Genomic DNA, 144,179 nt, shown 5'->3' with positions numbered 1-144,179 from the left:
ACTCTTTACTTTTGGACTTTTGATAGAATTATTGGAAATATCTGGGATTTAATTCACAGTAGTTTTTTATATTTAATTTTCACTTTGCGTTCAAGGGAAATAAATTATTTGTTGAATTTTACAAGACATGTTGCTTTTCACCCGTTTCTGTTACTTAGTTTAAGACCATAGAGTCGTAACAAAACACTGTTTATTTTAACTTTTCACCGGAACGTTCCGACAAGAATCTTGTGAACATGCCGTTGGTGTCAAGTGGTCTTTCCTCATTCGATTTCCGAGGTCAGTCCTGCGGCTCATACATCGAATCAATGCCATTCTGGTCACTTTGGCTATTTATGAACCAAATATTGATCGAGAAGTTGCGAAGGCATTGAACCATATTTTTATTCGTAACGTCTCTGTAAGTTCTAGTCAAAACTAGTACGGAATAGCCAAAGTGGTATGAATTGATTGCGGTTGCTTATTTTGTGGAGGAATTTCCAGCAAATATTTGAATGTTTTTACTGTTTTCTTTAGTAAAATTACTACGCCGAAATACACCCAAGGTAGTATGGTTTTGTTTCAGAAAAAATTAGCTGAGGTGGTCTGAATGACTTCTCTATGTTCTGACAAATGTTTAAAATCAGCTGAATATATATATATATATATATATATATATATATATATATATATATATATATATATATATATATATATATATATATATATATGATCAATGTATTATGAATGTATTCCGAACATATTTGTAGGAAAAGTTAAATCTCAGTATTGGGGATAGTCCCGAGTCCCACGAAAAGCTGTTAGATGCAGTTCGTGACGTCATTCGATACAGTGTGAAAACATGTAAGTCATTGTCTCATCAAATTACATTTAAACTAAGAGGCCAAAAATGAATGTTAAGTCTGATGTGTCGATTTTGCACTTGGACTTTTAAGATATAGGATAAATCCTTGGTACTTCTGATGTTAGATTAATACACTTTTGATGTCTGCTTATTTATGATATCGTAAGAAACTTATAGCGTCAATACGTATTCCTGTATTGTTGCACATTAATTAATGGATCCATAAACAGGGAGCATTTCACAAATACTACATTACTTCTCTCTCCTCATTGCGTAGAATAAAACAAACGCTACTAACTTTGGTTATATTTTCGTCAATAGTAGTACTGAATGACCAAAAATACGAAATGCTTTACTTGCGTAAATTTGTTATATGCGATATTTCTGGGTAATGGAGTTTATACTGTTGATCGATTTGTTTTTAAAAACAAATTTGCCATGCAAATATTTTTTGTCTGTTAGATTGCATAGTCATTGCGTGACCATTACACGTGAAGCATCTAACAATGCAGGGTACGGATACATATGGACACAAATTAAGAAAAATAACAATATTTTTAGGATAGACATAATAGCCATATAAACTGAGCATTGTAATCTACAACATCTACACATTTGACTAAGAACTGTATCATCTTGATTGATCCGGTTATCATTTCAATACGGTAATAACGTTGTGGCATCGCGTTAAATTTACACTAATGTTGTTTCACGTAATCGTCAGCAATTTAAATCCAATATTTTGGGGACTAGATAAATAGTGAATATTTCTCCTATCTTGATGTTCCTGTGTAGCCCACCCACGATTTTTCAACCAGCTGTACTCTGGACTTGATCCTTATAGTCTTGCGGGATCATGGGTAACAGAAGCTTTGAATACAAACATGTAAGTCCGTCCAGCACAAACACGAAAATTAAACTCGTCTCGTACATCTTCATAATGGGTTCATTTTCTATTGCATACAAAACGTTGTAGTAAATAAAACATTAAAATGTGAAAGCATTCTATTTAAAAATGACGAAAAAGTAATTTCACTAAAGGAGTGAGGCGTTGTATCTATATTTCTTGGCTGGAACGAAAGTGTACGTTTTCGGCACCTCTGTATCTGGAAACGCTGATTGAAAAATGTTATGGTTGTAGAGTTATAAATAATTCTATCTTTGATGTTTTCGATGACATCATTATTACTATTACTTTTCTTGTACTAGTTTTTATTATTATTATTATTATTATTATTACAGGCATACATTCGAGGTGGCACCTGCATTCATTGTTCTCGAGAAATACATGATACAAATGCTATGCAAAATAATTGGATACAAAGATGGTGATGGACTGTTTGGACCAGGTAAGTGTCCATTGTAGCTTTGCTGGCAACATAACGGAAAAACTTATGGGATAGTCTGTTATCTGTAGTCCATTTGTTTTTTAGTACAAGTTTGTTATCAGTAGTGAGTGGGGATACGTTAGGGTCTATGGGACTTCTATGTTAAAAATGGGTGTTTGTACTATAGGGTCTATGGGATTTTAACATGGGTGGCATACTCTAGGGTCAATGGGAATTTAACATAGGGAATGTATAGCAACAATGGACTGGGACTGTCTAGGGCCAATAGGAATTGGAGAGGAGTGATGTCATGGTACTGGACACTGGCAACAATGTTGCAAGAAGCTGACCTCTATCGGGTGGATCAGTGTGGCACGGACTGACCTGAATAGGGCCAAATAGAGACATAGAGAGACGTGGTTAGAGACATACATAGATTTATGGACATAAATCTATCACACAAACATACAATCAATGAAATAAAATGTTAGGCAGGAGAGAATAGGTATCTTTTCAGGGGATTGGAGTGGCTCAGAAAAGGGCCTTTAGGTTTCTTCTTCTAATTTCTGTCTTGTCTTTTTCCTTGCACCCAGCACCTTGTCTTCTTCACTACATTCTTCTTCTTCCTTAACCTCTATCTCGTCTTTTTTTCTCTTTTCATTTTCTTCTTTTTCAAGCTTATCTTTGTAAGCTCTGATTTGATCTTTTTCCTCTAGATTCTCCTTTTTCTTCTTTTTCCTTTTTGATCAGTGTTTTTAGTCATTCTTTGGCTCTTCTTACATTGTTGATTTCCATCTTTACATGATAGGGATTATAACACGCATACTCAACTCTCCTTTTTGATCAGTGTTTTCTGTCATTCTTTGGCTCTTCTTAAATTGTAGATTTCCATCTTTACATGATGGGGGTTATAACACCCATACTCAACTCTCCTTTTTGATCAGTGTTTTTTGTCTTTCTTTGGCTCTTCTTAAATTGTAGATTTTCATCTTTACATGATGGGGGTTATAACACCCATACTCAACTCTCCTTTTTGATCAGTGTTTTTTGTCTTTCTTTGGCTCTTCTTAAATTGTAGATTTCCATCTTTACATGATGGAGGTTATAACACCCATACTCAGCTCTCACCAACATTTCTTCCACCATTCCCATATCATGTAATACCTCCTGCAACTTGTTCAGTTTCTCTATAATGTTGCTGGCCATTTTTTTAATTTAGTGTTGAATGGTGCGAATGATGAACACTACACTTTATATACTTCAAGCATGGATATGAAGGAAAACATCCCTCTTACCAACTACCCATATCACCTACCAAACAATCCACAGATATAGTAGTGTTAACTTAAAATAAATATTTTATAAGCTAATACATTCACACCAACAAAATCCACCTTATTTGCTAACAACGCATTGTGGGAATGAAAATTTTATTAAAAAAAACACCTTATCACCTACGATGACATCAGTTAAGTGTTTTAGTGTTTATTCTCACACTACTCTACCTTCACACATAACAAATACTATTTTGTGCATGGAGAAGGTTTTTGTTAAGTGAAAAAGCAGACACACACACACACTACCAACAAACACTAATATTTTGGCAGCTTGATCAGTCTCTCTTTTTAGACTCCAAACGTACCTCCTAATGTCTACACCTTCCAGGCCAGGCACCACACACACATCGCCTCCTCCAGTCATTCTCCCAATTAATGCATGTGGTTGGGAGTACAAATGGTTTATGAGTGGCCTCATCATCCCAGGTTTCACTTTGAATGATAGTGAATACTTGTTCCCTCTGTCTTCTCCTATACCAGACCCAGGGATGATGAGGTCTTTGCGTCTCCCACTCTTGCCTCTGTCTCTCCAGTTTTTGATCTGGGGGATAGCAGCTTTTGGTACTGGTGGTAGTGTACACTACAGGCCCTCCATCTTGGCACCAGTGGTGAAACAAATGGGTATGAAGTCACAAATAATCGGGGTTAGCAGGTTTTAAATCCACGAGTAAATAGGCATGAGGGGTTTGAGTGGCATTGTTGTATGAATGAGTTAGCCAAGGAGTTCCTATCTGTTTGGATAACACTTGCACTTGCAATTTATCTCTAGGGCTTTTAAACATGACTATGTAATGAGCATTGAGACTGGTGGTGCTATGGGCTTTACTTTGTTGAAACATATTTTGGGTAATGTAAATGACACTGGCATTATGATGATGCCCTTTGTGTGTAAACCAGTTTAATTTCTTCTTTGTCTTCTCCTAACATGTTGTCAAAGATGACCAGATGACCTGATGAGTTTGACTGGGGTCAGACAAGATCATGCTGTTTTTGCAAGGAATGCATTCCACAAACATAATGGAATTGTCTTGACAAACTCCTCACGGTGACTGATTGGTGAAAGAACTCAATCCTTTTCAATCTGCTCTTCCACTATAAATAACCACATGTCACCTCATTCCATTCACCTGTTCTCTTCACAAGATGTGGACTAATGTAGAATTGTCTACTTTCCTATCGTCAATGTTATTCAACCCAGACTATCCCATGTATGTCAGATCATCATGGTCAATTACCAAGATCACAGAGACAGCCCTTTGGAAAAGAAGGATCTATGTGGAGATACAAGGCTGTCTGAAGCGAGTCTTAATCTATGGTCCAGAGGTCAGACGAAGTTTGAAGAAGAGAAGATCTGTGTGATGCCCTCTATGTTAACTGAATGGTGTTAACTTAAAAACCAAAGGCCCTTTTCAGGCCCTTTCCATTGTCTCAAAAAGATGCCTATTCCTTCTTGCCTAAAATGTTTTTAGTTGGTTGTATAATTGTTTGTATGATAGTTTTATTCAGGTCAGCCTGTGCCACGCTGTTCCACCCGATTGAGTTCAGCCTCTTACAACATTCTTGCCAGTGTCCAGTACCTTGACATCACCCCTCACCAGTTCCTACTGGCCCTAGACAGTTCCAGTCCATTGTTGCTATACATTCCTATGTTAAATTCCCAATGACCCTAGAGTATCCCACCCATGTTAAAGTCCTATTGACCCTATAGTACAAACACCCATTTTTAACATAGAAGTCTCATAGACCCTAACGTATCCCCACTCACTACTGTTATCACTACTTCTCCTAAACTACTTTGAGGATTGCCATGAAACTTTCTGCACACATTCATCATATGGTCTAGATGGTCCTAGATTAAAATGGTGCCATTAATATGTCCATCTTGAAAATCTTGTTATCACTATTCCTCCAGAATTGGTCATATCACTAAGGGGTTTTTGCTGAAAGACTTTGTATGATGTCTAGTTGGTACCAAATGAAATTGGTGCCAGTCTAATTTCCAATATGGCTGCCACAGTTGCCATCTTGAAAATCTTATAACAACTCCTCCTGAATGAGAAGTAATATTTCCTTTGGGCTTTTCAACAGAAAATTTATTAGTTTCTAATGAAAATGTCATGGATCTGTTGCCATCATCTTGAAAATATTGTTATCACTACCCATCCCGAATGGTTGATAATATATCATATGAGCATGGGGAGGAGTTGAATACACAACTTTTTGTGATGTATAGCTAGTACATTCAGTATGCCTGCCACAATGCCCATCTTGAAAATCTTGTTATCACTGCTATTTTTCTGAGTGAATGGCCACATCAACATAGGGTGTTCTCGGAAAGACTTATTGTGATGTTTAATTTGTCGTGAATCAAAGTGGTACTGATCCAACTTCTATAGTATGGCTGCCACAATGCAATGGCCATTTTGTTATCACTGCTTCTCATAGATGGATGGTCATATTGATATTTTATGACGTCTAGTTGGTACTTAATATGTATAGTTTCAAGGCAATCTTCCAAATAGCTTTGGAGAAATAATAATAAATAGGTGGAATGGATGGAAGCCAGATAACATCATGTCATCCCAAAGCTAAAAATGGAGCTGACAAGACAAATTTAACCATAATTTTGTTGTTGTTGTTGTAGGGTTTAGCGCCATTTTTCAGCACAAGATAGGCTATACATGGTGGCCAGTATAATTGGTGGAGCAAGAACCCTGGAAAACCCCGGGAAGAACCACCGACCCATGAGAAGCTAATCTGGCAGGCTTTTTCACGTACCCATGTTAGCAATTTAGCCACAAAAGACAAATCTAGGTATATGAGACAAAGCATTGTATCAGATTATGCTTACTGGTTCCTGAGCTATGCTGGGTTCAGGAACTATTCTAAGAGAGGTGTAAAGATGCACACAGTTGTATCAGATTATGCTGACTGGTATCAGATTATGCAGACTGGTTCCTGGGCTATGCTAAGCACAGGATCTACTCAAAGAGAGGTGTAATGGTGATGGTAAGAAGATAAGAGCTCTTATAGAATTTAAATTGTATGGACACAGCCATGGTTGATGATATCTCCACTCATTTCTGAAGCCACAAATAAAAAGTTTCATAATCATAAATATGCAGACATTTTCATCAGAGAAACTGAAACAGTACAAAGAATGTGCAATGAAGTTGATCCTTCTGTGATTACACCTCTTATAATCATACCACCCCAACCCCTGTAGGGTCCTTAAATGCACATATAACACAATATGCATTCTGCATAAATTGCAGTCTCTTTGAAAGTCCAAGACCTTATCAGGGTGAAGTCCATCACTGGACAAATACAAGGGCAAGAAGGTTGATTCAGTTGGTCATCTGTAATGACATGCATGACATCCAAAGGTATTTTAATGAAAGGGCTCTCATCATATATTGAAAAAAGACATTGATATGGAAACAAGAGAGACAAATCCAGCAAAAGAATAATCCATGTAAAATTATATCCAATGCAGTGAACAAAGCCTTTGTATTATATATTACTGATATAAGTATATCTAGCACTTTTATTGGAAAACAATGCATGTTATATTTAACATAGCCTTAATATAGCTAAAAAAATAAGTATAAGCTAATATTCTTAAAACCTGTGCTTCAATAGTAATAATTTTTACAATTTTATTTCCATATTTCCTTATGAGGCATTTAAAACGTTTGTTAAGATAGATGAAAAGGACCAAAATTATGGTATGAACATGATTTCAAATTAAATAGAATGATTTCTTTCCAGGGGGTTCTTTTCTCAACTTCATGGCAATCAATCTAGCCAGGTACCGGTCTAATCCAGATGTCAAACGGAATGGTCTGTTTGGGGAAAAGAGGATGATGCTCTATGCTTCAGAGGAGGTACTATTTGTCTGTCTGTAAAGTATGAACTTCTGCGTTATATATATATATACTTGATTTCAAATGGGTAAACCTAGTGGCTAGAGAATCTGCCTCAGATGTGGAAGGTCGCGCATTCAAACCCAGGCCGAGTCATACCAAAGACTTATTAAAATGGTACTAACAGCTGCCTCACTGAAGAGGTTAGTGTAAGGACTGGTCAGCCTGGTGTAAGGATAATGTGACTGGGTGGGACATCATGCTACATGTCTGCGGCATGATGTCTCAGTGCTAGACATCACTATAAACTGACACATTGCATATATCATAGGGATATGACTGAAAAAATGTTAAAGCTATGTTAAAAATCCAAATCACACACACACACACATGCTCAAGTGGGTATTGATTTAATATTGAATTTATTTTTAAAAAGTTGAATAATGTCTAGCCTTTGTGAGCCTTAGCAAATGCTGGACATTATTTAATGAGTTTCATAAATTTAATATTAAACCCATTTGAGATTCTTTGTATCGCATAGTTTTATTTTAGTAGAAATTATTTAGATAGAAAGAAGAATGACTATTTTCATTCATTCTGATAGACACTGTACTTCTCATTTGTTGTGCATAAAAATAGTCTCTTGATATCGTAAAAGTAGATTATACATTTTTGCAAAATATAAATCAAAGAATAATTATAAGTAGATAAGTTAACATAATTAAACAGTATGCAAGTATGGTAATTATATTATTATATGCTCCATTAACTTTACATTGTCGGAATTGTTCAGTATTTTACAATATTGCACACCTTCATATTGCATTCACGTGCATAAAGGAACAACTTTCTATTGTAAACAAACAATGGCCGTAGATGCCAGCACTTTTGATTTGTAAACAAATCATGTACACTTGCGTAGTAGGTGCTTTACATTTGGTTGATGAAATTTGTTTCTGAATGAACTAAAGCAGATGTTTCCTGGACTGCCACTTACCAGCTGCTTTGGCACATTCCACATTAACTTTTTTGATACAATATTTTGGATTTAGGCTAGTTAGTAGTTGCCAGACAGAGTCCTTACAAATAACATGCAAGTGACAAGGCATAAACTTGTCTTCATTAGCTGGTAATAAGAATGGCAAATATATACTTAGTTTTACATCCTGAATTTCCTCAAAAGGTACTTTATTAGTTCTGCAAATCTGATGTAGATGAGCCATGTCATAGGTTCTCAGTCTTGATTACTCATTTCAAAATTGTACTGTAATTTCGAATATAAGTGCAATTACATATTCCTTACTACACTCAAAATGAAATAAGCATTAAATTCCATAGCGTCTTTTTGATAATTGCAATTGAAAGACTTCATATTTTTCCTACATTATGATTTCAAACATTCAGTGACAGAAACATAAACACATATGCAGATGTCAACACGCTTCTCCCTCGCTTCTTCAATAAGATGTATTTCATATGGAATTGCCACATATAAATCCATCCATAATCACAAAATTTCGTAGAATCGACAAAAATACTAAAATCTATTCATTCCAGATCAAATGGAAAAGTTGCTGCAATGCGCATTCATTCACAATATGACTCCAAATTTAAATTTTAACTAAACATGCCATTGTCTTTCGAAAGTTATGTTGAACGCATGACTAAGTTCAAAGACACGCCATTTTCTTTCAAAAGTTATGTCTAGCACATGAGTAAGTTCAAATTTATGTTGGTGGAGTTATGTTCACAGTAATAATGTTATTGTGTAATGATGAATATGCACTTGTGTATTTAGTTCGGAATATGGCATACTTTCAGTTACTTTGTTTCTTGTAGTGTATTTTGTTAATATAATTAAGCCTTATGTAGAATAAGAAAATGAGCATATAATAGAAATGTTACTGCATTTGTAAGGGAAAATATGAACTCGTTTTGTCGGATGGATATGCTGCACTCCCAAGGTCGTGCAGTATTCCATCCGAAAAAAACTCATTCATATTTTCCCATACAAAAGCAGTAACTCATAATTACTCAACATGCATTGTGTTATATCATTTGAATAGTGAAAAAGTGAATTACCTAGTCACAACAATTTGCGTTTCTTAACTTTCTTAGACTAAAACTGTTGGTCAGTGGTTTATCATAGTCCAGATTGTATCTCTTATGAATTTGCTTAATAGGTCTGTATCAGTGCATCAACTTCGCATTGTTATTTATTTACTTCTTTATTTATGTATCATTTATGATGTATCTTATAAAAAATCTTATAAAACAAAATTAATAAGCTATTACGAAGATTGTATTTTCGTTGTTATTGTTATTATTGGAAGTAGTAGTAACAGTAGTAGAAGCTGCATAAGCAGTGATGGTGGTAATAATAGTAGTAGCAGGGACAACAGCAACAACAGTACTGTTAGTGGTATCAACTTCTGAGCAACAGTAATAGTTGTAGTTGCAACAGCAGCAGCAGTAGTAGTAGTAACAAAAGTAGCTGTAGCGTTAGCAGTATCAATTTCATTAACATTTGTACGGGGTTACCATAGACCCTGGAGTCCTGGAATTTTGGAATTTAAATAATAAATTTCAAATGCCTTGAATAGTCATGGAAGTTTTCAAAACCTTACAAAGTTTTGGAAATGTCATGGAATTTGTGACTGTGGAGTAAAATATATTGATAACTGCTAATTTCATTAAGTGGGGAGCACAGATTCCAAAAACTTGTTTTAACATGACACCTTTATTTATACTGATTTATTTGACAATGCAAGATATTGTGGTCTTTGAGTTTTGTGAAATGGTTCTGGAATTTTTTGGAAAGTCATGGAATTTGTTTTTGCTATGTTTGCAGGAACCATGTTAGTAGTAGCAATAATAGCAACATCAGAAACAGTAGCAGTAGTAGTAGTAGTAGCAACAACAGTAGCAGCAGTAGTGATGAAGAAATAGAAGAAAAGAAAGACATTTATGGAATAACTACATGCTACAAGAAGACACCTGTGCTTTTTCTTCTAGGCTCACTATTCAATCACAAAGGGTGCTGTATTCCTAGGTTTCGGTATCGATAGTGTAGTGAGGATTAAAACAGATAAGAAAGGAAGGATGTGTCCCAAAGACCTGGAAGAGAAAATTGAGACAGACAAGCAAGCAGTAAGTGTTACAGTTCAGCCTCATTTATTCAGTTTTTGTTTAGCTGATTATTGGCTTAATTTGGCATCGTGAATGGGAATTATTTGATTGAAATTCATGGACAATACATTAAAACACATTTATGAAGCCATTAGTTTCAGTAGATATAGCTAATAGTGATGCATTGTAAGGGGTTCATGATATAAGATTATAATCTGGTTTTAATTCAATCAGCAAATGTTCTGCATTTTAAATGTACATTTATAATGCTACAAAAACTCTTAAAAAGTTGTTTTGTTAAAAATTTGAGCTCTGTAGTCAGAACTGTGTATACTGACCACTCAATACTGACCAAGTGACCAGCTGAAAGTGATCTTTGAAGACAGATGATCTTATAGGCATTATGTAAGTAGACTGAAAGACAGCTACTAATTGTTGACTGCTAATTACTGACTACTAATTGTTGACTACTAATTACTTACTACTAATTGTTGACTACTAATTACTGACTACTAATTGTTGACTACTAATTACTTACTACTAATTGTTGACTACTAATTACTGACTACTAATTACTGACTACTAATTGTTGACTACTAATTACTTACTACTAATTGTTGACTACTAATTACTGACTACTAATTATGGACTACTAATTACTGACTACTAATTGTTGACTACTAATTACTGACTACTAATTTTCCATGTCGCTACAATATTTTTGAATGAACTGCTTTTGCTATCCAATGATGGGAACCCAAAAAATATTGGTTGCTTTGATGAAGTGGTTACTATATGCATGTTATTGTTAAAATATGTTAGACAGAATCTATGTGCATTATCTCTTTTAATCAACAGGGACGGAATCCAATAATGGTGATGGCATGCTGTGGTACAACTGTTTTAGGTGCGTATGATGACTTGAGTGCAGTGGCAGATGTGTGTTCCCATCATGGTGTCTGGATGCATGTTGATGTAAGTGGCATTTATACATGTGTATAGGCTTTTTATATATAATCAGACAAACATATTTGGAGCCATTTTGTTCTTTTATAGTTATAATCTATAATATTATAAATTTGATATCCATATTTGACATTGTAATTTGGGTACAAGATCCACTAATCTAAAGTAAAGTGGTTTCTTTTATTTGGATAAGCAACTCATTTGTGTAATAGAGTTAAATATTCCTGCTTTCTAAATGTAATTTTGTAATGTCTATGCAGGTATGTTTACTTTTAAAATCTTATTTGAGAGAGAGAGGGGATACTGTTCCTTTATAATGAGTGATAATATTTTATATCAAGGGCTTCCAGGGAGTTTAGTTAAAACTTAGCTAATTGGGTTATTCTGTAAATAAAGACATTATTATTAAAATACATGTAGGTCAGGGGTATTAGGACCTCAAGATCTCACTACCAAGTGAATCAAGCAAGACCTGCATAAGGCTGTCTTGAGGTTGATGTTTTCTCTATTTCTAAGGACCTCAAGATCTCACTACCAAGTGAATCAAGCAAGACCTGCATAAGGCTGTCTTGAGGTTGATGTTTTTTCTATTTCTAAGGACCTCAAGATCTCACTACCAAGTGAATCAAGCAACACCTGTATAAAGCTGTTTTGAGGTTGATGTTTTCTCTATTTCTAAGGACCTCAAGATCTCACTACCAAGTGAATCAAGCAAGACCTGCATAAGGCTATCATGAGGTTGATGTTTTCTCTATTTCTAAGGACCTCAAGATCTCACTACCAAGTGAATCAAGCAAGACCTGCATAAGGCTGTCTTGAGGTTGATATTTTCTCAAGACAGTAGTCATTGTCAACCAAACGGTTCTTAAATGCACTAATATCACAAATAACTTTCCTCTAATCAACTAATGATCACACATTCATAAGACCTTTAATTTCACACTTTGCATTGTCTTTCTCGGTTTATGTTTGTATGACTGATTGATCAGAATGCTGCAGATCGGTATTTCATGACATGTACCACACAACGTTACCCAACACCTAATTAACAGAATTAGTCTGAAATGACCAAAATTATTTATGTGAGTATATCCCAAAAAATCCTTATGTTAATACATTAGGGAAGGTCCATTTTACAAACATATCATTGCCACCAAAAAGGCTCAGGAATACAGTTCATTACGTATAATGACTAATTACTTGGTTTGAATATATTTTCCCAACACAACTCCCTGTAATGAAATAATCACTAAAATGTAAGAAAACTATGAATGGAGATAAAAACACAAAGAGCTTGTTGGCTAGGTTTATAATATTATTAGTATTTATATGTTACTACATTTGTATGGGAAATTATGAACATTTTTGGATTATTAGTGAAGTATTCATCTGTGAAAACAAGTTCATATTTTCCCATACAAATGCAATAATCTTTTTATTGTATACTCATTTTCTTATTCTACTTAAGACATAATTATATTAAAAAAATACAAGACATAATAATATATAAAAAATACACTTCAAGAAACAAAGTAATTGAATTTATGCTGTATTAAAAAATAAATACACACCGTATATTCATCAATACACAGTAGCAATATGAATGCACACATAGCACCACCCGTCACCTTTGAACTTTGTCACGCAATCAACAGTAGTTTAAAAAAGAATAGTCATTTTGGTCTACTTAAAATTGAAATTTAGAGTCATATTATGAATGAATATGCATTGCAATAACTTTTCCATTTGGTCTGGAATGGATGGATTTTGTTTTTATGTTGATCCAACTCAATTCTGTTTTTCTGATTATGATGGACTTGATTATTGGGTTAATTCAGTGCAGTAAGGAGAATTGATTTCAGCTGGAAATGTACTTGAAATTCCAGTACAGTTTTGGTGTGTATCAGATTTTGCAGGTCATGTCATTTGGATTTGCAGAGCTAACTAAGAAAGTACATTTTGAGGAAATTCAAGATGCAAAAATTTAAGTATATTTATTACCATTCTTTTTACCAGCTAAAGAAGACATGTGCAGCCCTATAAATTGCTTTTCACTGTTGGAGGAAAACCACAGCTATGACATGTATTGTACTGTGTGTATGTCTTCTATTGCTAGCCTAACACTGAATAAAAATAGTAACATGGGGAAAATCACAAAGCAGCTCTTGTGCAACAGTCCATTTAGCCAGCAGAAATAATACTTTTTTGTCATCTTGCTTATTGACTCTGATGCTCAAAGTTTCCGTTAAAAACCTTCAGTTGCATTTTATTTTTCAAATCCAGTATTTTGACAGATTTGTAAAATGGTATGTTTCTGATAGATATGTGATAGCCCTTGGCCTCAATGTGCTTTTCTATGCTACATTTTTATAGACACAAGAGAATGCTTATCATTGTCTGAAAACATATTTTTGGCAAAAAGATACAAATATTTCTGCTAAATAAATTTTTCAATGATCAGAATGGTATTTTCAGTTACTTTGTCTCTCACGTTTGTTGTTGACATTGCAAATATCACATTCATTCATGTGCTTGTTCAAAAGTTTTGTTTCTGACTCATCGATTTAATCGTCCACATTGTTAACTTTATCATCTATACTTTCAAATGGACAAAACAGCTTATAATTCACATACAAATCTAATCAACCAAAATCTAAAGCATCTACTACATGAGTGTACATGGTTTGTTTACAAAGTAATTCCTAATACACTATACTATTTTTAGGCACATGTGTTGTGCATGTGCATGCATATCAAGGTGTTCAGTATCGTAAAATGCTGCACAATTCTGACAATGTAAAGTTAACAGAGACAAAAATGAGCATATAATAATTATTGCTCTTTGATGCCTATTCTACCTATATAATTTGTTTGTATATTAATTTTTTATTTTTTTATTTTTTCATCTTATGACAATGTTATAATTGTAACTCATAATGTTTGAACTATTATACTATGTAATCTCATTGGAAGGAAATAACAATGATGTGAAATATTTCTAGGCTGCTTGGGGAGGTGGTGCCATGCTTTCTGAGAAATATAAGCATTTGATGACTGGAGTGGAAAGGTGAGAAAAAAAAGATAAATGTTTTGCAAGAAAAGAGAATGAGATTTCCCAATAAAATTTGGGTTGAGATGAATTTGAATGCAAATCTTGTATTGTTCTACAGAGCATGTAATGTAAATTGACCTTCTTCCTGGCTTTTTGACCTACTTCTAGGCTTTTTGACCTACTTCTAGGCTTTTCATGTTATATTGGAAATGCCTTACTGCACTACTCAGAGCTGTGATTGTGATGGTGTGTAGATAGATAGAAGGATGGATGGATGGATGGATGGATTCAGTTTCACTGAGCCTTCGTAACATGCATTTAAACTGGATAAAAACCTCTTAGTTCATGCCACCAGAAAGAAAGCACTTTTCTGTGTTCATGTGCACTTCTATTGTGAGTTGAAAACATTTGTAAACAATGGCCAAAATATAGTTTTGTTGTTTAAGGTTCATTATCATCTTATAACTGTTTGCAGTTGTAAGAATTAAACTTCATATTTTTCAAGATTCATGAAGTCATTAGCATGAAAATCTGTGTCTCTATTTATGAATGTCCTTTGCTTCACAAAAGTTACTAATGCAATACACAATTAATTTTCACATTTTCAAGATTCATGACCTTATAAATCTTATAAAATATGAAGTTTAATTCTTATATATATATATATATATATATATATATATATATATATATATATATATATAACATGTTAGAACACTTGTAAGCAAAATTAATCAAAATGCTATCTTTTTGCGATTTTAATTTTTCCTCAGGTCAGATTCTGTTGCTTGGAACTTTCACAAGATGAGTGGAGTGCCTCTTCAGTGTTCTGCCTTCCTTGTTCAGGAAAAGGTTTGTGACTTATGTCTTTTAGCTATGTAATTTTACACCTATTGCTTTCCTTGTTCAGGAAAATGTTTGTGACTTATGTCTTTTAGCTTATGTAATTTTACACCTATTGCTTTCCTTGTTCAGGAAAAGGTTTGTGACTTATGTCTTTTAGCTATGTAATTTTACACCTATTGCTTTCCTTGTTCAGGAAAAGGTTTGTGACTTATGCCTTTTAGCTATGTAATTTTACACCTATTGCCTTCCTTGTTCAGGAAAAGGTTTGTAACTTATGCCTTTTAGTTTATGTAATTTTACACCTATTGCCTTCCTTGTTCAGGAAAATGTTTGTGACTTATGTCTTTTAGCTATGTAATTTTACACCTATTGCCTTCCTTGTTCAGGAAAAAGGTTTGTGACTTATGTCTTTTAGCTATGTAATTTTACACCTATTGCTTTCCTTGTTCAGGAAAATGTTTGTAACTTATGCCTTTTAGCTTATGTAATTTTACACCTATTGCCTTCCTTGTTCAGGAAAAGGTTTGTAACTTATGCCTTTTAGTTTATGTAATTTTACACCTATTGCCTTCCTTGTTCAGGAAAATGTTTGTGACTTATGTCTTTTAGCTATGTAATTTTACACCTATTGCCTTCCTTGTTCAGGAAAAGGTTTGTGACTTATGTCTTTTAGCTATGTAATTTTACACCTATTGCCTTCCTTGTTCAGGAAAAGGTTTGTAACTTATGCCTTTTAGCTGATGTAATTTTACACCTATTGCCTTCCTTGTTCAGGAAAATGTTTGTGACTTATGCCTTTTAGTTTATGTAATTTTACACCTATTGCTTTCCTTGTTCAGGAAAATGTTTGTGACTTATGCCTTTTAGCTTATGTAATTTTACACCTATTGCTTTCCTTGTTCAGGAAAAGGTTTGTGACTTATGCCTTTTAGCTATGTAATTTTACACCTATTGCCTTCCTTGTTCAGGAAAAGGTTTGTGACTTATGTCTTTTAGCTATGTAATTTTACACCTATTGCCTTCCTTGTTCAGGAAAAGGTTTGTAACTTATGCCTTTTAGCTTATGTAATTTTACACCTATTGCCTTCCTTGTTCAGGAAAAGGTTTGTGACTTATGCCTTTTAGCTTATGTAATTTTACACCTATTGCTTTCCTTGTTCAGGAAAATGTTTGTGACTTATGTCTTTTAGCTATGTAATTTTACACCTATTGCCTTCCTTGTTCAGGAAAAGGTTTGTGACTTATGTCTTTTAGCTATGTAATTTTACACCTATTGCCTTCCTTGTTCAGGAAAAGGTTTGTAACTTATGCCTTTTAGCTTATGTAATTTTACACCTATTGCTTTCCTTGTTCAGGAAAATGTTTGTGACTTATGCCTTTTAGTTTATGTAATTTTACACCTATTGCTTTCCTTGTTCAGGAAAAGGTTTGTGACTTATGCCTTTTAGCTATGTAATTTTACACCTATTGCTTTCCTTGTTCAGGAAAAGGTTTGTGACTTATGCCTTTTAGCTTATGTAATTTTACACCTATTGCTTTCCTTGTTCAGGAAAAGGTTTGTGACATGCCTTTTAGCTTATGTAATTTTACACCTATTGCCTTCCTTGTTCAGGAAAATGTTTGTAACTTATGCCTTTTAGCTATGTAATTTTACACCTATTGCTTTCCTTGTTCAGGAAAATGTTTGTAACTTATGCCTTTTAGCTTATGTAATTTTACACCTATTGCTTTCCTTGTTCAGGAAAATGTTTGTGACTTATGCCTTTTAGCTATGTAATTTTACACCTATTGCTTTCCTTGTTCAGGAAAAGGTTTGTGACTTATGCCTTTTAGCTGATGTAATTTTACACCTATTGCCTTCCTTGTTCAGGAAAATGTTTGTGACTTATGCCTTTTAGCTATGTAATTTTACACCTATTGCTTTCCTTGTTCAGGAAAAGGTTTGTGACTTATGCCTTTTAGCTGATGTAATTTTACACCTATTGCCTTCCTTGTTCAGGAAAAGGTTTGTGACTTATGCCTTTTAGCTGATGTAATTTTACACCTATTGCCTTCCTTGTTCAGGAAAAGGTTTGTGACTTATGCCTTTTAGCTGATGTAATTTTACACCTATTGCCTTCCTTGTTCAGGAAAAGGTTTGTGACTTATGCCTTTTAGCTATGTAATTTTACACCTATTGCCTTCCTTGTTCAGGAAAAGGTTTGTGACTTATGCCTTTTAGCTTATGTAATTTTACACCTATTGCTTTCCTTGTTCAGGAAAATGTTAGTGACTTATGCCTTTTAGCTATGTAATTTTACACCTATTGCTTTCCTTGTTCAGGAAAAGGTTTGTGACTTATGCCTTTTAGCTGATGTAATTTTACACCTATTGCCTTCCTTGTTCAGGAAAATGTTTGTGACTTATGCCTTTTAGCTATGTAATTTTACACCTATTGCTTTCCTTGTTCAGGAAAGGTTTGTGACTTATGCCTTTTAGCTGATGTAATTTTACACCTATTGCCTTCCTTGTTCAGGAAAAGGTTTGTGACTTATGCCTTTTAGCTGATGTAATTTTACACCTATTGCCTTCCTTGTTCAGGAAAAGGTTTGTGACTTATGCCTTTTAGCTGATGTAATTTTACACCTATTGCCTTCCTTGTTCAGGAAAAGGTTTGTGACTTATGCCTTTTAGCTGATGTAATTTTACACCTATTGCCTTCCTTGTTCAGGAAAAGGTTTGTGACTTATGCCTTTTAGCTTATGTAATTTTACACCTATTGCTGTTCTCCAGGTGGCCAAGTGCTCTAAAGCACTTGCCTTTATCAATCACTACCATCTCATCTCAGTCCATGTGGGTTTGAGTCCTGCACTCGGCCAATGTGGATACATCAGTCCATGTGGGTCTGAGTCCTGTACTCGGCCAATGTGGATACATCAGTCCATGTGGGTTTGAGTCCTGCACTCGGCCAATGTGGATACATCAATCCATGTGGGTTTGAGTCCTGCACTCGGCCAATGTGGATACATCAGTCCATGTGGGTTTGAGTCTGCACTCAGCCAATGTGGATACATCAGATAGCTTGCCAGTAGCTTCCCATGGTTCAGTGGTTCTTACCAGGGTTTTCACAGGTGCTTCCTCCACCAGTTATACTGGCTGCCTAATGTATAGCATATTATGGCTTTACACCGACAACAACTTACTGCTCTTAAAAGCTTGTACTTTGATTGTTCAGATGATGCAGTCTTTGAGCCAATGGAGACCGGGTTCGCTGAAGAAAATTGGACTTGGGATTGGTAGCCATCTGGAAGCTTTGATATTGAACCTAGGACTGCAATGGTGCCAGGCCGATACAGATATTTTCCAGTATCAGCAACAAGTTGAAATAAACTAGTTGAAACATAATAAAGTTAAAAGGTTGAATTCCTTTAGAAACGGCCATGTAAAGTTTCGCAAACATAACCGTTTTATTTGTTTGTCTTGTCTATGTTTTGAATTTGCCTTTGAAAAAGACTCATTAAAGAGTCCAAAGTGCTCAAGCTAGCTAGATACTAGTTTTGCACTGTTTGTTGTCAGTTTATTGCATTTATCTTAATCATTCCCTAACAAACATGATCCCTGTCTGGATCCAGTGCACTTGAAAAGATTGTTATTTACCATATGATTTGTATTCTTTATATCTATATATGAATGTTTCATTTTATATTTGTTTTTGTTTATTTTGTTTACTTTTTTTAGAACATTTTAGAAAAATGCAACAAAGGGAATGCAGAGTATCTTTTCCAGCCTGACAAATTCTATGATGTTTCTTATGACATAGGTAAGACAGTGGTTTCAAATTGCCATGAGCGCTTGTAGTAAGTGTGTACAACAATAATTGATTATAAAAAACATAAGATTTGTAATCTTGTCCATCATGAGATATTAACATTATAAACGAAGGTGTTCAGATATTAAAACAAAGAGTTATTTATTTTCAGCTTCATTAATTGAATAAAGTATTTTTTCTGAGTTGGTTAATGGATTTGGTAACTCAATAATGTTATGAGGCATATACATGTGAGTTTTCTGAAAAGAAATATTTTTTATCTGAAACAAAAACATATTGATAGGGTTTAAGTGATGGAAATTATTTCTTGTTTAAACTTATTTATTGCTGCAAGAAGTTATCCAATTTACTTTTTCTCATTTATTTTTGAGCTACTAAAGGTTATCAGTTTCTATGGTATTTTATTATAGATAAAATACTATAAAATACCACACACACACACACACTTTCAGAGCATGTGCACCTATGTCATTTTTTTCATTTATATGTTCACCTGATTTTGTCTTATTTCCATAAACTGTGAAACTGATTTTGTTACTGTGTGACTTATTTGTCTTATTTCATTATTTTGTGTGACCGATTTGTCTTTTTTCAGTATACTGTGTGACTTATTTGTCTTATTTCATTACATTGTGTGACTGATTTGTCTTATACCAGTACACTGTGTGACTGATTTGTCTTACTTCAGTACACTGTGTGACTGATTTGTCTTCTTTCACTACACTTTGTGACTGATTTGTCTTCTTTCACTACACTTTGTGACTGATTTGTCTCATTTCAGTATACTTTGTGACTGATTTGTCTTATTTCAGTACACTTTGTGACTGATTTCTTATTTCAGTACACTTTGTGGCTGATTTGTCTTCTTTCACTACACTTTGTGACTGATTTGTCTCATTTCAGTATACTTTGTGACTGATTTGTCTCATTTCACTCATGACACTTTGTGACTGATTTGTCTCATTTCACTTCACTTTGTGACTGATTTGTCTTATTTCAGTACACTTTGTGACTGATTTCTTATTTCAGGACACTTTGTGGCTGATTTGTCTTCTTTCACTACACTTTGTGACTGATTGTCTCATTTAAGTATACTTTGTGACTGATTTGTCTCATTTTACTACACTTTGTGACTAATTTGTCTTATTTCAGTACATTTTGTGACTGACTTCTTATTTCAGTACACTGTGACTGATTTGTCTTCTTTCACTACACTTTGTGACTGATTTGTCGTATTTCAGTAAACTGTGTGACTGATTTGTCTTTCTTTTGCTACGTGTTTAGGCTCAAATAAACAGTAACAAAAGAAAGAGTGAAAACAACAAGCTTTAAAAAATTTAACAAATAATTTATTTCCCTGAAAAAATACTGTAAAAATGAAAAAATAAGAACTTACGATTTTAAGAATCAAATCCAAAAATAATCCAAGATTAATCCATGAATTAAATTTTAAAAGTCCTAATAATGATATGTTCTAATGAATTCAAATTTGAGTCCCGACGAAGAATCCAAGATGGCAAGGGATGATGTATGCTGTAGCTATTATTGTGCTGTTGTGTTTACAGTTCTGTTATTCAAAAACAATAATCTTGTGTTTGAATTTCCCAATAAAATTTAATGAATTGTCTTTGTCCAAGAATTCTGTATGAGCACTCACATATTTCCAGGAATAAGAATCATCCTTTAGAATCCAAATAATTCGAACAAACATTAAAATGTAATTCCCAAAACTGGTCACAAACAAACGAAAACCTTGACATCAAGTGTTTTAAGCCCAAACTGAGAGACCTCTCTCTAGGCATCACTATTGAAACTAATGCCCAATTTCAAGCCCAGAATTGTGAAATGGAGGCTGTTTACATATAAAAAAATCATGTAGCCTCAGTATGACCTTGATAAAAACCAATCATATTACTCTGAGAGTATAAAGATAAAAATAAAAAGTTGTTTACTTGTCTCAGTGATTTCTTAAATCAAGGTCAGGAACTAGGTCAGCTTTAGGTGTTTACAACTAAAGAGTCAAGGTCAAACTATTTTCTCAAAAATAATATCAAGTTCCTAGCAAACAAAATTACATTATTTGACATATAATGAAATTAAAAATAAAAAAATTATTTAAAACTTACAAACAGACAATTAAATTAAATCAAATATAAATTCAGTCAATTATAAGTGAGTCTTTTTTCAGTAAACTGTGTGACTGATTTGTCTTTCAACCTGATGTGGGTATGTGAGAAAGCTTGCCAGAAGCTTGTCGTGGGTCGGTGGTTCTTTTTGGAGTTTTCCCAGGTTCTTCTTCCACCATTTATACTGGCCGTCATGTATAACCTATCTTGTGCTGAAAAATGGTGTTAAACCCTACAACAACAACAACAACAACAACAATTGTCTTTTAACAGTATACTGTGTGACAGATTTGTCTTATTTCATTACACTGTGTGACTGATTTGTCTTATTTCAGTACACTGTGTGACTGATTTGTCTTATTGTCTTATTTCAGTACACTTTGTGGCTGATTTGTCTTATTGTCTTATTTCAATTCACTTTGTGGCTGATTTGTCTTACTGTCTTATTTCAATTCACTTTTTGGATGATTTGTCTTATTTCAGTACACTGTGTGACTGATTTGTCTTATTGTCTAATTTCAGTATACTTTGTGGCTGATTTGTCTTATTTCAGTACACTGTGTGAGTGATTTGTCTTATTGTCTAATTTCAGTACACTTTGTGGCTGATTTGTCTTATTTCAGTACATTCTGTGACTGATTTGTCTTATTTCATTACACTTTGTGACTGATTTTGTCTTATTTCAGTACACTGTGTGACTGATTTATCTTACTGTCTTATTTCAGTACACTTTGTGGCTGATTTGTCTTATTGTCTTATTTCAATTCACTTTGTGGCTGATTTGTCTTATTTCAATACACTTCGTGACTGATTTGTCTTATTTCATTACACTTTGTGACTGATTTGTCTTATTTCAGTACACTGTGTATCTGATTTGTCTTATTGTCTTATTTCAGTACACTTTGTGGCTGATTTGTCTTATTGTCTTATTTCAATTCACTTTTTGGCTGATTTGTCTTATTTCAGTACACTGTGTGACTGATTTGTCTTATTGTCTAATTTCGGTACACTTTGTGGCTGATTTGTCTTATTTCAGTACACTTCGTGACTGATTTGTCTTATTTCATTACACTTTGTGACTGATTTGTCTTATTTCAGTACACTGTGTATCTGATTTGTCTTATTGTCTTATTTCAGTACACTGTGTGACTGATTTGTCTTATTGTCTAATTTCAGTACACTTTGTGGCTGATTTGTCTTATTTCAGTACACTTTGTGACTGATTTGTATTATTTCATTACACTTTGTGACTGATTTGTCTTATTTCAGTACACTGTGTGACTGATTTGTCTTATTGTCTTATTTCAGTACACTTTGTGACTGATTTGTCTTATTTCAGTACACTTTGTGACAGATTTGTCTTATTTCATTACACTTCATGACCAATTTGTCTTTTTTCAGTAAACTGTGTGACTGATTTGTTTTTTTTTCAGTACCCTGTGTGACTGATTTGTCTTTTTCTGTACACTGTGACTGATGTCTTTTTTGAGTACACTGACTGATTTGTCTTATTTCAGTACACTGTGTGACTAATTTGTCATTTTTCAGTACCCTGTGTGACTGATTTGTCTTTTTTCAGTACACTGTTTGACTGATTTGTCTTATTTCAGTACACTGTGTGACTGATTTGTGTTTTATCTGTATACTGTGTGACTAATTTCTTTTTTTCAGTATACTGTGTGACTGATTTTGTCTTACTTCAGTACAATGTGTAACTGTTTAGTCTCATATCGTTCAATTGTGTGAAACCTTTTGATGTTTCTTTTTGTACAAAGATTGTCATTTACATCCAAAATATGTCATATAGATCTACTGTAGATATGAGAATCACAGGTTCCAGTACCATGTACATACATACATACTACATATATACAGACTGTTTCAACAGGAGACAAAACTGTTCAGTGTGGGCGAAAGGCAGACATACTCAAGTTATGGTTCATGTGGAAGGCAAATGGGAACAGAATACTTGGAGAAAGGGTTGATGATGCATGGAGAAAGGCCAAGTAAGTTCTCTAGAATTTTTATCATTGTTTCTCATTACACATGACTCTGGTACTAACAGCTACATTGCTAGGTGCTCAGCATTAAGAGGTCAGTGTTAGGACTAGTCGACCTGGTGTCAGGATAATGTGACTGGGTGGGACATCATGTTACATGTCTGTGACATTGATGCCCCAGTGCTAGACATCACTATAAACTGACTGAAAAATTGTTAAAGCTTCATTAAGAATCCAAATCACACATACACACATGTGAATCAGTTTATTGTAGAAAAAAGTTGCAGATATAATACTTATTACATTAAATTCTGACCTAAAATGGTATTTTTTTTAAGACATTAAATTCTGACCTAAAATGGTATTTTTTTAAGACATTAAATTCTGACCTCAAATGGTATTTTTTTTAAACATTAAATTTTGACCCAAAATGGTCTTGTTTTTAAAGACATTAAATTCTGACCTAAAATGGTATTTTTTAAAGACATAAAATTCTGACCTAATATGGTATTTTTAAAGACATTAAATTCTAACCTAAAATGATATTTTTTAACACATTAAATTCTGACCTACAATTATGGTATTTTTTTTTAAGGACATTAACTTCTGACTAAAATGGTATTTTTTTAAAGACATTAAATTCTGACTGAAAATGGTATTTTTTTTTTAAAGACATTAAATTCTGACCAACAATTATGGTATTTTTTTAAATGACATTAATTTCTGACCTAAATTGGTATTTTTTTTAAAGACATTAAATTCTGGCCTAAAATGGTATTTTTTTTTAAAGACATTAAAGAGATGATAGATCATGCATAAACATATACCTAGAGCAGTAGTAAGTACTTGATTTGAGCCTTTGACATAGTTTGGTCTATAATTATTCAAACACCATAATTTATAGTTAAAAAACATTCTCTAAAAATTTTTGATTGATAATTTACTCATCCCCCAGAAATTAAAATGTTTTATGAAAAACTGAGGACTGAGAACAGTTTGAATATTACCTGACAATTTTTTTTAATGTGGATTCATCAAAATGAAGCAGAAGTTGAGTGTATGTGTGTGACAGACATTACTTACCTTGATCATCTGTTTTCAGATATTTTGCAGACAAATTGTGCAAAACTGACAGATTTCGTCTTGTTATTCCAGAGGTATGTATTGTCATTATTAATATATTATCCTTAGACATAAGAAAAGCTAGTTGTCATTGGTAGTATCAAACATGTTTAAAGATACTTTATAGATTGTATTTAAATCACTGGTCACCACATGTTCAAAATGGATTCTACTGTATTGTAAAGATTCTAATAAAATCACTGGTTCCCAGATGTTCAAACTGGAATCTACTGTATTGTAAAGATTCTATTAAAATCACTAGTTGCCAGTTGTTCAAAATGGAATCTACTGTATTGAACAGATTACATCAAAATCACTGGTCCTCAGATGTTTTGAAATGGAATCTACTGTATTGCACAGATTGTATTGAAAAAATCACTGGTCCCCAGATGATCAACAAGGAATAAACTGTATTGAACAGATTACATCAAAATCACTGGTCCCCAGATGTTTTGAAATGAATCTACTGTATTGCACAGATTGTATCGAAATCACTGGTCCCCAGATGATCAAAATGGAATCTACTGTATTGAACAGATTGTATCAAAATCACTGGTCCCCGGATGTTTTGAAATGGAATCGACTGTATTGCACAGATTGTATTGAAATCACTGGTCCCCAGATGTTCAAAATACTATCTTTGGTACCTTATAGATCATATTGAAATCACTCTTCCCAAGTGTTCAGAACAGATGTTCACTGTGATTAGAATCCACTGTACCTTAGATTGTATTGAAATCACTTGTCCCCAGATGTTCACTGTGATTAGAATCCACTGTACCTTCGATTGTATTTAAATCACTGGTCCCCAGATGTTCACTGTGATTAGAATCCACTGTACCTTAGATTGTATTGAAATCACTGGTCCCCAGATGTTCACTGTGATTAGAATCCACTGTACCTTAGATTGTATTGAAATCACTGGTCCCCATATATTCACTGTGATTAGAATCCACTGTACCTTAGATTGTATTGAAATCACTGGTATGTAGATGATCACTGTAATCCACTATACATGTACCTTAGATGTGTTGAAAACTATTTGAAATGTCTTGATTTTTTTAAATTAAATCAATGTTACCGGATTAAACCAACACAAACACCTGTCAAAGGTTAGCTGGTATGCTACCCAGTATCTTCTTCATTTCAATATGCATATGCAATATTGAGGGAGAAATCATTTTTTATAACCATTAGAAATGAGTTGTTTATCATAGACAATATAACACCCATAATTTCATTGTAGAAATACAGTACAATAGATGGAATTAACATATACTACACTATTACCTGTCATGCATAAAATATACTAATATTATTTCTGTCTTTGTCAAATAGTTTCAGTGTACCAATGTTTGCTTCTGGTACATTCCACCATGCCTACAAGGCAAAGAGGAGACACCTGAATGGTGGAGCAAAGTTGGCAAGGTAAATGTTATATATCTATCTCTGTGTGTGTTCACTTAAGTCCATTTAAAATAATGTAACTTCAATGGCCTACTCTTGTTGGCTTCAATGTTGGCAAGAGAATTTGCCCCATGCAGGGTCTATGCAGTTTGAAGTTTGATCCAACTGGTATGCATGTATATATAGTACCCTTAAACATTTTGGAAAATGGAGTTCAGACCATTGACTTCAGGGGTGCAAAGCTACCAAGTTGCTGCTGTACTATTCATACCCAACCCCCAAGACCTGTTATTTCTTAAATCACCAATATTGTTTAGAAAACATGAGAGCAGAGACAGTTCTTGCATATACTTCTCCAAAATCAAGCTAAAGAATTCTGCGACCATTTATGTGCTTTTTCTGCCTACAGGTTGCACCCCAGATTAAGGAAGGAATGATCAAGGAAGGTACCATGATGATTGGTTACCAGCCCCTGTCCAACAAAGGCTATGTCAACTTCTTCAGGATCATCATAGAGAATCCCTGGTGCACTTACGGTGATCTTGACTTTGTGATAGAAGAAATTGATCGACTGGGAAAGAATTTAGAATTCTGAAGGATTCATTTTTTTAATAATCTGCCTCCATTTTAACCATAAGTGTTTATTAAGTCTGGACTGAAGACATTTTGATTGGTTTTAATTACAGCCAGTGATATGACTGGATTCTAGGATTTAAATTAATGGCCAATCATATTGCTGGATTCTAAAATTTAAAGTCCAAGCTTACATGTTGTTGGTAAAATCAGGTCAAAAGATAAAGAAAATACTTTGTCTTGAATATATAAATGGGAAAAAGTAGCTCAGAATATATATAACTTAAACAAAATATTGGCACCAATAATAAAATGTCAAGTGTCAGAAATTCCTGCTACATTTGTTTGTCCTATGATGCTATACTTGGAATATTACATGTCCTCTGTTTCATTAACTGAAGTTTTTGTTTTCTTTCTGTCAGAGTGATCTTTACCAATTTCTTTTTTGACACCAAAATCAATGGGCTTTTAACTTACCTAAGTGTAAGTCATCCAGAGTTTGGGCCATATCTGTGATGTAAAACTAATATTATTGTGCCGAGACCAGTTTTCTAGTTGCAGTCAGTGACCTTCGACCTTTGACCCTAAATCAATAATATTCCTTAACCCACATGCAAGCATTCCACATTTTGGTTGAGATCTATCATGTAGAAATCATGTTTTCGTACATAAACCATTTTTATTCTTGCTGTCACAGTGGCCTTGACTTGACCTTATTGACTTCAAAATCAATAGGTATTTTTACTTATACCAAGTGCAAGCATGCCAGTTTGGTAACCATATATGGTTGATAACTGAAATTATTGTGAAGATACCATTTTATTCTTTCCATCACACTGACCATGATGCTTTACCTTTTGAGCCCAAAACCAATAGAAATTTATTTGCCCAAAATGCATGCTATTATATCAGTTTGGTAAATGCTGATGGTGGACAACTAAAGTTATTGTGCAGAAACCAAATTGGCAACATACAGACAAATGGACAGACATCACAACATTGAATGGTCCACCATATGTCAGGTGTATACAAAGTAGAAACTAAATATTCTCAATGTTGCATTCTCTGATTTTCTTATAATTTTATGATACTCTGAATATCATGCCTGCTTTTTAGCATAGCACAACTAATGCTCATCTTTTGAAACTTTTAGAATACCATCAAAGTAAAATCTGTGGTTGATAGTACTGTAAACATTTCATGAAAATTGGATAAAAATGAGTTGATAAGAATATAAGGCCCAGCACTGAGATATGGGAGCCATGTAGTAATGTAGCCACCTTTCTGTCTCTCTGTCCATTTACATTTCTTGCAATGGCTCTGTAAACCTTGCACGTAACTGAATACATGCTGATAGATATATCCTTTGAAAGTTTCATCTTTTCAGGAGTTATTGCCATTCTCGTTCAATATTACATCTCTGATACAGAATATACTTTAAACCTGCATAGTGAAGGGACCTGTTCTGAGGCAATTACACTGTCATGTAAAAATCGATGAGCTTTTCATGGGTTTTTGTCTCATCAATAGTTATGGCCCTTGACAATTACTATCTATACAAGATGTTTTTTGTAACAACATAGCTCTGCAAACATTGCACATAATCGGATGCCATATGGTAGCTGAATAGCCTATTGTGTGTAGATGTGCCATCTAAAGGTTTCATTTTTCATGTCTAATTTTGATGGAGTTATTGCCCTTTATCCATCAATATTAAATCTTCATTGTATGTTGATCTTTGTGACCAGCAATTTATTGCATGTAATTGAAGGCCTTGATGTGTCTTTGTGGATCTTGTGTGATAAACTTCATTTAGGATGGAGCTATGTACCTCAACATTTCATATATTCATATGGAATGTCACTTGTAACATAACTGATGCATTTTGTATGAACACTCTCTCATGGACTTGCTTGTGCTCTATGTGGGTTTAGTCTGTCACTAGTTTCTAAGAGTTATGTCTCCCAATTCTTCATCTTCCTGACCTTCGTTTCACTTCACTCAAAATATTGTGGATTTCTGCCAAATTAGGCACATTGCTTCAAATGATGACACACTGAGTGAGTTTGATTTCCAACATTCCATGAGATCATTTACTTTGGTTTCCACAAAACGACTCGACTCGGCTTGATTGCATTTCAACTAAATTAGGCATGCAGCTCTATAGCAATAAGACTTTAAATAAATTTAAGTGTTCCTCTCATTTGGAAGAATTATGGCACCTAATGTGCCTGACCTCTTAACTTCTGCAGGATAATGTTACAAAGGAATATTACATTACGATGTTATTATGCACCTTTGCACTGAACTGGATTTTCAGAACTCTGCACCATCTTTTGGAGTTATGGCCCTTAACTTGCCTGTTGTCCTAACTTTGCTTTCTGCAGCATAACTTTACCAAGGACTATTGCAGTTCAGCCAATGTTTTCATGTTCCTTTGTATTGAATTGGAGTTTAGAATTCCACATCAATTGGAAGAGTTATGACCCCTAAATGCCCACCTGCAAACTGTGCTTTTCCAACACCAGTTCTTCTGTTGAAGGCACACTAGGCTAGTTGTAGAGAGTGGAGCCATTTGTGATACATCCGTCTCCATTATCACTAGTTCAAATTTGAATTTACAGATGTTAATAGTGTAAACTATACATGTCTAACTGTAGGAGTGACACCTTCCTCCCAAATAGTGTAAACTATACATGTCTAACTGTAGGAGTGACACCTTCCTCCCAAATGGTGTAAACTATCTAACTGTAGGAGTGACACCTTCCTCCCAAATGGTGTAAACTATACATGTCTAACTGTAGGAGTGACACCTTCCTCCCAAATGGTGTAAACTATACATGTCTAACTGTAGGAGTGACACCTTCCTCCCAAATGGTGTAAACTATACATGTCTAACTGTAGGAGTGACACCTTCCTCCCAAATGGTGTAAACTATACATGTCTAACTGTAGGAGTGACACCTTCCTCCCAAATGGTGTAAACTATACATGTCTAACTGTAGGAGTGACACCTTCCTCCCAAACAAGTTTACACAAGATAGTTTTGTTCATTATTTACACTTTGCCTTGGACTAAATTGGCTAGAAGACCACCGCCAGAAGTTTTATATAAACAACAATACTGGTAACTAGTGGCAAATCAAGTTTAGAGATTCATCCATTAGATATGGTACCAATCCACAGAATATGGCCAAACATGGCATTAAGCCTTACAAAGCTATGAAAGGATTGATAAATGTGACATTTATATTACTGACGTGGTAACTAAACAACAGTTAACGAAGAGAAAAATGTTAACAATACATGAATATAAGGAGTTACTTGGATCTTGTTGGGTTGGTAATGGATTATGGCAGTTTTGATACCACTGTTATATGAACCAAACAGTAATAAACAATATATTATATTTTGACATTGTAGCTTGCTTGGAGTGTTCAAAAATAGCCTTGCTTTAAGCCATGAAAACATGTCACTTGTCCCTCACTGTAAAGCCCCCTCAGTGTAACAGTGCACATTTTATAACATGAATATGCAAAGGGTGTGGATCATAGTAAATTATTGCTATAAAGCCCCCAGTCTAAAAAATGCATGTCATATAATATGGGTATACAACAGGTATGGAAGTCAATAAGTAATTTAATTTAGTTTTATCATTGCTATTTATTTTATTTGATTTAGTCCATAGCTGATGAGAGCCAATTATATTGTGTTCAGGAATACCATGTTATAGGGTTTTGTGTACAACAGACAGTTTTGCTAACAACATCTCTCAGCAGAAGGGAGACTCGGATATAACACGGTGAAATTGTATGTCATAAGAGTGCTATAAAGAGTAAGCACTATATGACATGGTGAACTTGTATGTCATAGGAGTGCTATAAAGAGTAAGCACCATATGACATGGTGAACTTGTATGTCATAAGAGTGCTATAAAGAGTAAGCACCATATGACATGGTAAACTTGTATGTCATAAGAGTGCTATAAAGAGTAAGCACCATATGACATGGTAAACTTGTATGTCATAAGAGTGCTATAAAGAGTAAGCACTATATGACATGGTGAACTTGTATGTCATAAGAGTGCTATAAAGAGTAAGCACTATATGACATGGTAAACTTGTATGTCATAAGAGTGCTATAAAGAGTAAGCACTATATGACATGGTGAACTTGTATGTCATAAGAGTGCTATAAAGAGTAAGCACTATATAACATGGTAAACATGTATGTCTTAAGAGTGCTATAAAGAGTAAGCACTATATGACATGGTAAACTTGTGTCATAAGAGTGCTATAAAGAGTAAGCACTATATGACATGGTAAAGTTGTATGTCATAAGAGTGCTATAAAGAGTAAGCACTATATGACATGGTGAACTTGTATGTCATAAGAGTGCTATAAAGAGTAAGCACTATATGACAAGGTAAACTTGTATGTCATAAGAGTGCTATAAAGAGTAAGCACTATATGACATGGTGAACTTGTATGTCATAAGAGTGCTATAAAGAGTAAGCACCATATGACATGGTAAACTTGTATGTCATAAGAGTGCTATAAAGAGTAAGCACTATATGACGTGGTGAACTTGTATGTCATAACAGTGCTATAAAGAGTAAGCACTATATAACATGGTAAACTTGTATGTTTCTCATGGGCAGTGTTATAATGAGAGAGTACTATATAACATGTCTCTCATGAGCAGTGCTATCATGAGTGAGCATTATATGACATGGTGAACTTGTCTGTCATGAATAGTGCTACCATGCACAAACACTATGACATGATAAACTTGCATGTTTCTCATGAGCAATGCTATGATAACTAGCTGAAATAGTCATTACACATGCCTACATAACCTGTATGACATGAACTTCAACATTATTCTGTTAACATTTTCAGAAGCCAATATGTTTTGGATAATTTTGGATTGCAGTGTGAATGTTAGCCTAAAAACCATTCTCACAATTTTATGTCAGACGGCAAGCATATGTTTAGCTTCTATAGTTTTAACATGACCACAGCTTCTGAAACCTTGACTAAAATATTTTCTTCTTTGTTTTTTTAGTTTTGTTGTTTTACATGCAGTCCAAGTCCTAGATGACTCAGAACACCAGTATCCTGGTAAACTTCTTTTCAGCAGTATCCATTAAGCTTACTGACACTTCCAATATCTTGGTCCAAGTCAGAATTCAAGTGGCAGAATCTCTACAATAATCCATTATCAATCTGCTATCATGCACAGTGTAGCAGTATGACAGATTTCTGGAAAATAGCACACAAAGCAAATACTTTTACACGATCAAGATCAATCTTACAAAGAGCAAAACATGGACAGATTTTATTTAGATTATACTGTCAGTTTATGTTGTTGGGAGTACAGGTTTGATTAATCAAGATTTGATGCATTACTAATTTCAAATCACATGATAATATTTGGTGATTGATGCATATGGATTCCTGGCAGCTTCAAAATTGTTAGTACTGGCATCAGACTTTTCCATTTTTCCTCAGTTTCTCAGAAACTATTATATGTAGTCATGAGAGTTCATTAATGTATTCATTTTGAATGGTACTGATCACCATGGGAAAAAGTAGATCACACTGACTTACTTTTCATGCCCCATTGATAATAGTAAGAATTTCAATGACATTGTTGAATAGATAGTCATGAAACTTGCTGGGTATGTTGATCAGATGTGTACTACCCTACTCATTGTGGGCAAAGGTATATCACAGTGACTTCCTTTGATGTTCGGTGATTACATTAGGCTTTTGGATTAACTTAATTTCTCTGACACTGTGTTTAGTTTAATCATAAAAGTTGATGAGTATATTCACCTCAGTGGGCACCACAAGCAAATGTAGGTCATGACAATCTACTTTTCACAGTCTAGTGATTATGATAAGTTTTTATGTTTATGAGTTTTCTGAATCAGTTTTAAGTACACTTGCAATAAAATGGGTATGTTCATCTTGGAAGCTATTAATTACTGTGGGCAAAAGTAGATCACACTGACTTACTTTTTATGCTCAAGTAACTTTGCATGGCTGTCACATTAGGCAGTGATAGCACAATCGAGACACAGCATGCTGTACAATTCTTATTCTTCGGAGTCACAGTAATCTTGACCTTTGACCCTTTAATCACCCAATCATTTATTTTAATAAACGCAAGCCATCTGTTAAGTTTAATCAAGACGTGGAGTGTAGAACTCATAGGCATTGTGCAGAAACCATTTTTTCAATGAGTCCGTGTAAACCTTCCAAAATGTTTGGTAGAAGCAAAAGGTCTGGAAGTCGAATTATTGTCTAGAAGCCAAACTTTGACTGGCCGATTGAAAGATAAATGGAATAGCATGATACATTCCACCTTGGCAGATACAAAGGCACAATACATTCTACCTTGACAGATGTAATTGCATGATACATTCAACTCTGGCAGATACAATAGCACAATACAATCTACCTTGACAGATGTAATTGCATTATACATTCCACCTTCACAGATAGATGTAATATTATACTTACCACTTTGGCAGACAGATGTAACAGCATGATACATTCCACCTTGACATATAATAGCATGTTACATTCCACTTGACAGATGTAAGAACAAGATATATTCCACCTTGACAGTGGATGCAAAAATCAAATTGATTCAACATTTTTTTAAAATCTTTATTTACTTCATGATCGGTTAATTTGGCACATGATGGAGCAAAGCAGCACATGTACATTGTATTATAATTATAAAGAATACACATGTAGGTTAGTAAAATAATGTACCATAAAAAGTCATGGCTGAAATGAATGGATGTATCACAAAATTATCACAGAAGATCGGTACCCAGAAAGAAAGTCACATGCGGTATCATGGCAGACCGCAGATGTTACTGTAGACATCTTTCTGGTCGAAATCATGGCGAAAGGTAAATGTTGTTTGACTTAACATCTGGCATAATTCCCTGATATACAAACATATGATGAGGAATGAAACATAATCTACAAGGGTGAAATCAAACTATAAACATTGTACAATACATATTCAGAATAAAATGCATGTACATACAAATGGGCAGTTACTGTAACAGAAAGAAAATGCAAAAATTGTGGATGTTGTGTCATTAATATAAAAAAAGAGAATAAAATTAATACAAGATAAATGGCATGGGTAATGGCCAAAAAACTTGACATCTGGGTGGTTTTTCTCAGTAATGAGTTCATAGACATCATATTCAGATTTTTATATTTCATCGTCAAAAAATCTGGTATCTTTCCTGGAAGGAAATCATGTTATCAGTCCACGATCATCATAGTGTGTCGCTGATAGAATCAATACCTAATGTCCAGCACATATTATGAAAAGCAAACTGCTCCTATCTCCAAGCCAAATTGCTGACTCTCTCCTCCAATATCTTTCATGGCAATATCCAACACTGGTAATTTGTCCGTCTTTCTTGTTTCTATTTCGAACTGCGTCTTGTCCACTGCACTTGATTTTGCCTATAAATGTGATTAATATAAAATAATTACTAATAAAAAAATTATGAAAATATTTTTTAATATTAGTTAATTTTTCCTATGGTATTATTGTTTTAGTTATGTAGATAAGACGCTGGGTATTAAATTTGTGGATATGTCATTAACAGTCATGAGAATTACAAAATTCCTAATTTCCTGAATTGTTGGAATTCCCCTGATGTATGCCACTCAGATAATCCTTTAATTGTGATTATTTTGGACCAATCAGAATCTGTTTTCATTTTCAATCACTAACAGCAAGTAATAATCCCAGAAATCGGGGGAAAACCCTTGATGAGTTTCATGGCTGCACTAATGAAGATGGTGGCCTATTTTCTTGGAAGAACAGTGGTGTCCCACTGGTTAGCATGCTGGACTACTGACTTGAAGAGTACAGGTTTGAATCCTGCTATTGGATCAGTCTTGGTTCGTTATCATGGTATGTATATGGGAAATCACTCCAATTACCTCAGCATCATATAACCTTCCCAAATTGCATGTACTTTGTTGTAAAACACCAAACAAATCCATTCTTCTTACTTCATTTATTTTCCATTTATTCTTTTTATTTGTGCTTGTAGCAACCATGGAATCTAATAAAATTAGTACGGCCTAACAAACTGAAGAACCTTGTAAACCAAGAAAGTTGTATATTGCTCATCAACAATATATACAATAGGAACTTGTGTTAAAACATGATTGTGGTGAAATTATATATTCTTATTAACATTATTAAAATTTTCCTTGTGAATGTTCCTCTCATATCAATGGATTCTGAAGGAAAGAATTTTACCTCGGAATTAAATTTCTCATTTGTATTAATGATGAAAGCCGAATTCACGAATAACAGCAAATAAATATTCACCTGATGACTTTGTGTATGTGAATAATATGGAATATTAGTACAAATGAGGAATTAAAACATTATTTAATTTGTTTTAATTTTAAATTTGTTTAAAATTTTCCATTGACACTTGTTTAAAAACTTACAAGCTGGCATATTATTGCAGAAAAATTACTTTCCGTCATGGCAAAAAATAGCTAGCTTCTTATAAAATAATTAAATATATTAACAAATTTACAAATTAAATAAAACAATCCCACAATTTTCAAGTAATAGTTGAACGTACTGCACATCCGTCTGTAGAAACCTTGTAGCGGAACTTCTGCTTGGTGTCAATGGAGACAGTCTTTCCATCAAACATCTTCATCATAATAGCACTGGAGTAATCATCAGCAGGCTGGTTATAGAATGCAGCAGAATTCTGGCAGGTATATGTAACCATCTGTCGCACTTTACTGCTCTTGTCTTGCAAGGCCATTATCTGGGTCTCGTCAGCTTTGTATTGGAACTGCAAAAGGGAGTCCAGATCTCAGAACAGAAACATGTTCCACTCACTATAGAAGTTACATTTAATATATTTTCATCATGAAAATGATTATAATGATGGACAAAGGAATATATAACTACATCAAGAATATTGTCTGAGAAATGCTGAAGTTAAAAACAGCTGAAAAACTGCAAATTACTGTAAATCACATAATTTTATTAATCCCATTATTAAAGTGGATTTGGCAAATAAATATTGGTTAAAATGCTTTTTCTTAAATTGATATGATTAAGTATTAAGAATCAGTTCTTCGCAAAAGTATAAAGTTTGTAGCATACTAAATTCATTGTAAACACGAAACTTGAATAATGTAAAAATATTAGAATTGACAGCATGTTACCTGATGAAAAGTACACATTAGGTAACCCATTTGATTCCTTTCAAAGCACTGGCCCAATCCTATAATGTATTTACCACCTTTTGCTGCTTTGGGTCATCAATTAAACTGGCCAGCCATTCAATGAAATATATGCTGCATTTGGTTGAAAGATATGGCCTGTCTGTTACATGATTCAGTTGTAAGATATGGCCTGTCTGTTACATAACTTGGTTGTAAGACATGGCCTGTCTGTCACATAACTCTGCTGTAAGACATGGCCTGTCTGTTACATACCTTGGTTGTAAGACATGGCCTGTCTGTTACATAACTTGGTTGTAAGATATGGCCTGTTTGTTACATAACTCAATTGTAAGACGTGGCCTGTCTGTTGCATAACTTACTTGGTTGAAAGATATGGCCTGTCTGTTACATAACTCAGTTGGTTTAAAAATCGGGCATATCTGTTACATAACTTGACTCAACAGTTAAAGTAACACAATGTTACTGGACATATTGCTCAAAATTTACAAGTTGTCTTGCAGGAATATTTTCAGTAAAGGTCAAGTTTTATGATAGCAGGGACTGATTAGAAAACAGTACAATATTGGTGTTACATCCTCAAAAAATAATGGACCCCCTCCCCTAGCTATGTAATAGATGCCATTTCTTTCCACCAACATGGGCTTGACAAAATTCAAATACAACACTTTTTTGATGAGGCACTAAACTGAATGTTTATTGTTTGATGAGAAAATTGAGTGACCATTAATGAAAATTACTGTAAAGGTGATAATGACCATTGAGTGACCATTAATGAAAATTACTGTAAAGGTGATAATGAAATACAGACAAAACAATTCAAAAGAAAATAGAATATAAATATTCCTTTGTTTCATTTTTAAGTTTCAGAATTTTTGGTACTCTAACTTTTTTGTACATGATAATGCAACACATTTATGGTAATTAAATGTTTTATCAGTCTATATTTTGAGTAAAATTCATTACCAGCCTATTTTTAAGTTTTTGGAGTAAGATTCAATTTTTGGAGAGAGAAAAAAAATCCAGATAATAACATGTTTCTTTCCACACCCAATCCCACCTATGCCCACCCCCATTAAATTGTCAGATCTTTAGATGCATTCAAAAGGCAATGAATTATACCTCTAGTAATGGTGAGATGAACTGAATCCAATGTAATCAAGTAGAGTCAGAATTTTTGTTCCATTTGATTCCAGTCTCTACTTTGTTATGGGAATCTGATAAACATTACTGTTATTTAACTTTTCATTAGTCAAGAGAAAAAAAGTGTAAATTTGTAAACATCATTTTTGTGTGGTATAAAATTAAAGACAACAAGGTACCTCATGTGTAGATACCATTTATAAGTGGGATAAAATTAAAGACACCAAGGTACCTCATTTGTAGATACCATTTATGAGTGGGATAAAATTAAAGACACCAAGGTCCCTCATATGTAGATACCATTTATGAGTGGGATAAAATTAAAGACACCAAGGTACCTCATGTGTAGATACCATTTATGAGTGGGATAAAATTAAAGACACCAAGGTACCTCATTTGTAGATACCATTTATCGGTGGGATAAAATTAAAGACACCAAGGTACCTCATATGTAGATACCATTTATGAGTGGGATAAAATTAAAGACACCAAGGTCCCTCATATGTAGATACCATTTATGAGTGGGATAAAATTGAAGACGACAAGGTACCTCATGTGTAGATACCATTTATGAGTGGGATAAAATTAAAGACACCAAGGTACCTCATTTGTAGATACCATTTATGAGAGGGATAAAATTAAAGACACCAAGGTCCCTCATATGTAGATACCATTTATGAGTGGGATAAAATTAAAGACACCAAGGTACCTCATTTGTAGATACCATTTATGAGTGGGATAAAATTAAAGACACCAAGGTACCTCATTTGTAGACACCATTTCTCCTGCAAACCATACATGACTGGCTGGTTTTTGATCTACCCAGCGTCTTGTGTCATACTGAAATGGAAAATGAAAATGCCACATGCTGTTATAAAGAAGAGATCTGATCCATGTATAGTTGCACATGAGTCCAACTGCAAACAAGATGGACCCTGAACTACTTTCACTTAATCTACCATTTGATAAGGGTCTATGTTTGTTTTACTGATTACTCCTAATAATTAACATAGACCCAGAAATGCCGGTGCATTATGCAATGGTAGATATGGGTCTTTGCAGTTTGCAGGTAGACTTGTCTCATAAGTGAATATATACTGTATGTAATGATATGAAAGAAAATGATATTTGGAAGCAAAATTGAAATAATTTTCTCAGCTTTAACTGATGATGAATGCAATTCTTAATACTTATCATTGTAGAATAGGAAAATTATACCATGAAGATCAGAATACTCTTCTAGCTGATCAAAAAAACTGATCCCAAGGGTGCAAGTTTTCCATCCTACACTAACATAACAAAGGATTATATTTCTTACACAACTGGAAGAAAACCAATGGTCCCAAAAAAATATTGTGAATAATGACCAGGTTCAAAACAAGAAATGAGAATTTCCTCATCTTAAGATGGAACAATGCAAACTGAAAATTACATTTAGGCAGATATCAGTATTCAAAGAACAGTGGTCCAAGTCATATTGGTATCAATAATACACAGTGGCCAAACAATGTACACCAATAGCTATCTCTACATTTGTGTCAAATTTCAAAAATCTGGGGCAAGGTTGAGTATGAGTTTTAATTTCAAAGCTGGAGTTTAAATTTTGTGCTCAGACATTTTCAGGGTTACTGACCCTGTGTTTATGCTGTTCCTTCAAGAGATGACAGAAAAGTCTCAAATCTGCTGTGGCACTCTGTAAGTACAGATCTGCATAGATGCTATTTCCAAGTAAATTATCTTCCTAAATTGGATCTAATCAACCAGTTACTAGTTTTCCTATTTTCATTTTTATCTGTGCATAAATATCTCAATTTACAAACAATAAGATCTGAAAAATGGTTTGGCAGATTATTAATTACAAAACAATGTTCATTGTTTACTCACAAAACTGACAAATTTTGGACAACCTGTCATATGACTACCATGTGACATCCCAGTGCATCACATGATCTACTTACTGTAGATTTTACTGGATAAACACATGACCAGGCCAGCTTGGAACGGAATTCACAGAAGACCATTATTTTGTCCTGCTTGGAACCACCATTAGGATCAATCCAGTAGTAATCTGGGAAAAGAAGTTTAAATATGTCTGATGTATTAATATTTTATGGATAATATATTAAATTCTTGTAGCATTTTATTATTATAAATGATGATGTCACATTGATTATACCTAATATAGTTCAGTGCATTTGTATGGGAAAATATGAACATGTTTTTCTGAGTAATACTGTATGACATTGGGAGTGCAAAACTTCATATTTTTCAATGAAGTAACCTTTTTATTATATACTGATTTCGTTTTTCCACCTGAAGCTTAATAATATAAAGAAAAGATTACAACTGCCCAGTAACCTTTGATCTGCATCACATTCTCAACATTAGTTTAAAATAAATTCTTGTTTTGATCTACCTAAATTTAAAATTTATAATCATATTTTTAATGAACATGCATGGAACAACTTTTCTAGTTGGTCTGGATTAGATAGATTTTGTTTTTATGTTGATCCAACTCAATTTTGCTTTTCTATTTGTGATGGACTGCATTTATTAGCCAAGTCAATGCTGTACAATGTACATGTGATTTGAGTATTGGACTGGTATTGAATCAATCACGCCTCTGCTCCATCATTGTTTGGAATCATAATGTGTGAAAAATATTAATTCTTTTAATTGAAATTATCAAAATACACTATGGAATATCACATTCATTTCATTTTGAGTGCAGTAAGGAGAACGTAATTTCTGTTGGAAATGTAGTCAAAATTACAATATAATGTTGCTGTGTGTATCAAGTTTTTAAACCCATGACAGGGGCCAAGTAACTGAGATTTTGCAGAACTAACCAAGAGAGTATATTTTTATGAAATTCAAGATGCAAAAATGTAAGTATATTTTATTACCAGCTAAAGAAGACACATGTTTATGCCCTGTCACTTGTATGCTCTGTTGGAGGGACCCCAGTTAAGTATATGACCTATATGGCTTCTATTACTAGCTCACATACAAAACTTTGTGCAAAACAATTTAAATGGGGGAAATTTGCAAAGCAGCTACTGTGTGATAGCTAAAGGGAAAAAGACTTCTTTGTCATCTTGGCTTATTGGCTCTGAGTCTCTTAGTTTTCTACCAAAATCTTCAGTTCCATTGTTTCTTGAATTCAGTATTTTCACTGTCTTGTAAAATGGTACATATCTGATAGATATGTGATAGTGATTGGCCTCAATATGCTTTTCTATGCCCTTGTTATTGACTCTAGAGAGACTAGTCATAGTCTAAACCATTCTATTTTGCAAAAAGTTGGAACATTTCTCCTAAATAACTGTTTAAATGATCAGAATGGTATTTTTGATACTGTCTCTCACATTTGTTGTGGACATTGCAAATATCACGTTCATTAGTTTCCTTGTTTGAAAGTTTCATTTGTGACTTTGTCAGCTTGTTTACATCACTGACTTTATCATCTCTACTTTCAGATGGATGAAATGACTTTTTCATCCACAAACAAATATATTAAAACAAAAGCTAAAGCATCTACTACATGATCGTACATTGTTTGTTTACAAAGTAATTCCCAGTACACAATGCTATTTTTAGAAACAGATGCCATGCAACATGAACCTTGCTGACAGAAAATGACTGCAAGATTCTAACAATGTAAACAGAGAAAAAAGTGAGCATATAATAAACTGAATTCCTAAATTTTGTATTGTGTATGATGATGTTACATGGTTACAGGTGTTATCTTCAAGGTGGAGGAAAAGGGATACTTTGGGGAAAAAAGCACATTATATGTGAAGAAGGAACCACTTACAGTTGGCATGTGCTGAAAAAGGGATTTGAACTCAGGACCTTAAGTCTTTCACATAGATTAAATCTTTAGAGTGTGGGATTTATTACAGTATATACTCACATAAAAGTCCGATCCAATGGCAAAGAGCACAGACCCAGATCTCCTATCCCATAATGCACTGGCAGATTTGGGTCTATACCTTTTAGTCTACTGATCAGTCATATACTCATAACTGCCAGTGCATTATGGGATGGCAGATCTGGGTCTATACAATTTGACTTATAAGCAAGTACCGGTATATACAGAATGTATGCCACAGATGTGTCATAGATGCTCAAAAGACAACAAATGACACTTATAAGGTGTACAGTAATGAGCAAGTCTTCAAAATTTCAAGTCAATAATATGCAGAGATGACTGAAATAACAATTTGAAGTCACTAATATAGTGAGATTACTAAATTTATCAAAATTTTTAAGTCACTGGTATATTGAGATTACTGAAATCATTAAATCTGAAGTCACTGGTATAGTGAGATTATTGATATTAAATTTGAAGTCACCAGGATAGTGAGATTACTAAAATCATTAAATTTGAATTCACCGGTATAGTGAGATTACTGAAATCATTAAATTTGAATCCACCGGTATAGTGAGATTACTGAAATCATTAAATTTGAAGTCACCAGGATAGTGAGATTACTAAAATCATTAAATTTGAATCCACTGGTATAGTGAGATTACTGAAATCATTAAATTTGAAGTCACTGGTATAGTGAGATTACTGAAATCATTAAATTTGAAGTCACCAGATAGTGAGATTACTAAAATCATTAATTTTGAATCCACTGGTATAGTGAGATTACTGAAATCATTAAATTTGAAGTCACTGGTATAGTGAGATTAATGAATTAAAGTACAGTGAGATTATTGAAATCATTAAATTTGAAGTCACTGGTATAGTGAGATTAATGAATTAAAGTATAGTGAGATTATTGAAATCATTAAATTTTAAGTCACTGGTATAGTGAGATTACTGAAATCATTAAATTTGAAGTCACCTCTATAGTGAGATTACTAATTAAAATTTGAAGTCACCACTATAATGAGATTATTGAAATCATCAAGTGTCAAGTCACCACTATAATGAGATTATTGAAATCATCAAGTGTCGAGTCACCACTATAATGAGATTATTGAAATCATCAAGTGTTAAGTCACCAATGCTGAGATTGCTAAAATCATCAACATTTGTATTCCATCTAACAGAAGGATGGGACTGTAAACATTAATGAATAAATTAGTAGTAACATAAAATTCATGACATTAAAAGCAGCAGTCATTTAGCAAATCACCACCCCATATTCATTTGGCTGAGGACAAGCTAAAAAGTAAGTTCATGCAAATCTGACAGCAAGAAAAAAGATGCCAGAAGCAGATGGCGAGGGGCCTCTGATGATAATGTGGACAGGATGCTAAGGTCCAAGTCATTCAAAAAGCGATCATGAAGAAAGCATCATGTTAAACTGGTTACAGATCTTTGCTAGACTACCCTGCCCATACCCAGCAAATCTGCCTGTGAGATCAACACAGCAAACAGGTACAAGATGATAGTGCTTACCATCTTTAGCAGCTGGATTGGCGAGGATAATGTCTTTGCAGCTTCCTGCTGGTGCATCCTCATTGCCATTTGGCTGTCGAATCTTGCTGATTTCCTCTGCTACTTCTCTCAAAACCTCCAGGGCATTCTTCTCCTTAAATCATGAATTAGAGGTTAACTTCCACAAAATCATTCCTACTCCTATATACAGGCCTGTGATAAAATGGACTTATAAGATGAGTCATACCTTTCATTATTCAGAATTTCTTCCCATCCGTCAATACTTTCCAATTAGCAGTGATGGGGGGCTGGAGGTACACAATGTTGAGAAGCTACACAATGGTCTCATTCAACTAGACTCTCAAGTGACTGTTATTTTCCTACCCCTCCTAACATTACTATCCAAATATGTCATATCTGGGTAATAATTAAGGTGTCTAATCTTGGGTTTGGGGGTGGGATGGGGAAGGACTCTGAACTAACCAAAATTACTTTCTGAGATCATTCAAGCTAAAATTCCATTGTAAGCTAGTGAACAGAAAGATATCATTAGTAACATCTTGTTAAACATACACAGGTGAAGAGGTGACAGATCTCAATCAGCCAATACAAATATTGACATGAAACATCATTATAACAGAGACATGTTATGCCACCTGACTTTATCATCCAATCAAATCACTTTGTCAAATTTTGGGCCGGCCTCACTCAGGAAAAACAAGGAAAACTTAGTTTGTTGTTTCTTCCTTAACTAATTTTCTCAGGGCCTAATGATGCCATGCAAAAGGATTTGGTTGAGTGGGTCAAGAGAAAAATGGATGCAGGATGTTCAATTTCAGTGCAAAATCAAGTGGCCTCTAATCATTTGGTCTACCTTAGAATGGGCATCATGTGACCACTGTCTCTGGACTGGCATCATGTGACCACTGTCTTTGGACAGGCATCATGTGACCACTGTCTTTGGACAGGCATCATGTGAACACTGTCTTTGGACAGGCATCATGTGACCACTGTCTTTGGACAGGCATCATGTGAACACTGTCTTTGGAGAGGCATCATGTGACCACTGTCTTTGGAGAGGCATCATGTGACCACTGTCTTTGGACAGGCATCATGTGACCACTGTCTTTGGACAGGCATCATGTGACCATTGTCTTTGGACAGGCATCATGTGACCACTGTCTTTGGACAGGCATCATGCGAACACTGTCTTTGGACAGGCATCATGTGACCACTGTCTTTGGACAGGCATCATGTGACCACTGTCTTTGGACAGGCATCATGTGAACACTCTTTGGACAGGCATCATGTGACCACTGTCTTTGGACAGGCATCATGTGACCATTGTCTTTGGACAGGCATCATGTGACCACTGTCTTTGGACAGGCATCATGTGAACACTGTCTTTGGACAGGCATCATGTGACCATTGTCTTTGGACAGGCATCATGTGACCACTGTCTTTGGACAGGCATCATGTGAACACTGTCTTTGGACAGGCATCATGTGACCACTGTCTTTGGACAGGCATCATGTGACCACTGTCTTTGGACAGGCATCATGTGAACACTCTTTGGACAGGCATCATGTGACCACTGTCTTTGGACAGGCATCATGTGACCATTGTCTTTGGGCAGGCATCATGTGACCACTGTCTTTGGACAGGCATCATGTGAACACTGTCTTTGGACAGGCATCATGTGACCATTGTCTTTGGACAGTCATCATGTGACCACTGTCTTTGGACAGACATCATGTGACCATTGTCTTTGGACAGTCATCATGTGACCACTGTCTTTGAATGAGCATCATAAGAAAGGGTCAACTCTATTTTTAATAAAATTGGATGTAAAAGATTTCAAATATTACTATGCACATCAAAAGGTCCCTGCTAATATTTTTTATATACAATATTTTTTTCTCTGCAAAAATGAAATTTGAATGTAAAGATGTGATATTTTGGGATCCTTTGGGTTTCATTATGTTCAGAATTTACCATCTTCAAGGTGTTTATAAAAAAAAGCCTGTCAGATAGATAAACAGAGTGGCAATGACAATATATCATAAATCAAAAGAACTATTCCGAATGGTCACACCCCCCGCCCCTCCCAATACATAATAAACAAATTTTGATTGTAGATAGCTTTATTCAATAAGACCACCCCATTTCATGTCAGGTGGATTACTCAAAGAAGAAATAATTAAACTGCCATCAGGATGAACATTCAGACACATTAAAAATATCCACAACAATGAACTTATGAAAGATACACTTTACAATTGTTTTACACTATATTTAATTTGCAGTGAGAGGGAAAGCTAATTAGTTCATAATTAAAACAAAACTTCTGAATGCTGTAATGCAGATATTTTATGCATTAAAACACATTCTTGGCTTTACATCATATGGGAAAATATATGGAAAAAATATTTCATTATTTTTCAAAAAAAATAAAATTCTATACCCATTTGTTTATGTTATCCATATAAAAATATATTTTTTAAATAGTAAATGTTCAAATTTTACATTTTGTGTATAACTTGTATGTATTCTTACCTCTTCTGTTGCAGTGGTATCAGCCTGTAAAGAAAATGAATGAAATTAACATTAAATAATCATTCCAACAGCTAGCTAGATTAAACATCCAGAGAGATGAGAATGGAAGAGCCAGAGGTAAGACCACCATACTGTCTGTAATTCTTTTCCACCATCAGTTCATATAAATTAAGTTAATTATATATATTTTGGATTCTAAATTTTAGAACAAAGAACTATGTGTTCTTATTATGATGAGATTGGCATTTGCACTTGAGAATCATCTGAAAGTTATAGTATACAATTTTGTGGATACAGTTATTCACGACCCACCTGAAATAATTCATAAATGGGGGGATTTGTGTTATTTAGTTGATATGTGAGAAAATGGAAGCGTTTCCCAAGAATACACATAGGAAGCCAACTTGTGATGGCCTGGGCGGGTATTGTACCCACATCCTCTTTAATAAGAGTCTGACAGGAAACCAACTTGTGATGGCCTGGGTGGGTATTGTACCCACATCCTCTTGAATAAGAGTCTCATGCTCTGCCAACACAACTACTATGGTTCCAGAGAAAATGTGAACCATTAATTACAGACAGTACAGTGTGCTAAACAATTTATCAAGTCAATGCACTCTTACCTCCTCAGTTGCAGAGTTATCAGCCTGAAAAGAAAAGGTAGATTTAGTAATAAAACTGATAACCAACTAGCTACCTGGCTAGCTAGCTAGATAGATTAAATTACTATTAAGGTGTTAAGAGTTGATGTAATAGGTTATTTGATGCAGACACCCATCCTTCAGAAGGGGCCAGTATTGAAATTCTTTAGTTATCAGTAAGATATTAACACATTAACCCCTAGCGACGGCTTAAGGGGGCAGGAGGTAGTAGTCTACTGCCAAGCTCTGTAGCGTCATGGTGATGCATGATACACTAAAGTGGGTGGTATTATAGAAAGGTAGACAGACGTAGCTCTACAATGATACCAAATAATCTGGAATATCTAGTTGCACTACAAAATACAGATAAAAAAGCTCATTTTCTGGACCCAACTTTTTTCTACCCAAAATTCGCCCGTGGTCAGAATCCGATCTTGTGTCCGGATTTTAGACTTTTTGGTCTCAGATGTAAGGCAAACCAGTATGAACTGCAAACAGACAGATGAGCCTTTGCAAAAAGTAGGATAAGATGGGCATTTGGAATAAAGAGTGGTCTCGATACAAAAATAATGGCTCTGTTTAGCAAAAAAACCCCAAAAAATACTTTTACCCTTCTGCTCATGTGCGGGTCAAAAGCCAATGAAAAACGATGTTTCAAACACAACTAGGCAGTATGTTATTGAAAGATCACCGGGCATATGGTGTTTTCGGATCTATTCAGAAATAGCTTTCAAAATGTGTTTCCTACTCGATTTTCAGGCGAAAATGACAAAAACCTCCAGGGGTTAATGTGTTAAGCAATTATTACCTTGTATATTACCCTTCAAGTTTTACCTGTCAATCAATGAGGCATCAAGATGTATCATATGGTTTCTAAGGGAAAAAGAAAGTCAACCACCTCGGGTTTTAAATGACATTTTTCTGACAAAATGGAGTAATTTCAATTCTGTATAGAGGTAGAATATGAACTGAAACCCCTCTAACAAAAACCATTGGGGCCAAATTTAATTTCCAAAAGTGAGGCCACATGCCTAGAAAATGGAGCCTTGGTATTTAATTTAAAAAAATATGTTTTAATAATCATTTATACCAATAAATAGCATTGATAATATGCAGACAAACATAATCTTTCCTGCATGGCTTATTTGCAATCATTTAGTTAAATGATTTGCCTTAAAAGTCGGCACTTTCTATGGTGACTTCAGATTAGCCTATTTAATCCATAATCTTTGTCCACATATATAATCAAATATTGTTTTAGCCTTGCGTGTCCAGCAGGCATTTTATCACCAATAGGCTTACTACAGTATTTGCTTATCAGAAAAAGTCTGGTCCAGCAGGTGTTAGAAATTGAGTAGCTGAAATCTGTTTCCTATTTTTAAGATGAGTTTCAGTTTTATGGAGGGAGTTTAAGTGTCAAATTAAAATTCGGGATTGAAATCTGTTTCAGTTTTCAGAGTAGAGGGGTTTTGGTTTATTGGGAAAAAAGTTATGATAATAAAGAAGGAAATATTGATGACCTAAAAATTGTTGATTTTCAGAAGATTCCAGAAATTGAGGCAACCATTGTAAGGGGGTCTCACTACACTATATAATCTTATCAATGTATCCCATATGCATGACTGGGAATTCATCCTGTATGTGAATGTGACCAAAGGTAGGTTGAATTAGTCAAACAGAAGTTTAGACTATCATATCAACTTTAACGTAATTCTATAACAAATTTTTAAATCAGATGGTGCAAAAACTGAATTTTTTATCAATATATCTCACAGAGTGTCATCATCTCAAAATGGTACAAATGTTTCCAACATTCTGTCACTGATTTTAGTGATGCAAACAGCAACATCGAATGAAAAAATTCTACACTTAGGAATGGTGTATTTTCATTTTAATATTCAATGAAGAGTAACTTTTTAAAATGGAATTTTATAAGGGAAAAAGGAGAAGTGAGTTACCTGGTAGGGGTCACCTTTGGTGGCACCTTGTTGGAAGAGTGCTGAAATTGCAGGGGCATACATGGCTGGTCCTGGTGGGCCCTAAAGTACACAAGTTAAAAATACATTAATAATAATGATACATTAATAATACTAATAATCATCACCATTGTCATCATCATCATCATCATTATTATCATAAAATGTAAGAAACTTACTACTACAAATAATGCTATTAAAAATTATTTTATTATTGATGAAGGTAGTGATGATGATGATGATGATAATGGTTATTATTATTACTGTGATGATCATGCAAGAACAGCAATAGTTGTTACATCTCATAATTTCCTACCTGTGAGTGAAATACATTGTTGCATAGCCATTATATTTCACAACAGCCAAAAGATTATGGAGCTCATGTGAATGCATCAAATAAATCAATCATGATTTCATAATGGCTGAAATGTCAAACTTTGTACACCCTGATATAAACAATTTAGCTGTACTAATTGCTGAAATGTCAAATCTTGTACAGTGTACTAAATTGCTGAAATCTCTGATCTTGTACACTGTGATATAAACCATTAAGCTGTACTAATTGTTGAAATGTCAAGATCTTTTACACTGTGACATAAACAATTAGGCTGTAATAAATGCTGAAATGTCTGATCTTTTATACTGTGACATAAACAATTAGGCTGTACGAATTGCCGAAATGTCAGATCTTTTACACTGTGACATAACAATTAGGCTGTACTAATTGCTGAAATGTCTGATCTTTAACACTGTGGCATAAACAATTAGGCTGTACTAATTGCTGAAATGTCTGATCTTTAACACTGTGGCATAAACAATTAGGCTGTACTAATTGCTGAAATGTCTGATCTTTAACACTGTGGCATAAACAATTAGGCTGTACTAATTGCTGAAATGTCTGATCTTTAACACTGTGGCATAAACAATTAGGCTGTACTAATTGCTGAAATGTCTGATCTTTAACACTGTGGCATAAACAATTAGGCTGTACTAATTGCTCAAATGAGGTGCACAAATAAGGCCCTCCAACATTTTTCAAGAACCGGTGGCTTGTGACAGAACTTCCATGTCTATGAAAGCCATCATTTAACTGATAATGCACCCATTAATTATTTTCATTAATTCACAGTCAAACTATTAGAAATAATATTGTGACAAAACTTTCCAGTAAATGTGCCATATAATAAAATGACCTTTTCTTCTTTCTATACTTACAGGTGGTCCTGGGGGTCCCATAGCTCCGGATGTTCCCTAAAGGTTAAAGAAAATTTTAGATATACATGGATATAGAAAGGTATCTTTGGGTAAGAAATATAAGATACTAGTTTTATTATATATTTTAAATCAAGTCCTATAAATTTTGTGTTTCAGTAACTATTCAGTATTATCCCCAATGGAACCTGAATCAGGTCAAATTGATGGTGAAAGCATGCACAAAACTTTGCCAATCATGTGAGGAAGAACTATTTATAGAAATAGAAAGTGCCTGGAGGCAGGGTAACCAAAATAACAATAGTAAGAGTTTAGAACAATTTTCCAATGAAATATTAATGTTGGCAGTATGGCAGCCATTTTGAATTATGGGGAGAAATCAAATCACCTTGTTAGTTTCAATTTAAATCATAAGAAAATGAAACTGTAGATTTTGGAAGAACTGCAATTTGAAAGGAGAAAGACATATTTTGTACAATACAGAATTAATTTTGTACCAAACACTAAATATCTGTTGTCTGAAAGCTAATAAAATTGCTCAAATAATAGTACCTGTAATGATTATCTATGTCATATTTTGATGATTCCATCAAGTAAAAGAGAAAGAATACTAGTTAGCACTTTTACTTTAGGAAAACTGAAGAATACTAGTTTAGCATTTTTACTGATGAGAAAGCTTTGATGGCAACACAAGGTAACAGTTGCTTTCACATCACCAATATCATGTGACATTAGGAATATGTAAGAATGAGATTTATTGAGAATTTACAATGGATGGGGACACTGACATTCATTTATTTACATGTTAACTTTCAATGGGCAGGTACTTTTAAATTCATTCCCTGGAAGATTACAAGGGGCATGGACTTTTGAATTCATTTATTGAAAGTTTACAATGGGCAGGGACTTTTAAACCCATAACTGAAAAACTTACAATCAGCAGTGACTTTAAATTGATTTAATGAAAGTTTATGATGGGCAACGACTTTTAAATTCACTTATCAAAAGTTTACAAAGGGCAATAACTTTTAAATTCATTCAATGAAAGCTTACAATGGGAAAAGACTTTTAAATTCATTTATTTAGAACTTACAATGGGCAGGGACTTTTAAATTCATTTATTTTAGAACTTACAATGGGCAGGGACTTTCAAGTTCATTTATTTAGAACTTACAATGGGCATGGACTTTCAAGTTCATTTATTTAGAACTTACAATGGGCAGGGACTTACAAGTTCATTTATTTAGAACTTACAATGGGCAGGGACTTTTAAATTCATTTATTATGAACTTGCAATGGGTAGGACTTTCAAGTTCATTTATAAAAAGCTTACAATGGACAGGGACTTTAAACTTCATTTATTTAAAACTTACAATGGGCAGGGACTTTTAAATTCATATATGTAGAACTTACAATGGGCAGAGACTTTTAAGTTAATTTATTTAGAACTTACAGTGGGCAGGGACTTTTAAATTTATTTGTTGAAAGCTTGAAATTGGTAGGGAGTTTTAAATTGATTTGTACGAAGATGAAAAATGGAATTTACAAGTCGATGTTTTGGTTTTTATTCAATTAATAGCTCATGTAAAAAAAAGACATATGTCTTTGTCTTATTTAGAATGTACAACAAATAGATTATTTAATTTGTGCATGAAGTATTTACATAGGTTAACTGTTTTAATGGCAAACTGCCACAACAATATGTTCACATGAATATTCATTAAACCATATGTCTTCAACTTTTTATTACACACTTATTGATTATTTTCAGATTGTAAGGTTTGGTATAAAGACTTATTCCAGTTTTCAGCTGATTTATATAATGTACAAATGTCAACTGGTTTCTGACTGTAAAACTTGCTAGACTGGTTTTATATATGGATGCAGTTAAGTTCCAAGATTCTATATTTTCTGCTAAATTATTAACAGCATTTATCTAGAACTTAAGTGATTAATTAATATAGAATAAATCAATTTCATGAATGAAAAATGACTTCATCAATGATTTTCAAAATTTGTTACAAAGAATTTGCAACTAAAAATGTAGTTTGAAATGAATCATTTATGTGAAATACTTACCTGTCTACCATCTTCACCTGAAGGTCCTCTTCGACCCTAATAATAATAATAATAATAATAAAAACAATAATAATAATAATAGTAATAAGAATGAATGAATGAATGAATGAATGAATGAGTATAATGTATAACCATAAATAAAACAACATATAACAATCAGAGAGAATACAGAGGTGATGCATCAGAGAAAACACCAATAATTATGAAGTTAATTATGTTTGGTCATGTGACTTGATAATGACTAAAAGTTGTTTGTTTTGGGGATGTTCATTTTAATAGGCCTTTGAACACATTGTATATATCATAGCAACAAAATGGAACTTAAGTGACTTTCCTAAGGACACACTGAGGCATCCGACCCAGACTGGCCTGGGTGGAATGTGAAAATTATGGTCCAAAATAAGAAGTGATAATGAGCATGTAATCATCAAAAGCTCTTCAGAATCAGAGATAAGAATAGCATGTAATTATCAAAAGCTCTTCACAATCAGAGATAAGAATAGTATATTTTCACTATTGTTGCTTGTGTTGCTGTTGTCAATGATGACAAGAAAAACTATTTTACATTCTGACCTAATGATGTAATGTAGACCTCATCCATAAAAAAAACAAGAAAGATGTATGTGCCTTTATTGAGACCGTTGCTTCCACCTGCACCCCCACCAAAAGGAAAACAAATGTGCTATGATAATATATTTATCTTACCTGAAAATCAAACAATTAGATGTAACTATTGTCAAAGAAATGCATATCACTTTTCATGTCAGGAAGCTTGCCAGTAGCTTCTCGTGGGTCGGTGGTTCTTTCCGGGGTTTTCCCGGGTTCTTCCTCCACCATTTATACTGGCCGCCATGTATAGCCTATCTTGTGCTGAAAAATGGCATTAAACCCTACAACAACAACAGCTTTGTGGGAGAATAAATAATGACAATCACATATCTAGCCTACAAACTTTCCACATTCCTCTGATACAGAATGCCCAAAATACCTGTCTACAAAAAGTTCAGTACAGTCCTCCAAACAGTACATGAGGAAAAGCGTTTTTGTATTCTCCCCAAAAATGTTTTTTTCATTACCTTACAAGAACTGTGAGAGAAGTAATAACAAACTTTATAATGGACAGATGGACAGACTAATCCACATGGATAACAACAATATCCCTGTGCTTTTCAGAAGTCCACTGATAATAATAAAAAAAACTAGACTGCATATATGAAAACAACAAACATAGACAAGGCAGTAAAATCAACTGTGGATAGCAGAACAGAAAAGGAAGTCTCATACATCAAAAGCATTTAATATTTGCAGCCCCATTTGATAGATTATCACATTCTAACATGAGAGCCATCAGAAGTGAAATATATATTAAGAACTTGTCATACAATCTACGTCAAACAATATACGTGTTCTGGAATTATTGAGAACTCATTCAAAGACATTTTGGATTACATCAGTGTGGTACATCAGGGCATTCAAGACTACTGGAATTCATTCAGATCATTCTTCACTTTTGGACTTGTTATGAAACACTTAGGATTATTTGTGATTTAATTCACATAATTGTTTCTTCTGAATTTTCACTTTGTATTGTAGAGAAATAAATTTAAATTACTTCTTGATTTTACTTAAACTGTTGGTTGCACTTCTTTCTGTAATTTAAGAGCTAGAGTCAAAACATATTGCATACTGATATAAAATTAAATTCTAAAGATTAACATTCTTTCAAATTATACAAATGTAAGAGATATTAGTGATTGGTACATTGCAAATTGTCCCAATCACTAGAATTTGTTCTGTTGGAACTTAAACATAGGAACTTATGTTGGGAATGCCAAGTTAAGAGATGATGGAAATTCATGGGTCATAACTCATCTAAAGGATGATATGGAATGTTTGAAAGCAACGTTAAGAGATGATGGGCATTCAGGGGCCATAACTCATCTAAAGTAAAATAAGGAATGCTTGAAAGCTAAATTAAGAGAAGATGGGATTTCAGGGGCCATAACTCATCTAAAGTAAGATGAGGAATGCTTGAAAGCTAAATTAAGAGATGATGGGCATTCAAAGGGCCATAACTCATCTAAAGGATGATGTGGAATGTTTGAAGGCTAAGTGAAGAGATGATTTGCATTCAGGGGCCATAACTCATCTAAAGAATGATGTGGAATACTTGAAAGCCAACTCCATCAAAGTTTCATTAGTACAAGCAACATCCCATGCAAAGATGAAGATATCAAGTTGATTGACAAGGGCCAAAACTCTAAAATTGTTTACATCAGTCAACATCAGATGATGAATATTTCCTGAGCTATACTGACTGCAAGCAACAGTCCATGTAAAGATATGACATTGATTGACAAGGAATACAAGTCTGTCCAAAATTGTGCTGATTAAACAAAATCCATTCAATACACATCATTGTCTTATGTTCTTAGAAGACATGATCAGAATACTGTATGTTGAATGATTCTTACAATTGCAAGTATTAAGAGAAGAATATATGAATATATGAACAAAGGGCATAATTTATTCCAAAATGGAGTAAACAAGATGAAGCCCATTTAGACACATGCAAGTCTATGAGTCAATGTTTATACCAACTTGTACCAGAATATTCTAAATGGTTCTTGAGCTGTGCAAGTTTGAATCAATATTCCATGTGAAGATATTATGTTATATCTCAATGGCCTTAAGTCCATCAAAATGGAGTTGCTTAGGCAAACCTCATAAAGGTTCAGTAAGATCTATGAGGAAGTATCCATACCATATAGCACCAAATGTTTTTAATGGTTCTTAAACTATCCTGGTTACAGCCATATCCCATAGATATGAAGTTTAGTGTCAAGGGCCATAACTCCATCATACATGCATATATATATATATATATATATATATATATATATATATATATATATATATATATATATATATATATAAAATGAGCTGAAACAGTAAAACCCATAAAAAGCACATCTAAGATCTATTACACATTGTTCATACCAGACAGAACCAGGATGTGTTAAATTGTTCCTGAGCTGTGCTGGTTACAAACATCCCATTTGAAGATATCTGATTAATCAGCAAGGGTCTTAACCCTATCCAAAATAGTACTGACAAGACAAAATACTTGCAAGGCACATTTAGGTCATTGACAAAGTATGCACTAGCTGCATCAGAATAAGCTGAATGGTACGATGTTTACGAGGATCTGCATGCAGCGTCAATGTAGAATTGACAGAATATGGGTAAGAACCCTGTCAAAATTGAACAAGAAAAGATAAAACCTTTAAAATGCATATCAAATTGGTATAGACAATTCATCTTCCAAATGGCATTCAATTAGGTACAATGGTTGCTGAGCTTTGATTTGTGGACACAGATGCTATAGAGCATGTTGATACAGTGCATTAATAAAGTATCAAGGTAAATCAATTTTCAAGGTAATAAAATCATCAAGGTAAATAAATTATATCAAGATGGATGGATGGATATCAAGATAGATGGTTGGATATCAAGACAAATGGTTGGACATCAAGACAAATGGTTGGACATCAAGACAGATGGTTGGTTACAGCCAAATCAAGATGTTGCCTGCTGCACTAGAAAACTAAATTTAGATGTGTACTTACTGGGGGGCCTGGAGGGCCTGGGAGTCCAGATGGACCATCTGAACCTGGTTCTCCCCTCCTGCCATCTGGTCCCTAGAAAAGAAGATATAAGACACTTCAGCATCATATGGTCCATTATACAAGTTGAGTATGGTCATAGGATACTATGTAACCTGAATAATGGACCCAGTATAAAGTGATCTTGCACATAACACTTTACGCTTTTATGGTTCCCTTGAATGATGTTATAGTGAGAAATTATGAACCAATGCTCCCTCACTATAAAGCCCTTCATTAGGACTCCATTTCATTAAGTGGTAGTGTAATTATATCTATAACGAATCTTTTTTATAAGGCAATCTCAATATTAGGCAGTATATAATATGGCTCCCATAGACAGCATAATATTGAGGGAGCACTATGGCTTCCACAGACAGCATAATAAAGAGGGAGTACTATGGCTCCCATAGACATCATAATATTGAGGGAGTACTATGGCTCCCATAGACCGCATAATAATGTGGGAGTACTATGGCTCCCATAGACAGCAAAATAACGAGGGAGTACTATGGTCCCCATAGACAGCATAATAACAAGGGAGTACTATGGCTCCCATAGACAGCATAATAATGAGGTAGTACTATGGCTCCCATAGACAGCATAACAATGATGGAGCACTATGGCTCCCTTAGCATAATAATGAGGGAATACTATGGCTCCCATAGACAGCATAACAATGAAGAAATACTGTATCATGTACTTCATTATAAGGCAGTTTCACTACAAGCCAGTATACTCTATATTGCCATATTGACACTGTATGATTGTTATTGCAAGTCAGAATTACTAGTATTTATAGGTTACTGCATTTGTATGGGAAAATATGAACAAGTTTTTTGGATGGAATACTGCACGACCTTCGGAGTGCAGTATATCCATCCGATAAAACGAGTTCATATTTTCCCATACAAATGCAGTAACCTTGTCATTATATGCTTATTTTTTTATTCTTCCTAATGCTTAATTATATGAACAAAATACACTACAAGAAACAACGTAATTGAATGTATGCCGTATTCTAAACTAAATACACAAGCACATATTCATCATTACACAACAACATTATTACTGCGCACATAACTCCGCCCAGACAAATTTGAACTTAGTCGCGCGCTTGACTTAACTTTTGAAAGAAAATGGCATGTCTAGTTAAAATTGAAATTTGGAGTCATATTGTGAATGAATGTGCATTGCAACAACTTTTCCATTTAATCTGGAATGAATAGATTTTTTTTTCAATTCTACTAAATTTTTTGATCATGGACTGGATTTGTATGTGACAATTCCACATGAAATATAAGCTAGGAAGAATGTGTAAATGTGTTTCTGTTTCTGTCACTGAATGTCTGAAATCATAATGTGGGCAAAATATGAAGTCTTTCAATTGCAATTGTCAAAAAGACGCTATGGAATTTAATGCTTATTTCATTTTGAGTGCAGAAAGGAGGATGTAATTGCACTTATCATCGAAATTACAGTACAATTTCGAAATGTGTAATCAAAATTGAGAACCTATAACATGGCTCATGTAATTCAGATTTGCAGAACTAAGAAAGTACCTTTTGAGGAAATTCAGGATGTAAAACTGTAAGTATATTTTTTTTGCCATTCTTATCACCAGCTAAAGAAGACAGTATATGACTTGTCACTTGTATGTTATTTGTAAGGACCTGTTCTTGTGTCTGTTGTATACTGTAGCTAGCCTAAATCCAAAACATTATATCAACGCAGAATATGCCAAAGCAGCTGGTATGCGGCAGTCCACGAAACATCTGTTTTAGTTCATTCAAAAACAAATTTAAACAACCACAATGTAAAGCGCCTCTTACGCAAGTGTACATGATTTGTTTACAAATCGAAAGTGCTGGTGTCTGCATCCATTATTTGTTTACAATAGAAAGTAGTTCCTTTATGCACGTGAATGCTATATGTGTAATGGCACGTGGGTTCAGTATCGGGTAATACTGCACGATTCTGACAATGTAAAGTTAACGGGGGAAAAAAAATGAGCATATAATAATACTTCATATTTCTTGACTGTTTTGCAAGGTTACTAGTATTACCTGCATACTTCTGAACCTTTTTTGTAATGTTTACAAGCATTTCCTGAATATATCATGACAATTTTTGAATGTTTACAAGTATTACCTGAATATATCATGAATGTTTTGCAAGTTTACTAGAATTACCTGGAAATAGCAAGACTGTTTGGCATGTTTTCTAGTATTATCTGGAAATATCATGATTATTTTGTAAGTATTACCTGATTATGTCATGACTATTTTGCATGTTTAAGAGTACATGTATTACCTGAATACAACATGACTTTTTTCCCAGAGTATGTCTATGGTTTTATTACTAAGTGTGCAAAGCTTGTGTAATTATTTGGCCAATAAAACCTACAAATTTGCAAATGGTTTGTATCTTCTTTCTTTTATTCTGATTTATGAAATATCATTACTTACGCATAGTCATATTTAATCCAAAGAATTATTTTTTTCAGAGACTTGATGCACATGATAATGGGTATCACATAACAGTCTTATGAAATGACAAAAAGAATAGACAGTCAAGCACTGTTCAACTGTAAGCCAACCAAACAGTGTGTGACAAATGACAATCAGTGTAGCATCCACAATGGCAACTAACTTTTATGACAATGGAGCAAAGTCATCAAGATTTTGGAAATGTAGAATATGATATGTGCAATATATGACAAAACTAAGTTTTTCACCTCATTCTGGTTTGAAGAATCAGGGTCCACGTTATGAATTAGAACACATCTAAAATTGGAACACATCATAAATTAGAGCACATCATATATAACAAAACAAGGTATCATTGGCTTACTTCACATACTGCATCTGCAGCTATTTTAAGAGATGTCATGTGCTGTCTTTTGTTCTTTAAACATTTATCAACTTTTTCAAGAGAGGACTTATTCAATGTCACAACCTGCATGTATAAATCTACATAGTTTCCTTAACTTACCCTGGTTCCTTGTTGTCCTGGTGGTCCCATAAGTCCAGGTTCTCCTGCAAGTCCCTAATAATTAAAAACATGACATTAAATATTGGTAGCTATGACTTTTGAAATTGTTTTGCAAATGGTGACTGGTGCTGAATGAAAACATGTATTTGCAAAAACATCAAGAAAAATGGGTAAAGAGAGCTTTTTTAACATGGGTTTCACTAATCCTATACCATTCTATTCCTGTTTATTTTAACACATGCATTCATCTTTGACACTTAAATGCTTTCATAATGTAAAACTTTTGGCAACCAAGAACAGGCCAGAAGTTTGTACAACCTTGCCAGGTTAACATCCCTTGAATCATCAGAGGCTACTGTCTTCTGTGTTGTAATTTGCATTCACAATTTTTTCTGTAACAATAATACAGTCACGGAACTGGTAATTTTACTAGATAAATAAGAATGGAATGCAGAATGAATGCAAATGGATAAAAGTGATAAATATAAAATCTAAATGCATTTTTGAGATGAAATAGATGTGATGATCAATTAAATACAACAAGAATGAAATACAAACGGAACAACAAAAGAAGGCATATGGAATGCAAACAAAATGCAGATTTGATAAAATTTCCCATTCAGAGTCTGAATAAATTCTTCAGGAGCAAATGAAACTTCTTTTAAAACTAAACAGAATGTAAAAAACAAATTAGTGAAATAGTTATTGACTGGAAATCAGCTGGAGGGTTGCAGCCTGCATATTACTGCAGGGACAAACCATTCGATAACGTAGTGCCAATTTTAACATTATGACAGCCTGAACTCTTTAAATGCATGCAGCCTACATATCCTAGGATAAAAACATTATCAAATTATTCAAGATTGTGTAAAAGGAACTCTCTGTCCATTATTTTAGCAACCTGCATTATTACATTTTTATTATTTACATGCAACACCAGAGACCATTTGTGGCGCCAATTAGAAAACAACTGCAGTACAGGGAAATATGTCAGCATGTAGCAATATGGTAATTAGTGTTTATAAAAAGTTGCCTGCTTACTATGGCACTGTACTAGCAACCTTTTAAGCTTCCTGCTGTGTGTTTGCCTCCAATTATGTTCAGTATTTCATTTCCTGAAACACTATCTTTATCAGGCATAAATATTGAAAGCTTTTAAAATTCAATTAAAAGAGATTAATGAATCCAAAGGAAAGTCTCAGATGGCAGTCTAATTTATATTTATTTACAAAACTGATATATGTACAATGATATAAAAATCAGTAATACTGGTCAGTCTTCACTATTATAAATTATTTAAATTCCAATAATTCTTTACATGGGCATACATTTTTGTCATTTTTATGAAGAATTTCATGTTTGTCACTACTTATATTTGTGACTGGGTCCAGCGTCCCATTGTCGGTTAGATAAAAATCCTGTCATTGGGTCCAGTGTCATATTGCATTTTAGATACAAAACTTTTCTTTGATTCTTTAAATTCATGTTTCAGTGCAACCATAAAATGATTTAAAAGTGTTATTCCCCACTCCCTCAAATAAAGAATTTATGGAACAAGAATTGCAATTTATATAACTCACACACACTTATATTTTTTTCTTACCTGAATGCCTGGAAGACCAGGAAGTCCCATAAGTCCTATATCACCCTTATCTCCCTGAAGGTAAATATAATAATATTGAACATGGTATACAAGTTCAAAAGTTTGAAATTTTCTTTAAAAAAAAGGTACATAGTAATTAAAAAAAATCACAAGGATCATAGGTCTTTTCAAGAACATGTAACTGCATGATTTATGCAAAATTCTTAAAACTTCCACCAAATATTCAATTGCATGCATGAAAATCATGCAGCTAATAGCAAGCACCAATTGTTGTTTGATTAAATCCCCTCTATATCTAAAATTCAACCTTTTTTCAAACAGAAAACATCATGAGCTTGTGTGAAGTAGTAAAGCACTTGTCATTCCTATTTTCTCATTCAATGTTAATTTTTTTCTGTACTCGCATATTTGATGTACAAGTTAACTATGTACTGCACTTATATATTTGATATCATCTGTATAAGTTAATTTTTTTCTGTACTTGTATATATGATATACAAGTTAATTTTTTCTGTACTTGTATACTTGATATACAAGTTAATTTTTTTCTGTACTTGTATATTTGACATACAAGTTAATTTTTTCTGTACTTGTATATTTGATATACAAGTCAATTTTTTCTGTACTAGTATATTTGATATACAAGTTAATTTTTTCTGTACTAGTATATTTGATATCATCATTATAAGTTGTTATTTCCTATACTTATATATTTGATGTAATTTGCACCAGTTAATTATTTTCTCATCTTGCATATTTGATATCATCCATACAAGCTTTATCAATACATCCAGTTTTTATCAGGATTTAATTTAGGCTGTATACCATCTTTATTAGAAAAATGTTAATACAAAGCTAATCTTAAAAATGAATGGAAACAGCACAAGATAAATTGAAGAAAATAAATAATCAACCAAAATATTCCAGGAATTGCTATTCCAAGCTTTTTGTTGGTTTTATCAATTTCAGGTGTACTGTCAAACAAATTTGGTTGAAATCCAGTGATAAGGGAGTATTGTGTCAAAATGAAAGTAGGTGACTCGGATAGTCAAGGACTACAGCTTTGCCAAACCATAATGTCTCATCAATATCAACCATCAAATCAAAGCAAATTTGGCCCAGATCTGATAATAATCAAAGGATTTATTTATTATGTGGAAATGAAAGTGGGTTCTATTGGATAATCAGCAGCTACAACTCTGATAAACAATAATGCAGGACACAGAAATCAACTCAGCCAAAGCCTCATCTGCAGCTAACTGTTGACCAAATATGGTTCAAATCCAGTATTTCTTATGGGACTTGTTGAGTGCAAAAAATGGAAGTGGGACAGACATATTGTTATGTATATTTAATTTGCATTGTTTCTTTTTTTTCTTCCATTATTTACTATTGTAATTTTAACATTGTATGCTGGACTTGGACTTGTCCAAAATCAAGTTCATTTCCTACTTGACCTGAGTTATTGATTTTTTAAATTCTGTAAACAACTAATAGACAGCTAATCTGTTCTTTGTGTATGGGTTTAATATTATGATTATTAATAATAGAAGTAAATATATTTAATTTGGTCTGGGTCTAGGTTATTGAAAGTCCCATATATATATATATATATATATATATATATATATATATATATATATATATATATATATATATATATATATATATATATACCTGGCCTACCTGACATATTCCAGGTTCTATATTACAATTTTAGTAACAGACCTTCTAAGTATAACTAACATTTTATCTTGTCAACATTTGGAACCTTCTGGATTGAAATTTTCCATTAGGTAATAGTTATTTTTAGAAAATGCCAATTGTGACCTGAGGTCAAATAGAAGACTATATAATCTTGTTACTGGAAAAATTATTCATTCGTGCTTCAAGATCTGAGCAGAATGAACTGTACTATTCTTGTGTCCAGAAATTCATCTGGGCTACAATTTTATTTATTCAAATTATTTATTCATAGGAAATACAGAGTGCTCTTCAAAAGTAACATTCTTTGAAACAGAGACTTGAATTTATAGTGAAATTTATAATAAAGATATAATTCTTGAATGTATCATTTATTGTAATCAGTTAAAGGACTGTTGGTACATCACCATGACACAAGCCATAAATGGCACATCAACACTTTCAGGATCGGATTTAATTTGGATTTCCACTAAAGTTTATTCAGAACTTTATTTATTGGGATTTATGTCTGTAATTATAGGAGTATTTCTTATTTACTTCACAATACCATAAGTTCCTTTTTCTACAATTTCACTTTGTACTCTAGGGAAATAAATTATTTGTGAATTTTACAAAGCTTGTTGCATCACTCTTTTCTATTACTTATTTTAAGACCACATATTTGTAATACAGATCAAGGAAAGGATAGATGAAAGGATGGACATATATATCAAATTTAATGTTCTTGTTTGTCTGCCAAAAGCAGGAGACAAAACAAAATGATGAATAAATGAATGGAATATTACCTTTAGACCTGGAGCTCCATTTGGTCCATCAATACCCTCTGGACCCTGTGGACCCTGTAAGGTAGAAATAAGTCTACATTAGACATGAAATGTCTTTGTTTCATTTTATGAGCTTATTGTTATAAAAGTTAAATTTTAATGACCAAGAATTTGATATCGCTGCAAACATATTTTGTTCTTGCTACACCAAGATTTTAGAGTAAAAGAATGTCAGTGTGACAGACTATTAATTAACCCTTAAACTCCACCTGTCTATGAAATGGCTTTCAATCACTTATCAGTTATTTGAAACTCCAATAGGGCACTATCCTATCTTGTCCTGGATAACATGCAGGTCATTATTTAAAGAGATCTGGGTAACATGCAGGTCATTATTTAATGAGATCTGGATAACATGCAGGTCATTATTTAATGAGATCTGGATAACATGCAGGTCATTATTTAATGAGATCTGGGTAACATGTAGGTCATTATTTAATATGATCTGGGTAACAAACTCACTATTTAATGAGATCTGGGTAACATGCAGGTCATTATTTAATGAGATCTGGGTAACATGCAGGTCATTATTTAATGAGATTTGGGTAACATGCAGGTCATTATTTAATGAGATCTGGGTAACATGAAGGTCATTATTTAATGAGATCTGGGTAACATGCAGGTCATTATTTAATGAGATTTGGGTAACATGAAGGTCATTATTTAATGAGATCTGAGCAACATGCAGGTCATTATTTAATGAGATCTGGATAGCATGCAGGTCATTATTTAATGTTGTTTAGGTAACATGCAGGTCATTATTTAATGAGATTTGGGTAACATGAAGGTCATTATTTAATGAGATCTGGATAGCATGCAGGTCATTATTTAATGAGATCTGGATAGCATGCAGGTCATTATTTAATGAGATTTGGGTAACATGAAGGTCATTATTTAATCAGATTCAGGTAACATGCAGGTCATTATTTAATGAGATCTGGGTAACATGCAGGTCATTACTTACTGAGATTTGGGTAACATGCAGGTCATTATTTAATGAGATCTGGATAGCATGCAGGTCATTATTTAATGAGGAAGTCTGTTGCCTGAATGGTTAGAGACCTGGACAGTTTGCATGATATAAAATATGCAAATTCAGTTTGTAATTACTTCATTGTTTTCCATTCAAAATAAGTGAAACTGTCAATATCAACCAAAAGTATGTCTCTTTTAAAATTTTCAAAAGAGATAATTTGGTTGTAAGGAATCTATTACGTTAGTAAGTAGATGATGTTATCCTGGTGATTCGTTACTTTACATGATGTTCTGACTTAAACAAGAGTCCCTAAAAGGGCCTGACACTCATCTGTCCAAAAATTTAATAATTCATGAAAAGTCTTATTCTTTGAACTGATCTCAGATATTCTTGAGAAATTCCAATATGCCAAATTCAGCAAGAAAAATATTTTCATAATACCTGAACTAACATGTTCTCTAAATAAGTGCAGAACAAATTTTTTAATTGTAAACCTTGATATTGAACTTGACCATATCAGTAGAATATCACTGAATGCCTCTCATTTGCTGTCAAAATATACATGTACACTAAGTTTCATTTAATCAATAATCATATTTTTTTGAAGTTTTTAAAGTGCCATCATCAAATATATTCTTCTAACATATCCACAAACTGGGTTTGATAAAAATCCCTTCATGCTCGTTTTTGTTATCATGCTCACAATGATGATATGACGTCACTTAAAGCCGAGTTGGTTTTATTAAAATGGACTACCTTAAAGATTTATAACATGTCTACTAATATAAGAAAGAAATTATTCATTCAGTTGTTGCTACAGAGGCCCATGTAAAAGAAATACTGTGAAACCATAAAAAGCAAAGATAGAAAAATTGAGTAAAAATGTAGAATTCTCTTCAAATCTTTCATACTTACAGGTGCGCCACGTGGTCCCTCTGCACCAGGTGCACCAGTTGGGCCATTATCTCCCTAAATAAATAAAAGAATAAATAAATAAGGATACATAGAATGAAGGCATATATGTGGAACTTTCCTGATCAACAGTGATATTTTCTAACTGAGACTCTAAAATTTGATTATTCCAAATAAACTGCATGCTTGTCATTTTCTACTGTCTGCTTTTTTCTCTCCATTTCACTGTATGTACTACACATACTGTCACCTACAATCTGTAATGCTTGATCTTTTGTCACGATAATTAGCAATATTTTTTGTAAGTTGTTCTATTTGTAAAAGTTGTTTCAGCTGGAGAGAAAAAAACACAACTTTTCCTATATATGGTGAGGGTCAACTCATTCCCATACTATCTGCAAACACATGGCCATAAATGTGCAAAATTAACTTACATTCCATGAAATATATAATGAATGAGACCTAGATGAGGCCAAGGTAATATACAATATATGAGACCTGGATAAGACCACAGTAATATACAATATATGAAACCTGGATAAGTCCATAGTAATATACAATATATGAGACCTGGAAAAGACCACAGTAATATACGACATATGAGACCTGAACAAGACCATAATAATATACAATATGAGACCTGGATAAGGCCACGGTAATATACAATATACAAGACCTGGATAAGGCCACAGTAATATACAATATACAAGACCTGGATAAGGCCACAGTAATATACAATATATGAGACCTGGATAAGGCCACAGTAATATAAAATATGAGACCTTTGATAAGGCCACAGTAATATACAATATATGAGACCTGGATAAGGCCACAGTAATATATAATATATGAGACCCGGATAAGGCCACAGTAATATACAATATGAGACCTGGAAAAGACCAAAGTAATGTGTTTACTTTGCACTTCTGTGGTCCTGGATTCCATCGACAGTTCCCAGATACACAAGGGCCCATAACTGCTCATTCCAAATTGGAAGTTTCTTCTGGGTACCCAGGCTTCCTCAGTTTAAAAGACCACATTTCACAACCATATCTGTGTTTGCTATGAGCTCATGTCCTCCTTACATGTAAGCCTTGTATAAAAGTGTTGGATACATAGAAGTCTTTGTATTTTTTAATTGTCTTAAAATCTGAATGAAAAAATGCAGTACTCACCCTGTTACCTCTTGAGCCACTTTGTCCTACTGATCCCATGGGGCCTGGTGCTCCCTAAAGGTAAAAATTAAGGGCCATTACTTCTACTACATGAAGAGTTTAGCAATTCTCATGTCATGTCATTAAGCTTGTCCAGTTAATGTCTGGTGATATGCATAAACAATGCCTCATTTATCTTGTCCAGTTAATGTCTGGTGATATGCACAAACAATGCCTCATTTATCTTGTCCAGTTAATGTCTGGTGATATGAACAAACAATGCCTCATTTATCTTGTCCAGTTAATGTCTGGTGATATGAACAAACAATGCCTCATTTATCTTGTCCAGTTAATGTCTGGTGATATGCACAAACAATGCCTTATTTATCTTGTCCAGTTAATGTCTGGTGATATGCACAAACAATGCCTTATTTATCTTGTCCAGTTAATGTCTGGTGATATGCACAAACAATGCATCATTTATCTTGTCCAGTTAATGTCTGGTGATATGCACAAACAATGCCTCATTTATCTTGTCCAGTTAATGTCTGGTGATATGCACAAACAATGCCTCATTTATCTTGTCCAGTTAATGTCTGGTGATATGCACAAACAATGCTTTATTTATCTTGTCCAGTTAATGTCTGGTGATATGCACAAACAATGCCTCATTTATCTTGTCCAGTTAATGTCTGGTGATATGCACAAACAATGCATCATTTATCTTGTCCAGTTAATGTCTGGTGATATGCACAAACAATGCCTCATTTATCTTGTCCAGTTAATGTCTGGTGATATGCACAAACAATGCCTCATTTATCTTGTCCAGTTAATGTCTGGTGATATGAACAAACAATGCCTCATTTATCTTGTCCAGTTAATGTCTGGTGATATCCATAAACAATCCCTGATTTATCCATCGTAAGTGACATTAGTATAGGGAAATTAAACTTAAAATGCATTTACATTATTAGTAAAACAATTCAGTGATGCAAAGATGATTTGCCATCTTGATACTCTCATCAGCATGATATGGAAAAACTTTGGAAAAGAATGCTTGCCTTACTTTTAATCTTTAAACACTATGAATAATTATTTGTAATTGCCTCTTTCTTCTATATGCAAAGTAAACTGTTTGATATCATATTTTGTCTATTGTTATATATATATATATATATATATATATATATATATATATATATATATATATATATATATATATATATATATATATATCGATGCAAGAGACAGGTATTTCCTTTAACACCTAATTTACATATTCTGTGTAATGAAAATACTCACCCGGAACCCTATGGGTCCAGGCATTCCTGGTGGTCCTGCATCACCATCAGGTCCCTTCTCTCCACGAGCACCTGCAATGCCTGGGAATCCATCTTGTCCAGGGGGGCCCTAAAATAAATACAGTATATTTATCCTCAAATTCCATTTTAAATGATACACAATACACAATTATTATGTATTAACCCTTTACCTCATGCAAGCATCTTTGGATGCCTCTACACCATTCGCATGGAAGCGCCTTTTGACGCCTCTACTCAAGTCGCATGGAAGCGCCTTTTGACATCGGCTGTACAAATCAGCCATTTTATGCCGGTTTTCGTAGTGCCACCTTCGGGGAAAACCCCCTATTAGATACTACATTCATTTCTGCGAATGACAATTACATCAGATCAGGTGGTCACTGTTTATGCACTGGTCGATATCTGCTATTTAAAGTAACTGGGTCTTAATCTCCACTCTCCAAAATGGCGGTCGCGGATTTCATTCAGTACTTACGAAGTTTTCACGATTAGAATCACAACAATGAAACATTCAATAACCTAGGTAAAGGCTCTGTTATTGATGTAGGCAGCAATTAGTTTTTATAAATTATCAAATTCAGATGACTTAGTGATGTAGATGCAGATGAAAAACTTGTAAATTTCAAGTATGTGAAATGGCAGCTACGGTTGGTCACGCGGCCTCACTGACATGACGGTGAATGAGTTCTCTCAAGATTTTAAAGCACATAAAAAATTATTCCGTGATAAATAATTACACAGCAATTGGACTTTACTCTTAAATTTTTCCACATATAATAGATGTGTACCAAAAATGTAAAATGGTTAAAATTGCTGTTAAACATAACATACACTACATTGCTTAACAGTTCACAGGCATCCATATGTGTATGGAGTTGACTAGGTAACAGGTGTTCTATTTATAGCGCGCTGCACTTTGTAACTATGCTCTATGAGGTAAAGGGTTAGTGAGATTTACACATGACTTTACAGACAGCAGTATTCATTGGCCAAATGGCAATTATTATTTTTGTCCAGTCATAAAGTTATAAAGTTACATGTTAAACAAAATTGAAAGAAAATAATTGTTTTGCTATTAAACAACATTAGGCAATGGGTTTGCACTAATGTGATATTATAAAGCAGCATTAGGCAATGGGTTTGCACTAATGTGATATTATAAAACAACATTAGGCAATGGGTTTGCACTTTTAGGCAATGGGTTTGCACTAATGTGATATTATAAAACAACTTTGACGATGGGTTTGCACTGATGGGATGGGATGCAGAATAAATGAAAACAAACACATAAAGTGCATCAAGGTTCATAATCATAGGGTTAATCTTGTTAGACAGTTTAAGTATCATATGATTCCATTAACTTCATGATTCAATGCTTCCAGTTCACAGCATGTAAAATATAGAATGATTTACCTACTAATCTAAAATTTGTATCCAACATCAACATATTTTTCAAAAGAGGTAAAAAGCTATTTTATACAACTGTATGACCAATAAAACTACTTAAAGGTTGCTATAATGTCATTTACCTTGAAATTTATATGTGTGCATACAAGTTTTATATATATTTTTGGGATGCCGGCCAGGAATCATGTGATAAGTAATTAGGGACCACAAAAGAAATACATGAATGTTTATTCACTTCATTTTTGCATAGTCTTAGTATGTTGTATGTGACAATGCACTGTGTTATCCTTGGTATCTTATATATGACAATGGATTGTGCTATCCTTAGTGTTATATGGCATGCATTGTTATCCTTAGTTTCTTATATAAGAATGCATGGTGTCATCCTTAGTGTCTTGTATAAGACAATGCACATTATTAGTGTCTTCTATAAGACAATGCATGGTGTTATCCATAGTATTTTATATATGAACATTCATGATGTTAGCCTTAGTATCTTTTGTATGCCAATGCATTGTGTTATCTTTAATAACTTCTATACAATGATGCAATGTTATCCTTAGAATCTTATATGACAATACATTGTGTTATCCTTAGTCTCTTTTATATGACAATGTATACTGTTGTCCTTCATATCTTTGCATGACAATCAATAGTGTTATCCTTACTTAGTATGTGTGTATGATGATAGTGTTATCCTTAGCAACTGTTGTATGAGAATGTATAGTGTTATCCTTATTATCTTGTATTTGACAATGCATAGTGTTATCCTTATTATCTTTGTATGGCAATACAGTGTTATCAGCATCTTTGTATGACAATAAATAGTGTTATCCTTAGTATCTATGTATGAATAGTGTTATCCTTATTATCTTTTGTATGACAATGGAAAGTATAATCCTTATTATCTTTTGTAAGACAATGCAGTGTTATCCTTATTATATTTTGTGCGACAATGCATGGTGTTATCCGTATTATCTTCTGTATGACTTGCTTCATGTTATCCTTATTATCTTTGTATGACAATGCACTGTGTTACGCCTTTGTATTTCTATATGACAATGGATTTCATTTAAATTTGTACTGCATTACTTAACAAACTATAATGAGTAAATCTTATCTTATTGGAGAATTGTCAGACTTGATTGGTTTTTATTTTAAAAAAGTAAGCAAATATTGCCCTGTTCAGTACATAGTTTATATTATCCTTCTATCCTGGTAATCATCCAAATGATCAGTAGTCACATGGCCGTATTATTTAGGAGGTAAAGAGATCATATGGTAAGTTTCATCTTTCCCAAATAAAGCAAGACCTATAAGTTCCATTGAGATATTTGAGAATTTTATGCATTAAGGTATCTTACAGCTTTTCCTGGTTCTCCCATAGCACCAGACAGTCCTGGAGGTCCTGCTTCACCCTGGGGGCCTGGGAGACCATCTTGACCTGGTTTACCAGGATCTCCTTGAGGACCCTAGAAAGGAATTTGAGTTTAATAAATAATATATTCTTGCATTTCTGCTGTAAACTATTGTTTCCTGTTTACATGTAAAAGAGAATCATAATCAAAAGAAAATGCTCCAATTCTCTTTTTACTATAATGCCATCTCAAACAGGTCTCTCTGTAACCAAGCTCCTTCTGCACAAAAAAGGAATACAGTGAAACCTCCTTAAACCAGTCTCTATTTTCTCTGCACACTGAAAACAGGGAAACTTCCCACAAACCAATCTCCCCATAACCCAGCTTTCTCTCCACACTAAATATAAGGATACTTCTTTACACCAATCTTTCTGAAACTGAGTTTCCTCTGTAGATTGAATATGGCGAAAGTTCCACAACCCTTTTCTTTGTAACCCAGCTTCTCTGCACAACAAGTATAGTGAAGCTTCCCTAAACTGGTATCTTTATAACCCAGCTTCTTCTACAGACTGTATACAGTGAAAATTACTTAAACCAGTCTCAATGTAATTCAGCTTCCTCTTCAAACTGCATATTGGGAAACCTTTCCCAAACCAGTTTATCTATAACCCAGTTTTTTCTGCTCACTGGCATCATATTTTGGCCCCAATAAGGTCTAACACAGCTACTAATCAAAGCTCTTTCAAAGTCAGTTTGAGTTTTAATGCAGCACTAATTTTTCCTGATGAAACTTTTTGAATGGCATGTGAATGCTAACTATGAATTCATAATAATTTGTCTTTATCATCAGGGATAAGATGCCTGTAGGAAAGATTTGTACACATGCTTGCGAACTAAAAATGGCATGATTGAATTATCTTTGTTAAGGTGCATCCTCATATCCATTTGTGTGACTGTAGGCAGAGTAGGGTCCAAGATATGAAGGGTATAAAAACAAATGACTAAAATTATGTCACAGTGACCTAGCTGTAGTATGGTTGAACTACTCTTGTTGTGCTGCAGCCATATTTGTTGATTATTGATTGGTGAAACAGAGTGCAAGATATTGAAAGCAGTATGAATGAACGGTTGAAAATACAAAAGTCACTCAAACATGAAAAATTATGTCACAATGACCTTTTTTGTAAGGTTGAGTTACTATTGTCGAGATACAACCATAGCATAGAATTTCACGAGTGATGTGGAAATGGGATAAAATTTTGAGGATATAGCAAATGAATTGCAGAAAATACAAACTTACTCAAGCATGAAATCTTGGTCACAGTTAATTAGTTTTGATATATTCAATTTACTTATCCCCTGAGATACATCCACATATCAATTTTCATGACTGAAGGCAAAAGTGGATCTAAAACACTAGGTTTGTAATGAACACATCTACATACAAATGAATGAATAAGCTAGCTGCCAGATTGCTATGGTCTCTTCAAGCTTGATGGTATGCAGATAATAAATCCTAGAAAGGAGGGTAACAGTAACCTAGTTTTAAAAAATGACACAATCTTCCATCTCAAGGTGCACTTAAAATTTGGCTTAAGGAGAAAAAACAAATTAATTTACTTCTTGGATGAGAAGTAAAGTGGACAGACAGATGGATGAAGAAAATTAATGCATTATGTCACCCACTTTTGGAAGTCAAGAGTATAATAAAAGTTTAATCTCACTGGTTTTCCAGCTGGGCCCCTCATTCCATCCTCCCCAATAACACCAGGCAGTCCAGGAATGCCTCTCTCTCCATGTGGTCCTGCTGGTCCCACTGGGCCTGGGGGGCCCTAGAGAAAAAAGAACGAATACTTTATGAATAAAATTAAATAATGTTTACACAAATTAATTGCAGGCAATTAACAATAAAACTTTAAATAAGTAAAAATGGGCACAGCATGCATTACTTTTTGGAGTTGGTTCAACTATAGGGACCATTTTCAACCAGCTCCTGCTGGTTCATTGTAAATGTGTTTCAACATACATGTACATTAGAATGCAAAAGCTCACCATAAAAAAGGACTTCATCTTTTGTTAAAGTTTTTGGTTGTTTCATGTTTCCAAGGTTAGGTGAAAATAGGAGACTTTACTCCAGGATCAAATATTGTTGACTATTTGATTTTGAGAAACAAGCCAATATGGACTTGAAACATTTATCGTCAGACTTTCTGGAAACTCGGATTTCCAACAAAATGCCAAAATCTAGAACATTACATTTCATAGCTGATGTCAATCAAATACTGGCAAGGAACAAAATGGTGGTGCCATATTTTCCTCTACATACTGGCTACATTTTGCATAGGCCAGGAGCTGAAATACTTCTTTCTAATGGTGCCCATATAAAAGAGACTTCTGTTCAAACTTTTTATTCCATAACATAATGATAGAATTTTGTCACTTTAATTAAGAATGTGGAATTTTCACTACAATATAATCCATAAATCTAGAATAGTTAGCCACTTACTGATGCTCCAGGTTCTCCACGGGCTCCTTTCTGTCCAGGAACACCTGGCTGACCATTCAGTCCACTCTCTCCTATCTCACCTTGTCGGCCAATCTCACCACGAATTCCCTGAAAAAATGAAACATAATGGAGAAGTTTTTTTTAACCATTTTAAATACTCACTATTATTAATCATACCTTCTGCTTCTTTGTAAATTTTAGAATTATTGTGAGTAAAATGTATACATTGAGGAGTCATTATTTATTGTGAGTAAAATGTATACATTGAGGAGTCATTATGAGATCCCAATGTTTGATGGACAGAATCAACAAATAAGCTCAAATGACCATTTGCTATACTGACATATGGGATGCTGGTAATAATGTATCCATGATTATCCAAATGTGGAGCATTGGTAATAATGTACCCATAATCATTACAAATACTTGTTTGGTCATTATGTTTTTCCAAATGTTTAATCACTCAATATTCACAAACCATAAGACAATAGAGGTGTGAATGGGTTATATCATATACTTATCAAAACCCTATCAATGAACAATTGCCCCTAGGTCTGTACTGAATATGCTACATTTCAAAAAACACCCCTGGGGCTGTACGGGAGCACAACTGCCCTGTAGACCTTTAGTTTGGTCTGGATGCTGATGACTCTTCTATTCCAGACATTGGCATACAGTCTGCCGAAAGTTGAGCTGGCTCTGGTAATGTTGAGGTTAACTTCCTTATCAACAGTGATTCTCTGTAACAGTGCGCTGCCAAGGTAGGTGAAGCAATTCACTACATTGAGTTTTTGGCTGTAGATGGTGATGTTGGGCTCAACATAGGGCATTCCAGGGGCTGACTGATGCAGAACTTCAGCCTTCTTGGTACTGATGGTGAGACCAAAGCTTGTGCAGAAGCTGGAGAACTTGTCAAAGCTGCATTGTAGGTCAGCTTCAGAGCAATTAATAATAATTCCCTGATGGTGTCTGTCATAACCTTAGTTTTCACTTGAAGCCTCCTGGGGTTTAACAGTTTTCCATCTGTATGGTACCTGATGCTGACTCCAACATCTCCATCTCTGAAAGCATTAGCCAACATGGTGGAGAACAATAGACTGAATGGTGTCAGTGTCAGAACACAACCCTGCTTGATGCCATTGGTTACCTGGAATGGCTCAGATGTCTCTCCATTGTCCTGGACTTGTGCCTGCATGCCGTCATGGAAATGCTTCAACATGGATACAAATTTTCTCAGGCATCCATACTTTACCATTACCTTCCAAAAACCTTCTCTGCTGAAGTATCAAAGGCCTCTGTCAAGTCGACATAAATGGAGAAGAGGTCGGCATTTTGCTCTTGACATTTCTCTTGTAGCTGCCTCGCAGCAAAAACCATGTTGATGGTCCCACGTTCTTTCCAAAATCAACACTGGCTTTCTGGCAGGAGTCCCTGGTCAAAAAGCGTAGTGAGGCAGTTCAGTAGGATTCTGGTGAGTATCTTTCCTGTGATTGAGAGCAAGGATATACCCCAGTGGTTGTCGCAGTCCAGGCAATTCCCTTTGTGCTTTTACAGGTGGATTATGGAAGTGTCTGAATTCCTGGGGATTGTCTCTTGCTTCTACATCAGTAAAAACAGTTGGTGGAGCCTTTCTATTAGGGCTGTGCCCCCTTCCTTGTAGACTTCAGCTGGGATGGAGTCTAAACCAGGGGCTTTGCCACTGGAGAGCAGATGTATTACTTTCTGTGTCTTGAACAAGGTTGGAGGGTCATACAGTGCTTCATCAATGGGTAATTGGGGGAGATGACTGATGGCTTCATCGTTGATGAATGAATGGCAATTCAGGACACTGTCAAAGTGTTCATTCCATCGTTGAAGAATCTTCTCTTTATCAGTAATTAGTGTGTTCCAGTCTGTGCTGAGAAGTTAGGATGATCCAGAGGATGTAGGTCCTTACACTTCTTTCAGGGCATTCTAGAAGTTCTTCATGTCATGCCTGTCTGTCTAGCACTGGATCTCATCAGCTTTGTTGCTCAGATGTGTGTCTCGCATCTGATGGAGATTCTGCTGTACAGTTCTGCGTATATTGTAGCACGCATCTTTCCTTGAGGTAGACTTGGGCTTGTTGAGGTAAGTTTGATGTAGGCGGTGTTTCTCATCCAGCAACTGCTTGATCTTGTCAGTTCTCATCAAACCAGTGTTGGTGCTTTCTAGTCGTGGGTCCTAAGATTTCCAAAGCTGTGCTGCAGACCAGCTCTCTGAATGCTGCCCAGTTAGTCTCCACATTCTGATTGTCCAGAGGGTTGGAATTCAGATGTTCTTCCAGGAATTCCATGAGAGACTGTTTGGTACTGGTACATGTCAGCTTGGTGATGTTTAGTTGTTTAGGAGCCTTCTATCCCTGTGGGCATCTTTTGGGCTGAATGCAGATGTTGAGCTTGGTGATGGTGAGGCGGTGGTCTGTCCTTGGCACCGCAAAAGGACTTAGTCACATGCACATCCTGCCTGTCCCTCTTCCTGACAATGATGTAGTCAATGAATTAGTCAAAGGACTTAGTCACATGCACATCCTGCCTGTCCTTCTTCCTGACAATGATGTAGTCAATGAGATGCCAGTGCTTAAAATGAGGGTTTAACCATGACATCCAGTTTTGGGTGTATGGGGTTTCCAGGGAAGGGTAGCACCTCAGTTTGGGGGGAAGCAGTCATACTCCTTCTGGGGTAGCTCACTCACCTTTGTCCCCACTTGGCACTCACCTCTCACCTGTGGCTCCAAGAAGCTGTGGCATGCACAGTGGCCACATCCCGGAAAATGGCCTCGACTGGCTGGATAAACCAGGCTGAGGGTAGCTGACAGGTCTTAACAATAAAACTTTAAATAAACAAAAATAGCGTCAGCTTTGCAGTGAAAACAACACTGATTGGCAAATTGGCTGGACCTCCCAAGGGAGTAAACAGACTCATGACAATGAAACTCCCCCTCTTGTCTGGAAGAAAGCACCTTACCATCATCAGTTAATACACTCCAATCATGACCAACCCGGTTAGAACCTAAAACCCTGGGTATGTGCTGCACGTGTTACATTAGAACCTCACACGCTGGGTCTGTACTGCATATGTTATGTTAGAATTTCACACCGTGAGTCTGTACTGGATATGTTACATTAGAACCTCACACCCTTGGTCTGTATTGCATGTGTAATATTAGAACCTCAACCTGGGTCTCTGCTAAATATATGCTATGTTGGAACACCATACACCAAGTCTGTACTGCATATATTACATTAGAACCTCACACCCTTGGTCAGTATGAATATTATGTTACATTAGAACCTCACACCCTGGCTCTGTACTGCATATGCTACATTGAAACCTCACACCATGTGCTTTTTAACCATAATGTGTGGTGCTGTGTCAAGGCTGTTCCATTTAAACATATATGGAACCCAGAGAAGGCACTTTTTAAAAATATATTCCAGGGTAATCAGATTACAGAATTTCTATAAAAACAGTACAAAATTCTAAATTGCAGCTATGGGTGACTACTCCACACTAAAAGTGCCTTCCATGGGTCCCCAGTGTATTTTACTGGAGCAGCCATCAGCACACATTGTTATGTATATCTATGTTGTGTATTTAACTTCTGTCCATGATTGTAGATTGACAGGGTTATTTGCAAACAACACATTACATGGCTAACTTTTGATCCTGATTGTAGATTATACTTTAAGATAATGATCATTTGTAAACAAGTTTTGTGTGAATTTTCATAATACAGTTTTAAAATCATCTGTATCAATACATTATTTCAAGAAAATACTAAAGAATGAATGGGATGATACCAAAACTGAAGAAACATCAAATCCAGAAAAACTGACAACAGCACATTTTCCAGTACATTGAACATTTAAGTATACAAATATTTTTTTGTTACAACCTTTTATGACTCCCTTGTATGATTTTATATTGATTTTATATATCTGTCTGCCACATTAATTTTATATTGAATTTATATATGTCTGCCACATTAATTTTATACTGAATTTATATTAATGTCTGCAACATTAATTTTATATTGAATTTATATATCTGTCTGCAACATTAATTTTATATTGATTTTATATATATGTCTGCCACATTAATTTAATACTGATTTTATATATCTGTCTGCCACATTAATTATATATTGATTTTATATGTCTGCCACATTAATTTAATATTGATTTTATATATTTGTCTGCCACATTAATTTTATATAGATTTTATATATTTGTCTGCCACATTAATTTTATATGATTTTATATGTCTGCCACATTAATTTTATATTGAATTTATATATCTGTCTGCCACATTAATTTAATATTGATTTTATATATATGTCTGTCACATTAATTTAATATTGATTTTATATATTTGTCTGCCACATTAAATTTATATTGATTTTATCTGTCTGTCTGCCACATTAATTTTATATAGATTTTATATATCTGTCTGCCACATTAATTTTATATTGATTTTATTTGTCTGCCACATTAATTTAATATTGATTTTATATATATGTCTGCCACATTAATTTAATATTGATTTTATATATTTGTCTGCCACATTAAATTTATATTGATTTTATATATATGTCTGCCACATTAATTTTATATAGATTTTATATATCTGTCTGCCACATTAATTTTATATTGATTTTATATGTCTGCCACATTAATTTTATATTGAATTTATACATCTGTCTGCAACATTAATTTTATATTGAATTTATACATCTGTCTGCAACATTAATTTTATATTGATTTTATATATCTGTCTGCCACATTAATTTAATATTGATTTTATATGTATGTATGCCACATTAATTTAATATAGATTTTATATATCTGTCTGCCACAATAATTTTATATTGATTTTATCTGTCTACCACTTTAATTTTATATTGATTTTATAGATCTGTCTGCCACATTAATTTTTCATGAAAAAATATCTGGCCAGAGCCATTAGAACTTGGGATCCTTAACCACTACATTTACAGTTCATTTTACTTTCTTTGCATTTCTGCAAATAATAATCAAATCTCACTTCCAAAAAACTAGAACAGAGCTGTGCAGAAAATTACTATACAATCCTTTTCATTATTATGAATGCATGCAATCAATTACGATAGCACAAATTATATAAATTAGGGCTCCTTTCTCAGTTGTGCCATCTGCAGCTGAATCATAAGTCAGATTTGAGATACTTGGCAAATAAAGCGTAATAAAATAAATTGAAATGAGTTGGTTTTTAAAAGTTGTTATTGTATTACTACTGTAGGTTAATTCATATCTAATTTTCCTTACCTTGATACCAGGCACTCCTGGTGGTCCTGCTGATCCCATTTCTCCTGGGGTACCAGCCTGTCCCTGGGGACCAGGAAGACCCAGTGCACCTGGAGCTCCTGGAAGTCCCGGAACCCCTGAATCTCCACGTCCTCCCTTCCTTCCCAGCATTCCTTGAGAACCCTATAGGAAAAAAATACATTAAAAGTCAAAATAATGGAAGCAACATATCCAAAGTAAATTTTCCTAAAGAAACAATCATCTGGTTTAAGACTGCCATGCAATAGTCTGCAACAGACCATAATATAAATATTAACATCTATCAAAAGTAACCCTGTCCACCTCAATCTAATAGTAATCTCATATTCATACACATATGCCTATCAAATGTAACTCTGTCCACCTCAATCTAATAGCGATTTCATTAATACACATATGCCTATCAAATGTAACTCTGTCCACCTCAGTCTAATAGCAATCTCATTAATACACATATGACTATCAAATGTAACCCTGTCCACCTTAATCTAATAGCCATTACATATTAATACACATATGCCTATCAAATATAACTCTGTCCACCTCAATCTAATAACGATCTCATATTAATACACTTGCATCTATCAAATATAACTGTCCACCTCATTCTAATAGCCATCTCACATTAATACACATATGCCTATTAAATTTAATTCTGTCCACCTCAGTCTAATAGCCATCTCACATTAATACACATATGTCTATTAAATTTAATTCTGTCCACCTCAGTCTAATAGCCATCTCATTAATACACATATGCCTATCAAATATAACTGTTGACCTCAATCGGTTTTTGTTTAATCCCACTAGCATGATGTCCTTAAAACGTCACAAAATTTAAAAAATGTATAAAATTTAAATGAACTGAAAATCAGGTTAGATTATCTACTTATTATTACAATAAAATAGTGTGGGAAATTAAAGTTTTGTGCTATTTCACTAAAAGCAGATTTGGAACAGACATACAGAGACGTACAGACGGACAGGTGAAAAACAAAATGCCCCCTTCTGCTATCACAGTGGGGGCACAATAAAAAAATAAGCTTTACCTGTTTGCCTGGTAGACCAGGAAGTCCTGGCAATCCAACTTCACCAGCTGCCCCTTTGGGCCCAGCAAGCCCTTGCTGCCCCTTGGGGCCATCTGGTCCTGTGGGGCCCTACAAGAAGAAAATTGATTCATTATGACACCCAATTTAACAAGAAGTTGTCCAAAAATGTTATTGCCAACATATTTTTTTGCAAAAAAATTCATAGAGTTTAAAGTGTCTTCTTTTTGTCTCATGAATGCAATCTAGGGCAATGTATGCTTGAGTTTTGGAGTCCATAACCCATGATATTATTGGCAAAGTGAAGTGACATGGTGCAAAAAAAACTGGAGAGACCTACTGGTTCTGGCCATCCAAGCTACTATGCTTTCTTTATGTAGCTTCTCATGGGTTGGTGGTTCTTTCAGGGGTTTTCCCTGGTTCATCCTCCACCATTAATACTGGCTGCCATGTATAGCCTATCGTGCACTGAAAAATGGCGTTAAACCCCACAACAACAACAAAAAAAGCTTTCTTTAATCTGTTTTGCTTTTTATCACCTGTGATTGTCTGTTAACATTGTCTCTGATGAAGTTAGATAAATCTACTTACTATAAAAAATCACTGTAAGTGCAAGTACAATTTTATTGATAATGTGACCCAGCATGACCTTTCATGCAATTTGAATGAGCCAATCAAAATCCAGCATGACCTTTCATGCAGTTTGAATGAGCCAATCAAAGTTTCTATTCCAAATATCAAACACTGTCATTTATTAATAGTCGAAATGGGCATTTAATTGATGTGTGGGAGATTCTTACCTTGTGTGGTTGATGCAATGCATTTCTGTTTATGCATACTCATGAAAAACAAGTAAATCTCAACACAGGCAGCCACAGAAGGTAAAAGAGTGTTGCAAATTGTCTCCCATGGCTTGTGATGACTGTGTAGCTTCTAATTGGGACATCTATGTGATTGTTTAGGTATCCAGGTAATCGGTATATAATTCACTCTAGAGCGACCCACTTTTCTGATTCTTAGCTATTATAAACTCACCAAAAATAGATATAATAACCCAATGCATGATGGTCATCCCCTGAATATTAATAAGGAAAGAAGGTATAAAATTTCAGGGTCTGAAACCTACGGTGGTCCAAGGTCAGAGAATGATCTCTTTTGGCCATTGGCCAGTGTCATGCATAATGAAGCACTAGTTCATTTGACCTTTAATCATTCTAAGTTGATCCAATGAAATTAATACATGTGCTGTTCAATCCTTTAAACATCTAAAAATAGTAACAAAGGTACATTTATGCAAGTTAAAGTCAACTGTTTGATAGGGAGAGACTGGAATTGTCACTTATCACCAAAATCAGCAGATTTAGCATGCTACATGCAGATAGCAGCAGTCAATGTTGATCTCTGTCAATCAAACACTCATTTTCCTCAACCTCATCTAAAACCAAGCATCTCCTTAATGGTTTTACTGAATTCTGCACATCAAACTTTGTTGTTAAACTGGTACCTGGCCATCTGCTGCGGTGACTCACTTGTAACACACAAATGTAACACTTGTAACACACAAATGTAACACTTATAACACACAAAATGGTAAGAGCTAATGCATGAAGGCTTTATAGAATAATTCATTTACTTAAAAACTACCTAAAGGCTCTCTTAAGATGAAAGTACAAATGAGTACATCAAAGAAAAGTTAACAAAAACTATTATTTAGTTTAACATGTCTTAAGTACAATAAATACTGAATCTTATTCAATCTATTAGTACCATGTGAGGGAAAACTTCTAACTTGCCCTTACTAGTCATTTCTGCAGCAAGCAAATGACTACTCCAGCAGGTGAGTGAGTACTGTAGCTATCCATTACTAGTCATTCTGTGTCAAGTGAGTGAATACAGTAGACTGGTACCAGCTTAACTTAGTTGTTGGACCAATGCTTGGCTTGTTCAGATATGAATAATGTCAGTTCATACTGATCCCAGAACTGTGAGTCAGAAAACAAATTTTCAGGTCTGAAATTAGAAAGATGCAATGGTGATGTAAGACTTACCATTAAACCTGGTGGTCCCACTTCTCCTGTTGGTCCCTGAGCACCTCTTGCTCCAGGACGTCCAGGGGGTCCTGACTCTCCAGGGAAACCTGGTTCTCCCTTTCCACCCTTTACTCCTCTAGGCCCTTCGCCACCAGGTAATCCAGGTGCTCCTGTGGGACCTTGTAAACCAGGCCTTCCTGGTCGTCCATCCGTTCCTGCAGTTCCAGATTCTCCCTATTTGAAAGAAGAAAGCTTAATTTTGAAACTGTCCCTAAAATCATATTCAAATTAAATAAACTATTACATGACACATACATAAGAAAGACAGTGTACCAGTCTCAACAGTAGTGCTCCTATCACAAACCCAAGAACCAATCTTTAACATTTTTTAAAAAAAGGGCTGAAAGTTAGATAGTGAATAAAAAATGACTTTCTCATGTTAAAAAGTGTTAACATTTTGAAAATATGAAGGAATTAGTTTTAATTTAATCTAATTCTTTTCCTATGTGGGTCTTAAGGTATTAAAGTCATAAGAATGTGAAACAAACAATGAAAACTAAAACTTGATTAGTTCAATAATTTAAAACACAGCACATACTTTACAAACATGAAATCAGACCTAAATAAAACCCAACTTCAACAAAAGAGTGCAACTTATTCTACATGAAGTACTGTAGCTACATGGAGTACTGTAGCTAAAGCTACATGGAGTACTGTAGCTACATGGAGTACTGTCGCTATAGCTACATGGAGTACTGTAGCTACATGGAGTACTGTAGCTATAGCTACATGGAGTACTGTAGCTACTACCAGTGATGATAAAATAAACTAATAACATCATTGTTGAAATATACAACATTGAAATCAAATATGCGTATATTTTAACAATGAAGATAAGAACTAGTTTATGGGATTTCTTGTTATTTTGATTAAAACCTAACAATGTACTGGATTAACAAAACTCTAAAGACAAAAACCTAAGCAAAACACAATCCTCTTGAAACCAAATTAAATTTCTAGCCTCAAATCAATAATATTTAAATATACTAATCTTAAACACAATGAAATGAAACCACTCTACACTGAAAACAAACAAAATTATTGGACCATTGTGTCAAAATTTATATTAAAATGAACCTCACAAAACGATAATGCTATGTGACAAAATAGGCTCTTGAATTCACATTTATTTAACATGAAATGTACAAAATTCTCAGAATAATATCATATTACACTCCAATTGTGAATTACTTAACTCCATTCCCCAGTCAAGAGAAGAAACATCATTTTTAAACTTAAAAGATAACTTCTGTAATAATGCATTTTAAAAAGTAGAAAATATTTATAAACTTCTGCAAAAATCCAAAGGGTCTGATTCTTGATAAACAGCATTGCAGTCATTGTGACATCACAGCATGTGACATTTGATCTAGATTGTACAGGATGACATCTTTACGTTGGTTTCGATCAAAACTGTTGACATACTTTAACAGTCAATTTGCCATTTTTACTTCTCAGGGTGTGTGAATAATAATCTTCATAAGGAAAATGGATGAATAAGGATCCAGATTAAGTGAATAATTGCCATTTACAGGTATGTAAAATTAAATTCTTAAAAATTAAATCCATTGCTGAAATACTCTGCACTGAATGGCCTGCATGACCTGTATGACTTTACTATAAAGTACACTGTCTTTAGCAGTTACTGAAATTGGGAAAATGCTTTTTGCCAAACTAGACAGTACCAGTTTCTGAAAATGAAATGAATGAATTACTAACTACATTAAATGTAAAAATGTTATCAGCACTAATTGAAAATGTCCAAGCAAAGCTTATAGTTTTATTATAGGTGCACATCTGGAGTAAGGCCAAGCTGTATACTCTATAACCCATACTACACCTGGAGTAAGGCCAAGCTGTATACTCTATAACCCATACTACATCCATCAATCATACACCAAAATAAAGGGAATTAAAGGTCTTGTAACAATACCTAAGCTAAACAAGATCTTTTCTAAATAGCCAGTATGACCAGTGAGGAAAACAGGGGAAATCCTTTTTATTTAACAATGTAACCCTATGCAAAATATGAAACTGTAGAATCCACCTATTGCTTTACATGTACGTATACTTTAAGGTTTTAACAAATAAATTTTTTTATTTATGCATGCTTGGACAATGAATGGTTGCAAATGGTGTATCCAAATGTGTCCAATGAATGGTGCAAATGGTGTTTCCAAATGTGTCATCACATAATATGCCAATGAACTGGATTTATAATGTTTATTTGGAGTTATAAGTAGAAATGACAAACTAAATAGGACTTGATCTACCAAATTCTTATCAGATTGTACAGTTTATAAGTAGAAATGAGAAACTACATAGGACTTGATCTACCAATGTCTTATCTGATTGTACAATTTATAAGTAGAAATGACAAACTGCATAGGACTTGGTCTGCCAATGTCTCATCTGATTGTACAATTTATAAGTAGAAATGACAAACTGCATAGGACTTGGTCTGCCAATGTCTCATCTGATTGTACAATTTATATGTAGAAATGACAAACTGCATAGGACTTGGTCTGCCAATGTCTTATCAGATTGTACAATTTATACATAGAAATGACAAACTACATAGGACTTGATCTACCAATGTCCTATCTGATTGTACAACTTATACATAGAAATGACAAACTACATAGGACTTGATCTACCAATGTCCTATCTGATTGTACAACTTATACATAGAAATGACAAACTACATAGGACTTGATCTACCAATGTCTTATCTGATTGTACAATTTATAAGTAGAAATGACAAACTACATAGGACTTGGTCTGCCAATGTCTTATCAGATTGTACAATTTATAAGTGGAAATGACAAACTACATAGGACTTGATCTACCAATGTCTTATCTGACTGTACAATTTATATGTAGAAATGACAAACTGCATAGGACTTGGTCTGCCAATGTCTTATCAGATTGTACAATTTATAAGTGGAAATGACAAACTACATAGGACTTGATCTACCAATGTCTTATCTGATTGTACAACTTATACATAGAAATGACAAACTACATAGGACTTGATCTACCAATGTCCTATCTGATTGTACAGTTTATAAGTAGAAATGAAAAACTACATAGGACTTGATCTACCAATGTCCTATCTGATTGTACAGTTTATAAGTAGAAATGACAAACTACATAGGACTTGATCTACCAATGTCTTATCTGATTGTACAACTTATACATAGAAATGACAAACTACATAGGACTTGATCTACCAATGTCTTATCTGATTGTACAACTTATACATAGAAATGACAAACTACATAGGACTTGATCTACCAATGTCCTATCTGATTGTACAACTTATACATAGAAATGACAAACTACATAGGACTTGATCTACCAATGTCCTATCTGATTGTACAGTTTATAAGTAGAAATGAAAAACTACATAGGACTTGATCTACCAATGTCTTATCTGATTGTACAATTTAAAAGTGGAAATGACAAACTACCAATGCCTTATTTGCTTGTAGAGTTTATAAGTAGAAATGACAAACAACATAGGACTTGGTCTACCAATGTCTTATCTGATTGTACAATTTTTAAGTAGAAATGACAAACAACATAGGACTTGGTCTACCAATGTCTTATCTGATTGTACAATTTATAAGTGGAAATGACAAACTACATAGGACTTGATCTACCAATGTCTTATCTGACTGTACAATTTATAAGTGGAAATGACAAACAACATAGGACTTGATCTACCAATGTCTTATCTGATTGTACAATTTATAAGTGGAAATGACAAACTACATAGGACTTGATCTACCAATGTCTTATCTGATTGTACAGTTTATAAGTAGAAATGAGAAACTACATAGGACTTGGTCTACCAATGTCTTATCTGACTGTACAATTTATAAGTGGAAATGACAAACTACATAGGACTTGATCTACCAATGTCTTATCTGATTGTACAGTTTATAAGTAGAAATGAGAAACTACATAGGACTTGGTCTACCAATGTCTTATCTGACTGTACAATTTATAAGTGGAAATGACATACAACATAGGACTTGATCTACCAATGTCTTATCTGATTGTACAATTTATAAGTAGAAATGACAAACTACATAGGACTTGATCTACCAATGTCTTATCTGATTGTACAATTTATAAGTGGAAATGACAAACTACATAGGACTTGATCTACCAATGTCTTATCTGATTGTACAGTTTATAAGTAGAAATGACAAACTACATAGGACTTGATCTACCAATGTCTTATCTGACTGTTCAATTTATAAGTGGAAATGACAAACTATATAGGACTTGATTTACCAATGTCTTATCTGATTGTACAATTTATAAGTAGAAATGACAAACTACATAGGACTTGATCTACCAATGTCTTATCTGATTGTACAGTTTATAAGTAGAAATGACAAATTACATAATACTTGATCTACCAATGTCTTATCTGATTGTACAGTTTATAAGCAGAAATGACAAATTACATAATACTTGATCTTCCAATGTCTTATCTGATTGTACAGTTTATAAGTATAAAAAGCAAACTACATATGACTTGATATTATAATGCCTTATCGAGTGTACAGTATTTAAGTAGAAATAAACAAACTACAGATGACTTGATATTTCAATGTTTTATCTGATTGTGCAAGGTGCACCATCAACTATTGTATAACTTACAGGCTCTCCCTTGGGTCCTGATGTTCCTCTTGGTCCCCTAGGTCCTTGTGGGCCCTATAGCAGAAAAAAGGGGTTATATCAGGGGCAAATAACAGAGAGATAATATACAGATGGACAGACAGACAGACAAATTGATAAATTAGTAGAGTAATGGTAGTACATGTTCATTTTTATTCAAATTAGATCGCTTATATTAAATTCATAAAAATTAATTGCATTAAGCCATGTATGTTAGACAAACCTGTATCAATTAAATATTTTGCATTTTCCATTTATAAATACATGTATATACATAAATTCATGTATACTTGCATGTGTACATCTAGATTCATGTACAAATGTGTGCAAAGGTATGAGAAATATATTGATAACTGGGTTGTCATGACAACTGTAAGGAGTAAATATCATTCTAGATGAGGTCATGTTCAAAAGGCATGACAGATCCCCTCCTCAGACAATTGGCAGATGATAACAGCACAAAACTAATGAATGGAATTTTTTTTTATTTCAAGAATTTATGACTTAACAAGGATGTATGTGTCCAAATACAGAAGTTCTGGTCTAAATAAAGATGTCTGTGTCCAAATACAGAAGTTCTGGTCTAAATAAAGATGTCTGTGTCCAAATTCAGAAGTTCTGGTCTAAATAATATGAATAAAGCTGTAAAAGTCGAAGATGTCTGTGTCTAAATAAAGATGTCTGTGTCCAAATAAAGATATCTGAGCCTACATAGAGATGTCTGAGTCTACATAAAAATGTACAAGTCTAAATACAGTTGTTGGAGTCTACATAAAGATATGTGTCCAAATAAAGATGTCTAAATCTACATAAAGATGTCTGCATCGAAATAAAGATGTTTGAGTCTAAATAAAGACATCTGTATCAAAATAAAGATGTCTAAATTTACATAAAGATGTCTGTGTCCAAATAAAGATATCTAAATCTACATAAAGATGTCTGTGTCCAAATAAAGATGTTTGAGTCTAAATAAAGATATCTGTGTCAAAATAAAGATGTCTGTGTCCAAATACAGATTTCTGAGTCTACATAAAGATCAAGTCAATAAGACTTTACGTAAGGTAAGTCAACAAAGTCAGTTAGATTTTATATGTCTATATAGGTTGCATGAAATCAGACTGGACAAACTCAATTTGACTTTACATTTGTCTAAATCATGTGTCTGCACTGAGATTGGACAAACTCAATTAGATTTTACATGTGTCTAAATCAGGTGTCTGAACTGCAGCTCAAAAAGTCAATTAGACTTTATATGTGACTAAATCAGGTGTGTAAACTGAGACCAGACAAAGTCAAATTGACTTTACATTTGTCTAAACTTGGTGACTGAACAGATACTGGAATGAGTCAAAAAGACTTCATATGTGTGTTGTGTCAATTTATCTGACTTCATGGGCCCCAGGTGCTGTGTCAATTTTACCAATTTCATAGGCAACAGGCAGTGTCAATTTTACCAATTTCAGCTATAGGTGCATTGACAATTTCATGGGCCCCAGGTGCTGTATCAATTTTAGCAATTCCATAGGCCTAATTACTGTGTCAATTGTACCAGTTTCATGGGCCCCATGCACTGTGACAATTTTATCAATTTCATGGGACTAAAATACTGTGTCAATTTGATCAATTTCAGGGGCCCCAGGTGCTGTGTCAATTTTACCAGTTTCATTGTCCCCAGGCACTGTGTCAATTTTACAAGTTTCATTGTCCCCAGGCACTGTAAATTTTACCAATTTCATGGGCCCCAGGCACTGTGTCAATTTTAATAATTTCATGGGCCCCAAGTGCTGTCACTTTTATCCAATTTCATGGGCCCCAGGCACTGTGTCAATTTTAATAATTTCATGGACCCCAAGTGCTGTAAATTGTACAAATTGCATGGGTCCCAGGACCTGTGTTAATTTTAATAATTTCATGGACCCCAAGTGCTGTCATTTTTTTCTAATTTCATGGAACAAAGCAATATCAAAATACAGTTTTCCCTCACTATATTGAGCTTCTTGGGTTCATAACTGACAACCATGCTATGTATGGAATTGCATTATAATGAGGTTGATGGGGTCAATAACTTCCAACCATGATGTGTATAGAATCACATTAGAAAGAGCTTGTTGGGGTCCATAACTGCTAACCAGTTAAGGTACAGAATCACATTATAATGAGGTGTAATGTACAGAATCACATTATAATGAGGTTGATGGGGTCAGTAACTTCCAACCATGATGGGTATAGAACTACTTTATAATGAGCTTGTTGAGGTCCATAACTGCAAACCATGTAAGGTACAGAATCACATTATAATGAGGTGTAATGTACAGAATTGCATTATAATGAGATGTATAGTAAATAATCGCATTATAATGAGGTGTAATGTACATAATCACATTATAATGAAGTGTAATGTACATAATCACATTATAATGAGGTGTAATGTACATAATCACATTAAAATGAGGTGTAATGTACATAATTACATTATAATGAGGTGTAATGTACAGAATCTCATTATAATTAGGTATAGGGTACAGAATTGCATTATAGTAAGAACTGCAGTATAGCAAGAATAGCGTATGTAACAAAATGAAGTACATCTGGATTAATTACAATGTCTCAAATAATTAATATAATACTAAGCTTCATGTTGTTGTCTATCACCCATACTGTCACATTTAACTGACCAATTGAAATAAAACCCTATACTGTCACATTTAACTGACCAATTGAAATAAAATCCTATACTGTCACATTTAACTGACCAATTGAAATAAAATCCCATACTGTCACATTTAACTGACCAATTGAAATAAAATCCCATACTATCACATTTAACTGACCAATTGAAATAAAATCCTATACTGTCACATTTAAGTGACCAACTGAAATAAAATCCCATACTGTCACATTTAAGTGACCAACTGAAATAAAATCCCATACTGTCACATTTAAGTGACCAACTGAAATAAAATCCCATACTGTCACATTTAACTGACCAATTGAAATAAAATCCTATACTGTCACATTTAACTGACCAATTGAAATAAAATCCTATACTGTCACATTTAACTGACCAACTGAAACAAAATCCCATACTGTCACATTTAACTGACCAATTGAAATAAAATCCCATACTGTCACATTTAATTGACCAATTGAAATAAAATGGTCTAAACACATTGTAATGAGAGACAGCTATTCCAAGTCAAGTCCCTCTAAATACATATCAGACTTACTATTGGGCCAGCTGGTCCGATTTCTCCACGTGATCCAGCTTCACCAGGGGCTCCCTGTGAGAATAAGATGAAAAACATTGTAAGATGTTTATTATGTTCATCCAACTGCAAACAGAATAGACCCATATTTGTGTTGCAAACAGAATAGACCCATATTTGTGTGTGTGTGTGTATTTATGATTTTTAATGTAGCTTTAAACAATTTTCAGTCATATCACTATCATGTCTGCAGTGTGACAATTTATAGTGATGTCTAACTCTGGGGCATCATTCCAGGGACATGTAGCATTATGTCCCTCCCAGTCACATTATCCTGACACCAGGCCAACCAGTCCTAATACTAACCTCTTAATGCTCTCTGCCAAGCGAGGCAGCTGCTAGTACCATTTTTATAAATCTTTGGTATGACTTGGATGGGGTTCAAACCATTAAAAGCTGATTTCACAAAGTCTTGTATATTTTTCACTGACTTTCATTTTGTTTTACAGGGCATTGCATTAAAATTATTAAAATATTTCCCTCTTCTGTTATTAAAAATAGACATACAGGTAAGTCACAGTCATGTCATTTGCAATCAATCTACCCAAGCACTGGAATACACTTGTAAAAAGTGACATCATTTTGATGATATTATAACATAACGATCACATCAGTTCAAGCTTTACACTAAACATTCATTTTACAAAAGCTGACATTCATAACAGCTGCCAATATTATAAAAAGTACTCTTTCATGAACTCACAGTATATAAAAATGTAACTCTAATTATGCATCAATTTTATGTATATCAGATATTAATTAGCAATTAACTGAGTTCATTAGATGTGAAATTCAATCACGACTTGAATCTATGCCAACAACTCTGCCTTTTGGCATTCTGTATTTTTTTTAAAGTGCACCATCTATACTGACTTTTAAGTCAAGTCCAACTGCAAACAACACAGATCCTGATCATCTGTCACATTATGTGATGAGACTTCATAGTTTATGTTGTTTGCTCTACTTGCTATGCCTAACAAACAACACAGACCCTGATCGTCTGTCACATAATGTGATGACAGATCATGTTGTTTGCTCTACTTGCTATGCCTAACAAACAACACAGACCCTGATAATGCTGGTGCATTTTGCTTTTGGCAGATGTGGGTCTATGCAGTTTTGAAGTTAAGAGTCAACTTACAGGTAGTGTATGCCATAATTTTGAATGGAACACAAGTATGACACAACTCTGATAAGCTGCAAAGTGTCATATTTTACACAATTCAATTAAATGCTTAAGTTTACTAAACAGATGCAAATTATGCAAAACAATTAAATTTTAGGCACTTTTTCCAAAGTTGTTGTAGTAGTCCAGCTGCTGTAAGCTAAATTCAAAATGTAGGATCCCACATTTGATGCATAATTTTTTTTCTACATCAGTTCAAATTCCAGATAATGTTTACAGGGTTGAGATGACAGTATGTGATAACTGTGAGAAAACTACCTCAAATTAACTCATACAATCAAATATGCCCTGTTTTGTTCACAAAATATCCCATCTAATTTTTATAAAATACAATTAATTTAAATTGAAGGACTAAAATACCTAATTTATTAAATTCTTACCTGGTATGAGATTCTTATTTAGTATGAGATTCTTATCTTATCTGGCATGAGATTCTTATCTGGTATGAGATTCTTATCTTATCTGGCATGAGATTCTTATCTTATCTGGTATGAGACTATTTCTTTAATGACTTGGGTCATGTACATAATGACATTGCTATGTGATGATAGGGGAACAGACAGACATGCAGACAGATGGATGGATGGTCAGAAGGATGGATGGATATCATAAATGATGAACTATGGTTTATGACAGGTACATACAAATTAACGAATTGATCAAACTGCTATTATATCCCATAATAAGCATTTGCTTCATGACATAAACATCATAAACATTAATAGCTGATCCAATAATAAATCCTCCTCCACTAATTACAATTTGTAAGGAAGGTCTAACAGGTTTGTCATCTAAGAAAATACTGCAATGGGAGAAAGGTCCACTTACTCTATCTCCATCCCTGCCAGTTGGTCCTGGGGGACCGGGCAATCCTGGTTCTCCCTCTGCACCAGGTGGTCCTTGAGCTCCAGGAAATCCTCTTTCTCCCTAAAGAGTGAAATCATTATTATTCACATTATTGTTTGGAACTGTATCCCTTGATTTATTGATGGAACTGGAAATATATTCCTTGATTTATTGATGGAACTGGAAATATATCCCTTGATTTATTGATAGAACTGGAAATATATCCCTTGATTTATTGATAGAACTGTAAATATATCCCTTGATTTATTGATGGAACTGTAAATATATCCCTTGATTTATTGATGGAACTGTAAATATATCCCTTGATTTATTGATGGAACTGGAAATATATCCCTTGATTTATTGATAGAACTGGAAATATATCCCTTGATTTATTGATGGAACTGTAAATATATTCCTTGATTTATTGATGGAACTGTAAATATATCTCTTGATTTAGTGATGGAACTGTAAATATATCCCTTGATTTATTGATGGAACTGTAAATATATCCCCTGATTTATTGATAGAACTGGAAATATATCCCTTGATTTATTGATGGAACTGTAAATATATCCCCTGATTTATTGATAGAACTATAAATATATCCTATCAATGGAACTGTAAATATATCCCTTGATTTATCAATGGAACTGTAAAATATATGACTTGATTTATCGATGGAACTGTAAAATATATGACTTGACAAAGACTGCTATTACCATGAAAAGGCAATTTGAAAAATATGTTTTTACCCAGCGTAGACCAAATACGTCCAAGTAAGAAAAGTTAAAATGTTTACAAAATTGTAAAAATGCTTTAATGCAATGAAAATCTAATCAAACCATCTACATAGGAATACATATATGTGTCCTAAATTTCATTGTCTGCCTCTTGTGCTTTTTATTTAAATGTTCTAAAAAGGTTTTCATTAACAATGACAAAGTACAAAAAGTTCAAAAGATGTGTAAAACATCAAAAAATTTCTGAAATTGCCTGAAAATGTAACTTGCCCATTGACACATATTCTTCTTGCGAATATAATTTGTCTACAGTGAGTGGGTTTTGCTAAAATGCTTCATGAATGGTCTGACTGATGTGAAATCCAATGGACAGACTGGAATAAATAATGATGCCCCCCCCCCATACCCCACTGCAGTTGGGCAAAACAAGACCTCATTATATTTATATCCAAATGGCTTTAAAGAATTATTATAATTTTTTAATTTTATTATTTATATAATTACTATTAGTACAATTATTATTAAAGCTCTCTTGTATTAGTATGGAACAGTTTGGGGCCATAACCACCAGTCACATACACAACCTCTGTACAGTGGGAATGATCACAATTTTGTCAAAAAATATTTTTTATAAGGAAATAATGATAAATTCAAAATTATCATGTTGTTTTCTTTCAAACGATATTGTTACAAATTTGTTTAACCAATTCAAATACATTGTTTAATTTTGGTCATACCAAAACTGCAATATGTCCAGAATCGCATTATAGTGAATACCAAAACAAACAAGTGTAAGCAATTATTAGGTAGCTTGCCACTGCATAACTGTAGTAACCTGCAATCACTGTAATCATTCATTATCATGCAGAAATAAAATTAGACTTGAGTGGTCTTGATAACTAAATGTTGGCCAGTGTCACAGGGCATGAGTGGTCTTGATAACTAAATGTTGGCCATTGTCATAGGGCATGAGTGGTCTTGATAACTAAATGTTGGCCATTGTCATAGGGCATGAGTGGTCTTGATAACTAAATGTTGGCCAGTGTCATAGGGCATGAGTGGTCTTGATAACTAAATATTGGCCAGTGTCACAGGGCATGAGTGGTCTTGATAACTAAATGTTGGCCAGTGTCACAGGGCATACATGACACAACATAATAAGATTCTGTTAAATGAAATCAAAGCAGTGGTATCACAATGAGAAAAATAGATTAATTTTGACTTATAAAAGTGAATGTTGTTATCAGAAGTTATAATCATTGTTGAGTCCTAAAAGTTAGATTTTATAGAGTGAAAGCTATTATCATTGTTGAATCCTGGAAGTCAGATTTTACTGGGTGAAAGTCGCAGCTATTAGCCCGCTTGATGTGGCAGCCAGCATGACAGAAGCTTAGTTCATTGCATCAGTTATCTTGATTATCCATTAAAGCTGAGGTTCACCTTGATTAGCCACTACAGCTGAGGTTCACCATGATTAGCCACTACAGCTGAGGTTCACCTTGATTAGCCACTACAGCTGAGGTTCACCTTGATTAGCCACTACAGCTGAGGTTCACCTTGATTAGCCACTACAGCTGAGGTTCACTTTGATTAGCCACTACAGCTGGGGTTTCACATGAGATGTATGTAGTCTATTCACCTACTTCCTGTACTCTGTTCACATGTACAATACACAATTAACTTACTGAGGGTTACTTATCCATTTATACAATGTATATTCATTAACTTGGAAAGTTGTTACTGAATAAATGAAGTTATTCATATTTTCAACTGCACTTGTTGGAAGGGCTGTCTGTGTAGGTTAGGGTATGTGCAGCATAGAAGAATCTAAGTGGTCATGAGATAAACGCATGCAATACCTTTACACCAATTTCAATGATTCATTGCATGATATAGGAAGCCAAAATCTAATGTGGTCATGAGATAAACATAAAAACTAAAACAAAGCCAGTAAAAGATGAAGTATGGGTCACTGTGAGCTTCTTTTGTTGTGACAATGAGATATTAACAGAAATGTATATCACCATCAGTTTCATGACTAAATCAGAGACATTGTCTGACAAATGTACAACACTTCATTTAAACCATGTCAATGAAGCATAGAATATTGGATATAATGACCTATTTCTGCAATGAGGTATGGTACTCCTCAAGATGCATTACCAGACCCAGTTTCATGATTCTGTGTAAAAGTTTCTATACATGGTGAAAAATCTGTGTGGTTCTGAGCTAAATCAAAACACAAAACCGAAGCCAGTAAAATAAGAAATGTAGGTCATGATCTTCTTTTGTTGTAGAGGTGTTGTACCAACAGATATTAATGATTCTATCACAAACAGTGCTTAAGAAATAAAATAAACTTCAAACATACCATTAAAATAAAATCAGTAATGTATGAAAATGAGTCATAGTTACTTACTTCTGTGATAAGGATGTAGTACTCACTAAGATGCATCTTTACCAATTATAGATTGTGCAAAATAACTTTGGCCATCAGCAAAACAAAAAATCTTGCAAATAAGGCACATGCAAAGAGTTAGTCCCCTTGGCCCCCTTTTCAAGGTATAGATTATATGAAACCCACTCCAAAATGTTGCTCGAGACCTAGGATAAATGGTCGAGATGCAGTGAGGCTGTAAATATGGGTATGCCTTTATATAATGAGCCTGGCATTGTGAATGTATAATAGTTCTCCTCTTCATCATGGAGGCAAGCTAAATGGAATAAAATACTGTTTAAGGATCAGAAATGACTCTTGTTTTGCAACTTACAGTACCACCAGGTCTTCCGGGTTCTCCAGCAAGGCCTGGGGGACCTGCTTCACCTGGCACGCCGCCTTCACCTGGGGGTCCTTGGAGGCCTGGAGCACCCTAAATTAGAAAAATAAAATACTTATTACAGTCCAATTTCTTTAACTTTTTACATTGATTTATGTTGGACAGAAAAATGGTAACCAATTAATTTCTTCTTAAAGAAAAATAGATCAATTTTTACGAGCTACAAAATGAACCTTTTCGGAATTTGAAACAACAGCAGCCAAAAATAAATCACATTAACAATAAATGGGCCCAACTCTGTAATCTATTTCAAAATTATCTAGTATTATAAATTTCAGCAATTCATCCCTCCAAACTTTAAATTTTACCAATGGATAAAATGTATCTCCTTATGATGGGCCCAGGACCCATTCCTAATCATCCAATCAAAAGTCAATTTCTCACTCAGTTTAAACACAATAAATTGGTTGTTTATCATGGATGACTAAATTAGTAGACACTAGTTTTTATTTTGACCCTGTAATTTTGACTAATTAAAAATCATACAAATGTGTCAATAAATATCACAGTAGCTATTACTATGAAATTGAAAACATTAATGCCAGGTTCTTAAAATAAAGCACACCCTTGCTACAACACCCTTCATTATAACACCATTCCTTTTTAAAGTTGGGTAAGGTCATGGATCCTATTTTATTATGCAACCCTAAAAATGGATGCCGAATGTACCTTATTATAATGCAGTATAATCAATGGCTGCCATGGATGGTGTTATATCGAGGGAATGCTATATCAGATTAGATATTCATTTTTAAAACAGTTGTGACTTATCTTCTTTAATGATAAATCAAGAATGTTCCATGCAACAAAGCAGAAGTAAAAAAGTGACTTTTGAGAAATTCTGTTTTGGCACTTGGAATAATAGATTGACTCATTCATTTGCTCTTGTACATCACAAAATTATGAAATGTTTTACATGGGTACCTTTTAAAAGTCATTCACCCATACATGGACTATTTTCTAGACACCAATGAGGAAGGACAAAATACTCTACATTACCCAATTTTTCCAAATGTTAGTGAATGGGTCAAGAAAGCTATCTTCATAAAAATACTTTGTTAAAAATTATTACGATAAAGTATTCAGCACCAGTCTGATATGCTGGATCAACAATATTCCTGAAAAAAATTGACATTATAATACTGCAATTTACAGAACTCAAGACTGAGAGAATATAAATTTGTTTTAAAACGTTATTCCATCTATATTTGATCCAAAATTCAAAAGTTGTAAAAATCATTATTAGTTCTCAAGGATTACATTCCTCAGATGTAAATTTTTAATTTCATATGACATTGTGACACAGTATATGGACTGATCCTATGACAAAACCATATATATATTTTATTTATACAGAATTAACTTTAAACACTTTTGAGCTGCAACTTCTTAAAGTGATTATTAACATTAATTAACTCTAATTAGCCTTACCTGGAAACCTGGTGCTCCTACAGGACCTACTGGCCCACGCCCTCCTTGCTCACCCTGAAGAGGAAAGCAGTCAGCTACACATATAACAGATACGAAATTTGGGCCAGTATTATGACAATTTTTTTTAGTAAGCTTTAAGTTATAAAACTTAATAGTCTACAACATTACTGCAATCTCTGAGCTTGGAGAGGTTTCTTAACTTGCATAACTGTGCTAGACTGTCAAGTTTTGATAACATGTTTCTACCTGAAGTAATATGTCTGTTTCTAGGTTTTGCACTTCAACCTGAGTTAATTGCTCAAAATGCTGAGTGAATACAGGGCTTGATAAGCATAGCTGGTTTTCCTTTACTGACAAAAATATCTTTAAAACAAGAATGCTCAACATTGTCATTATTAAAGTTAATTTTGTGCTATTATTTACATGAGCAAATCATTATTTTACAAAGAGCCAATGAGTACATTATTTTATAAAAAGTCAATGAGTACTTTATATTAAGGCAAGTTAAATCACACAAATCATGGTTATACAATAATTTTTAAATACAAAATTTATACAGTTTTCAGGACACTAAAATATTACTATTTACAGTAGCTAAGGAAAATTTTACCTCAAGTCCTGCTGGCCCAGGAAGTCCCCTCTCTCCTGCTGGCCCTGGGTCTCCTGGGGGCCCTTGTGGTCCTTGTAATCCAGGGACACCATCCCTGCCTGCATTTCCCTTGAAACAAAAATGAAGTAAGATATTTAAATAAAATATTTTTCAATCTGTTTGAATGAGATTCTTTCCAAATCTGAGCATGACAAAATATGGACTTTTGTTTTTAAAATATACATATCCCAAATGCAATATGCAGACTGAATGCATATACCAAAAATTAACAAATTTAGAATAACATGCCAAATGATACTTGCAAGGTTTTGAAATAAAAATGTTCTAAATAAATAAAAGGTGTGAATGATGTAAGGCCAAGATGGCTCATCCCTTCAAATTAATAATGTAAATAGGACTGAACATCGTTTTTACTCACTCTTGACCCAGGTGGTCCCTGTTGGCCCTGAATTCCTGCCGGTCCTGGAATACCAGCAGGTCCCATTTCACCTGGACGGCCCTCATTTCCTTTTGGACCCTAAGGGATAAAATGAAACATGGTTTATGACTGTTATAAGTATATGTTATATAATATATGTGTAAATGCAAAATATCTCTTTTTTGTGTAGAATTGCCATATGACAATCTAAAATGTTTTATAGATTTATTCCATTTATTGATGACATGTATCATAGATTTATTCCTTTATTGATGACATGTTTCATAGATTTATTCCATATATTGATGACATGTTTCATAGATTTATTCCTTTATTGATGACATGTTTCATAGATTTATTCCATATATTGATGACATGTTTCATAGATTTATTCCTTTATTGATGACATGTTTCATAGATTTATTCCTTTATTGATGACATGTTTCATAGATTTATTCCTTTATTGATGACATGTTTCATAGGTTTATTCCATATATTGATGACATGTTTCATAGATTTATTCCATTTATTGATGACATGTTTCATAGATTTATTCCTTTATTGATGACATGTTTTATAGATTTATTCCATTTATTGATGACATGTTTCATAGATTTATTCCTTTATTGATGACATGTTTTATAGATTTATTCCATATATTGATGACATGTTTCATAGATTTATTCCTTTATTGATGACATGTTTTATAGATTTATTCCATTTATTGATGACATGTTTCATAGATTTATTCCTTTATTGATGACATGTTTTATAGATTTATTCCATATATTGATGACATGTTTCATAGATTTATTCCTTTACTGATGACATGTTTTATAGATTTATTCCATACACTGATGACATGTTTCATAGATTTATTCCTAATTACTGAACCGCCCCGGTGGCCTAGTGGTTAGAGCGTCCGCCTCGGCTGTGGGAAGTCATGGGTTCAATCTCTGACCAAGTCAAACCAAAGACTTACAAAAATGATAATAACAGCTGCCTCGCTTGGCAGAGTGCATTAAGAGGTCAGTGTTAGGACTGGTTGGCCTGGTGTCAGAATAATGTGACTGGGTGGGACATGATGCTACATGTCTGCGGCATGATGCCCCAGTGCAAGACATCACTATAAACTGCCACATTGCAGACATCATAGCGATATGACTGGAAAATTGTTAAAGCTATGTTAAAAATCCAAATCACATCACATCTATTTACTGATGACATGTTTCATAGGATTATTCCATTTACTGATGACATGTGAAGCATTTGTGGGATTTTTACAATTTCAATACAGTCAAAATCAACAATCAGTTATTGTATTAATGTACAATATTAATCTATACACCAGTTTATTGCCAATCCAGCACTTTCAATCAATCATTTATTTATTCATTTATTTCATCATACATACATAACATGAATTTATCCATTTCTTTTTACCATGACCACCTGATGTGACTTCAAAAAAGATCAAATAAAGGGGTGATGAAAATACAGTTTTTCTATTTCAATTTTATATAAATTGAAATGGCCTTACATATAATATTTTTCAGCAACAACCTAGAAAAAGAATTTCTTATTCATGATGTATACTGTCTGTGCAATGATCAAGAAAATGTAATCATACAAATGTCATGTATATTTAATTTATATTTTGTGATTGACCTTTGTCTAGGACTGAGAGCAGAGTTTTATCTGACCTGACTTTCGTCATGTTTTTACAGATATTTACTAAAACTTGAACAGGCCTAACCTTGTTTACAAGCTTAGAATGTTCTGGAAGTAACTTGTTGACAATTTTGTGGAATTTTCCATCAGAAATAGGGAATTCTAGAACAATCTACTGTGTTGCAGGTCAAGTGAGGTTTGTATATAAAGAGGTTTGGTAAACAGTTTCATATGAATATTTGGGAATCTATGATCATTGTTTGCACTTGCATTCAGATAAAATTCAAGATTTATTTATTGTAATTATTCATTAGAATTACAAAGTGCTCATTAACATTTGGGACTAAGGTACAGCTTTGGGATTATTGAAAAATCATTCAAAGACATTTTGGATTACATCAGTGTGGTACATCAAGACATTCAAGATTATTGGAATTCATTCAAATCATTCTATACTTTTGGACTTGTGATAGGAAAAGAAATGAAAATTGTACTCTTCTTTGAAATTGACTGTATTTTTATTTGGCTTGTTCATCTGCCTTTTCTACATTTAATTTTGAAATACCACTGAAATGAAGGGTTGCCCAGCATGTCATCTGTTTTTGTAAATCCAAAAACATCGGATTCATACCTGACACCATTTTCAAGTTAGAAATCACTCACTGGTATCTCCATTGACACTTTCCCAGCTCCAATAATCTGATTTACTTCCTAATTTTAAAATAAATTGCTTTCATCACTATGATCAGCCATTATTTGCCAAATGAACTTGTCATCTAGAGATGAGCAATGGTGGGAATCAGCCAGTATTTGCCAAATGAACTTGTCATCTAGAGATGGAATGGTGGGAAACAGTCAGTATTTGCCAAATGAACTTGTCATCTAGAGATGAGCAATAGTGGGAATCAGCCAGTATTTGCCAAATGAACTTGTCATCTAGAGATGAGCAACAGTGGGAATCAGTCAGTATTTACCAAGTGAACTTGTCATCTAGAGATGAGCAATAGTGGGGATCAGCCAGTACTTGCCAAATGAACTTGTCATCTTGAGATGAGCAATGGTGGGATACAGTCAGTATTTGCCAAACGAATTTGTCATCTAGAGATGAGTAATGGTGAGGATCAGTCAGTATTTGCCAATGAATTTGTCATCTGAGCAATGGTGAAAATCAGCCTGTATTTGCCAAAGGAACTTTTCATCTAGAGATGAGCAATGATGGGGATCAGCCAGTATTAGCTAAATGAACTTGTCATCTAGAAATGAGCAATGATGGGAATCAGCAAGTATTTGCCAAATGAACTTGTCATCTAGAGATGAGTAATGGTGGGAATCAGCAAGTATTTGCTGAATGAACTTGTCATCATCTGAGCAATGGTGGGAATCAGCCAGTATTTGCCAAATGAACTTGTCATCTAGAAATGAGCAATGATGGGAATCAGCAAGTATTTGCTGAATGAACTTGTCATCATCTGAGCAATGGTGGGAATCAGCCAGTATTTGCCAAATGAACTTGTCATCTAGAAATGAGTAATGGTGGGAATCAGCCAGTATTTGCCAAATGAACTTGTCATCTAGAAATGAGCAATGGTGGGGATCAGCCAGTATTTGCCAAATGAACTTGTCAGCTAGAAATGAGTAATGGTGGGAATCAGCCAGTATTTGCCAAATGAACTTGTCATCTAGAAATGAGCAATGGTGGGAATCAGCCAGTATTTGCCAAATGAACTTGTCATCTAGAGATGAGTAATGGTGGGAATCAGCAAGTATTTGCCAAATGAACTTGTCATCTAGAGATGGGTAATGGTGGGAATCAGCCAGTACTTGCCAAATGAACTTGTCATCTAGAAATTAGCAATAGCAGGAATCAGCTATTATTTGCCAATGAACTTGTCAGCTAGAGATGAGCAATGGTGGGAAACAGCCAGTATTTGTCAAAGAACTTGTCTCTCTTGAGAACAGCAGAAATCAGCCAGTATTTGCCAAATGAACTAGTCATCTAGAGAATAGAATGGATGGGAATCAGCCATTATTTGCCAATTAACTTGTCATATAGAAATTAGCAATGGTGTGAATCAGCCATTTTGGGTCTTACAGAGAGCCCATATTATAAATGTGCATTTGTAAAGCTTCCTTGGTGCAAGGTTCAAACTATAACAAAATGCTTGTTACAGGGCCCAAATGTGCCAATGGAATTTAGTTTAATAACCATTTATATCAAACAGTTACAAAAAAGACACATTAACACAACTGCTACAATATTTCTACCTGCCTGACTTACAACAATCACTTTAAGGATGAATGGTGAAATCAAAAAGAATGCACAACTTGAACCTAATTTCTGGAAGTTCTTGAGCATCATCGATTTCCAAGTGTGCAAATTCATATAAAGTTTGCATTTCCAATCACCTCATTAATATGCATGAGTCTCACTCATTATCAAACTTGTCCAAGATCTTAATGGTATAAGCATATGTTCCAAATTTGATCCAAACCAGATCATATATATTGTCTCTGGAATGGCAACAACCTAAGCCAATCAGATGCAAGATTACTTCATTAGCCAATCAGATGCAAGATTACCTCACTAGCCAATCAGGTGCACAAACACCTCATTAACCAATCCACTGGAAGATTACCTCATTAATATATATGGATTTCACTCATTACTGAACTAGTCTAAGGCTCTCATCATCAAAATACTTATTCCAACTTTGATCAGACCAGAAATAAACTCCAAAGTGGTAACAAACACTTGTTGAATGACTGACAACCATGACTTATGGCCAGGTAAGCAACAAACTGAAACCCCTCAGTGCCAGAAACCTTTCTGTCCAATACGATAAAATTTTGTTTAGCAGCTGTTTAGAAGAAATTATCACAAGTTTTTTTTACTGTTACTAACATCAGCCATATTTGATGGTGGATCAACATAACTGGCATAATTCTGAAAGGCCTTTGTACAACAATATTATGTCAAATTAGGTCAAATTCTGTTAAGCATGTTTAAAAGAAGTAGTTCGTAGTTTTTTCTATTTATGGCCATAACAGTCAAATGAATGGAAAATCAGCAATATTTGTATAAATTTGGAAGCCCTTTATCCAGCGCCATTTGGAAAAGCTTGGAAGCCATATATTCCAGAATGCTTTCTGTCAGCGCCATTTGGATAAGCTTGGAAGCCCTTCATCCCAGGATGCTTTCTGCTTTCTGTCAAATTTGGTTAACTGCTTTTCAGCAATTTTGGCAAAGGCATTTTTTAACTATTTTATTTTTATGTAAGCATGGCCATATTTGATGGAGGATTGGCAAGATTTGTTCAAATCTGAAAGTTCATTTATGCCAGAATGCTCTCAGCTAAGTATGCCAGAATGCTCTCAGTTAAGTATGCCAGAATGCTCTCAGCTAAGTATGCCAGAATGCTCTCAGTTAAGTATGCCAGAATGCTCTCAGCTAAGTATGCCAAAATGCTCTCAGCTAAGTATGCCAGAATGCTCTCAGCTAAGTTTGTTTAAAATTGATTCAGTGATTTTTGAAAAGAAATTAAAAATATCAATCATTGACAGACAATGGAAGAAGCCTGATATATAAAGCATGCAAAATGCAGAACCATATCATAAGCTCAATTAATCTTCTGACCAGATAAGCAAAAAGAATTTGGATATTACACATGAGTGTTTTGTATGTGAAGCAAGAAAACCTTTCCAACACATTTGGTAACATGAAAATATAAGTGTATTTTCTGGCAGGTCCAGATTTCTCAAGATTCTATCCAACACATGATTTGGTAACATGAAAATATAAGTGTACTTACTGGGGGGTCCATATTTTCTATGATCCTATCCAACACATTCAGGAACATGAAAATATAAGTGTACTTACTGGGGGTCAAGATTTCCCATGATCCTATCCAACACATTGGGAAACATGAAAATATAAGTGTACTTACTGGGGGTCCAGCTTTCCCAACATCTCCATCTGGTCCTGGTGCTCCTGATGGGCCCTAGAAATAGAAATAAGTGCAAATTAGAGTTGTTTCCAATTAGAGAAAATGGTACCAAATCCCATCAGTTGCCAGTTACTAATGAAGCAGATGTATATGATCTCCCTTGGATACACGTTCTGAGAGGGTGTGCCTATATTTTGATCATGTAAGCAATATCATAGAAATGTATTTGACTTCAAAAACTGGTTTCCTCTTAAAATAAATTAGTTAATTATAATAGTTTAGAAGAATAGGCAGATGGAAGGCATTATTGTATATTACCCTCTAACTGACCCTGTTTCTGATCTCTTAATCTGTTTACTCAATGGTTGCCGATCACTAATATCAGAGTCCCCTCTGCCTACTCATCTAGGATTTTCTCTAGTATCCTAATTAATTTACCCCATGGTTAACCCTGTTTCTTGTCTCCTAATTAATTTACCCCATGGTTGACCCTGTTTCTTGTCTCCTAATTAATTTACCCCATGGTTGACCCTGCATGTTGTCTCCTAATTAATTTACACAATTATAGACTCTTTCCATTGTCTCCTAATGAATTTACCCTGTGGCTGACCCTGTCTCTGGTCTCCAATTTATTTACCTCAAGATTGACCCTGTCTCTTGTCTCTGAGTCCCCTCAACCTTCTCCTCTGGGATTTACCCTTGTCTCCCAATCCATTTACCCCAAGGTAGACTCTGTATCTTGTCTCCAGATTAATTTACCCCATTATTAACCCTCTATCTTGTCTCCAAGTTAATTTATCCCATTGTTAACCCTCTATCTTGTCTCCAAGTTAATTTATCCCATTGTTAACCCTCTATCTTGTCTCCAAGTTAATTTACCCCATTGCTAACCCTGTATCTTGTCTCCAAATTAATTTCCCCCATTGCTAACCCTCTCTCTTCTCCAAATTAATTTACCCCATTGTTAACCCTCTATCTTGTCTCCAAATTAATTTACCCCATTGCTAACCCTTTATCTTGTCTCCAAAATAATTTACCCTGTAGTTGACCCTTTCTCAGAAATCCAAATTAATTTACCTCATTGTTGATCCTGTCTCTTGTCTCCGAGTCTCCTAACTAATTTACCTCTTGGGTTTACAGACAAATGAATGTACAGATAGATAAAAGGTAATACAGTATCCCAGATACGTTTAAAAACAGTGTTCAGATAAGAAATTATAAATATTAAGTTATTTCTGTGCGAAATGAATAATAGAGCAACCATCACAAATTCCAATGCTTTTCACACTCTGCCAAATCTGAAACTCTATCCACATTTCACCCTCTTCTTCAACCCCCATCTCCCCCAATTTCCTGGGTTATAAACATGACATTAAACTGATCATCTACCTTTTAACAGTTCCGACTTACCCTTTCTCCCTGAGGACCTGGTGGTCCTGGTCTTCCACTTTCTCCCTAAAACAAAGATAACACTGACTTTATTCAAGCTGGAATTAGTGGTATGGTAAATGTACATTATCAAAGGATCATAGCTGGCAACAGTACATTATAACTGAAGGATGATCATAGACATAGAAATGTTATATGATGAATTAATGATTCTTTTGTGGAGATTTCCCTTTAATAGTAGTTTTACTACTTTTCCTTCAAATTAATTATATTAATAGTGGAGGAACAGTCAAGGTCATCTTTGTCCACCATGTATAGCTTATAGTGTGCTTAAAAATGGCATTAAAACAACAACAACAACATTCAAGGTGGTCACTACTTTCAGGTTTAATTTACCTTAATTTGAGTTGTCACCCTTGACATATAAATTTGATTGAAAGGTCATTAGGTCTATCCTTTGTTACTAATTTTAGTAAAACCATAAAACTAAATACAAATATTTTACCATAATTAAGATGCACATACTTGTACCAGATGACCCCTTGTACCCCTCCTCTCTTTTTATAAAAATATATGCATGAGTGTAATTCCCAACTTCCCAAAGCTATGCAAGGGGATCATGATGGATCAAAATTCTGAGTGTCATGCACATCTTGTGATCACTCTGATCATATCCTTAAGTTGTATGCCTCTATATCAATAGTATTGAAGGATTTCACACAGACACACACACACACACACACACACATAAAGTGCAATAACTCAGACAAAACTTTAAGGAGTTCAGTGATTTGTCTATTTATACATCTTGAAATGGTGCTTACCATAACATTTACTAAGTTTCATGGTAATCCATCAAAAAAATGTGAAATTAGTTGTGTACACAAAATATTGTCATATACTGCATTTCAGCTGAAATCAAAGAATTAACTTGAAGAAAAACTGCAGAAACAAAGTGATTTATTGACATGTGGGTCTTTGGCTGATGACCAGCTGATGACCACAGTAATTACCAAGTTTCATAAAATTTCATCTAAAAAAACAATGGGACCTGTTGTAGTAACAATGTTATGAACAATGATTGAACTTACTGACAAACATGTAGATTCCTACATACTCCTGACTGTAGACGGTACAACATGGATTTCTTTATAATTTGGATCAGCTCGTATTTCAAAACTTCTAAGGGAGAATTAAAAGAAACTCTACTAAACTTTATAAATACAGAAGGAACTGTTTTTCTTCATCTTTTGATCTGTCCAGACAGAAATTGTGGAACCAAAAGTACCTGCAAACATTTTTAAACTCTCCCTCTCTCTCTCACTACATACTGGTGGACCAATGCTTCCTGTCTCCCCTGGTGGTCCTGGTTCTCCATCTTGTCCTGGATTTCCAGGTTCTCCCATGCTGCCAGGCAATCCCCTGTCTCCTGGATTACCCTGGAAAAATATATACAAGTGGTAGCTATTTCTATGTCAATCTGTCCACCTCTCTGCTTATATCTGTCTGTGTTTCCATTTATCTATATTTCTTTTAATCTATCTTTCTATTTCCCTACCTACCTAGCTCCAAGTTTTCAATCTGTTGATATTTATTGAAATTTATATACTCAATCTATGACTACAATATAATATGTAAAAATAGTCTGAATTAATTTTTTCAGTGTACCAAAGTTTTGTTTTTGACTTAAAATAGTTGTATTTTCATATGTTGCTTAGAGACAAAAAAAATATTTTGAACATTCTTAATCTGTTCTCAATCTCTCTATTGCATGAACTGAAATGCTTGTATTACCAATGTGTTCTCAGTCTTTCTGTTGCATGAACTGAAATGCTTGTATTACCAATGTGTTCTCAGTCTTTCTGTTGCATGAACTGAAATGCTTGTATTACCAATGTGTTCTCAGTCTTTCTATTGCATGAACTGAAATGCTTGTATTACCAATGTGTTCTCAGTCTTTCTGTTGCATGAACTGAAATGCTTGTATTACCAATGTGTTCTCAGTCTTTCTATTGCATGAACTGAAATGCTTTATTACCAATGTGTTCTCAGTCTTTCTATTGCATGAACTGAAATGCTTGTATTAGCATCGTTTTAATAACAATAATAATCCTTATTCTTTGTAACATGTCACAGGATCACATGTAAGAAAATATTGTACAACAACAAAACATAACAATGCTAAGATTAAAACACTCATTCTCTACAGCTGCAAGACAAAGAGCAGAATTATGTAATGTAATGATAATACTAATTCTATCCATAAAGCTGTTGAACTTAACGTAATTTGCATTAGAGCTAATGTTCAAATGTAAATGACTATTTCTCAAATTATCCTATATGGGACATTTTAACAACAAAATGAATCATACATGGGACATTTAGCACAAAATTATCCTACATGGGATATCTGACAACAAATTATCCTACATGGGACATTTAACACCAAATTATCCTAGATGGGATATCTAACACCAAATTATGCTACATGGGACATTTGACAACAAATTATCCTACATGGGACATTAAACACCAAATTATTCTACATGGGACATTAAACACCAAATTATCCTTCATGGGATATCTGACAACAAATTATCCTACATGGGGCATTTAACAACAAATTATCCTATTGGTATTACAAAACACAAACCAAATGTTTTATTTTCAGTGAACTCAGTAAAATGCCAATGAAAGTAGTACAATATAGAGAATCATTAAAACAACTATGGTAAAGAATGTAGCATGTGTCTGGAATGCTTCTTTAATTATTATTATTATTAATATTATTATTATTATTATTATTATTATTATTATTATTATAGAAAATGATTAAATTATATAAAACGAAACTTCACTAAACTTGCTGGGCACTGCTAGGACAACCAATTTTTGCCATTTTCAAACCTCGCTTAGAGAAAGGGCTTTGCAGCTATAGCCCTACCTTATTTTGTAGCCCAAAGTTTATATAATAACAGCTTTATTGTTCAAGGATCAATCTATAAACAATATTATTCTCTGCCCAGCAATACACACAATAACAACTTCAAGTGACCTCCCCAACCCACTTTTCCTGAATCAGCAGAAAATCATGCTGCCCAGCAGTTTTAATACATTGATCCAGGTGTCTAATAAATGCACTCAGTTTAAATTTTGGAAGCCAGAATGTTTTGCAGTTTGATTATGCAAGTGCTTGAAACAAGCATCTTGTCAAATGGTGTTTATTACATCTTTTTTCTACCAACACAATGTTTATTACATCTTATCTGCTGTCTGTGTTTATTACATTTTATCTACTTCAAAAGCAGTGCTTACTACATTTTTATCTGGTGTCAAATGGTGGTCATTTTGTGATGTTATTCTCTAATATGATAGAGAGTTTGCCAGATTGTACCTTAGATATAACTTTACCTCATCTATAAAAAGGGTCACTTTAAAAATCCAATAAACAACTTCATTAAAGGTGAGCACTGTATATGAATCATATTACTTACTCTTTCTCCTACAAGTCCAGGTGCCCCTATGGGTCCTGATTCTCCTCTTTCTCCCTAAATGAAAGAAATTTTAAATATATTGATTATACATGGAAATACTGAAGTCCTAAATATATAATTTTTGTGTGCTGGCTTATGCTCAATGCACACCGAACGTCTGACAGTATAAATTGATTGTCTTATTGTAATGGCACTTTCAATACATTGCTGAATATATCATGCTTAGGAAATGGGGGTTAAGTGCCTTTCCAAAGGATACACTGAGGAAATGGGAATTAAGTACCTTTCCAAAGGATACACAAGGGAAATGGGAGTTAAGTACCTTTCCAAAGGATACACCAGGAAATATGTAGTTAAATAACTTTCCAAAGGATACACTGAAGAATAGGAGTTATTTGCCTTTCCCAAGGATACAGTGAGGAAATGGGGGTTAAGTGTCTTTCCAAAGGATACACTGAGGAATGGTATTTAAGTACCTTTACAAAAGGATACACTGAGCAAATTGGAGTTAAGTACCTTTCCAAAGGAAACACTAAGGAAATGGTGGTTAAGTGCCTTTCCAAAAGAAACACTGAGGGAGGCAGCCAACTTGAGCAAGCCTGGACAGGTATCAAACCTGCAATCCTATGATTACAAGTCTGATGCTGTACCAAGTTACTGCAGCTCCTGCAAATAGCAATGGCTTTAAATTCTATGGCACACAGCCATATCACCATTATTTGAGCATCAGATCAATCATTACATGTTTTTTTTTATTTGCTTACTGAGCAAAATGAATCAAATCAAATTATTTGGCCTTAAAAGTTATGAAAATTTGATTCATATTCAATAGATTTCTTCATGGCTGGAAAATCTTAAAGTAATCTAGTTGTCCGAAATCAAAAATGTCCATGAACATTTTTTTTAAAAATAATGTTCCTTTACCTTAAATAGACATGGTCCATGTTCCTTTACCTTAAATAGACACGGTCCATGTTCCTTTACCTTAAATAGACATGGTCCATGTTCCTTTACCTTAAATAGACATGGTCCAAATTATTCACATGAACCTAAGTACCAAATGTTAAAGCAGCTGGCAGAGTAATCTGGGTTACTAGGTTAATTACTGACAAATTGTATTTGAACCCATTGAATAGGTTTTCAGGAAATGGTGCTTGAAGATTGATTCATTATGAGAAATAGTTATTTTTGAAGGTCATCTACTTTAAGTATCTGCAGCCATATTTGGTCTAATTCTTCAGTTGTTGTGAAAATATAAATTTAACAGACCTTAATGCCAGGATGCTTCCTTTTAAATTTCGTGTTAAGTGGATTTTGCTAAGAGTCATTGAAAAGTTGTCTATTTTCTGTAACAGAAGCCTACTGGGTGACAAATCCACATCACTGTAAGAAGGCTGAAAGCCCTTCCAGGTCAAGATACTTTCTATTAGTCAAAATTGTTGAGAAGTTTGTGAAAAAGAAGTCATTCAGCATTTAATCTATTTTCAGTAACAATGTACATACTGGATAGCAGATTGAAATTACTTATAAAACTCTGCAATGTATTTATATGCTAGAATGCTCTGTCAAATTTGGTAAAATTTTACTGGTTGTTGTTCGATGAGATATTGTTAAAAAGTTTTGATTTCAAGTAACTGCAGCCAAATAAAATGGCAGATAAGCATATTTGGACAAACCTTTAAAATCTGATGTCAATGGACAACAAGATGATGAAAAAAGGGTCTCAATACATAGCCTTTCAAGGCTCTCCCCAGTTCAGTCAATTAATAGATATAGTGCACTCCCTTGGTCCAATCAATTCAAAAATAATGTTCTCTTCCCTCATCAAATCCATCAATAGATATAGTGCTCTCCCCTGGTCCAATCAACTACTAACAACAGTATCAAAATTTATTTTTTCACATTTATATTAAATTATGCTTTAAGTAATTTAAATGTCACAGTCAGGGTGAAAATGAATGCAAGTTACCCTTTTTCCCTCTGGGCCAGGTGGACCTGGCTGTCCCCTTTCTCCCCCAGGTCCTGGGACTCCTTTGATTCCACGTTCTCCCTTGTATCCTTGATCTCCTGGCTCACCCTGAATACAAGAACAACATAAATTGTTAGGTACTTTTAAAAAATGACAGTAGACCCATGGTTGAACCTAGCCTGTTTTAGTAGGGCAATGCACCTGCCTCTCCATGTTCTTCCTTGCACCCTACCTTCCTTGAATGCTGCCCTGTCATAATCTCCAGATGTTCAATATATTGCTTCTGCAGTAACATTTGACATGTGCACTCTGGGCATCAACCTCTCATCATTTAACATTTGACAAGTGCACTCTGGGCACCAACCTCTCATCATTTAACATTTAACATGTGCACTCTGGGCATCAACCACTCATCTTTTAGCATTTAACATGTGCACTATGGGTATCAACCTCTCATCATTTAACATTTTACATGTGCACTCTGGGCATCAACCTCTCATCATTTAACATTTGCACTCTGGGCATAAACCTCTCATCATTTAACATGTGCACTCTGGGCATCAACCTCTCATCAATTAACATTTGACAAGTGCACTCTGGGCATCAACCTCTCATCATTTAACATTTGACAAGTGCACTCTGGGCATCAACCTCTGATCATTTGACATTTGACAAGTACACTCTGGCATCAACCTCTCATCATTTAACATTTGACAAGTGCACTCTGGCATCAACCTCTCATCATTTAACATCTGACAAGTGCACTCTGGCATCAACCTCTCATCATTTAACATTTGACAAGTGCACTCTAGGCATCAAACTCTCATCATTTAACATTGGATATGCACTATGGGCATCAACCTCTCATCATTTAACATTTGACATGTGCACTCTGGCATCAACCTCTCATCATTTAACATTTGACAAGTGCACTCTTGGCATCAAACTCTCATCATTTAGCATTTAACATGTGCACTCTGGGCACCAACCTCTCATCATTTAACATTTGACATGTGCACTCTTGGCATCAACCTCTCATCATTTAACATTTGACATGTGCACTCTGGGAATCAACATTTCATTAACTTATTTTTCACTTGCACTTAAGGCTGCAAAATTTACCAACTAGCAATCTAAGGGTAACACTGCTTCATACATTATTTCCCCATGATACCATAACCTTATACCCCCACAATGGGCAACCAGCACCCTACACTGCCTAGTGGTGAGGGCAACATCACTACAAACATGAGTTCTCTCATGATAACCTCATCACCCACCCACCATCTGATGGGCTACCAGCCCACTCACCATCCGATGGGCTACCAGCTCACCCACCATCCGATAGGCTACCAGCCCACCCACCATTTGATGGGCTACCAGCCCACCCACATGATGGGCTACCAGCACCCTGATCTTGCTAGTGGTCTGAGGGAATCACTACTGCATGATTATCATGTGATAGCTCCATATTCCACTGATGGGCAACCAGTAGTCTGCACTTACCATTGATCTCAGGGCAATGCCGTTTCAACAGTAATCCTCTCATCTGCAATCAGCACCCTGCATTTGCCAGCAGTCAGACTGCAAAACTGATGCATAATGATTCTCCCAATATGACAGTCCAATCTTTACATAATTTGGATGAAGTTTTATTCAAGAGTACTGTTGTGTTGACAAGTTTACCATTTCTTTTAAAGGTGTGCATGATGGGACCCCCTGGATATATCATTGGAAATGAATGTGTATTAATCTATTTCTCCTATTCAATCTTTTTTGTTAAACTTTTGTCAATACCGTAGTTCCTTTAAACACTTACTTCCCCATTCTTGCTTTCAGCAACTTTCCTCTTTCAGAAGAATATCTCACTTGCCTACTTCCATAAATAATATACGAATAAATTTTAAGAAAAGGTAAATAAAAAAAATAAAAGAAAACATTGAACATACTGGTGATCCCTTTGGTCCCATTAATCCAGGGCTTCCATCCAGACCTGATGGCCCTCTGGCTCCTGGAAATCCTGGTGGTCCTGCCGGGCCAGGATCTCCCTGAAATAAATGGCAAACTTTACTGAACTTGACATATATGTATGAAGGAAGGAACTTACATTCATACCTACATGTCCTTCAGACATTGATATATATACCAGACATATCTGAAGGGTCAGATTTTAGACCAAACCATAAATTACCCAAATCAAATGAGATATGAAACTCAAAATCAGACTGGTTTTGAGTTCCATGCCTTAACCAAGCTTGGGAGTAGACCATTCATGTCTTAACCAAGCTTGGGAGTAGACCATTCAATAATTCATGGGTAAAAAGGTATTGTCAATAAACAGTCAAGTCAATTTCTGACTGACAGATCATTAATTTATAACAGACAGACAAAAGTCAATTTCTGAATGACAGATGAGTCAATTTCATAATAACAGATGAATGAATACTATAAATTTACTAATTTTCCTGGGGTACATATTTTCATGGAGTACAAAATTTTACCGATTTCAAGGGTGCCACTAACCATGAATTTAATAACTTAATGAATAATGTTCTTTCTGTGTAAACAACAAGACTATCTTCCAAATCCACAAATTTACCATACATATTTGCTTACAAGCCAGCTGCAATTGTGAACTGCACAGACCCACATCTGCCACTGCATAATGTGCTGGTAGATCTGATCCTCTGCAGTTTGTCTGGAGTAATCAGTATTGCAAATAGCACAGACCCTGATATGCCATTTCATTGTGCAATGGCAGATCAGAGTCTATATTGTTTGCAGTTGGACTTGACTAACAAGCTATAATATACAGCAAGTACAGATGAAAATGTCTTATTTTTCTTACCAAACCATGAAAATTCATACCCACAAAAATAAATGAATCAAAAGTAAATGAAATACACTGTATACATCTGAAAAAAGGATATTGCTAATTATTCCTTTGTGCTTACACAAGAACAGAAAAGACAAATCAAGTTGAATTGTAACAAAAGACCCTTCCATTCCTACAAATTTTACTCTTCTGTTCCAAGACAATATCCGTCAATCAGTGGCGTCGCTAGGGGGGTGCGGGGGGTGCGGACCGCACCAGGTAACACCATCTCAGAGGGGTGACACCAAAATGAAAAATTGCAAATTTTACAGAGCACACACTGCTCGGTTTAGTCGGATTTCATAAGCAGATAACCGATCATAGTTAAATACATGACTAGCAGGCACAGCAGTGGCGTCGCTAGGGGGATGCAGGGGGTGTGGACTGCACCGGGTGACACCATCAGAGGGGGTGACACCAAAATGACATTACTAAGGATTCTGTATGATCTGTTATGGAAGGAGGACCATGGGGGTGACACCATGAGCTACCACACTGGGTAACACCAACCCGAGCAACGCCACTGCCATCAATGTCACATGTAACCTAACAAAGCAAATATGAGAAGTGACTTGTGTACATCCACATGATGTGATGCTGATGTGTGAATTCTGACTACATTTTAATAAATAAAAAGACTGCATTGGATTTTAAGGAGTTTTTAGAAACTAATAATATAAGTTGATACTTTATATCAGTGGGAATTTGTTACATATTCTCACTATCTGTAGTAAGTATAACAATATCTAGGTATTACCTATGGCAAGACTTCATTGCCTATATGTAATTACCATAATGTGACCTAGGAATAACCAACAGTTAGAATTCATTGCCTAATTGTAATTACCTTAATGTGTCCTAGGAATAACCAACAGTTAGAATTCATTGCCTATATGCAATTACCCTAATGTGATCTAGGAATTGCCAACAGTTAGAATTCACTGCCTATTCGTAATTACTTTAAGATAATCTAGGAATAACCAATAGTTAGAATTCATTGCCTATATATAATTACAATAATGTGATCTAGGTATAACCAACAGTTAAAGTTCATTGTCTTTTGTAATTACCATAAGGTAAACTAGGTGTTAAGCACAGTTAGAATTAATTTCCTATATGTAATTACCATAATGTGACCTAGGAATAACCAACAGTTACAATTCATTGTCTTTTGTAATTACCGTAAGGTAAACTAGGTATTACCAACAATTAAAATCCATTGCCTATTTGTAATTACCATAATGTAATATATGTGTTAAGCACAGCTAGAATTCACTGCAACATATATTTGTCTGTGCTCCTTCAAAGTTGTATGGCCAAAATACATGTATGTGATGTAATTACCATAGGTGAGATGAACCTTAAATGCATATATTCAGTCATTTATAATATGTACATGCAATAAATGATTTTCTTAAAACTGAATCCCCTCTTGTAAATGTAACAAATAATTTCCCTGAAACTGAATTCCCTCTTGTAAATGTAACAAATAATTTCCCTGAAACTGAATTCCCTCTTGTAAATGTAACAAATAATTTCCCTGAAACTGAATTCCCTCTTGTAAATGTAATAAATAATTTCCCTGAAACTGAATTCCCTCTTGTAAATGTAATAAATAATTTCCCTGAAACTGAATCCCCTCTTGTAAATGTAAGAAATAATTTCCCTGAAACTGAATTCCCTCTTGTAAATGTAACAAATAATTTCCCTGAAACTGAATTCCCTCTTGTAAATGTAACAAATAATTTCCCTGCAACTGAATTCCCTCTTGTAAATGTAATAAATAATTTCCCTGAAACTGAATCCCCTCTTGTAAATGTAACAAATAATTTCCCTGAAACTGAATTCCCTCTTGTAAATGTAACAAATAATTTCCCTGAAACTGAATTCCCTATTGTAAATGTAATAAATAATTTCCCCAAAAGTGAATCCCCTAATTTACATGTGATTAAAAGATTTCCAGAAAAGTGAATCACCTATTCCTACATGTGTTTCTCACTTCAAAGTAATGATCCATTGTGATTCAATTCCACTTTTTGAATAAACATACATGCAAACCAATGCTTATCAAATTTATAAGGGAATAATGACTAGGACAAAGTCTAATTAATTCAAATTTCAAACTTAATTCTTTTAAGAACCATAACAAAAACTGCTTGCTAACATTAGCTGGTATGAAATCACTAGGAGCAATGATTCAACAAATTCAACTTAAGCCTGGACGAACTATGTACCTGAGCTCCCTTTTCTCCATCCCTGCCTGGCATTCCATTGGGTCCAGAAAGTCCAGAATCTCCTGGGGGTCCAGGTATTCCATTGTCACCTCGTGCTCCTTGAGGCCCAGCTGATCCCTTGGGACCTGGGGAACCTGCTTCACCCTGAGGAATAATAACAATTATGATAGTGCTAACAAAAATATTAATGACAAAAATAATGATAAATATGATATAAAGAAAGAATTATTATGACGATAGTGATGAAAATAAAAAGACAGAAGTAATAAGTACATCAATGATGAAGATAAGAAGAGGATAACTAAATACATAGTATGAGCTTAAAGATGCCATATTTTTTGTGGGTTTTGCTTTTTTAGGGTTTGGAGTCATGCAGTATAACATGCCATTCCTGATAGTTCTGATGGGGGTGGGTGTCCCCCCATTAGAATTATTAAGATTGATTTATTACGTTAAGTCTACAGGGTTAGCAGAAATACATAGAGGATACCAGACTGTTTGGGTCTGTTTACAACCTTGCCTAATATGTTTACTCCAGCATGGAATTTAAAAAATGAAAATGAAAAAGGTGATGGAGGACAACCTATTGGTCGACTTAAGGTCATGTAATATTTAGTAGTATCTAAGTACAAAGTTTCACTTTAAGGTACTGTGTCAGACTCATTATCTATCAATTTACTACATCTCCAGATGTAAAAGTTGATACAAATCTTGAGATATTGTGAACATCTTTGTATTTTGTCTACAATATGTGTTTGCATGTGATTGAATTAACTACAAGACACCACAAGATGTGTTTGTGTACACTTGACTTAAAGACAAGATGACTATAAGAGACCACAGTATGTGTCTGTGTATGCTTCAGTTAACTAGAAGATGACTACAAGAAATAAAAAAGATGACAACAAGAGACTACAAGATGTGTTTTGCATACTTCAATTAATTACAGTATAACTATAATATACCACAAGATGACTACAAGAGATCACAAGATGTGTTTTGTATACTTCAGTAAAGTACAGGCTGACTACAAAATAAAACAAGATGACTACAAGATGTTTTGTATACTTCAGTAAAGTACAGGCTGACTACAAAATAAAACAAGATGACTACAAGAGATCACAAGATGTGTTTTGTATACTTCAGTAAAGTACAGGCTGACTACAAAATAAAACAAGATGACTACAAGAGATCACAAGATGTGTTTTGTATACTTCAGTAAAGTACAGGATGACTACAAGATAACACAAGATGACTACAAGAGATCACAGGATGTGTTTTGTATACTTCAGTAACATACAGGCTGACTACAAAATAAAACAAGATGACTACAAGAGACCACAAGATGTGTGTTGTATACTTCAGTAAAGTACAGGATGACTACAAGATACAAGATGACAACAAGATAACACAAAATGTGTTTTGTATACTTCAATTAACAACACGATGACTACAACATACAAGATGACAACAAGAAAACTACAGGATACATCAAGACACGTTTGGGTACTACAAGACAGAAAATTCACAAAATGATAATTTATCCTCCAATCAGGCCTGCATATACATGTACCTTGAATGTACATCAATTGTGATCATGACTTTCTTAACAAAACAAGAAATATATGTTGTGAAAATTGTGTAATCACAGAATTATTTTCTACTCATGTCAGCTGTTGGTTGGTTTCTTTCATGCGGTTTGGTATCCATTGTTTTTGTTATTTGAATTAAACAAAAAGAAAAATGTATAAAATAAAATGGTGTGGTGGATGGATTGATTGTTTATTCTTCAGAACTTGTATAAAATCACATTCCTCTTAGGTTATTTTTCACTACACTCCTGTTGCAAATTATATTTGTTGTAATAAAAAACACTTGTGCACATACAAAAAACATCTTGCAGTCATCTTTAAATATCTTGTGGTTAACTAAAGTACCATGAAAGATCAAAGATATGAAACAGTAAATACTGACACTTTCAGCCTAAATTTCAACTCAGAATTCAATGTACAATAAAGCCTCAACATTCATTTACAACCACTGACTGAATCTCTTTAACTACCGGGTAAGTTTTCTAAAATTTTCATCTTAATGGGTTACATGGGAGTAAAGCTTCTGATAGTCTATGATTCCAAAGATGGTCAAAGACTACTGATGATAGAAAAATTATAATAAAATTTTAAGTGATCAAGCATTATTGCAGATCAAGTAATTTTGTATTATATATATCAAAGTCAACCGAAAATTTACTCATGCAGAAGGTCAAACTATATATCGTCTGCTTTTGCACAGTGAACATTAAATTAAGAATGTAAGCATGTTTTAGAGGTATAATCGATGCCAGAAAATTCATATCCTGCATATCAATGCTTTAAAAGTTACTGATCAAAATTAGTTCTTTTATAAGCATTCTACATACCTTCATTCCTGGCATCCCTGGAAAACCAGGAGCCCCAGGCATACCTATTGCTCCAGGGGATCCGGCAGGGCCAGGCAGTCCGTCCACTCCCCTCAAACCCTGTGAAGAAATAAAATAAATAATTATCTATTTAGCTAACGGCAACATTTAGATCATGTATTCATGTAATGGAAGTTATCTAGAGGCAACATATTCAATATTTATTTTTATAATATAGAATGTCATCATCTACAAATAAAACAAAAGTAAACAAGGGCAAAAAGAACAAGTTTTAGAAGAAGAAAAAACATTATGATGAGTCAGGAAAAACTTCCAAAAGGATTCTAAATTCTGTCATTTGTGTCTTGTTTATTGGACATCAGAATGAATGTAACTTGTAGACTGATAAAAGCCTTTCAAAGAAAGATATGTAGAAATTAACAATGACAAGAAAATAGACAACTTGCTGTAAGGGAGAAAATAGAAAACAGCAAACTAGGTTATCTAATGGTTTTCTTATCCTGTAAAATTTGATGCTACTCTTCCAAAATTTCAGTCATTTTGGTATTGTGTGAAATTTCACTAATTTCTTCATGTCATGTCACAGTTTGGATATTCACCATTTACCTGACAAGCATTTTTTGGGGTGCTTTATGGCACAGCAACACAAACAGGTTATTATTTTTTAACGCCAAGGCAACTGAAGTAAAGTATCTTGCCCATGGACACCCCACAATATGCCAGTCTGGGTTAAAATGATGGTAGGATTTAAACCAACACCATTTTTGTTGTGAACCTAGCACTCAGCCACCACAAGGAAAGAAGGGGAATGTAAAAAATTATGAAACTAAATGGAAATATGAAAGAGAGAGAGAGAGAGGTGGGGAGGGAGGGAGGGGGATGGAAGATGCATACCAGTCCTCCAGGTAACCCGTCAGGTCCACGGTCTCCCATGGCACCTCGAGCTCCTTGCATTCCTGGCGCTCCAGATGGTCCTGGGTTTCCTGTAGCTCCCTGACCACAACAAAAGTAATTACAGCAATTAGATTAACGATTACTATTTCTGATTACTAGTATTATGCATTCAACCTCATTGATTAGGTATAGATTTAGCATTGGCCTAAACCCTAAGAAACTATTTTTCATTATAGCTACTTTCAGCATTTCAATTATACCATACCCTGGACTTTAATGCAAAAGAACATTTTTGATGAAAATTTTGAAAACTAGCTTAAAGATATTAATGGGAACTATTATCTCAGTCTGGTTAGAATCTGCCCTATATAAAACAAACAAAAACTGGACACATATGCACACTTGCATGCTCAAGAACAAATTACACACATGAGCTCAGGCAGGCACTTCAATTATTGAAAAAGCACCCATGACAAAAATCCAATGGGCAAAACCTGACATGCATAAACATGTTTGCACACAATCACACGCACACATACTTATCAATCACATACACATAAAATACAAGAGTTATTTCTAGTGATTACCTTTTCTCCAGGAGGTCCCTGTTCTCCAGATTTTCCTGGGGGTCCACGGAATCCCTGTTTTAATTCACAAGAGAAATATAACGGATATCTAAATATGGTACATTATCATCAGACTTATTGACTTGTTCACTCAACCACATTTCATGAATGATCCTCAATACTGCAGGTTACACACAAATCTTTATATAATAAAACCTTTGTAAATGTTGTTTGTCAAAGTCCCAAAGAAATATCTCTGACACCTATGTGGTTTTCATTAAGTAGCAAATACTAATTTTTATTGATATAAATTACCCATTTTTGTGCCCAATTATATCAATATTTCAGAATATATTTTTATACCCATTATTGCTATTAAAATACGTTTTACAAATTTACACAAATACAATGTAAATTAAGAATTAATCATTTCTCCTCTACAAGATGCTAGGAATTATGGGTAAAGCCTTGTTCCAGCCAGTCTCAGTTAGTACATGTACTGTGTATATATACTTGACTATACTTACAAGATTACATTGTCAGAGACCCTTGTCCTATATTTTTTGCAAGATTAGTTTCAATTATTTTCCATTTATCACCAGACTTTGCATTTGTAGTAGACTGAATCTTTAGTAGAGTTTGAACTGACTGCTATGTACTGTATTTGAGGATATGATCAAATGCAACAAAAGTGTATTTTTAAAACAAAAATTCAAAATTAACAAAAGAATATAAGATGTGTACCACATGTCCCTTTGGTCCTGGGAGACCTGGTACTCCGGCAGATCCTGCAGGGCCCTGAAAAGGAACATATAATTGATTTTGTTATTTTTTTATGTCGATCAAGAGATAAAGAGAATTCACTCCTACTGTTGTAATTGTGAAAGGCACAAGAAAAACCATATGATATTGTCAAACAGGGTCTTGTTGGGTTTGCAGATCATTGATCCAAAAGTAAAATAATTTGTATTTCATTGATTTTATTATTATTAAACATGGATTTATAAAATTACAGAATCTTGGGAAAAATAGCGCATAGATGGATCAAGTCAGACATTTAGACAAATCAACATACATACATACACACACACACACAGACAGACATACATACATACATACACATACATACATACATACATACATACATACATACATACATACATACATACATACATACATACATACATACATACATATATACATACATACATACATTGTTATGTATATTTAATTTATATTTATTTTAATTGTTTGTTTGCTAGTTTTGTAGGTTTATAATTTAAAAAAATATTCCACTGCATACTATTGTAATGTAACTTTATTTACTGGATTTGACATTTTCCAGAAATTCAGTTTGACCTGACTGTTTTTCATAAACAACTAATAATAGAAACTTTGTATCTAATGATGACCTAGTTCTGGCCTTGATTCAGAATCAATAAGAGTTGAAGTAAATAACTTTTTGTAAACAAAAATGAAATTCTTTCCTAGAGTAAAAATCATTAGTTTTAGTCAAGGCCATACTGTGAGTACGTGATGTTAGGCATGTAAAAAGCTTCTATCTTGTTCTAGAAACATGATCAAATGACCCTTATATGGAAATCTGTTTTGAGTTTTAAATTAGTGTATAACTGTTTTCTACAGAGAATTTGGGCAGTTTTGCTTTAAGCCATTGACACTCAAAGGTATTTTTTGTGACCAGCTTGAGCTGAATTTTTAATTTTTCTTCAAATTATTTGGATTATTTTTCCATGGAAATACTTGTGCTCTAAATGTATTCTTGGACAAAGACAGTTATTGAATTTTATACAGAATTCAAACACTGGAATATTATATTCTGTGATTCAACAATGAACTGTTGACACACCAGTACAATGCTGACCACAGCATGTGCCATCACATTCCATTTTGGATTTCATCATGATTCAAACTCAGTTTAATTAAGACTTTTTATTACTAAGACTTCTATTTTGTAATCCTTGGATTATTCTTGAATTTTTTTGGATTTGATTTGTAAAACAATAAGTTCTTTTTCTCATTTTTACCTTGTTTTTCTCGGGAAATAAATTATTTGTTAAATTTTTACAAAGCTTGTTGTCTTCACTCTTTTCTTGTTACATACATACATACATACAGACAGACAGACATTTCACTGACTGACAGCTCTTACTATATGTGCACACATTACCTTAGGTCCTGGAAGACCTGGTGGTCCAAGTGCACCATTTTTACCCGAATCACCCTGTAAAGAAAATGGCAAGTTTTGAAATTGACTGTCTTAATTTGTTAATATGAAACTGAAGGATAGTATAGTGAAAGACTTAGTCACCCAGCTCACTTCGGTGTTCATTGTTGTGCAGTTGATAGCTAAACCAGGGCATGAGAAAAAGAAGAAAAAAATGTATGCAAGATATGTTTCAAGATGGTTGCCTTGAGGTCTAACCTGACAGCCAACTATATATCATACACAAATTCAAATCATCCTAACATATGCATTCGTCAACCAGTTTTAATTTTTTTAAAATTCATATGCACTCAAAATGCAGCACTAATTTGCATGGGGGTAATTGTCTGCATTTTATATGCTACTGCCATACTGATAAGTAGGTCACAGTTATTTCTGCTCTGATGGTATGTCAGCTATGATGGTTGGTTGCTAGCAGGACTTTCAACCTATTATTATTGGCTACATCATGCCATGGAAATAGGAATTAATTACTTTTTAAAGGACACCGAGGCAGCTGACCCAATCTAGCCTGGGCTGGTAGTGGACCCGTGACCTTTGGATTAATACTTTTTTTGTTTTGGAGCCGCAGTAGTTCAGTTGATAGAACATCATACTTGTCATCCATGGGTCAAGGGTTCAATACCCACCCAGGCCAGCCAGGATTGGTTGCTTCAGTGCGTCCGTAGGAAAGGCTCTAAACTGCCATTTCCACAGCATGATATGGCCAATAAAATGTAAAAGCCATTCACTCAAAACTGCATGAGTTTTGTATTCACCAACTTGTCTCATACATTGTATTTGTCTGTAGCTCATAAAAGATAATAACTCTATGAACAAAACCAAGGTAGCACAAAGAGTGGATGATCACCAAAATACGTACAAAATTTCATAAAGATCGACCCAAAAAAAGAAGAAGAAAAAAGAACAAATGTATAGACAAACTGTTTGACTAATTGTGCTGATGAGATTGTGTCACAAATTGCTTTAAGCTACAAGACAAAAAGGCTAAAAACTCCAATGAATTCTACAATATCAAATGGCAAGAACTATTTAGATTATGTCATACAATTCTACAAAACCAAATGGCAAGAACAATTGAAATTTTGTCATACAATTCTACAAGACCAAAATGGCAATAACTATTGAGATTTTGTCAGACAATTCTGCAAGACCAAAATGGCAATAACTATTGAGATTTTGTCATACAATTCTACAAGACCAAATGGCAAGAACAACTCCGATTTAATCATACACTGCTACAAGACCAAACGGGCAATAACTACAAAGATTTGGTAAAACAATTCTACAAGACCAAAATGGCAATAACTGCTGAGATTTTGTCATACAATTCAGCAAGACCAAAATGTAATAAGTATCAACTACAAGATCAAAAGGGCAATAACTATCAACTACAAGATCAAAAGGGCAATAACTAACAAAATTAGCCAGAACAAAGTTGGTATGTTTATTTTCAAGCGATGATCATAAAATTTATAAAGTTTCATGGCAATCCATCAAAAACTGTGACAATGAGATTTTTGTCATAAATTCTACAAATCCAAATGGGCAATAACTCTAAGAAAATTTGTGCGAACAAAGTTATTTGCTGCTGTGCCATAATATTTACCATAATATTTATCAAGTTTCACTGCAATCCATACAAAATACGCTTCTAGTTGCGTTAACGGGTGCAGGACAGAAAGGCGGATGGATCAATGGATTAATATATACCTCTGTCTTTGCATAGTATGAAACGTTATAAGGTAATACTTACATCGGGTCCTGGTGCTCCAGGAGGACCAGGTGGCCCCTGTGATCCTGGGGATCCCTACAAATAAAACAAATTGAATAATTAATTACGATTTAATGCAGTTTTAGAAAATGATATGCTATTTGAAATTTAATGTTGCCCTCTATACAGCAGCTGGGATATCAGGGGTGAGGGTGGGGAGGGGCCCATGTGTGAGTGTGTGGGTGTGAGTGTGTGTTTGTCAGTAAATTAGGTACAAGAGTGTTCAATCTTTTAGAGAGATGTGAAACCATTTAGAACTTTACATCATTAGTGCCATCCAAACAATCATATGTCACTATTTTTTACATTCAATTTGTTTATTTTAAGAGATTGCTTACCCACTGATTATCATTGTAGTTTCTTGAAATTTGACAATGAGGAGTGTATTTAATGAGTGCCATTGTTCAAATAGATTTTGACCATGAAGTTGGATCATAGAAGGAGAAAGAATGAAAAATAAAAATAAACAAAAGCTGACGAGAAACGTACTGGCGGGCCAGCCTCTCCAGAATCACCTCTTGGTCCAGGTGGTCCTTGAGGACCCTAAAAATAAATAGAAAATGAAATAAATAAATAATTATCATCAAGAAAGGAGAAAATACTGATCCCTATATTTGTTAGCAGTAATATGAAAAGTGGAAGAAATTCAAAATGAATTTGTTGACTTTGACATCGCAACATTTTCTTCAACCATATCAACAAATTTGTAAGTAACATGAAACTTTGAAGAAGCGATTTTTGCCACTACAAATGTTTTTATGATTTCCTCGACATTTATTATAATAAAAATAATAATAATAATAATAATAATAATAATAATAATAATAACAACACAGCAGCAGCAGCAAGCACGTTCTATGAATCGATGTCCATGCTTTTTGTTTGCCTCATCAATTCCAAAACTGCCACTAAATAGCATTGATATCAAAGAATTATTCAAGGAGCTATTTTGCAGTAGGGTGGGTGGATCTGACAATATGAGGGCTAAAACTTCAATGCAAAATGCTGAAAACTGAACTCTACAAGGTTTCGTAAATATCAAGAAGTGTGCCAAAATTTGGTATACCGGTACTCCAGGAATTTATTGTGCAGAGAAAATCTGACAACCAGGAGCTATAACTCTGCTAAACGATAATGCAAAATGATGACAATCAAACATGGCCAAGATAACATGAATGTCATGAAGAAATCCCATTATAATCAAGGAATTTTATGCAGAAGGCTGACAATCAATTTCACCCATAGTCTCACCAATTGCAAGATCCACAACAAATACAATAATAACCAAGGGAAAGAGGAGTGGGTCAGTCTAACAATGAGGGCTTATAACCCTGCTAAAAGATCAAGGTGAATGCTGACGATCAATATCTCATCGACATCAAACTGATTACCAGACTTACTTCAGATGTAGTAGTAGTTAAAAGAGTTTTACTACGAAAACAAGTGAAGGGTTCTAATTATAAGGGGCTATAACTCTGTTCAAAGACGATGTAATATAATGACAATAGAATGATCATCAACATCGAGCTGCCTACATAGTTTGGATGAAACTCTGCAACAATCAAACGAGTTATTGTGTGGAAAAGAAAGTGGGATGGATGGACAAAAATAAATAATGGATGAATTGACAAGCTCAGTTTAATATCAGTATTTTTGTATGTAAAGACAAGAAATATAATCAAATTCACGTTATCTATTGCACAATATCTGAACTGAGGTCTTCCAGTGTTGTATTCAAAACAACAGTTGTACATCGTAGACAATGTTACACTGGGGAATGAAGATTTTATTTCTGTTAAAGACCTGAATCGGTAACCTTTCATTTTCTCGCATCTGATCTGATTAAAAGGAAATGATTTTTAATATTCCTTCTGATGCGACATGAATGTTCATTAGTTCCGTTGCCAAATAAAACCTGACACATCTGATGGGGTAAAACCTTGATCATTGCCATTGTGCTCCTTGCTTATCTGAATTCCAAATAACTACCACCGATTCAAATGAACAGAACCCGAACCCCACCCCCTGCTAAAAAAGTACACACAAGCTTGTCACTTGTAATTTCACCATCGTTTATTCTTGCACAGGTCTATTGGGTATTATGCATACTTTGAGTAAACAGACATATGCTTCAATACCCTTTAGAGGAAAGTCTGGTCCCTTTTGAAATCCCAATCCAGTCACCCACCCACCCCAACACTTGACCTGATCCGCCCTGTAGTTTATTACATTTAAAAATAAATTAAGTTTTATTCATAACATGATTATCAATAACTGAATACAATTTTGACGTGTTTCCCAATTTTAATTTAAATCTTTATTTTGCTAATGCTCTAACGAAAAGAACAGAGTTTAATTTATGATGAATGATCCGAAAATGCCCGGATGGCTGCAAAGGTACTTACAAGAGGTCCTGGCTGTCCTGCGGGACCCCGAGGTCCCTGCGGTCCCTGAAAAATGTTAAGATTAGATGTGAAAATTTAGTATCTACTTGTGATCAGGATCTGAAATAAATTGATAAAAATTGGAAGACATTATCATTCTGTTTCTAAAAGTTAGTTTTGCTTTTATTATCGAATGAGACTGACAAATTTAGGAAAACTGCAAAGAGGCAGTTAATTCCATTGAAGCTAAATATAACTCTATCGAAAACCCTTTGATCTGGATCATATTTAACCTAGTGAGTCTATTTCCAGCAATTGTTCAGGGAGTAAAAATCCATTAAATCACGTAATTCCCTGAAGATCCGCATGCATTTTTATTCAAGTCCCCAAACAATACTCCCCGTCCTCCAAAAACGCAGAAAATACATCAACAACAAAAATAAGATAAAAATTAAATTAAATTAAATTAACAACAAACACCTCCCCCCCCCCCTTTCCTTACTAGTAGCATGCAAGCAAACAAAAGAACAAAATCAATCAATGAAGTGTCTGAACACGTGTTTTCTGTTGGCTTTCATGTTAACGTCTCTCAAACTTTAGTGCAAAAATTCATCGATATGCTAATTTTACACTTCAAAAATGAAACTGAATGATATGCAAATTGCAAGTTTCAAAGATGAATTCGCGTTTAAACAAGGGTTCTAAACAATTTTTTTAGAAATATTGACGACTAAAGCGAGTTAAAGCCGCACATGTGATCATATTGTTTTAATGCTAGCAAATCTTTTACTGTCAGTGTAATCAATTACAGTCCAAGCAACACCATTATCATTCTGGTTAATATACTTACAAGATCATCACAGTGTAATAACAATATCCGTTGGGGTAATGTACTGTAAAAGATGGTCAACATCCGTCGAGTAATATACTGTACGAGTTCGTCACCTTGCAATAACAGTATCCATCAGGTTAAAAAACTGTACGAGTTCGTCACCTTGCAATAACAGTATCCATCAGGTTAAAAAACTGTACGAGTTCGTCACCTTGCAATAACAGTATCCATCAGGGTAAAATACTGTACGAGTTCGTCACTTTGCAATACCGGTATCCATCAGGGTAATATACTGTACGAGTTCGTCACCTTGCAATAACAGTATCCATCAGGGTAATATACTGTACGAGTTCGTCACCTTGCAATAACAGTATCCATCAGGGTAATATACTGTACGAGTTTGTCACCTTGCAATAACAGTATCCATCAGGGTAAAATACTGTACGAGTTCGTCACTTTGCAATACCGGTATCCCTAGGGGTAATATACTGTATGATACCGTCACGTTTTCAATTAGGACCATTTCTCATTTATAAGAAACCTTTAGTGAAAACACCGTGTCGATATGGCCATCTGTTTAAATGTATATACAAGATTTTCATGATCATCACGTTGGATATCAGTTCAGCACCTTTTTCATTAAGTTATAAGAAGTGAAAACGCAATGACCATATGTTCAAGAGAAGGAACGATAACAAATTTCAAGATGGCTGCCATGTCGGCCATATTGGGTGTTGGAGGAACACCATTTTCCCTAGGATCGATTTGATCTCAGGATGAAACAAGTGTCCAGTTTCAGTAACGATAAGAAATTAACTACAAACTGATGAATGATGACTAAAGAAGACCAGCGGCATAAACTCCTCTGGTCTTCGACGAGAACAGATAACACAGTTATTATTTGTACGCTAATATCATCAAATACCTTTAATGAGAAATAACTGAAATGCCTATTGCGCCCGATATGTTTATGCGTTTTCACGCTGAAGAACCCAGAAAGGTTAATATTCATTACTAATCCTACACTCGTGAAATGTTTACAGAAAAAAGGGGGAAAGACGTAAACAAACATAAAAAATTCGAAAAATCGAAAGGTCTTTATTGAACTAGAGATGATGCTTACCTGGCCAGCGGTTAGGAATTGAGGCGCCATGGCAAAACCCCCTGGGCCTTTGTTACTGGAACCGAATGTCTGGGCGTAATATTGGGCGTAGGCTTGGTCAGCAGACTAATAATAAAAACAGTCAGAATCAATTAACCTTTCTGCGCATGACGTTTTGGTGCCTGATGACATTCGTAATTACTGTAATTACAGAACAAAAGGCTCACAAGCAGAACCTTTGAAAACTCTCTCTCTCTCTCTCTCTCTCTCTCTCTCTCTCTCTCTCTCTCCTAGGTTCTTGAAGGCAATACTTTAATTTATCATAGGTTAATTCTTGTAATACAATCGGTTTATCACTAACACCAAAACTATTACAGTTCAAAAACTTTCATTGAAACACGGTATCCTTACAGTTTTAACTGATGACAATTATTTTCTAGTGCAAGATCTTTCATGAAACATGCTATGCTTACAGTTATGTATGGTCGAAATTAGTACAGTCAGCCTATTAGAATGACTTCTACATAAAATAAACCAAACGTAAGCTTCCGATGATTCTAATATACCTGTTATTAAATATATTTTAATAGTATTAAATTCTTAATAACTAAAAATTGTAAATCGCTACAAACTCCTAAAGCCATCTATACACATTTCATTACATGAGGGATATTAATTGATAATATCAACAAACGCAGTTCCAATCAAATCTTCTCTTTGGAGGTCTAATGTGTGCGTATGTTCAGCAAACACTGCTGATCTTAAATGTAGCAAACAATTTCAATCAATCAAATTTTTTATATCTTAAGCCTTTCGTAATAGTGATAATACTATGGAATTACTTACCATCACGGTGGGCCCGGGAGGGCCTGGTGGTCCAGGAACTCCATTCCTTCCGTCTCCTCCAGGGTCTCCCTAAAACATTATAAAATATGTGGAAATTTCGGTCTTCAGCAATATTCATCTTGCATCTAAGAATACGAATAATATTTCAATTATATATATATATATATATATATATATATATATATATATATATATATATATATATATATATATATATATATATATATATATATATATATATATATATATATATATATATATATATATATATATATGTGTGTGTGTGTGTGTGTGTGTGTGTGTGTGTGTGTGTATTAAGTAGGTTTAACCGTACTTTCATGTCAGTAACTTTACAACCTAGAAATTTACGCTCGGAGTGTCGGAGTGATCTAAAAACAAAAACAATATTGATGTATGAATTCACTTATTAATCTATTCTAGAACAATGGAGAAAAAAAAGTCTAAGATTAAACTCGAAAACAAAAGCTGCATAAAATCTTACCCTTTGTCCAAATCTTCCGCTGAGTCCCATGTCACCCGGCGACCCCTGTTGTCCCTGTAAAAAAGAGAGAATAATAATAACTGATATGCAGTTGACTTGCTCTTTGCACGCACAGATGCTTCTTATAAATGCAACTTTAAGGAGAGGAAATGACGGTGAGGAAAGAAAGAGCGCGTAAAACATGCACGTAGATGAGGAGAATAAATTATGGAGTTTTCCAGATATTTAAAAACCAAGTTTAATTTTGTTATCATCGGAGTTTCATACCCAATGTATCTGATATTATCGAAATCAAAAAGCGATACAAGAATGTTCGCTATCTATAAAGCTTGTAGATATAGTGGTTTGTCAAATTAAGAATGATAATTTTCATAATTGTCTCAGAAAAAAATACGAGAGATTTTACCTCAAGAACAACCGGGCCGGCGGTCTGAAAAAGAACGAATTTTCATATCATAAAATGCCTTATCAATTGACATATTTATAAAATTTAATACAATACAGCTGAAAGCTTATTTTGAATATCTCTCCGTTTCATAGATTTAACTCTCGAGACGAATTATAAAATGTTAAGGACATTTTCCTAGTAGGCAAAACAATTGTTACTTCTAATCAGTTATTGAAAAACAATTGATAGCTTTGCTTTGTACAGCAAAGAAAGAAAAAACGAAAGAACATAAAAATAAACAAAAGTAAGATATACGTGAATTAAATAATAGCATACAAAATTTAATATCACTATCTTAGGAAGAAAAAGAACCTACCTGGGGGACAAATTGCGGTCTTTCGTTTCCTTCAAAAGAATTAAATTAAACGTATCTTTATTTAAATGGAAATATGGTTTCATTACGGGGAACGGATATGGATTTTCAAGATGAATATATCTGAAGCTAAAAGAAGTGTGCCCTTCAATGATTTTATGTAAACCCACATGAAATGATCAGGTAAAACTGATCGTACTCGTGTGTGCGTGTGAGAAAGAGATGCGTGTACTCGTGTGTGAATTTTGTTTAAAAACAAGCACTGGTTAAATTATACATTATAGAGTGGATAGTAATTAAATGTTTGTATATTGTCTTCTTAAAGTTAGTGTTACCACTTTAAAATATATATTTCGAGCTGAACGAAAAGATTTCGAAATTTTCTCTAAGAACTTTACTTTTGAATAGTGAAGAAAATATGATTATTTGTTTTAGTCTCAGTGTTAAATAATAAATGTGATTTTGATTTAAACCGTGTTAGCTAAAATTTACCTGCATCTTTTTCGCATTCGGTCTCAAATCTGCAATCGGTCTCCCCATTTTTACAAATACACCTGTAGCAAGGATTATTTTCCGGATCGGGTACCCATTCGTCCTGATCGTAATAGACTAGGCCATTATATATACAGGTCTTGTCCGTTGTGAACTCTGAAATAGTAATAACAATGCTGATGACGCTTCTGCTGCTACTACTACTACTACTACTAATAATAATAATAACAATAGTAATAAAATTGTAATAACAACAATAATAACAATATTAATAATAATAACAGCAATAAGAGCAACAACAATAACAACAACAACAACAATAACAACAACAACAACAACAACAATAATAATAATAATAATAATAATAATAATAATAATAATAATAATAATAATAATGTGATGAAGAGGAGAAATAGAAAGCAGTGGCGTGCTAAGGGTAAATGGGGCCTGGGTCGACCATGATGGCCTTGCCAATGATTTTCCTGGAATTTAATTTTATCAGATGTTTTGGCGACCCAAGACTTTTAGGAGCCCGGATCAATCGCCTTGGCCGCCTTCCCATCGCCTGTTAGTACGCTACAATAGGCAGAGGAGAGGTACAAAAAGACAATGATGGTTAATGTGGTGGTGGTAGTGGTACAATGAATATGTCGTGAACAGGGGCGGCCCTAGCAACTAGCGCCCTAGGCGAACTCTGCACTCAACGTACCCCTCTAAAACCTCTCCTCAGATTTTGAGTCCCATTTAACTTGGCGTCCGGGGCATAAGCCTAGTTCGCCTAAATGGACGGGCCGCCCCCTGTCGCGGGAAAGACGATGTATAAAAGTGTATTAGGCAAACAATACATGATACAATATACAGGTAGATTATATTATGAGTCAACGCGTACTGTTAATTTTTTTCTTCTGGTAAATATTTAATTTAATTGTTGGTGGTAAATTTTGTTGCCTTGATTGTTATGGAGTCTTGAATTTCAATACCAAACTTTCGCTGGAAGAATGACAAGCTGCAGTGGTTCCATGATTAGGGTTACAGACTTGTGATAAGAAATAACACGTTCGAATCCTGCTATAGGATTAGAGCTCAGGTCAACTGCCATGGTTGTTGTTGTTTTAGGGTTCAACGCCATTTTTTATCACAAGATAGCCTATACATGACGGCCAATATAAATGGTGGAGGAAAAACCCGGGAAAACCACAGAAAGAACACCCAACCCACGAGAAGCTACTGGCAAGCTTTCTCACATGCCTACATTGGCCGAGCCCGAGACTCGAACCCAAGCAGACAGAAACTGCCGTGGTTATGTCCTACGGCAAGGAAATTTTTCCTACTTGTCTCGGTACGATATAACTTTCTTGTTTTAATGCCCCGTAAAAAAAAAAAACAGAAGATGAAAGCCACACGTTTGCAGTCGTCTCAAACGGAACTCGAGGCCAAAACTCGAGATGTCAACTTTTCCCACACCAGAAATGGGGTGAAATCTGGATGGCATCGAGAAATCATCATTACATTTTCGGGAAATATTATTACATTTGTGCTAGAGTAAACACAGTGCAAACGTGTATTGTATTTCACGATATAAGATATGTACTTTTATTACACTGACGTGTTACAATGTCCTTTCATACTAATTTACTCCCCAGCCCCCACCCCTTCGCACTTAAAATGATTTGAACAGGCCACCTTCAACCACAGACCATACCATAACTAAACTGTGTTGAAAGAGCATTAAAAAGGATAGCACCCAGTTACCCAGATCTATCATGATGCTGACCTGGTTACATTGCCCTTGTTCATAAAAGTCAATACATTTTGACTTTATCCCACACTACAGTGCCCTTGGTCATAAAACTCAAATAATTTTTAATTTATCCCACACTACAATGCCCTTGGTCATAAAAGTCTAACTTCATATCCTCTCGTGGCATTGAAGTTCCGTACAAAATTTATCCCTCGTGTATGCAGCTGTCGCAAGAGGAACGGCAAGTTGACATGTAAACCTCTCACACACTAGCCGTGGAGTGTAACCTGTTCAGCTATGCCTGACATCGTGTGACATCGTTACATTTTTGGGAAATGTTATTACATTTGTGTTAATGTAAACACCTTTAAACATGTGTTATGTTATACAGACGTACTATATTACACTGACGTGTTACAATGGTTATCGCAAAGAATTTACATCCCAGCCCCCAACCCTCGCATTTAACAAGAGGTAGACAATGTATTTGTCAAAAAGACACGAGATCTAAAAAGGTGTAGGCTGGATTTTGTTTGTTTCGATATTTGCATTTTTTTCCCTTGCTAAAAATCGATCTTTCTATTGCTTTCTTTCCTCTTTTACCATTTTTATTTACAGTCATTTAAAATATTCAAAAGTGGTCTTGGTTCAAGAAAAAAAAATTCACCTCAGCTCATGGCGGGATTTATAGAGAAAATTGGAAAATGTATTCTTGCGCGTACATAAATTTACAAAGCACATAATGTATTAAGTGTTGTAGTGCCAACGAAATATACAAATTTGAACTTTCGAATAGAACAACCCGCCACCCGACCCCCAACCCCCCATTACGTGAGGACTTGGAGCATTAAATCGGCAATTTCTTTGTGATTTATTAAATTATATTCTTACCCCGATCACAACTTAAATTTAATTTAATATGATGTTCATAAATATCTTTACAACTTTCATCAGCAAATGGTGGCGCAAGTTTGGGCAAAAAATAAAGGAAGAAAAAATGAACAGGTAAGTAAAATGAAAAGGTAGATCAAGGAATATTTATATAAAAAGAAATTGTCAGATCTATGATATCTGTCTCGGCAGGATAACAGCAGCACCCCAGCATGGGGAAAATTAGCTTCCCATCAGATAAACAGCAAGCATTCTTTTGTGGCCGTTTTTGAACACGTGTCACGGAACGTGATAAAATGCTTATCGCTCCTTTCCCGAAATTCTTGCTTCATTTGCAACATCCATGGGAACCATGCGTGGGATAAAACATCTGTTAAGTGTTTGTTTTTTTCTTTTTGTCTGACCCAGCTTAAATTGAATCAAAATCCAGTCCATCTACACGAGTACTTCAAAGACTCGGGATTTCATTGTGGGGTCGCGATAAAAGGTCAAAACAGCGAGTCCGATTACTTTATCTAGGACAAAGATAAGATCAGGTCAAGCTGGAATGTTCCAATAACCAGGAATTAAATTTTGGCTGATAATCTACTACGTTACAAACTTGTACCACTCGAAGAGATGTCCGTTTTGTGACATACTCCTCTTCCCTTTTCCCTTTCAAAGCTTTACGGATGGAAGAAACGGTTTTTATTTCATTTTGGTATCGTTTAATGCCATCTGGACGACGATTAGCTTTAGTACAGACATAAAGCTTAGATTAGTTAGATATACGTTTTATTGCAGCTTTTTTAAAGTTGACTTGCAGTCGGAGGGTTTCCATCCGCCCACGATGGTGCCAGCAGTGCACACATGCTTCTTCTGCAGACGATTCTGCAGTTCTCTTTTTATTTTTCAATTCGTCTTACGGCTGGATCGTTTTCCAATCGCCAACGATGGCGTCAACAGGTACATATACAGAGGACTTTGCGGTTTTGATAAAGCAGCACTGAAAACTATGTGTGTGTTTGTGCGAACGCGTGTGCTTGTGAGTATGTGTGTTGGGGGGGGGGGTCGAATCTCTCTTGATTGTCTGAGGAAAAAAGATTTCGTGTGAGATAGTACATGTCTGTAGTGCATATACGATAAACGAGTCAGGTAAAAATTGTACAAACTTCAGAAATTATTCCGAATTTAAAAATTTTCCAGATATATACTTAAAAACTAGATTAGAGCAAATAAATTCGACTGCACAGTGTGCAAAGTAACGCATTAATCGTCTTCTTGAAAACTTGTATTAAAAAAACAATTTAACATTCTTACCTTGGGGACCGACCATTTAATTTGGGGTTGGGGGCATGGAATTTTCCTTTAAAACTGACTTACGTTATTCCTTTACCTCAAGATTATTTCTATTTTCAGATTAATATAATGGATATAATTAGACATAGTTTAATCAAATGGGAGCAAAGATATTTAAGTTTGGGTGTTAGGGGCCTGATGTTTTGTTTTGTTTTTAACACAATCCCTGTCTCCTCACCCTCCCATACACGAATATTAAATGGTCGGTCTTTTATACCAAAAGGATGTTTGAGAATTATTGGAATTTTAGACGTTCTTATAAGTAGGCTCTTCGAAATCGTTTACTTGTTTTCAGAGATGAATTTATAGCGTGTCTGTGGAAACTAACGGTAACACCTGATTCGTTATCGTTATCTCCGCCCATGTATTGAGAGAGACTCGAATTGTTTCAGTTGTCTTGCCCTCGAGAAATTGATACATTGTCACTTTCCGATTAGGATTATCATATTCTCCCAATGTCCGATCAGGCTTATATTCTCTCTATGTCCGATTAGTGTTATCATGTCATATTCTCTCAATGTCCGATCAGGTTTATCTTATCATATTCTCTCAATGTCCGATTAGTGCTATCATATTCTCTCTATGTCCGATAAGTGTTATCATATATTCTCTTAATGCCCGATTAGTGTTATCATATTATATTCTCCCAATGTCCGATCAGGCTTATCATGTTCTCTCAATGTCCGATGAGGCATATCATATTTTCACAATATCCGATTAGTGTTATCATATTTTCTCAATGTCCGATTAGTGTTATCATATTTTTTCTATGTCCGATGAGGCATATCATATTTTCACAATATCCGATTAGTGTTATCATATTTTCTCAATATCCGATTAGTGTTATCATATTTTCTCAATGTCCGATTAGTGTTATCATATTCTCTCAGTGTCCGATTATTGTTATATTCTCTCAATGTCCGATTATTATTCTCTCAAGCCTATTAAACAATATTTGCCTCTATTAACTGTCAGTACAGCATTGCTTTCCACAGTGGGAACCTCTGTTCATTGGAAACCTGATCTTTAAAAATATCATTTATATATTTTTTCCTTGAATATTTCCCCAGTTAAGGAAGGATATATCAGTTTTGTGGTCCTTTGTTCTATACAAACTGGTTTTAACTTGATTGCACTGACTCGATTCAATACGAGTTGGTTTATAGTATGTACTGTTGTTGTTGCTGTCGTGGGATTAACGCCATTTTTCAGTACGTGATAGACTATGACTAGTGGAGGAAGACATATTTATACAAAATTGAATATAGCCATTACGAAGTCTTTCCTCCCTGTCCCGTCTCACAGTCTCTGTCTGTCTGTCTTTCTATTAGATTACTGTTTATAAATCTAATTTAGTTTTGCTTTGAAACGTGCCAATTCTCTAAGTCTTATATGTAATTTTATCATGGTTCAGAGATACCTTACATTTGTTATGTATAGGGAATAGACCTAAATGCGTTAGTTAACTCGGGACCTACCCCATGCATATTGGTGAATAAAGTGAAAATAAAATAAATTGTAAAAAAAACAACAAAAACAATTATACAGCTATAAGTGTTAATTGCGTACAGATGATCAGTAGTGTCTATGACGTACTCGATACAAATATACAAGTTGGAATTATTTTACTTTCTCGAGATATATGAAGAAAAATATTTTTTATTTATATGAAGAAAAATATGAATTTAAAATCTCGTAGACATTTTGTCTCATCGAAAGTAATCTCTAGATCAAGAATATTTTTAAAAAAATGATTTTTTACACACTATAAATAGATTACAAATGGTAAAAAGTTAATGGAAATATTATCAATATAAGCGCGACATCATTTGTCGATTGAGCTTTTTAAATCGTACAAAAATGTTTTAAGTGTTTCAGTCAACTATGGTAGGGAAACATTCGATTTGATCGGAATAAAACTATAAAGAAACTAACTGAAATAAAAGGCCGTGTAGCGTTGGGAATATTCGTGATATGAAATTATTTATATCATTATCGTTTCGCCCATTGTGGAAGGTTTTGCACATTACAAACTTCACAACAGATCATCCATTAATGCATTCCTTCATACGTTCATTCTTTCATTAATTCAGCGATGAATTATTTAGAATCAGTTGATTAATTAGCATCATATTTGTCTGGTCATTTATTTGTCAATATGCATGTCCTTTAGGTCGAGCTCAATACATTTATTCCTAAGGAAACCTAAATTTAAGTGAAAATTGACATTTAATTAGATGTGCAATTTAGCGATAAATATTTTTGTTTGAAAGGTAACAAACATAACATGTACTAGTTGTTTTGCTGCATAATAATAATAATAATAATAAATGTGACCAGCAGCAGCATCGGCGACATCGGCATTGTTTTGAAAATAACAATGGAACTATTCTGACTTGCTATTCGAAATGAAACCATGATCAATGTTTTGTATAGTCATTGTGGTAGTGTAATGAAATTACAAGAATAAGAAGATAATGACGACGACAAATGGAAACAACAGAAAATGGTATGTTATAGTAAAATTATTGGAATACATTTGAAAGAACACATCTTTGTTTCTCCACTTCGGACACACATCATCGTACACAATTTTTCTTCCACTGTTTTCGTAATTTTCTTGCAATTGACATGTTATTTGCAGTTGTGTTTTTTTTAATACATATAATGATATAGATTAAATGGTGGTTTCAGTCTTGTAATTCAATCTATACAGATCGTATATAATACATTCAGGCGTGTATCAATCTGTACAGATCTTATGGAGTACAATCAGGCGTGTGTAAAAATATATACAGATCGTACAGAGTTTATTCATACGTTTGTCAATTTGTACAGATCTTATGGAGTACATTTAGGCGTGTGTAAATCTGTACAGATTGTATGGAGTATATTAAGGGGTGTGACAGTCTGTACAAATCGAATTGTGTACATCAGTAAGACATGAGTTATCTATCTTTTACACTCCACCCCCATTTGTTACATAAAATTTCACGTCACCATTTAAAATATTTCTAACCTGTCTTTGTACCCGAAAATAATTCTTTGAAATAAAAAAGAATTAAAGAAAATCTGTAACTATCTGTAACAGAAAAACAAAAGCGGATTCGTCTAAAATAAATTGTCAAAGTAAAAGTCTGGAAAAGCAGGTCAGAGAAATAAAATGTAGGTCAAACTTTAGGAAATAGGTCAACTCACCATTTTGTGCCGCCGCAATCACGATGGTACAGAGCACAGCAAAACCGAATGGCTTCCATCGCACCGCATGAAATGCCATTATTGGAAAAAAGAAAGCCACTTCTCTGTTTTTTAACTCATGAAGATGGGTTTTTGAAGAAGAAATTAAGGATGGTGCGGTAAGTCTGAAGCCAGAAACTGGCCTCTTCTACCAGGAAGGGCCGTGCTCCTACAGAAAACTGTGGAACACTGGTTTCCCAGTACAACACTATACTGCAAAGGCTCCGCTAGCCCTCTTCTCGGGATCTGACTCTGGTACAGATTGTAGTAAATCGGTTAGCATTAATCCCGCCCACAAGAAGAGTGGCCAATTGCTCGTGGAGTATTGCGTGACTTTTGGATCTGCCCACCTAAATGGGGAGGTTCAGGCGGAATGCAAAGTAGTGCGTGTAAAACTTAGCTGATGTTTGCAATAAACTCTAAATGACTTCGAGTATTTGACAAGATCAGCAAATTTTCAGCATGTATATGCTTCAAGATCAGAAAAATCTGAACTTGCAATTTACAAATATAATATATTTGTCTTTCAAAACCTTGACAACTTTGTTTTATTAAATAAATTTCAATAAATCTTTGTAGTGTGTCAGATTGAGAAATTTGAGTACGCTATCTTTAATGTTTCCATCTGTTCTTACTTATTTTGGACTGTTGCTGACTAGGAGAAATTTGAGATCCTTTAAAAAAATCTATAATAAAAAATGTCGACTCACTCTTGTGAATTATTCTCATTCCAGACAGGGATGGGAAATGGCACATGTCTGAAATTGCTTACATGCAATTTGAGTGCAGGAAAACATCATTAAACTCCAACGTATCGGTGAAATTTTATGCTTTCCATACAAACTAGCCAAGAAGGCTGTTTTGATAAATTGTGGATAAACAAAACGCCCAAATGTTGTTTAGATTGCAGATCTTTGCATCGTCAGTGACCTATACCGAAACACGTCAAACAGCAAGCTTCTAAAGCCGTAGAAATACAAATAATGAAATTTGAAAGAGCATATGAGGAAACTAAAATTTATATTTTCTTTATTTGCGTTGAACGAATATCAAAATTACAACACTTACTGAATATTAGCTAACATTGACATCAGGGTATGTAAAGGGGAAATAGGCATTTAAATGTGTCACATGCCCTTGATGAGAAATGATTTTCTGATCGCATCCAAAAGAAATACATGTTGTAATTCTTGATAGAGCATAAACTACTCTCTCTCTCTCTCTTGATTTTTGTGTATACAGGTTTGTATCACCATTATACATTCATCTGTTCATTCATTTGTACAACAGTGTATCGTATATGATTTATGTTTTGTACCGAATATGCACTGTTTGCATACGTAAAATCAATAATATTCTCTTTTATTTTATTAAAAAATCTATACAACCTTTCTATTCTTATCTTTTTAAAAGTAACATGTATGTATGTATGTATGTATGTATGTATGCATGCATGCATGTATGTATGTATGTATGTATGTATGTATGTATGTATGTATGTATGTATGTATGTATGTGTGTGTATGTGTGTGTGTATGTGCGTACGTACGTATGTATGTATGTACGTGTTTGTGTGAAGAGATCAAATTAAGTCACCATTCATATGCAAGCAAATTTGCAGCAGTGCAAGTGTTCTCGATTTACTGACAATTCTTCATCCCTGCCTCCCTCACTCCATCCATACATTTATGTATCTATGTGAAATGTGAATTTATAAATGTATTTATGCATTATAACTCCAGGCCGAGTTTTCTTGAATTTCCCCATAGGCAACCAGATGAAAACTCGATTTAAGGATTGTCTCTGTATAGCATAGTCCTATTTTCCCCCCGAATTTTATTTCTTTGCATTCATTAACTGCTTATAATGATAGAGTATAGATGATATTTTTTATATTAAAAAAATCATTTTATTTAAAGTTTCAATCATGAAGCCATTAAAGAGAGACTAATAACACACAGCTGATGATATAAAATCTTGAACATAGTTTGTGATTCGAAAGAACAACCACTTAAACAAACGTTTTAGACACTCATACTTATAATACCAGGTGGTGAAACATTAAATAAAAATTAAATAAAATGTTTTCAGTAAGGGTCATACTTATCTCACTACATACAAAATATTTTTAAAATTTAAAATCCCATTTTTTTAAAATATAAAGCTTGTGCTAGCTAAAGCGTATGTGATTAATAAGCCAAGATCCTATACACGTGGTAGAATTAGTTATCGACTACATTTTCCTGGTGTAGATGCTGAAACCGTATCAGCAACCAATGACCTGAAATGGCCCGACTCCCAGTGATTCCCACGTGGTTAATGTATGAGATTAGAACCGTGTGATTTAATTTTTTCTTGAAAAAAACTATCTTAAACATAAGTCGCTGCTACCGCTGCATCCACTACCTTCTCCGTCAGCTGATGTTGTCATGTGTAATTTGATAAGATAAGGAACTCTTCTTGATTGTTTGATTGAGAGAGAGAGAGAGAGAGAGAGAGAGAGAGAGAGAGAGAGAGAGAGATTCTACATAGTATTGCTACTGCCGTTACTTTTACAACCACAACAAACAACAGTAGCAACAACAGCAACGTCAACAAAGACAGCTACTGTTGTTGCAAATTGTTAGTATTATTATTACTACTACTTCCAACGTCACTATATTATAATATACTTTAAAAACAAATAAACCAAAATACATTTCTAATTAAAAGTGCCCCAGTAACCCCATTATTCATTTAGCTGCTACCATAAATACATCAACGATGACGACAACATTACAATGTGATCATCATAGTCGTTGAGATTATCAACAGCAGTAGCAGCAGCAAAAACAACAGGATGTAGACATGCATACTAGTAAAGCAGCTGTGTATTTCGCGAATGCAATAAAACACATATCCAGCTAAATACTATTAACGTTTTATCCCGGTTTCTTTGGCCAGTCTGTGCTCCCTTAGTATTATGATAGTCAACAGATTTCCTCACCAGCATGCAGAGCATGCACGAGGGTTGAGTATACATTGCTCCCAGTAGGAGTAAGTAAGCCGTGGGAAATAAGCATCTATAGCTCAGTCGCTGGTTTGATAAATTTAATCTATGTTTGTTTGTCTGTCTTTCAAAGTAGTGTCCAAATTCATATGATATTCAAGATGATTCAAGATGAAAGTCATGTACATGGAAAGTATATATATATATATATATATATATATATATATATATATATATATATATATATATATATATATATATATATATATATATATATATATATATATATATATATATATATAGAGAGAGAGAGAGAGAGAGAGAGAGAGAGAGAGAGAGAGAATTCTTTACCACAATTATTACGTATACATACACTAATGCAGCCACCAGAGAGGGAGAGAGAGAGAGAATTCTTTAACACAATTATTACGGATACATACACTAGTGCAGCCACCAATGCTAACAGCATCAACCACACTGAAGACCATGATGACATAAAATTCCATAAACCATCGGAAAACACACTAATGACAGGACAGGTAGAAACAGCAAAAACGATAGCACTACTACTAATTTGTAACGATGGTAACTACTCTCTATCCTACGTACACTGGTAGTGGTGGTGTTACTAGTATTACGTATAATGATAGTGATCGTAGTACAAAAAGTATTACGCATGTTGTTGCTGGTGGCGGTACTGGTATTACACATGTTGTTGCTGCTGGTGGTACTACTAGTATTACGCATAGCTCTTCTGATGGTGGTACTACTAGTATTATGCATACCACTTCTGATGGAAGTACTACTAGTATCATGTACATTATTGCTCCTATTTATGCTACTGCTATTAGGTATGCTGTTGGTAGTGGTTTGCTAATATTATTACGAACACTGTTGTTGTTGCTGGTACTACTAGTACTACATTCACTTTTGCTGTTTTTGTACTTTTAGTGTTATGTACGCTGGTGGTAGTGGGACTACCAGTAGTATGTATACTGCTGCTGCTACTACTAGTATTACTTATACTGTTGCTGCTGCTACTATTTTACTTATACTGTTGCTGCTGCTACTATTTTACTTATACTGTTGCTACTGCTACTAGTATTACATATACTGTTGCTGCTGCTACTAGCATTACTTATACTGTTGCTGCTCCTACTAATATTACTTATACTGTTGCTGCTGCTACTAGCATTACTTATACTGTTGCTGCTGTTACTAGTATTACATATACTGTTGCTGCTGCTACTAGTATTACTTATACTGTTGCTGCTGCTACTATTTTACTTATACTGTTGCTACTGCTACTAGTATTACATATACTGTTGCTGCTGTTACTAGTATTACATATACTGTTGCTGCTACTACTAGTATTACTTATACTGTTGCTGCTGCTACTATTTTACTTATACTGTTGCTACTGCTACTAGTATTACATATACTGTTGCTGCTGCTACTAGCATTACTTATACTGTTGCTACTGCTACTAGTATTACATATACTGTTGCTGCTGCTACTAGCATTACTTATACTGTTGCTGCTCCTACTAATATTACTTATACTGTTGCTGCTGCTACTAGCATTACTTATACTGTTGCTGCTCCTACTAATATTACTTATACTGTTGCTGCTGCTACTAGCATTACTTATACTGTTGCTGCTGTTACTAGCATTACTTATACTGTTGCTGCTGCTACTAGTATTACTTATACTGTTGCTGCTTCTACTAATATTACTTATACCGTTGCTACTACTAGTATTACCTATTATTATATGGGTCCGCGAATGGCCTAGTTGTCTAAATCGCTTTCCGTTACGGATCACTGCCATCTCACCTCTGTCTGCGTGGGTTCGAGTCTCGGATTCGGCTAATGTGGGTATGTGAGAAAGCTTGCCAGTAGCTTCTCATGGGTCGGTGGTTCTTTCCGGGGTTTTTCCGGGTTCTTCCTCCACCATTAATACTGGCCGCCAAGTATAGCCTATCGTGTGCTGAAAAATGGCTTTAAACCCTACAACAACAACAACAACAACAACAAGTATTGCTTATACTGTTGCTGCTACTATTAATATTACTTAAATTGGTGCTACTACTAGTTTTACTTATACTGTTGCTGCTGCTACTAGTATTACTTATACTGTTGCTACTACTAGTATTACTTATACTGTTGCTACTACTATCATTACTTATACTGTTGCTGCTACTACTAGTATTACATATACTGTTGCTTCAACTAGTTTTACGTATACTGTTGCTGCTCCTACTAATATTAATTATACTGCTGCTACTACTAGTATTCCTTATACTGTTACTGCTACTACTAGTATTCCTTATACTGTTGCTGCTACTACTAGTATTACTTATACTGTTACTGCTAATACTAGTATTACTTATACTGTTGCTGATACTAGTAGTGCCACTTGGAAGATAAAGAAAAAGGAATGGGTCATGCAGTCTCATTATTAGTATATGTATGTAACGAAACTCCGTTGGCGAAAAAGAAACGTCGAATAATTGCAATTCATCCTATTTTTCGTCTCTCTGGCCCCCCCCATAATATATTTACTGACATGGAAAATAATAAACTTTAATATATAATTTTACACAAAAATTAATTAATGTAACAAACAAAAAAATAAAAACATTAAAAAGCTGATTCTTTTTTTTTACACATGTACATTAAAGAACTATTCATTCCTTCCTAATAATCCAGCACACACATAAGGACCGAAGTTTTATATTTAAAAAAATCTATGATACAAGAAAAGTCTTTCCTCATTGCATGAGTTGATGCGCTTCTTTTGACTATATGATGGAGAAAATTAGTATACTTTTTACAACAAAGCTATTTCATACAGTGAAACAAGGGATGTAACTCTTCAATTATCGGAGAAACGCCTAACTTGAGCACTACGCCTTACAATGTAGGAGGAATTATAAAACTTCGCATTGACGTGAAGAAAGCGTGGGAAATATTAAAACTTGTAAAACTCCATCTCACTAAAATGTAATATATTTTTAATTTGTTTATTTTCCACATTTACTTATTTTAGATGATGGCATACACGCAGTTTTTTATAGAGCAAAGAGATAAATCTGGATATGTTAAACTAAGATAATAATAAAACGATTTCCTTTGTTTTCAGGAAAATATGTAATAAATTGGTATTGAAGAAAGATGTTATCCAACGATACAAATAATAAATTTATTAAACTGTATGTGTGACAATTTGAAGGGTGTTTGAGTTTGCACTTTTAGCAGTGATGACTAATCAGAATTGAGCACGAATCTATTTCCAATATTTAAATTAAAAGAAAGTGCACATACTTACAAATGTGTTTTTATTTTGATAAATTTTAATGGCATTTATATCTATATGATATTTTAGTATTATTATTACCGTTTCATGTGATAAGCAAAGCCAAAATTATTATATAGGCTGTGAAAAACAAATCTGAAAGGTCGAATTTACAAAATTCATTCGTCGACCGCAGGTTAAATGTCAGAAACAAATTAATGTCGTATTTATCTATTGCAATTGCATCTTGCAAGGGCAAAGATAATGTAACCAGATTTGTTTAGTACTTATGCCATACTGAATAATTTTCCGTCCAAGATGACTATTTGTCGATTATCAATGATCAGGTATCGTTTTCTAGTGTGATTAAACGTTTGAAACTTTACGTACACTGTATTTAATTTAATGTTAATTATATTATGGATGTACGGAAAACTTATTTGTCATGAGCTTGCAAATGATGCAATAAAACTAGTGTATCTATGAGAACCATACCACTTACTTATCCGTCTGTCCAGTCAACGATAATTCTACGCGTTTTCCAGTCGCAAAAGACGGCACCAAAATCTGTATTAAATAAATAAATGAGAGAGAGAGAGAGAGAGAGAGAGAGAGAGGGAATTATGATACTTGTTGACAATTGCATGATTACAAGTTACTTGGTGAACATGTGACAAACACAGTATTTTATTTCTCAAGAGTATTTGTTAACTGTGAAGAAAAGTGTAATTGTATCCAATGCTACGGGCTGAAATATGTAATTGCAATAAGCAGAAAAGGCAAAAATTTCTTAATGTATCATTATTATTATTATCTCCTTGGCATGAGCGTTTTTTGTCAAATATTACTATGCCCATGACATATATTTTCTTTTTCAAGGCAACAAACGACTTATGTCCGTATCTCTTTTAAGAAGGACACGTGATTCGTATTAGCTGTCGATGGCCTCATTGACTTTGTAGCATTTACTGAAGTCCCGAAGATTGGCAACGAATTTGATAACAAACAGGACTCTGTCACACAACTAATATAACGGTGTAACATAGCATTATTACAGTAAAGAAACGGAATCAGTCACGGAAAAATAAAGTTTTATTAGTTTCAACTGCTTAATTAATTATGAGATAAAAGCAACACCAAATATGTTGTAAAACTAACACACAATAATAAATAAATAAATTCTAATAAATAAGGCTTTAAAAAAGAAATAAATCGCCTGCCGTCGCTGCATGTTACGTGCTATAATTGTTTATATGGGTATAAATGTTCACGAGACATAGTTTTCTTGTTAGAAAGAAAATATTCACAGAAACTACTTTCTGTTTTGATTAATATTTTTCATAACTTACTTTGATTCGTTTTAGGTCGTTTTAGACTGACCTGGGATTGCAACCTAGTCAACAAATAAATAATGTGTTTAAAAGTTACACGTAGTTTCTTAATTGCATAAATGAATTAAATGAATCGCTGTCGCTTCTTATCAGTAGTTTATCCCATGAAAAGTCTGTTATTTGTGTTATTATATGTCATAACTTTCATATATGTAACACGTGTAATAACACATGAAGCCACAAATGACATTATAACGTCATGCAAAGGAAAGGCGTAATGACCAAGACGTTCGAATGCACAGCAAAGTCATTTCATTACACCAGTCTTTGGTTTGATCAAATAAAGTCGGTATTTTGGTGTTATAAATTGAATCTTACAACTGTGCTCATTTCAAATAACATTTTAAACCTTTTGTTAGCCAAGGATTGCAAACGACTGCAAGTATTCATTTCGTTTCATAAATGTTGTTAGAACTGAGCACACATGTAAGATCGTCCGTGTTTTCCGTTTGCAAGTGTTTCCTTCCCCCCCCCAAGTTGTTGTTTTATTCTATTACATAGACAACTTAAACGCACATTCGCGTTACATATTTATCAGAGGTATTCGTGTTACAAGTTTATCAGTGGTATTCACGTTACAAGTTTATCAGTAGTATTCGAATTATATATTTATCAGTACAGAAGCTACCCTTCTGATAGTCGTCAACGACCTTCTTTCTGCTTTTGATAGTGAAAATACTACTGTTCTCACCCTCCTTGACTTGTCTGCGTCATTTGACACAATAAACAATAATGTATTACTTCACCGTCTCCAGAATGTATTTGATATTAACGATACCGCATTACTATGATTAAAGTCCTGCTTATTTAATATTACACATATTATGTCCGTAAATGGAAAAAAAACCCAGCCCAATTGATCTAAGTTTTGGTGTTCCACAAGGCTCAGTTCTCGGCACCGTTCCCTTCATTATATACACTCTGCCGCTCTCAAGTGGCATAGAGCGACATCCAGTGTCTCATCAATTGTACACTGATGACACTCTAATATATAAACCTAGCTGCCCAGCTGAAGTTGAGGCAACCATTCAAGGCTCAGAAAGGAACATTTCTGATGTGAAGTCATGGATGACATGTAACAAGCTGCAAATGAATGATGCAAAAACTAAAGCCACCCTGATCACCAAGCAAAGACTTTCTAATCTGCATCCCTTACCTCATACAATAAGTATCAGCAATACGAACATTAATTTTACATAGTCAGTACAAAACCTATGTGTAACTCTCGACAGTACTCTATAATTACACCAACATGTCATGAACATATGCAAGACTGCATATCTGGAGCTGAG

General features: G+C 34.3%; 2 protein-coding genes across 4 annotated transcripts in view; one reads left to right on the top strand and one right to left on the bottom strand.

The window, feature by feature from the left end:
- The window catches only part of LOC149791275 (cysteine sulfinic acid decarboxylase-like), a 48,021-nt gene extending 21,222 nt beyond the window's left edge, over nt 1-26,799 (top strand). For both annotated transcript variants that reach the window (XM_089969785.1, XM_089969786.1), the window contains exons 4-16: nt 750-843; nt 1,640-1,730; nt 2,087-2,193; nt 7,281-7,396; nt 10,391-10,525; nt 11,363-11,479; nt 14,473-14,537; nt 15,296-15,374; nt 19,086-19,167; nt 23,191-23,308; nt 24,405-24,459; nt 25,763-25,852; nt 26,241-26,799. In XM_089969785.1, coding sequence (XP_089825911.1) covers nt 750-843; nt 1,640-1,730; nt 2,087-2,193; nt 7,281-7,396; nt 10,391-10,525; nt 11,363-11,479; nt 14,473-14,537; nt 15,296-15,374; nt 19,086-19,167; nt 23,191-23,308; nt 24,405-24,459; nt 25,763-25,852; nt 26,241-26,426 — 1,335 coding nt within the window. In that variant the 3' untranslated portion in view covers nt 26,427-26,799. The remainder of the gene's footprint in view (nt 1-749; nt 844-1,639; nt 1,731-2,086; nt 2,194-7,280; nt 7,397-10,390; nt 10,526-11,362; nt 11,480-14,472; nt 14,538-15,295; nt 15,375-19,085; nt 19,168-23,190; nt 23,309-24,404; nt 24,460-25,762; nt 25,853-26,240) is intronic.
- Nucleotides 26,800-33,213: 6,414 nt separating this feature from the next.
- Nucleotides 33,214-135,470, bottom strand: LOC149791274 (uncharacterized). 2 transcript variants are annotated; one of them, XM_089969782.1, is made up of 52 exons: nt 135,172-135,470; nt 128,004-128,159; nt 127,515-127,543; nt 127,157-127,180; nt 126,751-126,804; nt 126,249-126,317; nt 125,424-125,528; nt 123,490-123,534; nt 121,574-121,627; nt 121,067-121,120; nt 119,254-119,307; nt 117,810-117,863; nt 117,087-117,140; nt 116,500-116,598; nt 115,606-115,704; nt 113,187-113,330; nt 110,027-110,125; nt 108,078-108,185; nt 106,109-106,162; nt 103,946-104,053; nt 102,636-102,680; nt 101,226-101,279; nt 95,611-95,709; nt 95,193-95,300; nt 94,583-94,636; nt 93,086-93,184; nt 89,554-89,652; nt 87,501-87,554; nt 84,256-84,309; nt 79,537-79,752; nt 77,492-77,599; nt 76,425-76,586; nt 71,101-71,208; nt 70,319-70,426; nt 68,601-68,708; nt 65,810-65,917; nt 64,529-64,582; nt 63,357-63,410; nt 61,427-61,480; nt 58,938-58,991; nt 57,335-57,388; nt 54,305-54,376; nt 50,676-50,711; nt 48,600-48,635; nt 47,367-47,447; nt 45,391-45,414; nt 44,768-44,791; nt 42,233-42,365; nt 38,775-38,884; nt 37,579-37,656; nt 35,055-35,276; nt 33,214-33,906 (listed from the first exon to the last, which is right to left on the bottom strand). In XM_089969782.1, the coding sequence occupies exons 1-52, from the start codon at nt 135,248-135,250 to the stop codon at nt 33,760-33,762; spliced, it is 4,359 nt and encodes a 1,452-aa protein (XP_089825908.1). In that variant the 5' UTR covers nt 135,251-135,470; the 3' UTR covers nt 33,214-33,759. The 2 variants fall into 2 exon arrangements, with proteins under 2 accessions (XP_089825908.1, XP_089825910.1); XM_089969784.1 differs by lacking the exon at nt 45,391-45,414.
- Nucleotides 135,471-144,179: the final 8,709 nt, after the last annotated feature.

The sequence above is a fragment of the Sinohyriopsis cumingii genome, chromosome 9, assembly GCF_028554795.1.
Source record: "Sinohyriopsis cumingii isolate HCF-2022 chromosome 9, ASM2855479v2, whole genome shotgun sequence".
NCBI classification, from domain to species: Eukaryota; Metazoa; Mollusca; class Bivalvia; order Unionida; family Unionidae; genus Sinohyriopsis; species Sinohyriopsis cumingii.
The sequence above is the reverse complement of the archived record's forward strand: the minus strand, read 5'-3'. Positions and strand labels throughout refer to the sequence as shown.

What these genes read in the sequence shown, in the direction of transcription:
- LOC149791274 (XM_089969782.1), bottom strand. Translation starts at nt 135,250, where the DNA reads ATGGCATTTCATGCGGTGCGATGGAAGCCATTCGGTTTTGCTGTGCTC. An exon ending in CTGGCCCAGAGGGAAAAAGG is followed by an intron (nt 106,163 to 108,077) that starts GTAACTTGCATT and finishes TCTTTCATTTAG; the next exon opens with GGAGAAAGAGGAGAATCAGG. An exon ending in GGGGCCCAGCTGGAAAACCA is followed by an intron (nt 68,709 to 70,318) that starts GTGAGATTAAAC and finishes ATTCCTTTCTAG; the next exon opens with GGTCCTCAAGGAGATCCTGG.